Source organism: Peromyscus leucopus, chromosome X, assembly GCF_004664715.2.
Source record: "Peromyscus leucopus breed LL Stock chromosome X, UCI_PerLeu_2.1, whole genome shotgun sequence".
NCBI classification, from domain to species: Eukaryota; Metazoa; Chordata; class Mammalia; order Rodentia; family Cricetidae; genus Peromyscus; species Peromyscus leucopus.
In genome coordinates this window covers 38154298-38281293 of record NC_051083.1, presented here as the reverse complement: position 1 = coordinate 38281293, position 126996 = coordinate 38154298, and the positions used below count along the sequence as shown (strand labels likewise).

Sequence of the window (126996 nt, the reverse complement as noted above, 5' to 3'; positions counted from 1 at the left end):
ATGTCTCAGCTCTGCCTCTCAACTGCTGTGACCTCAACAAGTCATTTTCTATGTTCTACTCACATGTGTCCAAAGCCTCCTTGTGTACTGTCTCCTAGGAATGAGTTCTGAATTATACACTTGGAGAATGCATGTGCTCCTACTGTACACCTCCGAGTAAGCCTCAAAGTCAGTCAATCTCTAACTATCCATGTTGCCACATGGAGAAAGTCGGGCCTGGATATCTGGAATAAAAGAAGTCAAGCAAGGAGAATTGTGGGTAAGCACTGAGATACTGCTTCAGTTTCTAGGAGCAGGAGGGAGAGTCAGGCATTGAAAACTGCCAGACAAGTTAAACAACCATCATGGTTCTGTCAGAATATAACAAGAGAATGTAGCTCAGGAACCAAACATTTGTTTACTATGGGAAAGGCTCTGGGATCAATCACAGCACTGAGGAAAAAAATAAACACAAAGAAAAAAATGAAGGAAGATTAAATTGAGGAGAAAAGAGGATGTAACAGATCCCAGACCTTAGTAGGCCCCCAGACCTTAGCATAACTGACTCCATGATAGAAGTCCCATTCAGGCCATAAAACTCAGCCTGTCAACTTAATCACCTGTTAAAATGAAAACAAAGATGTTATCTATCAAAGTCCACAGTTCTGGGAAAGACTCTAAATGTACTGACCATGCTTTTTTACTTCTATAGTTCCACAGTGGCTAACCATTCTTGTTAACTGAAGTATGTCAACCTAGGAAATGGCTTTTTGTACTTACAAACTCACCCTGAGAAAGGCTCAGGGCTGCATTGGGATCCTGAACTTACCTTGTAGTCACCAGTGAGCTGATAAAAACTTTCTGTTGGCTTAAACCCATGCCTGAGCAGTCATCTTTGGTTGATACCCCACAACAAGGATAGGGTAGGATAGGATAGGATAGGATAGGATAGGATAGGATAGGATAGGATAGGGTGGGATGGGATGGGATGGGATGGGGTGGGGTGGGGTGGGGTGGGGTGGGGTGGGGTGGGGTGGGGTGGGATGGGATGGGATGGGATGGGATGGCATAGGATACGATAGGATACAATAGGGTAGCATAGGATAGGACAGGACAGGACAGGACAGTACAAAACAGGATAGGATAGGATAGGATAGGATAGGATAGGATAGGATAGGATAGGATAGGATAGGTTGGATGGGATAGTATAGTATAGGATAGGATGGGATAGGATAGGATAGGATACGATAGGATAGGGTAGGATAGGGTAGGGTAGGATAGGATAGGGTAGGGTAGGGTAGGGTAGGATAGGATAGGATAGGATAGGATAGGATAGCGTAGGATAGGGTAGGGTAGGGTAGGGTAGGGTAGGATAGGATAGGATAGGATAGGATAGGATAGGATAGGATAGGATAGGATAGCGTAGGGTAGGGTAGGGTAGGATAGGATAGGATAGGGTAGGGTAGGATAGGATAGGATAGGGTAGGGTAGGGTAGGGTAGGGTAGGGTAGGGTAGAGTAGGATAGGATAGGATAGGATAGGATAGGATAGGATAGGATAGGATAGCATAGGATAGGATAGGATAGGATAGGATAGGATAGGATAGCATAGGATAGGATAGCATAGGATAGGATAGGATAGGATAGGATAGGACAGCATAGGATAGGATAGGATAGGATAGCGTAGGGTAGGGTAGGGTAGGGTAGGATAGGATACAGTAGAGTAGAGTAGGGTAGGGTAAGGTAGGATGAGGTAGGAGAGGATACAGTAGGGTAGGGTAGGGTAGGGTAGGGTAGGGTAGGGTAGAGAAGAGAATTTAATAAAAAGACAGTCCATGTTGGGATGCTTTGGGGAGACAGAGAACTCATACCCTAACTAGACTATTGATAACTTTGAAAAGAGAAAGGAGAGAAGGGCTCTGGGGTTTGAAACATCTCCTCTAGTTGTGTATTTTCCAAGGCTGCAGTTGTATCTGATTGAATTATAATTGGTGTGGAGCGTTTACCCACCAACTCAACAGTTCCCCAGAGTTTTCTTAAGTTTGAGTAGCAGGAAATAGTAGAAGGATTTAGATTGTGGAGATAAACAGATAGAAAATACAGGATAGCCTTGAAAGGGCCTGGAACCTATTCCAAATGGCCCTAACTGTCTCTGCCCCAGAGTATTTATAGAAACTCTAAGGGGTAGAGCAAAAGACCTCCTCCCCCAGCACAACCAAGTGCAGACCATCTCAGACACCTGCACTCAGGCCCGTGGTCCTGATCATCCTCTATTCGGACCTGCTGGGTAAAGCCACGAGGAACCCGAGAACGGGCTCCCACAGATTGGGTGTAGTACAGTAGCCCTAAAACTAGCAGTTACAAGGGAAAAAGCTTGCTTATTAAATAAAACTTTATAAATAAGCCACTCACAGCTAATATGACACCTTCAAAGACACAAAGGACTCAAGTTCCTCCTAGCTTCCCACAATGTCATCTACAAGGTTGGACCTTATTCTTTAAAGCTTAAATCTATCTACTCAAAGTCTAGCCATTCCATCTTACTTACATTCCATCTTCCAAATGGAAGAATGGAAGAAAAGAGGAAAAAATACATGTTATCTCCCTTCCAAGATGTCTCCCAAATTCCAGTTTACTCATTGACTGTAACTTAACCTAGTGGAAATGTGTGTCTGGAAGTTTTCCTGCATCCCACTCACTCCGCAGCCACTCAGACCAAAGTAAACACACAGAGGCTTGTATTAATTATGAACTCTATGGCCATTAGCTCAGTCTTATTACTGACTAGCTCTTACATTTAAATTAACCCATAATTTTTAGCCACGTGGCTTGGTACCTTTTCTTAGTTCTGCCTTCATATCTTGCTTCCTCTGTGTCTGGCTGGTGACTCCTGATCAGTCTTCCCCTTCCCAGAATTCTCCTTATCAGCTTATCCCACCTATACTTCCTGCCTGGCTACTGGCCTATCAGCATTTTATTTATCAACCAATCAGAGCAACATATTTACAGCATACAGAGAGTCATCATCCATAAAAAATGTACTGACAAATGTACTGGTTTCACTGGGAATCTATATACTTAGTAAAGACTAGTGAAGACCTGGGATTCTTTTAATTTTGGAAGGTACTGCAGAGTAGGGGTTTGTTAGGCAGCTATAACATGTATCACAAGAGTGTGATAGTCAACCAGGGCCTATTCAGTGGGAAATCCAATTCACTTAAGAACACAATCCAGAGCTTCTTTCACTGTAGTGTGTATATAGATAACAAATGCCTTCATCTTATTTAGTCAACAAACATTTTCTGAGTGCCAGCCATCACACTAAAGATAAATAGGTAAATAGGCCATGATTTTCAAGCTTCAAAATCTCACAGTGCATAATATGTCGAGTATTTCAGTCTTCCCAAGACTCCTTTCCCGTTTATCCCATTCTGTGTGCTCCCACTGAATTTCATCCCTGAACTCCAAAGCCTGTTTACTCTGCATCTAATTATGGTCAAAACTTTCTGCTTCTTTGGACTAAATACAGTCCCTTTAGGCTCAGGCTCTTTGTGGTAGGCTGCATCCTGTGTACCCATACATCCTGTTTAATCAGTTATTTTCCCAAAGGTGGAAGTTATGACACAAAGGAAATGAGGGTGCCCTGTCTGTCTTCCACAGCCATCAGTTCCACTGTAACATACAAGTGGCTTAAGCTTGCAAGGCTGTTGGGGCAGATTTTAGCTATTCTCCAAATGTGGGCCTTCCTTTATAGTTTATACTTCAACAGTACCGCTTCTATCTCGAGGCAGATTTGGGCCACCTAATAAGACTCTACCAACTGATGTTCCTAAGGCTGCTGTGACGCCCTCTCAGAAGGGAAATCTCTGTTATAACTTGTGAGGGAAGAAAGGAGGTCATGACATTTGCACCACACTGAGAACCAGAACATATATGGCATGCAGGGTGAATATCCATTGTTTCAGACTGATGGGAGCTGTTTCCCCAAAGCTTGATTTAGAACTAAGAATAGAGCAAGAGAAACACCGGCCCAGTGCCTTCAGCTGAGAAATGAATTTCATCAGAGTCATGGTTATTGTCCATTGTTCCCACTGGTTATGCTGGTTGGGCTGAGATCTGATTTTTACTTTAATTCTCACAGTCGGCATTATTACTTCCCTTTGTATAACTTTGGAGAAAAATCAGTATGAATCACACTTTGTTTTTAGCTCCCACCAAAGATAAACTTTTAAAACATAATGAAAGCCAGGCTTAGTGATGCATGTCACTAACCCCAACGCTCAGGAGGCAGATAAAGAGGCAGAGGCAGAAGGATCTAAGTTTGGAGCCAGCCTGGACTCTGTAGTGAGCTTTAGGCCAGTCAAGGCTACAGAATGAGACAATATCATTTAAAAAGAGCTCATATAAAATGCTGAGTATCTTTGAGGCACACTAATGAGTCCTCAGCCAAGCAGTTTCATAAGTTTTGATTGCAAGACTTTTCCTATCCCCAAACGAGTAGGCTGCATCTCCTGCTCAAACCTTTGACTCTTTTAAAATTATGCTTCCTCTTCTGTGTGTGTTTCTTGTTTTTGTTTTAGGGATATTTGAAACCCTGAAATTCATCACAGGATGCTTCCCAGTCAAGGAAACAAAGTTTCCAGTCTTCCTTGTTCTTTTTTAAGATTGCATTTATTTAATTTGTTTGTTTGTTTGTTTGTTTCGTTTGTGTGTGTGTGTGTGTGTGTGTGTGTGTGTGTGTGTGTGTGTGTGTGTGTGTGTGTGGTTGTATGCCTGTGAATGGAGATCAGAGGACACCGGCTAGGAGTCAATTTTATACTTTTACCATATTGATCCTAAGGATGTAACTCAGATCGTCATGCTTGGTGGCAAGTTTCCTATCAGCTGAGCCATCTTACCAACCTTTTATTTTTCTTTTAGCCTGATTTTGGATCTTCAACCTTCCCAGAGTACCTGAGAGTAGTTTATATCATAGTATCTTATATAATATAGTTTATATAATATAATATAAGTCTACAAATATTTCCTCCCTTATAATACCCAGATTCTATTGCTGATGCTTAAAACAATGATTTTTTTTCTTCCTATGATAAAGTAACACATAATATAAAACTTGTCATCTTTTTTTTAGGGCCTTGCATATTCTAGGCAGGTGCTGCACCACTAAGCTATGTGCACAGCCTTTAAAAAACTACACATTTTAAAGTTACTTTGTTCATTTATTTTGTGTATGTGTATGTACATGTGGGCATGTCACAGTACACATGTGGAGGTCAGAGGACAAGTTTCAGGTGTTGCTGCTTTCCTTCTACTCTGTGGGTTCCTGGGACAGCACTCTGGGTGTCAAGCTTGATTGAAAGTTAACTTCATCTGCTGAATCATCTTATAACTAGCTTCACTTAAACATACTGATACTGAGTCAGAGTCTTATTCTATACCCCAAGTTGTGCTGATAGTCACTGTGTAGCCAAGGCTACCCTCACATTCATAGCAATCCTCTTGACTCATTCCCCCAAGTCCTGAGATTATAAACATGAGCTACCACTCCTAGCTTGAATTCATTTTTGTACAAGGTATGATATATGGAACTACTTTCAATGACAACCATGAACATTTCTTTATATTGTTTTCTAGCATAGAAAGAACGAGGACTTTAGGTGGTATTATTTGAAGTTTAGATTTCTTGACTGGAAGAACACATCCTTGAGTGGGTTGGATAGGTTTGAATCATCGGAAGCAATTTGAAAAGCTTTCCCTACTTTTTTCTTGGTGCCTGATAGGCCATAGATCGTGTTAAGAAGAAGCTGAATATCTCCTTCTCAACCACCACATGTCAGAAACACAAGCTTTGTACTTTCTATGAGAAGCACATGGTTGCAGAAGGAGCTGCTGATGCTCTGGGAGAAGAGTGGAAGGGTTGTGTGTGATCTGAATCTGGAGTAGGAATGACAAACAAGGTTCTTCCATGTATCAAGGTGTCTTGACCCACATCAGAGTGTCTGCTGCTGAGTAAGGAGCATTCTTGTTCTAAACCAAGGAGAAAAGAAGCACAAGTCTGTTCAGGACACATTGTGGATGCCAATGTGTTCTCAACTTGGTTAGTGTATAAAACACACACAAACACACGTGCACACATGCACACACACACACACACACAGGGGGAGAGAGAGAGAGAGAGAGAGAGAGAGAGAGAGAGAGAGAGAGAGAGAGAGATTGTTCAACACATACATAACTTGCTGACAAAGGAGAAGTCCATATGGACTTACTAGTCCTTACTGACTAGTGTTCATGGTACTGGAAGGTACTCTGCACACTACCAAACTAAGAAGGTAAACATCAACCCAGCTACAAACCCAGAAATCTACAATGGTGACCTGCCTACAAGATGCACTAGTGCAATAGTGATACAAAAGTTGTGGGAGTAACCAACAAATATCCAACTGGATTAAGTCCCATTCCATAAAGTGGAACCCAACACCTACACTGCCCAGGTGGCCAAGAACCTGAGACTAGGTAGGCCATGGATCTAGGGGAAAACTAAATACTAATGTTCTGCTAAAGGAATGTAACAATAAAATGACTCCTAAAGACATTCTGCTATACTCAGATCATAGGCTATCATCAAAGAAGCTTCCTCCTACAGTAGATAAGAACAAACACAGACCACAACTTGACAATGTGAAGAGAGTGAGACACCTTGGAACATCCAGTCCTAAATGGGATATATCCATCAACTCCTTCCCCTAAGGGCTCAGGGAAACTTGCAGAAGAGGAGGCAGAAAGAGTTTAATAGCCAGTGGAAATGGATGACTTCAAGAAAACAAGACCTTTGAGACACCAAAACTGACACATATAAGAACTCACAGAGACAGTGACGCCATGAACACAGCCTGCACAGATCAAAGCTAGATGGGATTCCAGTGCTGATAGGCAGTGTAGACACAAGCCCCTATTGGTAACCCAGAACCTATTTCCAATTAATGGGTACTCACAAAGGAAAAATTAGTTTTCTCCAATGGAGTCTCACTGAGCATACAAACCAGAGTTAAGGTCAGGCCACATGCCCAGCACTAGATGGCCACCACAAAACAAACTCAATGGTATTTTGGAGCTTTTTGACTCACAAGGCTTTGTGTAGGCATTATTTCCCTTACAGATCTTTTATTTACATGTTATGGTTTCTAATTTTGTTTTTATGGGTCTTCTGTGTAGGGAAGTTAGGGTGATCTGGGAGGTGGGAGAGGAGAAACAACAATCAGAATATATTGTATGAAAAAATACATTTTCAGTTTAAAAAGAATCTTTAAGGGTAACAAAATAAATGATCAGATCATGGATCACCAAAACAAATAAATTAATAATAATAAATTGTTCTTATTCTGATATTCACACAGCATCTAAATGGCAAGAGAATCTCTGAGAGGTGGGATGGAACTGAGCATCAGTAGTTTTCAAACATCCCCAAGTATGAGAATTACTAAGCATCAGAGAAAAAGAAAATTTCTTCCGTTTTCTACCATTGACTCAACATCATGATTTTAAAATTTATCATTTTTTTAAAGAAGAGTGAGTGGGAAGATTGTAAGAGCCAAAAGATGATGGTGTTTACTGGGAGTTGTGTCACCTAGTAGCATCAGAAGCTACTCTGAATGAGTCTCGCCAACATGACTACCCAAACCTGAGCTGAACAAGAATGACACCAATAGACATGCCAAACTGGAGAGGGAAAGGCCCGTGAGGCCTCAACCCAACACAAAGAACTTGAGGCAACTGAAGAAAGCTGGGAGCAGAAGAGGTGGTCTTCATTGGGGAAGAACACACCAACTGGTTGTCCAATAACAAAAGATCAGTCTGAAAACATGCATTAAAAATAATATTATGTGGACTGAACAGATTATATTTAGGAATATATGTGTATATACATCTATGCATAAAATAACAAAAAGAGGCCATGAATTTGAAGGAGAACAGGGAAGGATATACGGGAGGCTTTGGAGAGAGGAAAGGGGAGAGGGAGAAATGTAATTATAGTTTCTAATTTTTTAATTATCCTTTTTTCTTTTGTTTTTGAGACAGTGTCTCATCGCTAACCGTAGTCCTGGCTGGCATTGAGCCCCTCTGTAAACTAGACTAGCCTTCAGCTCATAGAGCTGAGCTTAAAGACATATGCCACCAAACCTGGCTAAATTTATGATTTTTACTCAAGAACACCCCACAAACTTTCATTCCAAGTTGAAGTGCCATATAATCTATAGCATTTGCAACATCATAAGCCTAAGAACGAAGACCCTTAAGGATCATTCTCGCTACATCAAAGAGTGAATGGACAATATACATGAGCTGCCAGTCAACACATTCCCCAGTTAATTGATGCAAACAGAATCATTTTTCCATCCTCTGACTAGCCTTACTGCAGCACCTAGCTGCTCGCTCCCATTTCTATAGAAGTTGCTACTCTTCAAAGTGCTCCAATTCCCTTTTCCCTTGGGGTGTCTCCTGGTTCCCACGCTGAGCCCAAACGATTGTGACTCACTGAAGTGTTTACTCTTTTTGTTCTTTTTTCAGTTTGCCTCCTGGTCCCCTTGATGTTAACTGGCTTCATTTCCTGGTTTGTTTTTTTTTTTTTCCACTTTGGAATTAAATGCACACATAAAATCAAAGTAAATGAAAAACCCAGACAACCATCCTGTTTGGGGCCACAGCTGTGGTTTTGGAGGTCCTAGTCCACCAGCTCACTTGTCCTTGCACCTCCCATTCCCTGGATGGAGGCTGTCCTCACAGGCTGAGGTGTCAAGGTTGATCTGCTGCTCTCTGAACTGACAGTCAGTTTTCCCTCTACTGAAGCACATATTTTGTTGCTTAGGAAATAGATTTGATGAAATTTAAATGAAGAATTTGGCCCAGTTTATGTAGAATGTAAGTGTTTGATCTTGAATGCCCCTTTTCCTCTGGATTCTAGATATGACATGATACACATTTGCTTGTTGGTGGAGAAGAAATGGTAAAGAGGATGAGTTATGGGCAATTGTTTTCTTGTGTGGAATTTGGAGTCAGAGATACTTATTTTGTTTCAATTCATAATTTAGGTCAAAACTCCAGGGTCATAAACTTGAACCTCAGAAGTTGATTATATATGTTAAATGAGATAGCAAAACATATGTAGTAAATGCTGTTCACTAAAGAGTTAATTACCTTCTTTGTTTAAAGGCTTTCTGACAATGTATTAGTGGACATCATCTTGTTTAGAGAGATTGAAAAGTTTTTTGATTCTGCTAGCTCTTTTTGGACCCCAACCACCAGACACACTAGTCCAGGATCATCCTTCCCTCCCTTTTTTTTTTTTTTTTTTAACAATAATCAAGTTTAGAACACTCAGGTTGGCATCCACTATTACAGGAAAAATTCTGTATTTATTATACTTTATGATATATGGAAATAATCCCAAGACTGAAGAGACTGAGATAGCAGGGGAAAGCATTTGAGGCCAGCCCTAAGTACGTAGGAAGATACTGTCTGAAAATAAAACTAAGCACCCTAATAGCCTGTGATCTCAGCACTTGGGAAGTAAATACAAGAGAATTAGAAGTTGAAGATTATCATCAGCTACACAGTGAGTTCAAGGCCAGCTTTGGCTACAAATGACCCTGTCAAAGAAGAAGGGGTGGGGGAAAAGGAGGAGAAGAGGGAGGGAGGAGGAGGAAGAACACACACAGAGGGGAGGGAGTGCAACTTGGTTGAATTTACCAAGTCTTACCTAGTACCCTACTAACTACATGTCAGGCTTGCACCATACAAAAAGAGAATAAAACCTAACATACTCTGCTAGATAGCTCTTTTAGAACTCAGGTGGGGAGAAAGGTTACATACATTCAATACTGCCATAAATATGAGGGACCTGGTGATGGGTCAGTTTATAAAGTGCTCATCCAAAATGCATGAGTACCTGAGTTCAGATCTCCAGCACCCATGTGAAAAGCCAGGCATGGTGATACACATCTGTGATTCTTGTTCTGGAGAGGTAGAGACAGGAGGATCCCTAAGACTCTATGGTTAGCTAGTCTTGCTAATTTGGTGAGTTCCAAGTTCATAGAGAGACATTTGTGTCAAAAAATAAAATAGAATGGGACAGGGAAAGATGCCCGCTAAAATCTGTCCTCCACCTGAACACACATGCATGAATACATACACACACAGCATAAACATTGGGCAGTTAGTTAACAAATAGTGGTTTCAGTCTGCTGGAATGATTGCTGTGGCCTCAGGGAGCTGTGGAGGCCTTGGGGGAGGGGGGAGGGGTTCAAGGACTTAGGACAGATCAGAGTTCCTGACAGGACAAACATCACAAGGCCCCTTGACGTTAATGCAGGGCTTGACTAAGTTCTGATTCCTGCCAGTGTTGGTAGCTTAGGGGAGGGAGTCAAAACACTTCTCTTAGGTGTCCAGCTTGGTTTGAGCATTAACTTGGCATGTAATAAATTCACAGATAAGCATACAAACCTAATATAAATCTCACATGACATGGAGGTTCTTGAAGGAAACAAATAAAATACCCAGAGAAGTGTAAAAATCGATGTGATCATGCACTGGGTTGAACAGAAAGAGGATCTTGGGGGAAAGTCACTACATTATATGGGAGGCTAAAGCAAAGTAATCATTTTAAGTGTGCTTGCTTAGAATTTCCCTGGCTATGGTTCCCAACGGAAAAATGTTTCCTTTCTCCTGGTAACAAGAAATGTCTTTCCACCTGAGGTTTTCCCTCTTGTTTTCAGGGGGAAATCAGGAATTAAAAAGCCTTCTTGTGTCTGCTGTTTTTCAGATGCCCTCAGTCAAAGTAATCTTTATGTCATCTTAATGAGGTAGCATAGTGCACCACATTTCCGGTGCATTTTGCTGGAAGCACACTGTCAAGACAAGGCATATGGAGCTGTGGACTTCTTAGCTGCCTCTGTTCTGCAGAACCGGGACAAGAGCTAGAAGTAGATGGCTATGGAGAAGGGCGAAACATTATGGCTAATTGTACTATTAGGACACTATGCAGGCAGCAGGAGAGGTTTGCCAATGTGAAATGCAGGAAAAATGTTAGACACAGGCTTAAACCACTACAGGCCCTGACATTTGGCATTTTATTTATTTTCTTTCCAGACAGAACACTAAAAATCCTAACTACCTGATAAAACTAAACAAACAGCACAAAATCCAAACAATCCTGAACTGTCCACAGATTCTTCAAGGTAATTGTCATATTGATCCCTGTAACGATAGTAAAGACATATTCACACATTGCTCAACTCTCCCTCTGCCACTCCTATCTTCTCTGTGACTCCTCACAGCTCAGCTGTTTTTCTGCACTCCACTGCCCCTTTGTTCTGCTTGCAAGCCAAGTGATTTGATTTTTAAAACTCTTTCTCTTTCATCTTCCTAAACCGTGAAGACTTATTACCACATCTTGTTTGGAACTTTGTTTAAAATGAAATACTAACAATGAAGACCTCCTGCAAACGTCATTCAGATGTCGTTTACAATCGCATACTGAGACAGACAACTGGAGGTGTCCCCCCAACAGCCATCCCAGGCTTAGCTCTGAAAGGACAGACAGGAATGCATAAATTGTAATGTAGGGTTCTGTGATAGAGGACAAAAACGGTACTCAAGAATCAAACAGCATGAGTTAAAACCTGCTGCAAAAAGATCTGCGTCACACTTCAGGCACCAGATTCCCAGAAGCCTGCCCTGGTCCCCCTGCCTGGGTGCCCCCCAAACAGTTTGAGCCAAGCCAAACACTCATATCCAGAGGATGTGGGGATGCAGGGTGGCTTGGGAAAGAGGGCTGGGGGTGGGGGAAGGAGGAGGGGGCATCTGTGGATAGTATGTGAAGTAGTAGAAAATTTCTTAATAAAGAAAAATGGAAGAAAAAAAGATTTGCATATGAATAAGTTTATTTAAAAAATCAGTTGGGGGCCAGCCAGGTGGTTCAGCAGGTAAGAGCACTTGTTGCCAAACCCGGTGACCTGAGTCCGATCCCCAGAAAACACATGATGGAAGGAGAGAACCAACTCCAAAAAGTTTTCCTCTGACCTCCACACATGTGTCATGACACATGAACACATAGAGACATACAGGCACACAGACACACAGACACACACACTCACACAAATAATAAATAAATAAATAAATAAATAAATAAATAAATAAATAAATAAATACAATAAGACATTTCTTTAAAAAAAAAAAAGAGGCTGGGAGCTATAGATATAGCTCAGTGAGAGTGCTGGCTTGGCATTTGCCAGGCCCTTGTTTCCATCACCAGTGCCACACATTAATAATAACGATAATAAATGTTCTCACTCAGCACAAATAATCCTCTTCCACCTTTAATAATCCAAAGACCATATTCGATATAGTATTCTCCAAATATATGTGTGCATTTGTGTTCCTTGTTTATCTTCAGTAGTCAAACAATAAAGGCAAAGCATTGTTGGCGTTCTGAGGACACTATTTCCTTAACAGAAAGCAGAACTGCCAGTGTGTCACAAAGCAGACAAGGGAGCTTACTCGATGACGAAATCATGCTGATTCAGTTGTCTCAAATGTCAAATGGACATTTGTGTACAACCGTTTTAAAAGTTAAGTTTAAGCTGGGTGTGGTAATGCACTCTTTCAATCCCAGCACTAGAGAGGCAGAGACAGGGGAATCTCTTGTGAGTTCGAGGCCAGCCTGGTCTACAGAGTCATTTGCACAGAGAATGTCTATCTTGGAAAAAAACAGTTAGGTTTACCTGGAGATCAGCTTGCTTTCCAGACAAAGTTGTGTAACTGGAATGGTATGATCACAATTTAAAATGTATTCCAAGCATTTCTGACTTCTAGCTATGCTGTGTGAGGAAAGGCCGTGCTTTTGACCCTCTACATTTCCCCCCTTAGAAATGGGACACACTGGGGCTAGGTGTGCCCCTCAGTAGTAGAGGTCTACTATAGTATGCATCCTCAGCACCATTAAATGAAGGAACGGAAGGGTGAAGGGGAGGAATTCACTAGATTTCCAGGAAGTAACATTAAACTGAGAATTAAACCAGGTATAGTGAGTGGCACATACTTGTAGCCCTAGTACTCAGGAGGGCAGAGATGGGAAGATCACAAGTTCCTGGCCAATCTGTGCTACATAGTGAAACATTGCTTAAAAGGAAAGAAAAAGAAAAGAAAAGAACAGAAAAGGAAAGAAAAGAAAAAGGAAAAGAAAAGAAAAGGGAAAGCTGAGAGCTAAGGAAGGGGAATTAATTAAGTAAAGGGAATGGAGTTCTTCAAAGGAAATTATATTTAATGAACAGTCATTGAAGGACTGAATCTCTTTGAGTCATCAAACGCCAGCTCCATGGGTGAAAGGATCCTCCAGAACTGAGGGCACAACTAGGCGAGTGGAAACAACGGAGGGGCAGCATTCAACTTTCAAGTTCATTAAATCTCCCAATAAATAGAACTTTGAAACAATGCTTAGAGCCACCATAGAAAGGAACTTCTCCATCACGGAATATAGCCTAACATCGCCAAATGGAAGTCCTGCCTTGATGCAGTGATTGTACTACTTCAATTACATTCAATTGCTTTTCATACATGCCTTAACTATATACCCTCTCACATGGTTTTGGCTAATTAAAATTCCCTTTGGGAGGTGGGCATACTATTGTATATGTCTAATTCCAGTACTTGGGAGGCTGAGGCAAGAATCAACAATGCAAGGACAGCCTAAGTTACATAGTGAACTAAAGGCCGGCCTGAACTATATGAGACTCTGTATAAATAAGCAATAAATATCAAACCAAGTTTTTTTTAAAGTTATGAGAAGATTAGCTTTGTCTCTGCTCACCAAAGAACTGTGGATCTAAGAAGCTGGAGAGATGGCTCAATGGTTAAAATTACTCACTATTCTAACAGAGGACCCAGATTTGGTTCCAGCACCCACATGAGGACTTACAACTCCAGTTCCAGGAGAGCAGATCAACAGTGCCAGTCATTTACATGGTGTACCTATAAACATGCAAACAAACACACATTAAAAAATCAATAAAACTTAAAAAAAATTGTGAGCTAAAGTTGACATGATTCTTTTTTAAAATATTATGTATTTAGGGACTTTGGGATAGAGCTCAAGTCACTGGGCTGGACACCAAGCACCTTCTTTATCTGCTGAGCCATCTCACCTACCCTGAAACTGACTTGTGATCCATGACTTCATGGAGTTTCTTATTGAGCAGAACAGATGCTAATGTGGGAATTTCCCAAGTAATCAGCAGGTCACCCTGGGAAAAGTTCAGTGAAGGAAGTAGAATGAAAGAGGTGAGACATGACACTTAATTTCAAAGCTAAGAGGCTCAGAAGGATCACAAAAGCAAAGCCTCTTTATGACTTCTTAACTTTCTTTCTCCTGGTCCCCTTTCCTTATAAGGCAGGACATAGAAAGTAGAATCTCTCCTCCCCAAGGTGAGATAGAGAAATGAGAACCCTCTCCCGCAAAGCCAGCCATTAAACCTAGATGTGTTACTGTGAATTCTCTGCTTCTATGTGGTAAAGCTGGCTGTGAAGACAATCTCTGACATAATCTTGGCTAATGCTAGGGCCATAACATTCTCATTCTAGGGTTGGTGAGATGACTCAGTGAGTAAGGGAGCTTACTACCGAGCCTAACAGCCTGAGTTTGAGCCCTGGAATTTACATGATGGAAGGAAAAGACCCAGAAGTTGTTATCTGTTCTTAATGTAGATGCTAGGGCAGAACCCTAACCTATCTACCACTCCATCCTACCCCACTCCACCACCTCAACAAAACCAAATGAATGTAGAGTTGGGTGTGGTGGCACAAGCCTCTAATCTCAGCATTCAGGGAGGCAGAGGCCGGCAGATGTCTGTGAGTTCAAGGCCAGCCTGATCTACAAAGCAAGTTCCAGACCAACCAGCAAGGTCTATACAGTGAGACCCTCAAAAATAGATAGATAGATAGATAGATAGATAGATAGATAGATAGATAGATAGATAGATAGATGAAATATTTCCATTCTAGAAGGGATCCTACTCTGTACCCAGAAGAAAGAATATTGCACAAAAAGAGAGAGAAAAAATCTGAATGGGCAGGACTTGTTGGTGTCCCCCCTCATGAGAGTATCTACCACTAGTTTGTATCATTTTTGTTCAGCTATAGGTACAGGTTAGTGTACTTCATCTAATTTAAACATAAATATGGGTCTTGTGTTGTGGTAGATGCCTATAAATCTTCGCACTGGAGTTGAGGTGGAACAAGGCAATAGGATTACATGTTCAAGGCCTGCCTAGCTACATAGTGAGATTCTATCTCAAAAACAAAAAAAAAAAGAGAGAAAAAAAATAGGTAGTTTTCCTCAGGTCTTTGGGTCTTTAATTCTCAAGCTCTTTCACACGCAAACGTTTAGTTTAAACAATTTTGTTCTCACCATGTGGGTGGAAGAAGAGGATCAAAAGTTCAAGGCCAACTTTGGCTACTTGAGACGCCGCCTAAAAATGCAAAACAAATGAAAACAACAAAACCCAAGACTCAAATCCAAATATACTATGCTTTTCTCTTGTTTGACTTTTCTTTTTTTTATAGGGAAGTCTTATGTGACACTTATGCATGATACATAAGGGAAGGTCACACCCCAAGTCTACTTTTTTTTTTCCGGTTGCCCCTTCATGGAAGGTAGAGTGAATAGTATTCCGTGGCTTTTGTTCCAGAAAGATCATGTAGTGTGCTCATTAAAAATAAGCCCCCAAAGGTCATCCTTAATAGACTTGACTAAAGAAACGAACTGTTCTAAATCTGTCCTATGTGAGCTGGAGCATATGAACTGAAAGGCTAGTTTTTTTTTTTTTTTTTTTTTTTTTTTTTTTTTTTTTTTTGAACAGAGCTTGTTGGCTTTCTGAGTACTTGGTAAGGCTGGCTGAACTCACAGAGATCGTGGTCTGCTGAGTGCTGGATTAAGGGTGCGCACCAGCCGGTCGAAAGGCTAGTTTTAAGAGGTAAATCTCAAGTAATTATTGTCTGGACCTAAAGATTGTGGATATTTCGTTAAAAGAAAGATATTTAAAAGGGGGGGGACTGGAGAGATGGCTCAGCCTTTAAAGGCTCGGCTCACAACCAAAAAAAAAGACTTTTTTGTTGTTTCTTTGCTGCTGGTAAATGTCAACTTTAAAACATTGCTTCCTCTCTCTTAATCCAAATCTTGGTAAGATATTCTTTCTCACAAGTCACTGGCAGGAAATCCCTACATTTAAAAAGGTGTGCCGATGATGTTTTCCCACTGAGCTGCAGTTAAAAAGAATAATAAACCATGAAATTCAAACCTAGGACAATACACCCAGAAAAACACCAACACGATAATATGGTCTGCAAAACTTGTTCAGCAAGTTTCAGCTGGAGGTTAATGAAAACCTGCTTGGAAACACAGACTGCAAGGGACCTATCTACTGAGACTGTTCCCTCCAGAGCTTTCCCCTCCCCACCTCCCTGGATTCCAGTGGAAACATTGCCTCAGCATTCCATTTGGTCTGGATAAGACCACAGGTCTGTGACCAAGGCATAGCCCCCCTGACCTCCACCTCCACCCCGGTGGAAAAATAGAAGAGGAGACAGAGCGAGAGAAGGAGAGAGGTGGAAAGATAGAGGGAGGGAGGAAGGGACAGAGGGATAGGGATAGTAAGAGAGAGAGAGACAGACAGACAGACAGACAGACAGACAGACACAAAGAACATCATTAAGCAGTTTCACTCCTCTGGGAGGTGGGGTAGGATTTAGGTGCCTGTCTGGGAGTTAGAGGCTGGGAGAATTTTCCCCAGCAGTTCAAAGTCTCCTTTGTCTTTTGATACTTTGGATTGAACTCCAGGGCCTGGCACATGGTTCTACCAGTGAACTACACACCCAGCCCATAAGTCTTTAGGTTGAAAGGGATAGAAGTAAGTGACATCATTCTGGAAAGAAATCAATAGAATAGGAAAAGATGGAAATGCAGCCTGATGTAACTGGCCTGTAAGAAAATATTTAACTGGTAGAATATTCTCAAATTTTAGCTGTATATTCTGTCCGAAGTTACCGCTATTATTTCTTTTGTCCAAGCTTATTCAGAGTGATAGTTAGCTAACATCCTCCTGGTAGTGGACACGCATTTGTGAGATGTGCAGAAAACAAGGCCCGGTATAATTATAACATAATGCTATAACAACATTGCTCAAGATTGCCTCAGAGCTGCCAGAGTACATAATAACCATCTCACTGACAGGCATTTGGATGATTATTAGGGTTGGATCTTGGCTGAGAATCAATCTTGAAGCCAGAGGAACTGGAAAATGATTTTTGTTTTTTAACTCCTTGGAGGCTTTTGTGGATCATTTAGAGAAAAAAAAAAAGAAATTTTGTGTCTAATACCAACACTCAGATATAATTCAAGAATATGAACACAAAGTAGGATGGTTTGCTTGTCTGGCCCTGAGAATGGTCTTTAGCAGAAAACTAAAACTTTCTTGCAGAGTTCTCCCTCAAATGTGGAGGTACGAGGTCCACATCCCACCTGGTGCCTCCAGCCTTGTAATACATAAGCAAAAGTTTTTCAAAGAAAATGTCTCAGCTCTAAAGCACTAGCAGTATTTGATGACAAAAGGCCACCATGGGCTGACGTGGTTCCTAAAGTATATATGGATTCCCGCTGCCCCTTTTCCTTTGTTGTGGTTCCGAGGGTTTATTTATTAATTTTAATTTGTTTCAGTGAAAAAAATCTTCATATAATGTATTTTATTCAGGTTCTCTCTCAGAAAATTCCTCCCAGATCCTTCCCACCTCCACACCCACTCAATTTTATGTTCTCTCTTAAAAACAGAAAAAAAAAACAAAAACAAGAAATACACAAAAACCACAAAATTTAAAATAAAAATAAATAACCCACAGACCGATAGAACAAAAAAAAATACAAAAACAGAGCAAAATGAGACAAAAAGACTACAAAATTACCATTGAGTTTGTTTGATTTGGGGCCTGCTCTGAGGAGTGGCTAATATTCAACGTGAGACTCCTTTGGAGAATACTGATATTTCCTTTGCAAGTAGTTGTCAGTTGTAGATAGCATCTTGGTTTGGGGCAGGAGCCTGTGTCCACTTCCCCCATTCCCGCGCTGGGATCCCATCTGCCTTGAACCTGTTCAGGCCCCGTGTGTGTTGCCACAGTCTCTGTGGGTTCACATGTGCATCAGTCCTGTTGTGTCTGGAAGATGCTGTTTCCTTGGCCTCTGGCTCTTATAATATTCCACCTCCTCTTTCACATAGTTCCCTGAACCCTGATGGGAAGGATTTGATGGAGAAATCCCATTTTAGATTGAGTGCTCCAAAATCTCTCACTTTCTGTACATTGTCCAGTTGTGGGTTTCTGTGTCAGTTCCCATCTGCTGCAAGAAGAAGCTTCTCTGATGATGGCTGAGTAAGACACTGATCTGTGGGTACAGCAGATGTCATTTTATTGCTATGTTCCTTTAGCAGAATAATAGTACTAGATTTTCCTCTAGGTTCATGATCTATTTAGTCTCAGGTTCTTGGCCACTTGAAGCAGTATCAGATATGGGTTCAATCTCATGGACTGGACATTGTATCCAATTAGAAAGTGGTTGGTTGTTCCCATTACATTTGTGCCACTGTTGAGCCAGGATATCTTGCAGGTAGGTCACTGTTGTAGGTCACAAGGGCTTGTGACTGGGAGATATTGATAATTTCCTTTTTCCTCCTGTAGCATGCAGAGTACTTTCTGGTACCAGGAATGCTAGTCAGTATTCTAGTTGGATACAAACTGGACTCCTCCACATTTGTTAACATAAGTGAGAATTCTTCTCAGCGGTAGGAACTTAGCATCAGGTTGTGAAATATAACAAATAACCTTGACAATAGCTTGCAGTTTGGGGAGTTTCTATGTGACCCCTTTGGCCAAAAACTCAACATGTGATTCATTCCTGGCACTGCAGTTTTACTCAGTGGCATAAGATGTCTAGTTAGGGAATTGACTCCCCTCTTATTTGGTGACTCTATTTAGATTCCTGTCATATATGTGCGTACTTTAGGAAGCTTCTACAGTAGTAGGTTTCCATATGTTTTTTCAAAAGGCCTTTAGTGTTAGTTGCCCCTCCCCCACATTCCCTACTTTACCCTTCTCTTCTATCTCCCTCCCTACTGAATCCTATTCTAGTTTCCCCTTTGTCTCTCCATAACAACACATTCTATTTCCCCTTCCTTGGGAGGTCCTCCCCTGCCACACACACTGGTCCCTTTCTCTATGGGTTTTCAGACTGTAACACACCTAACAAAGGCTTAAAAGCTAACAACTACATAAAAGAGAAAACATACAATATCTGTCTTTTTGGATCTGGGTTACCTCACTCAGGATGATTTTTTTTCCTAACCCCATCCATTAGCTATGAATTTCATAATTTCATTTTTAATAACTGAATAATATTCCATTGTGTAAATATACCATATTTGTATATCCATTTATCAATTGATGGACATCTAGGCTGTTTCCAATTTCTAGCTATTATGAATAGAGCAGCAATGGACATAGATGAACAAGTATGTCTGAAGTATGTTGTAGAGCTCTTTAGGTATATGCCCAAGTGTGGTATAGCTGGATCTTGAGGTACATCAAGTCATATCTTCTTGAGAAAAAAACTACATTTATTTTCTTTTTATTTTCTGTTATTCTTTTTTGGTTTTTCAAGACAATGTTTCTCTCTGAAACAGCCCTGGCAGTCCTGGAACTCATTCTGTAGACCAGGCTGGCTTCATACTCAGAGATCCGCCTGCCTCTGCCTCCTGAGTACTGGGATTAAAGGTGTGCACCACCACTGCTTGACAACTTGGCTACATTTATTTTTTATAGTGGCTGTACAACTTTGCACTCCTACCAGCAATAAATAATTGTTTTCCTTTTCATGCTTGCTCACCAGCGTGTGTTGTCATTTGTTTTGTTGATCTGATATAAGATGAAATCTCAAAGTAGTTTTAATTTTCATTTCCTGGTGGCTAAGGATGCTGAACTTTTTTAATGTACATTTTCATTTTGAATAAATGAGTGTTTATCCTGCATGCTTGTCTGTACTGTATGCATGAAGTACACTCATAAGCCAGAAGAGTGCTAGAGAGCTCTTAGATCTGGAATTATGAAGAGTTGTGAGCTGTCATGTGGGTGCTGGGAACCAAACACTGGTCCTCTTGAAGAGCATCGAATTCTCCTAACCACTGAGCTGTCTCTCCAGCCCCTCCTGCTTATGTATTCATAAAATAGAAGTCCTACTTCCCTATACTTTACCTTCCTTATGCAGAAGAGAAGATTAAATGACACAATCCACATGTAACATTTGAGAAGTAGAAAGTATCCTACAACTTTTAGATTTTTTTCAGACATGGTAATGCACACCTATAATCCAAACACTTGGGAAGCTGAGACAAGATTGCCACAGGCCTGAACTGCATAGTAAATTCAAACCCAGCCTCAGATATATAGTGAGACTGTCAAGGAAGAAAGGAAGGAAGGAAAGAAGGAAGGGAGGAAGGGAGGGAGGAAGGAAGGAAGGAAGGAAGGAAGGAAGGAAGGAAGGAAGAAAGGAAGATTTTTAAGGTTCTTTTTTTAATTGGCTTATAAATATTAAAATGGAAGTCTCTTGAATGATATTAAATTTGACTTCTATCTCTGTTTCATTCTAAAACAGATTTCTTGTCACATGTATTTAATAAATGTTTATGAAATGGACACTGTGCTATGCAACGATTGGGGCCCTGATAAAACAAAGATTATGAAACATGGTCCCTGCTTTCTAGAATACTCATAGTCAGAAAAAGTAAACATTTTTGTTCATTCATACTGTGGGAAGGTTATTTTCAGGAAAGAAGAGTACTAACAAGAAAGAAGCAGGAAGAGGCAGTGGGTGAGAGGGAATGAATAAGAACAAAGTATAATGATATATACATATAAAAAGGCCATAATAGGTTGGATGTGGTGGAGCATGCCTTTACTCCCACTCAGGTGGGAGAGACAGGTATGTCTCTGTTAGTTGAGGCCAGCCTGGTCTATTTAGTAAGTACCAGGCCCTCCAAGAATATGTAGGGAGAAAAAAAAAAGAGCCAGGATCCAACTTAAATTTCTTTGACTCAAAGTCAAATGTTCACCAGACCCAAAGTGCTTCTGAACTGCGTCCCTTCCAACAAAGAGAACTGTTGTTATGCACTCATTTAGCTGGTTTTAATTTTTTTCTGGTGTTGCCACTGTTTTTTTGTTTATTTGTGTTTGTATTTATTTGTTTGTTTGTTGAGACGGAGGCTTTTGATGTAACCTGAGCTGGCATTGAACTATTGATCTTCTTGCTTTAGTCTCCAGAGCAGTACAGGTGTGTGTCCACACACTCAGCTGATTTAGCTGTTTTGAAACAATGTTGTTCTGGATTTGCTGGAAGAATGGAAACAGTTGAGTACCAGGTGGAAGGCAGATCTGACCTACAGTCTGGAACATTCCATCAGTAAGCGTGAAGTGAGTGCCCCCATTCAGAGTCTCCATTGAAAAGGATCTCCCTGCTGAGCCTCTGATGTTATCAAAACAGAGAGCTGTGAACACCACCTGTTCTCAACAAACATTGTTTCCCCCTGGGAACCTCTGAAACTCAAATGACCAAGCCATTGATGTCAGGTTTGAGGAAGGAAATGGACAAGATGAGCCTGGGACAAGTTAACAGCAGGAAGCTCGCCAAGGCTTCTGAGGTCACTTCCAAAGGACTCTGTAACCAACTTGATGAAGCTTCCACAGAGCGTTTAGAGAAATCTGAGGTTTGGTATGAAAAATAATGGCCATTATTAAAATACAGGAATGCTAAGTGTCTAAAAGAAAAAAAAAATGTCTAATTGGAAGGTGCTAGAGAATGTGGTCATTCTTTTAAAAATTAGGAAATAAAAGGAAAGAAGTGAGGATTTGTTCCGAGCAAGCTGTACCTCAGGGTAAAAAAACACAGGATGAGGAATGACTGAAATAACTTATCACCATTTTGCAACTCTCGAATGAATCACCGGCTTACGTGTTGACCGTCACTAAGCCGGGCTTACATGTTGACCGTCACTAAGCCCTCTAGCAATTCAAAAAGAAATGTCAACCATCACTGGCCTCTTGATGAGAAAATGTCACCTAACAACAATTCTTGACCACAACACAAACACACAAAAGCCAAATCTGAATCTGATGAAAAATTATCTCTTCCTTTTCCTGTTTTTGTTAAAAAGGAAAACTGGGACACCATGCATTACAAATACACATTTTACCATTGTGCTACCTCTTTGGGCCCCTGATACTTCGTCTTAAACTAATAGAAAAGATAATTTTGCATAATGCTTACTTATAATGTTATCTCTCAAACTTGAGTAACATGAGCCACTTTAAAGGAACTATAATTCTCACGGACCCTCAGTAGTAATTAGAATTATTTTTATGTGACTAAAAACATACAACTAGATATGAATATTTTATATCTACTGTTCCCCATACAAGTGTAAAAATATACATTTAAAGATTTATTGTGTGTGTGTGTATGCTATGTCTGTGAAGGTGCCCATGAAGGTCAGAAGAAGGTGTCAGAACCCCCAAAATTGGATCACAGGTGGTTGGGAACCACCCAACGTGGGTACTGGGAATTGAACTCAAGTCCTCTGAAAAAGCATCAAAACTGATGGGCCATCACTCCAGTTCCTAAACCAATATACAGTTACATGTCAATAGAAATAAAAGTACTGAGTAAATAAAATTCAAGTGAACAACACTGATTCAAAGAGAGGGAAGATGTTTTGCTGAAAGGAAGTTGTTGCTTAGCAAGGCTCATGGTGCTGACTGCTGAGGGAGGTATTCTGTGGATTCCCTACCTTTTGGAACATTGGTTCCAAAGCCTCAGCTTTCCCAAAGTATCCTTCTCTAAAACACTTGAGAAGGTTCTCCATCACACGTGTGTTATGAGTCACTTGTTCTTTCCTTGGAGACAGCTTCCTGTTAACTTTGTGGTCCTAAGATGGTCAACATGAACATGACCTGAAAAGGTTACATTTCAGTTATAAATTGGATTCTGGCCCAAGCTGATTACCCAGACTGGTGAGTCTCAGCTGTATCCTCACTTTGGGATTCACATTAAAATATCAGTAAATTAGGGCCAGTGATACAGTAGCCATCAAGTCTGGTGACCTGAGTACAACCCCTGGAACCCGTAGTGTGGAAGGAAAGAGCCAACTCATGAAAGTTAACAGGGAGACTGTGTCTCAATTGATAAAGAAGGAAATAATAATAATCCCTACCAAATAGGGTATTTGTAAGAATTATATAAGATAATAATATATGTACTGTTAAACAGAGTATGGGGAACAAGCTTGCAATCCTAGTACTTAGGAGACTGAGATAAGGGGGAATCACAAGGTTAAGGCTAGCCAGGATTGTACAGGGAGTCACTGTCTAAAAAAAAAAAAAAAAGAGAGTCTGGAGAGATGGTTAAGAACTTTTGGTGCTATTCTAGAGGTCCTGAGTTTTGTCCCCAGCCCTTACATTCAGCTTACAACTGCCTATAACTATAGCCCCAAGGGATTTAATGTCCATTCTGGCCTCTGTGGGCACCTGTACTCACATATGTATATACACACATAATACATACACATAAAACCATTACACTTAATGCCTGATTAGAGAACATTAGCTCTTATTAGTTATTGTGTTGATAACTAGCAGGAGGGAAGTTATTGAAACATTTTATTGGGCATATCAAGACCACAAAAAGAAATAACTAATAGGAAATAGTATGATGGGAGAGGACTATTATGAGGCAGGACATCTATCTGGTGGCCTTTTATAGGTGGGACAACAAATATGTTGATCATGGAAGTGGGTTCAATAAAGGTGTGGGCTGTTAGTCTGAACTTACTGGATTAATGCTAGACTGGAAGCACAAAGAAAAAGGATGAGAAGGAAACATAAGGTCACTCTGAGGTGACAATTCACAGGAAGAGATCATGAGGGAGCAAGAAAACACGATGGTACTAGTAACACAAATGAGATTCTAGCAGACATGGCTGCCTGTGACTCAGAGAGAGAGAGAAGGAGAGGGAGGAAGGGAGAGAGAGAGGAATGAAAAGGAAGAGGGAGAGAGAGGCAGAGGAGAGCGAGGAGAGAAAGAGAGGGAGAGAGAAAGGGAGAGGGAGGAGAGGAACAGGGAGAGGAGGCCTGTCACTGTAAGGAATGAAGATAGTTGACTCCTAGCAAAAGATGATGGGTGGTTTCCAGGGCATAGCAAGCAAGCCCCATCAGTCACTGCTTGCCTTGAGGAGCAATAATTAAGTATCCTCTATTTTGAGCCCTGTTGGAAGTCAGTGGAAAGAAAGGGGTAAGAGAGAGTCTAGAGTGTTCGTGGGTGATAAGGTCAGCTCTTTTCTGAATTGTCTCTTTTGCAGTTCTATAAAAGCGACTCTACTCTCAATCCTTAGAAAGACCATTCCATGGAATCTAAATATCGTGATCTGAGTCTGGTCCAAAGGATGATAAACCATGGCTCTGTTGTCAATCCTATATTTTGATCAGTAGTGAGAGGCTTCATATTCAGAAACAAATACAGTTTATCTCTTGCTTTAATAATATGAAAAATTATGAGTTTTTGTACACCTTTGAGAACACCACAAATGGAACAAATAAAAGCTGTTTAGAAAAAAACAGTAAACACTAAAATATCTTGATGTGATAAATGGAAAGTCCTTATCCTTGAAATACTATCCCTTTCAAATGATGATGTTGGGCATAATTTTTAGTAGAGATAATATGAAAGTAATCTTTTGGGATTTTTTTAGGTTTATTTTTATTTTGTGTGTTTGAATGTCTTGCCTGTGTGTATGTCTGCGTATCGTGTGAATGCAGTACTCACACTGGACAGAAGAGAGCATTAGATCCCCCTAGAACAGGAGTTAGAGAGGTTTGTGAGTCACCACATAGGTGCTGAGAATTGGAATTTGGTTCTTTATAAGTGCCATCAGGGCTCTTAAACCCTGAGCTGTCTCTCCAGTCATGTTTTTTGCTCTTTTGAGACGAGGTCTCATGTGACACAGGCTGGCCTCAAGCTCACTATGTAGCCAAAGATGACCTTCAACTCCTGGTCCTCCTGACTCTGCCTCCCAAGTGCTAGGATTACAAGAATGCACAAACATATTAATCTTAAGGTTGTCATATTATTTTTTAATAAAAGGGCTCACATTATAGCCCATGTTGTCCTTGAATTCCTGCCTCAGTCCCTCCAGTATAAAGGTTATCTTTACAGAAGTATTGTTTACACAGACTTTTTTAGGCTTATCATTGCATGTTGTTTATTTGTAGATAATTTACTCATAACCTGTTTTTTATCCACAAATTGACTTCAAGCTTACATATATTAATTTCTTTCTCGCTTCCTTCCTTCTTTCCTTCCTCCCTCTTTTCCTTCTTTTCTTCCTCCCTTCTTTCCTTCCTTCCTTCCTCTGTCTCTTTCTTCCTTTCTTTTTCTTTCCTTATTTTTTTTTGGCAGGGGGAGATGTTTCATGACAAGGTTTCTCATTCTGGCTGTCCTGGAATTCACTTTGTAGACCAGGCTGGCCTCAAACTAACAGAGATCTGCCTACTTCTGCCTCCTGAGTGCTAAAGTGTGTGCCACCACTGCCTAGCATAAATTTCTTTTTTGAAATGGCTTACTATGCTGCTCAGGTTGACCTCTGTAGCACGAATTGTTAGAAGGTCTTATTAATAAAAACAAACCCAGAGCCAGGTATTGGGGTGAATGCTGAAAGATCAGAGAAGCAGAACAAGCCACAGCTTCCTCGCCTCACCAATTCCTCAGCTGATCCTGTTTCCTCAGACTGGAAGCCTCTGAATACTCATCTGAATGCATCTCAGCTGAACTGCTGCTCAAAAGCCTAGAAGCTTAACCAGCTCTAGTTCCTGGTCCTCACGCCTTATATACCCTTTTGCTCCCTGCCATCCCTTCCTGGGATTAAAGGTGTGTGTCATCATGCCTGGCTGTTTCCAGTGTGGCTTTGAACTCACAGAGATCCAGATGGATCTTTGCCTCTGGAATGCTAGGATTAAAGGCATGTGCTACCACTGCCTGACCTCTGTGTTTAATATTGTGGCTGTTCTGTTCTCTGACCCCCAGATAAGTTTATTGGGGTGCACAATATATCAACCACAGACTCATGGGAGAAAAGTGATCCTCCTGCTTCAGCCTGTCAATTGAAGTTACAGGCATGTGTTCCTGTGCCCTGATGATTTTTGTTATTGTTGATTTGTTTGTTTGCTTTTGAGACAAAGTCGCCTTGTGTAGGCCAGACATGCCTCAAACTTGAACCCTTGCCTCACTCTCCCTAGGTGTGCATTACTGTGCCTGGCTCCGTAGCTCTTTGGAAAGAAGTATCACTACAGCTGAGTTGAATATTAGATGTACTGATGGCGGTCAGAGTTTCTAGATTTTTACTTTTAAGGGACTCCTCTAAAGTGTGAACCAAAATTTCACAAGTGCTTCTGTCTTTCCAACACTGTGTCTTTAAGGTGTGAAGACAAAAGATTAGATTGTAACTCGCGGGGTTAATTTATTCATATACTTAACCACAGTCAGCATGTAGTTGTTTTCCTCTGAGGCCCAGTTTCCAAAACACAACCTTCAAAATATCTTCCTTCTTCACAAGGCTCTTTGTGTTCAGTTAGCCTTTGATTTTTGCCAGCAGTTCTGTTATTGCCATCCAAGCAGTACCCTGGCTGAGAACTGACTCTGTATGCCTGTTTTCATGACATGCTGGGCCACCATTAAACCCCAAAACATTACATGAAATGCACAATCACAAGTTTCTGTATGGCTGCCTTCTAATCTTGAATGGTTTAACAAAAACTGAGCCAAAGGAATATAGAACCACATCTGTTTCCGTGGATGAGCTGAGTATTTCCTATTGCTTTGCAGGTATCCTATAACTGCTTTTGGAAAACACTAATCTTGGACACTACTTTTCAGTGATCCTTAACAATGATCATTGTTATAATCGTGCAAATTGGTGGGTTTGGGAATGCAGGTCAATATAATGAGTAATTAAAGTTCACAGATCTAAGAAAACTGTCTTTTCCCTTTGCATTTTAAAGGCCTCTTTTCAGTCCCTGAGAAAAGCATTTGCTTACTTCTCTCTAGTGGTTTGAAAGACTCCTATTGTGTCTTTACTGTAGACAGGCATTATGTTAACACAGTACCTCAAGCTCACCCTCTGCAAATGATGCCAATTCATCTGATTTGCTTGAGACAATCTTATTGTTTACAACTTTTTAAAGTTGCAATCTTCTCATTAAAAAAAAAAAAAAACGGCTTTTTGCTCCTGCTTGATTAATGGAATGACCCACTTAAGTTTTATTTCAAAAAGCATTTTGTGTGGGATGAGGTCATTGGGGACAAGATGTTTTTTTCCTGATTTTCAGTGTTTCATAAACCCACCTTCACATTTTATTTGTACAACAATGGGCTTATTCATTACATGCATCACTCAGTTTCTTTCTTTCCTTCCCAACCCACTTTCTCCCCACCCCCTTCTTTATTTTGTGGCACCAGGCATGAAACCCAGTATATTGCAAACACCAGGCAACCTCTACCATTGACGTTCACTAGCTCCTGAGAACTGTTGAAGGGGTATTTTGATTTTATATATTATTTTGGTTACAAGAAAAATGAATAAGACAGGACTAGTAAAAATGCTTATGCTGAAAATTAAATCAAAGTAGTTTATTAAAAAAAGAATCAAAACAGAAACTCTAAGTACCAGTGTGTACATTGTACACATTTAAATGACTCACAAGAATGAAGTTTTGTTTTTCATATATAGTAAGATCACACAACCTTGTTGTTTATCAAAAGATGTTCAAGAATTCTGCCTCCAAACCACATACATGACTGCCATTTTAAACAGACTGCATTTCAAACATGCAACAACGCCACTGGTAATAAAGCTTTGGAATGGGTGCTCACGCTATTATTTCACTACAAATGAGATAGAAAGCAAGATAAGTTGAGAATTTATTCTAAAGTATAATGGAGGTTGTCATCGTCTACACCAGCACTCCTCACTCCTCTGCTGCCATTTTTAGCAAGTACTCTTTGTCAATCTTGAAGAGCCTCCATCCCTCTTCACTGGACAGGTCAGAAGCACCTCTTCGTTTGTAGAAGTTGATAGATGGTTCATTCCATTCTGCTACCAAGAAGTGCATACTGCTGCAGCGACACTTCATGGCAACCTAGTACAAGAGAGAAAACATAAGCCCAGTGACATTTCATCCACTTGCCAAGACCCAATTTTGATTCATTCAGTACAATAACCCAAAAACTCTTACAAATTCAGAAGCCTAAATCTAGGACAGCTGGGTGTGTTGGGCCACAACTATAATCCCAGCACTAGGGAGGTGGAGACAAGTTTGCAGCCAGCCAGGCCTACAATAATGAATACTAGACCAGCCTGGGGTATACAGTGAAATGCTGGTGAACATACCTGGCTTAGATTCTTCAAAATTTCTGATCCTATACCAAAGCCTAAAAGAAAGCAATACAATTTAACTTAGTCATTTTAATGTCACAGAACTCTCTTTAAACTGCCTCCAATCCCAAATTTAACTGTACCTCTGTAATCACTCATCACAAAGAAGTCTTCAAGATACAATAACTTGCCAATCCATGGGTCATAGGTAAAATAGTACATGGCGAAACCAACAATGCTGTGTCCTGTAATAAGAGTATCCCATGAGATACAGAGAAGAAAAACAAACCATTCAAGCTGTATTGGCAGAATCAGAAACCTATCATAGATTTTAAGAAAATATACATGCATGCATCACGGAAACAAGTAGCCATGAACGGGACTGCCTCCTCATGTTTATGCTAGCACAGTGCAGACCAATGATGGACGATCTCTCTGGTCTCAGACATGTATTTGCAAACAGCACACATTAGAGCTAGCTGAAGCTAGGCTGCACCTGTGAACTGGCCAATCTGCAGTCTGGACTCACACTCAGGAAGTGAGAACACTTTTATTACTTGCCAGAGCAAAATTGCCATGGACTTAAACTAAACACACACATTATTCACATCCTAATGACATACTGGTATGTCAGTTTGGCCAAAGTTGGGTTTACACAGCAGTTTAGAAGAGGAAATATTTGTAGTATACCAACTCTTGCTTCCTTACAGTTCGAACACCAGGCCAAAAGTACAAAGTTTACTTTCAGAACTCGCCTTCCCACACATACATTTCCAGTTTACTATCCCCAATTTTTAAGGCAGGAGAAGTAGCAGTAACGAGAAACAAGTGTTACGTAACACCCACGTACTTTTAAAAGCTAACTCATCCCTTGGGCGTTGTGATTACCATCTAGCCTAGGGAACAGACGTCAGAAGAAAACTGAAGAAAGCATCCACCCAAACAACTTCCCCTTTTAGCCCTCTTCTGACCAGTCAACAAGGGTCACCAAAAATATATATATAAATAAAAATAAAAATTAAAAACAATTAAAAATTGACTCGCTCATGAGGAGTGTCAATTCAATTCCAAATGAAGGCAAAGGTTGCAAATTAGACTTTCTAGCCATTTTCTATTTCTTTGCAAACAGACAGGAAGCGAATATAAGTTTCTGATCTACCATGTTTTAAGTGTGTGATAATAGGACCTTACCTCATTTATCATGATCATCTACTTTATTGTGTAAAGGATCTTTTAGTTACCTCCCCGCCCATCCATGTACACAGAAGGGCCATGTACATGGCGAAGCTAGAGACTGTAACCTGAGGATTGGGACAAATTAAAGAAAAAAATGTGATTTAACACAATTACAAAAAAAGGTTAGGTTAGGGTCAAACAAAAACCATTTTTATGAAACTGAATTACAATAAATGACATTATACCTAACTTTTCCGGGTTTCCACAGCAGTCTGATACTTGTTCAAACAGCTCTCTTAACCCGCCCTATTATAAAGTACAGCGCATACATTTTCTTTTTCCTCAGTCATTTGTACACTGGCTGGCTGTTACTTCTGGCCAACTTCTCAGTAACTTCTGCCCGTGTAGTCACGGGTTCTGCACAGTAGACTACGATTTTGATACAACTCGCTCTCTCTGGCTTCTGGACAGGGAGAAGGCATTACCTTCAGGGGTCCAGTGCTCTTTAGGCACTTCTGCAACCAGGCAGTGGTAGAAGGGGTGCTCTCCGAAACCATCCTCTAGGAGATCTGTAACATGGGGGAGGAGGAGACAGTGTTGACTTTTGTTAAGTGTCAGGTAACAGACAGCTTGTTTCCTCCCTGCTCCACTCCCACCCCCACCCACCCCATCCCCACCCCCTGCCACGACTTTGTTACCTTTCTCAGTTAACATTACTTGATCTTCCATGTATTCATATTTAGCCAGTTCCTGGGAATGATACATACAAAAAGAAAGGACAATGAAAGTCCTGTCCAGCCCGGCCAGTTCACAGAAGGGGAAATGGGGCAGGCGGGGTCGGGTGGTGACTGGCGCAGAACCTGACCCGGGCTGGGGTTGGCGGGCTGAGAAAAGGGAATTACTGGCTGGGCAACATCTCAGAACCGAATAAGTGGACTCCCAGGGAAACGGAGCCTCCCCCACCCTCCGCCCTAGGGAGAACCGGGCCTTTTCCCTACCTTGATCAGTCGCAGGATGTCACTGCAGTCGGAAGCAGTGGCTGGACGGATCTTGAATTTAGCCATTTTCGTCTTTTGCTTTTCTTCCCTTTGCGCACCAGGCCCCTGTACTTGAACAGCAGGAGGAGGTGGTTCCTCATTCGTCTCCCGGGAGCGTCCTCTTCTCAGTCAGGCTGGCACCATGACCTGGCGAACCTCAGAATAAGACAGAAAACTGGCAGACTTGCTTTGGAAAGCTACGCAGTAAACTGGGGCAAGATCTTGCCTTTTAAGTTTGCAGAAGCTCCTCCCCGGGGTTGTGAGACAGAGAGATCACAACCAATAAGGTTGTGAGTCCGAGGGAGCACCACCCTCTTTTCTGGGCACGGCCCACTTCCTGGCTTTCTCGTGACTGTGAAACCGATGGCGCAAATCGGGAGGGCGGGGCAGGGCGAGGTGCGCTGGAGCCAGCCTCGAGTCCTCTAGCGGCGCCTGGCGGACCCATCTAGGAAGCCTGAGTGTCCGCATGTGCCCTAGTAACCTTTGTAAATAGAAAATGAGGATTGCCTCTGTGACCCCCGACATTGCTGAGTAAAGCAAACTCACAAAGCCTGGCTTTAGGGGATGACAGAAAGATTAGAGCAGCCATTCTCAAAGTGTGGTCCGCAGGTATAATTTTTTCCTTTTCCCCCTTTGTTGTAATTTTCCACAAGCAGTTCGTTGCTGTGAGGTGATGTCATCGTTTTCATGACTAAAGGAGTGTGTGTGTGTGTGTGTGTGTGTGTGTGTGTGTGTGTGTGTGACCTGCCTGCCTCTGCCTCCTCAGTGCTAGGATTAAAGGTGTGTACCACTATGCTCTGCTTTTCTTGTATTCTCTCAAATTTTCTAAGGTCAATTCTTAGGATAAGTCAATTTATTTCCTTCTAGTGCAGTAGTTCTCAACCTGTGGGTCGAGACCTTGGGGGGGAGGTCAAACAACCCTTTCACAAAGGTCACCTAAGACCATCAGAAAACAGATATTTATGTTACAGTTCATAACAGTAGCAAAATTACAGTTATGAAGTAGCAACAAAAATATTTTATGGTTGAGGGTCAGCACAACATGAAGAACTGCATTAAAGGGTCGCAGCATTAGGAAGGTTAAGAACCACTGTTGCAATGGCTAGATTTAAATTTCTTTTTTACTTTCCCTTCCTTATTTCCTTCTTAAACAAACCTCTGTTCTTCACTATGGACTTTCCTTCTGACTGAAGGATATACTTCATAATTTCCTTTAATGAAAATTTCTTGGTTTTGTGTATTATGTATGTCATCTTACATTACTGAAGGATTTCTTTCACTGCTAATAGATTTTGAGGTTTGGAAGTGTTCTTTCAGCACACTGATATCTGACCACCTCCTGGCTTCCTTTGCTGTGAAAAGCTGGTGTGACCCTTACTTGCTCCAGTCCATGTACTTCTTTTGTTTCCTTCAACTTTTTATCTTGAAATAATTCTAAACTTAGAGTGTGTGGTGATATCAGTACTTAAATGACTACATGAATGTGCCCCTCTGTGTTACGTCTTCTAGGCTTTTCAGAGGTAAGCTCATTGGAGTCACTAAATTGTAGATGTCCAGAAGTCAAAATATTTGGGGACAGTGGGGTTTGCATATTCCTGGATCATGTCCACTGGAATAAGTATCCAAGTCTCTAAGAAATGACTTTTCTTTTGCTACAGACTTTCCTGAACAGAGCCCTGCTTCCATGGCTTTGCCTGGGTTCCATAATCAATCAGGCTTTTTTTTTTTTTTTGTAGTGAGAGAAAGCATCAGATGGTCTCCAACATCAAGTCTGTCCTGTGAGGTGTTGAATTGTTACCACATGGCCACTCCTAACATTTAGTAAGTGACTTTGTCTTTATTAACTAGTAATATCCTGTATGTAGAAATGAAAGCTGAAAGGCATTTTCTGTTCCCCCTCCCACTTTCCCGTGACTCAATGCAGTAGTGAGTCACCATGAGAGCTTATGCAATGTTGTTTTTTTTTTTTCCCAAACAGCTTTAAAAATAGCACCCATTCTACATGAGTTAACGCCAGTGATGTCTTTCCTGACATAGATGACCAGGCCCTTCCCTCCTTTGCTTCTGATTAGAATGCTGGAGCACTTACAGGAGTTTTGTTGTCTATTTAATGCTAGCAATACATTAGACTCAGAATCAAGAATAGCTTCCTGCTGAAGCAAAACTTTTCTACTTAGGTTAGCAGTGTTTTAGGATAGTGATTAAGCCTAGCATTCAGGAAAGTTTTATTTGGTTAATGAGTTAACATTTCTACTTGTTGAATCTTATATGAGGAACTTGGGGATTATCAAAGATCACCAAGTATTAAAAACCCATCCTAAAGGTGCATAGTTTACTTTTAGAGATGTGTTTGTAGTTTACGATAACGGAGTTGAGTCTTTAAGAGAAAGGGAATCCCTATCACTGAGGTGGAAAGATGGAGAAGGTAGAAGGAATAAAAATGGTCAAAGTAGTGGTTTTAGCTCCTTGTCTGATTTCAAGCCTCCACAAAATTCAATGCTCCAAAGATATTTAGGATATTTTCATGTGGACCATGCCCCCAGAAGTCAATTATTTGAAAACAGGTTGTCCCATGCCTTCCCTTTTGTACTGGTTATCTGTTGCCACATAAAAAAATCACCACACACTCAGTTGATTATAATAACACACGTTTATTATTGCAGAATGTACAGTTCAAGAGTCCAGGCATGGCTGCACCGAATCCTTTGCTCACTGTGTCAGCTAAGCTGCATTCCTGCACGGAACAGTCCAAGTCCAAGTTCACTTAAATTATTTACCTTGGCAGTGTTCATCTCTAAACAGATTTATTTTTTAATTATGTGTATGCGTTTATGTATGTGTGTGTGTGTATCTGAATGTGAGTGCAGATACCTGAGAAAGCCAGAAAGCACCAGATACCTTAGAGAAGTGTTCTCAGTCTGTGGGTTGTGACCTTCTTGGGTCATATATCAGATATTTACATTACAAGTCATAACAGTAGCAAAATTACAGTTGTGAAGCAGCAACAAAAAAATTCTATGGCTGGGGGTCACCACAGCATGAGGAACTGTATTTAAGGATCATAGCATTAGGAAGGTTGAGAAGCACTGCCATAGATCTAGAGTTACAGGTGGTGGTGATCTGCCTGATGGGGGTGCTGGGATCAGAACTCAGGTTTTCTGGCAGAACAACAAGTACTATTAACTAGTAAGCCATCTCACCATGCCCTGTAGTATTCGTTTCTTGATTGAAGGCCTTATTAGTTTCTTGCCGCCTATTAGCTGGAGGCTGCCCTCAGCTCTTACAGGCTGCTTAGGGCTTCTAGAGAGTGCCTGTATTTCCTTGCCATATGGTCTTACCCAATGTGGCCATTTATAAGCCAGCAAAGTCTCTTGAGTAACTAACTAGACAGTCAAAGAATCTATTTTAGTAAAAGCACCTTACATAAAATTTATTATCTAAAACATTTTTAGTTTAGGTTTTTGAGACAAGGTCTTTTTGTGACCTCCTGTCTCAGCCTACCAAGTCCTGATATTGAAGTTGTTAACCACCATGATGCCTACTTTTCTGTAAGCTATTTTAAGTGCATAGTATAACAACACTTGAAGCACTCCAGAACTTTCCCATCTTGCAAAACTAAAACTCTGTGCTCAGGAATAATAACTCTCCCTTTTCCTTTTCCATCCAATTCCTGCTAGCCATGTTCTACTTTTCATTTCCAAGAGTTTGAACTACTTTTAACAGATTATGTAAGTCGAATCACACAAAGTTTGTCAATTTATTTACATATTTATTTATTTTGCAACTAGTAAAATTTACTTAGCATAATGCCCTCAAGGTTCATCCCTGTTTTAGCACAAGACAAGATTATCTTCCTCTAAAACTGCGTAATATTCCTTCCTGTATGGTCCTGTGTTGTCCAAGCTGATCTCAAACTTTTGACAATCTTCCTGCCTTATCCTCATGACTATAGAGATTAGAAGCCACCAAACCTGACTTTAAATTCTTGACAGGTTTTAACCAAGAAGTGAGATTGTTCCATCTCATTCATTCGTTTTGGAGTATTTACCACTGTTTCCCATAGTGGCTGCACAATGTATAGTCTCATCAATGGTGTACAAAGGTTTCAATCTCCATATTCTTAACTACCACTTGCTATTTTCTGATTGTTTCTTTTTTGATAATGGCTGTCTACAGGTATTGGTGTGCAAATGTTTTCTTCTACTGCAAAGGATGCCTTTTTATTCTTGATTGTTTCTGTTACTTGAAGTTTTGTAGTTTGATGGATTGCTGTCTCTTTTTTGCTTTTATCTGACACATTAGAGTCTTACATAATGTGCCGTAATTGTGAGAATGGCATCTTATCGCCCATCCCACATTGTACTAGTTAAAAACAAGTCACAGGTCCCAGCCACATGAAGGGGAGGGGAGTACACAAAGGCATAAGTACTAGGAGGCAGAGTCTTGGAGTCTGCTAATGAATCTACTGGGCCATGTTTTGAAAGGGCTGACACTTAGTGAATTTATAACAGATACTTAATTAGGTCTATCTGTGCTTTGAATGTGATTTATATCTATCATCTGTTAATGCTATTAACAATGTAGAAACAGGGCAAGGGATGTAGCTCACTGGTAGAGTACTTGCCTTGCAAGCATGAAGTCCTACTCAAGGTCAGAGGTGAGGGAGATGGTTCAGGCATTGAAGTGTTTGCCTCAAACTTGAATACCTGAGCTTGATCCTCAATACATATGGAAAAGAAAAACCTCACAAGTGACATGAACTTGTAATCTCCGTGCTGAGGAGGCAGAGACAGAAAAATCCCCAAGGCTTACTGCCAGTGAGTCTCGCCCAATCAATGGGTTCCAGTTACACTGAGAGACACTTAAAACAAGGTGGAGAGTGAGAGGGGAAAACACGTGATATCAACTTTTGTCCCCTCTCCAAACACACACCTTACAAGCAACAAGCAGTGTAACTAGGAGGTAAAGGTTGATGCAGCCCCTTCATGTGAGTCTTGGTAGTCTTTAAAGAGGAAGAGAGATACCACATAGACACAGATACATATGCATTTATGCCATGAGGTAAGACAGCCTATGATGTCCCTTGCAAGAACCTGTCATGTTGTTTTAATTTCTAGCCTCTAAAACTGTGAGCTAAGTAAGTCTTTTTTTTTTTCTTTATAAAGTCACTTGCCTCCAGTATTTCATAAGCACAATTCCTATTTTCTGGAGACTTTCAGGTCAATAACTGAGGCTCTAGAGAGTCTAGTTGTGGTGGAATTCGGCCTCCTGGATGAAAACAACAGCTACAATTAGAACTATGGTGCAGGACAGTTTGTAACCCAGCCGGTGTGACTTATCTCTAGTCCGATCATGCCTCCTGATGTGATGTCCTAAGGGGAGGTTATTGCTCATCCATCAACTCAAGAAGATCAAGGCTCTAACTACTCATAAATATGGAGGAGATCTGAAAAGTGCAATCAACCACCTCAGGCTTCCTCAAATATCAGCACTTTGAATCTGGGTATGGAAGTTACCCAATAAGAAGATCATAGAAAATAATTGCCTGTTAGTACTCAAAGTATAAGACACCCCCACTTTTCCCTATGGCCTCTGGGTACATGTAACAGATTTCAAAGTTCAGGATCCAGCTTACCAGTCTTTGTACCATCTGCAAACTGGCAATTAAGTGTTAAGAGAGAATTCAAGAAAATAGAGGATACTTCAAAGAGGGAAATGCAAGAGAGTAAACTCCACCCAAGCAGCCCCAATTTTGTCTAAGCAACAAGGAGAAGCCTTCTGTTTTGCCCTGGTGTATATGATATTTGGCAAAGTCTGCTGGCCAGCACAAAGGTTATTGCCTGAGAACTCACTCTGGAAGTATAGTACTTTGGTGTGAGTCATTTCTCATGGAAGGCTGATAGAGTTAGAAGCAGGCAAGAAGGTTAAAGGGGGCCTATGACCTTAAAACTGACAAAACTGGAACCCTGTAAAAATCTCCTTCAAAAATTGTTATAGTTATATGCTACAGCCAAAGAAGAAATATGTGCATGCAACATATTTCATTCATTCATTCATACATACATGCATTCATTCATTGATTAGTAGTACTGAGATCAAACCTAGTATTCTTGCCTGCTATAGAAGTGTTTGACTACTCTGGTGATGGGATGGCCAAACACCCTAATAGTTGTGCCATAAACCCCATCCAAGGACTGAGGAATCTGGATGCAGACATCCACGGCTAGGCCCCTGGTAGAGCGCTGGGAGTCTAATTAGTGAGAAAGAGGAGGGTTTATATGAGCGAGAATTGTTGAAACCAAGGTTGGATAAAGCACAGGGACAAATAACCAAATGAATGGGAACACATGAACTATGAACCAAAGGCTGAGGGGCCCCCAAATGGATCAGGCCCTCTGAATAGGTGAGACAGTTGATTGGCTTGATCTGTTTGGGAGGCATCTAGGCAGTGGTACCAGGTCCTGGGCTCGTTGCATGAGTTAGCTGTTTGAAACCTGGGACTTATGCAGGGACGCTTGGCTCAATCTGGGAGGAGGGGACTGGACCTGCCTGGACTGAGTCTATCAGGTTGATCTCAGTCCTTGGGGGAGACCTTGATCTGGAGGAGGTGGGAATGAGGGGTGGGCTGGGGGGAAGGGGAGGGGGGCAGGAAGGGAGAGAACAAGTGAATCTGTGGCTATTATGTAGAACTGAATAGTATTGTAAAATAAAAAAAAAAGAGAGAAAATGTAAAAAAAAAAAAAAAGAAGTGTTTGACTACTGAGCTATACACATAGCCAGCAAATAGAACTTCATAGTGCTTGTTATAACTGACATTCATTGCTTGCCACCTTACAAATATGATTTTATTTATTTTATTTTATATTTATCCCTTTCCTTTCTTCCCTCCAAACCCTCCTATACCCTTCCCTGCTCCATTTCAAATCCATGGCCTCTTTTTACATTAATTGCTCTTCAGTGCACACACAGAACTGTTCTGTCTGTATGTTACTTGTATGCATGTATGCATGCCGTGGTCATGGTGTTTCTTCACAGCAATAGAACAGCGACTAAAATAATGATCTTGTTGACAATCTGGTCGATGCCATTGACTTGGGATTCTTCTCCCTCATCTATGCCTAGAATTAGGAGGTTTGGTCTTTTCATGTTGTCTCACATTTCCTATGTGTTCCTTTCCTATGTTTTTAATTTTTTTCACATTCCTTGCTTATTTGGTCTAAATTTTCTACTTTACCTTTGAATCTTGATGGTCTGTCTCATGCTTGATTCTTTCTATTTATGAGGCTTTCCTTTGAGTTTTCTAGTGAGTTATTGGGTTTTTCAGTTCCAACTTCATTCCAGCTTGAGTCCTCTTCAGTGTTTCTATCTTTTAATTGAATTCTGTTCCCAAGTCATGGGTTGCCTTCATCTTTTCTACCAGCCTTATGTTTGTGTTTTCTTGGATAGCTCTCCTTCAGCCCTTTATCCTAGATTCTATTGATCCGTTTATTCAAATCTTCTTTAAATTTCTTAAACTCTGTGATGAAATTTGTGATTGTTCATTTAAATTATGTGTCTGGAATTCATGTAGGTAATTCTCATTGGCAAACATTTGTACAGAACTGGTAAGTGATGGACAGAGGATACTGTTATGTGAATCTTAAAAGGTCTTATTAATAAAACAAACCTGGGACCAGGTTTTGGGGTGAATGCTGAAAGATCAGAGAAGCAGAACAAGCCACAGCCACCTCACCTTGCCAATTCCTTAGCTGATCCTGTTTCCTCAGATTGGACGCCTCTGAGTCCTCATCCAAATGGATCTCAGCTGAACTGCTGGTCAAAAGCCTAAAAGCTTAACCAGGCTCTAGTTCCTGGTCCTCACACCTTCATATACCTTTCTGCTTCCTGCCATCACTTCCTGGGATTAAAGGTATGGGTCACCATGCCTGGCTATTTCCAGTGTGGCTTTGAACTCAGAGATACAGATGGATCTCTGCCTTTGGAAAGCTAGGATTAAAGGTGTGTGTGCCACCATGTGCTATCATTTTCTGGCCTCTATATCTAGTGGCTGTTCTTTTCTCTGATCCCCAGATAAGTTTATTAGGGTACACAATATATCGGGAAACACAATATCACCACCGGATGCTGGCTTGATATTTTATATTGCTGGTATTCTAGAAATGATACATTGGCATGTGGGCTTTGTTGTTAGTTCTGAGTTTGTTGTGGATAGAGCAGGTTGGGGAAGAAGAGAAAATTTGGGACATGGGTTTAGTCTAGAGGTTGGAAATAGCTTGGGTGGCATAAAGTCAGGTGGACAGAGGGGACTAGGCGTGTGTACAGGACATGATTTTTGTTCCAAACCTCGAGTGGGAGGGAAGATCTAGCTGAATAGAAAGGATGTTATGTCGTAAGAGAGCTCTGGGTTTTGAGGATAGGCAGGGTGGATCCTGGCCCAAGCTTATAGCTCCTTTGTGGTGCAGGTAGGGGAGGCCTAACTAGGCTGGTGAATTGTATGTGGGACCGAGGCTCAGTCTGATGGGTTGGAGAAAAACCATGGATGAGGAGCTCAGGGGTACTCTTCAGGCTAGATCCTGGAGGAGAATGTCAGAAGTCTGGGTACTAGGTGGGGTAGTAGAGGTCACCTTCTTTTTGATTTTTAATGCAAGATCTTGCTGTTTAGACAGGTTGGCTTCAAACTTGTGGCAACCTGTCTCCTAACTAACAGAATTACAGGCATGTTCCATTTTGTCATACTTCTTCACTTAATATCAGTTTCAATACATTATCACCTTTTTTTTTTATAATCACCTAGCCTTCTCGTGTAAATTTTATACAATTAAAAAATATAAAATTCAGTGGTATGAGGAACCTACTGCCAAATCTTTTTTGGTGCCTTCCAGCCTGTAACATGACCACCTTGTTGACAGTTCTTTCCCAGAACCTGCAACTGATCTGGAAACTGCCCTCACTGGACCCATGAAATGGGCCCAGTCTGTATCCCCAGCAGAAGACATCATCGGGGAAATTGCTGTGCCTTTGGGCCAGGTTGTGTGGGGCTCCAAGTGGCTGAGCATGTCCACAATTAATCTTCCTGGAAAGGTAATAGATAGTTTTCCAGCTCATGTACCAGCTCTCTGACTGTTAATGTTGACTGTTAACTTGACAGCATCTAGAATCTACTAAGAGATAAGCTTCTGGGAAAGCCTGTGAGGGCTAACTGAGGTGAGGACACCCCACTCCAAATGTAGACAGCACAATTCTGTGGCCTTGGGTCTTCACTGCAAAAAATGGAGACAGTTAGCTAACCATGAACATTTATTGTGCTCTTCTGACTCAAGCTCTTCTTGCTAGACCATCCCTGATATGATAGACTGGACCTCCAAACTATGAGCCAAAATAAACCCTTCCTTTCATCCTTAACTTGCTTTGGTCAGGTATGTTGTTGCAGCAGTGATATAAGGAACTAATACAAACTGGTATTAAACTTGGAGTACTGTTGGAAGTGAGTATGTTTATGTCCATAAGGTGGTTGTGAGCCTAGGATGGAACCCATACTACAGGAACGTGAAAATGTCCATGGGAACTCTTGCCATGCCTACCTATAAAAATGATTTCCATGGGGAACTCCTCAAGTTGGCTATTGTTAACCATCTCAGACAAGAAAAGAATGTTGTTTCTTTAGAGTTATTTATTTCAGTAATTCAAGTTAGCATTGAAGAAGCTGTGAAGTGGCACAAGTTATCAGAATGCTTGAAATTCAACACAGTAATTTTTCTGATTGTGGTGGCACACATCTTTGGCCCAGCCACTCACAAGGATGATGTAAGAGAATCACAGGTTGAAAGCTTGTCTGGATAATTTAGTGAGATCCTGTCTTCAAATGAAATATAAAGGGGAGTGTAGGTATAGCTCAGTGGAAGAGCACGTGGATAGTGTCTACATGCCCCTGGGGTCAACTCTACTACCACAAAAGCATGTTTGTCATCTTTAGTATTATTGTTGTTTCTGTCTGTCTCTCTGTGTGTATGTGCACATCATTAGTATTGTTGTCTGTGTGTGTGTGTGTGTGCACATATGTGCAGCTGAGAGGACAATTTTTGGGTGTCAATTTGTCTCTTTCTACCTTGTAGGTCCTGGGAATTGAACTTAGGTCCTCAGGCTTATGTGGCAAGTGCTTTTACCCACTGAGTTATCTTGTTGGCCCTCTTCCTGGTTTCTAAATGCAAAATTATGAGCAGTCGTTGATGAAAAATTATCTTACTTACTCATGCATTAGTTTCTAGTATTGCCCTATTCATAGTTATTCACTCATATTGATCATATTTTTAAAAATCAAATGTTTTCTTGTAGTTGTGAATTAGTTTCAACAGTCCAATGTCAATACTCTATTTTTTCAACTGTTAAGTCAAACCCATAGTTCTGTAATACTAATATGATATATTTTTAAAATTCCCAATTCATGCTGGGGATGTAGCTCCATGGTAGAGTGCTTGCCTAATGTATGTGAAACTCTGGGTATCATCTCCAGCATGGAGGAAAAAAGAAAGATTTTATGTATATGGTGATTAAAATGAACCGCTAGAAATACATTAAGTGTCCTATAATAGAAATAAAATATATATTAGTATAAGTAAAAAAGTCACCAATTTGAGATGAGAACTGTATTTCTTACAGTAAAATACCAGCATGTATGTAAACATATAGCATATGCTGTTAAACAGAAGCATATAAAAATAAATGTACTATATAGAAGGCTTAAGTTTGTTTATTATAAACCTAAGGAGAAACCTTCAAACTACGTTTGATGTTTAATGCATTGATAGATTACGGCAGACATGAAGACTTCTGTAAACTTTGCTGTAGTCATTTCCCTCATGAAGTCATCTATGCCTGTTTGTGGAAAGCTATCTCTGCTTTGAGTGTTCTAGATGTCATTTTATCAGGTTCTTTGTTTGGCATTTAAGATATCAGAATGGAGGCTGGAAAGATGGCTCAGAGGTTAAGAGCACTGGCAGCTCTTCCTGGGGTCCTGAGTTCAATTCCCAGCAACCACATGGTGGCTCACAACCATTTGTAATTTGATCTAGTGCCCTCTTCTGGTGTGTAGGCAGAATACTGTATACATAATAAATAAATACATTTTTTTTTTTAAAAAAGCTATCAGAATGGTTGTTTTATAGGAAAATATTTGATGCTTTATAGAGAAAGATATCATACATTCCCATTAGGCAGCTTCAGAAAAACTAGGATGTGAAGTGTAAGTCTAAATAAGGGTAATCTACATGAATAGTATTTGGAAGGATAAGGGTCTTTTTTTTCCGTCAATCCTGGCAATCAATGAAGAGACAGATGTCAAAACCAGATCACCCTTATGTCTAATTTACTCTTTCCAGTGCCTCCAATGTCTGTTATGGAGATTTCTGTCATCACAGAAGCATAAAAGCTTCGTGATTGATTATATTATCTAAATTCCTCATTAATTCCCTAAGGAAAACTGAAGCCTAAAGATGGCAAAGTACTAGCCTGTGGTCACTCAGTTAGATGGCAGCAACATCAGAAATACAGCTAGTCTCCTGACTTTTACTTAGTCGATCTTTTATTATACTCTTTTGTAATTGCAGCACAGGAGTATAATATATCTCCTTGTAAAAATGATAAACCTAAAAAGAGATATTATCTCAAATACTGTACTGAGCTAGAGCTAAGATGAAAACCAAACAATCAACACTTTTGGTCCATATCTCACAAATTAAGTTCCTCTAGTATATGTCTGGTTTTTGTGATTATTCTGTGGTGCTGGGAGAGTGAAGCATGAACTCATGTGTACCACAGAACTAAATCTCAGCTCTGTGCATGTCTTAGTTTTTTTCTAGATTTTTTTGAGATAGGGTGCAACTATATAGTTCAGGCTGGCCTTTAACTTGAGACTCCTGCCTCAGCCTCCCCAGAGATGATATTATATGTCACTATGGCCCACATGTACATATTTTTAAAATTACAACAGGGAATATGGTTGACAATTACTGTCTCCATAATTTCATCTTCCTAAGCTTTCTTCGTCTGTCTTACTTCCCTCCTACTACCTGCAACCCCAAAATGAAACTGCTTAGAATTTTGTAGTATGAATTATTAATGCCTATAGCCCAGGCTGAGTAGACATATAATACCAGTAGGATCCTGCTGCTTGAAGAGTCTGCCCTGTCCACATCATTTTACAGAAAGAGAATTCTGGAGGATACGGGGCTTTTAGCTGAAGGGAGATCTAGTTGGTGAGTCAAGGCATCACAGATCCATCATTATTTCTAAGGAGAGCACTGTCATGACACTATGAAAATGATCCACAGCTCTTACTTTATGTTCTTAATAGAGGGCACATACACACTCTTCATCCAATGGTGGAATGACAGGTGACTGAGAACATGCCAACATGGACTCAGGAAGTAGGTGTTGCAGAATGGACCTAAGTGTACTTGCAATGGCTGAAGGAGCAGGTAGTTTTGAAGTTAGGCAAACTTAGATGCAGATCCAAGTGCTGCCAGTGACTGTAATTTTGGACAAGGTTCCTGAATTTCATTCTGTATACACATAAAACATAGAGTTCACAATTATACTTTCCTTCTTCCCCTAGTTATGAATATTAAATGATTTAAAGATATAGAGTGCTTAGGATATAGTAGGCATCCTCTAATTGTCTGTTCCTTCCTTGATACCTGATGACATAAAGATTACATCTATTTTTGTATTAGGAAGAACAGCTGTGAGTGGGGCAACTGGTTTAGGAGTTATTCCTGGTTCCAGTTATTTTTATTCCAGTTATTTTTATCCTGGCCTTACACAGGATTACTCTTTTGTTTAAATTTTTTTAATTAACATGCAACATAATGGGTTTTCATGTGACATTTTCATACACATATATTATTATACTTGGTTGTTATTTCTCTTTTACTGCCTTGGCATATCCCTTGACCCCTCCTTGCAGGTTCCCTCCCTCTATATAAATAGTCTCTCCTTGTGCTTTTGTGTCATACATATTCCATTGCTATGTCTTGTTTTCTCTCCTAATTGTCATAATCATTGCCCTTTTGTGACATATTGAACTTCCTCAGCAATAATAAATATACAATGATTCTTATTTTGATGTCTGTCAACCAATCAATGAGGTCTGTCCTAAAGGATGTACACTTGGGAATCATCACAGAGGTCACATAATCAGTGCTATTTCCCTTTGCTTGGAGCATTTTATCTGTCTGGCTAGACATCATGTGAACAAGGTCCAATCAAGAACATATCACCTAGGATAAATTATTTACAACCCTATCTCACTTTAGAATCACATCTCATCTATAATGTAATCAACCTTCAACTGTAAGTCACAATTGGAAAATTTTTAAAGAAAATTTAGAGAAAAAAACAAGGGTAGCTGGGTATGTTGGCACACTCCCATAATCACAACACTTGGGATACAGAAGCAAAAGGATGGTGAATTTGAAGCCAACCTGCGCTGTATAAAGAGCACCAAGCCAGTAAGAGTTATTTAGGAGATCCTGTCTCAACAAACAAACAGACAAACAAATAAACAAAACACACACACACAAATGACAAAGTAGGAGAATATATTTAAAAGCCCATGATGTGGAATATATGAATTGATTCAACTTTTTTCCTTTCTCTCTCTTACTGATTTTTTTTTCAGGCAGGTCTAACAAATTTTCGCTTAGGATAGGAGTAATGCAGTTCTAATGTTAGAATGTGAGCAGGTTAGTATAAAGAACAATTTCCCAAACTTTCTTTCAATCTACTTTCTAATTCTATCTGTGGTTAAAAATGAAAATTACTTAAAGAGTTGCCAACAGATGTTCAGTAGTCAAACAATATTTTTAATTATATGTAGGGGTGTATGTGTGTGTGTTTGTGTGTGTGTGTGTGTGTGTGTGTGTGTGTGTGAGAGAGAGAGAGAGAGAGAGAGAATGAATGAATGAATGAATGAATGAATGAATGAATACAGGTGCCTGAGGAGCCAGAAGTGTCAGAGCCCCTAGAACTAGAGTTACAGATGTCTGTGAGCAGCAGGACATGGGTGCTGGGAATCAAACTCTGGTCCTATGAAAGAGCAGCAAGTGTTCTTAACTGCTGGGCCATCTTTCCAGCCCCTTCATTTACTTTTATTAGTATATATTAATGCAACACAATTCACAGTTCCAAATTCATTAATGATAAATCAGCATGGCCAAGAATCTGAAAGAGTAGCTAGAGGTGGGGCTTCACTATAATCCCATAAGTCCACTTCTATTTTGCTCTCTGTATCGTATTTTGGGGTTGATGTGATGGCTTAGAGGGTAAAGGTGCTTGCTACCAAGCCTGATCATCTGAGATCATTGGGATCTATTTGGTGGATGAGAGAACTGCCTACTGAAATCTGTTCTCTGATTTCCACATACATGGCACATGTTTACACACACACACACACACACACACACACACACACACACACACACACAGAAACAGATGGGACAAACAGAAGTGAAGGATTACTGTAAGAAATGACCAAAAGAAATCCTAAATCAGCATGCAATTCTGAGGTAATTAAAATGAGATGAGTAACAAGTAAATAATCATTTGCACAAGAAAATGTATCAATTTTGCTAATGATAACATCATCTACTTCTAATGACTCAAACTAGCAAATCACATCTGTTCTGTTTATCTGTTTCTAAAAGAGACAATTTGTATTTAGAACTGCCTACAACTTTGTATAATGTGCAAAGATTTGAAGTAGGTACCAGATCAGGGGAAGGGAGCCCTGAAATCCTATGCTGTTATAATTGGGGAGGTTGTGTAGGTTTTGTAATAGAACTGGAACTGAATGAAATTAGAAAACTGCCTGAAAGTGAGATTTAAAACCAGCGGTCAAACAGGAATGTTCAAAATGTATCCCAAGCCAGAAAATATGTAAATATTAACTAACTGAATGAATTCACATACCTTAGCATAGAAGGTATGTTAGCTTATAACACTTTAGTTATCATTGCTTAAGCCATATATACTTTTTTCTCTGAACCTAATTAAGAGCCTAAAAGTTGCCAGTTACAGGGCACATCAGCAAATTAAGCATGTTATCAAAAGCCATTATTATTATTAATTTTTGTTTAGCATTTCTAAATTATTTTTTAAATTAGCATAAAGTGTATTAGATGTTGTGCCATTTTTAATCTTTTTGAGACAATATTTCACTATGTAGCCCAGGGTGGCCTGGAAACTTCAATCTTCTTGCCTCAGTTTCCCGTGCGCTAGAATTACAGTCATGGACCACCACACCACACCAAGATACAGGATCTGGGAAATTTGTTCAAGGTTGGGGATTCAAATGTTCTAAACCTGAGCTACATCCCCAGCCTTGTAATGGTTGATATTGATTAGCAACCTGATCTGACTGAGGGAATCCTCAGAGATTAGCACATCTGACAATGAGTCTATTAAAGTGTTTCCAGACATTATTAGACTTTGAAGGCTTTCACCTATTGGATCATTTAGTCCACTCATGGATAGAAAAATTGAATGGGATGTTATGAAGTGGTAGAACTGTGGAAGATGAGGCCTGATTGGAGGAAGCAGGCCCCTGGCACATGTACTTGAGTGCTTATCTTTACTTTGCCCCAGCCCCTTCCTTTTGCTGCTGCACTCTCCTTCTCGACTATCTTGAATTAAACATCTCTATTACACCATGCCCTGTATGTCACAATGGACAAAACCTCTAAAACCACAAGGAAAATAACCCTTCCTCATTTTAAATTGTCCTGTCACAGCAACAAAAAAAAAAAGCTAACACACATGTTGAGCACATGCTTTATTACTTTACTATACTCCCAGATCAAGGATTTATTTTTAATCCTGGGAAGTAATATTTGTCCTGAAATGCCTTAGAACTCTTCTCTTCATGTATCACTGGATAGTACCACATAACATGGCTATGCATGGCTGCAAGAGAGGCAGGGAAAATGAGTATCTGATAATGATAAAAGGAGGAGTGACGTATCTGGTTTCATTTCTATTGCTGTGATAAAATATCCTGACAAAAAGCAACTTACAGAAGAAAGGGATTATTTTAGTTTACAATTCTAGGTTATTGTCCATCATAGCAGGTAAGTCAAGATAGCAGGAACTTAAAACAGATATTTCAATACATCCACAGTCAAGAGAAGAGAGAAAGTAGTACAAGAATGCTTACTACAGTTCACTTTCTTCTCTCTTATATAGTCCAGCAACAATCCCAAGGAATGACACTGCCCACAGTGGACTGGGATTTCACCCATCAACTAACATAATCAAGATAATCCCCCAGAGACATGTCCATAGGCCATCCTGATCTAGACAATCCTCATCACAATTCTTCCCGGGTAATTTTAGATTGTATCATGTTGAGCTACCTATCATACTACGTTGGCCAAGAAAAATAATTAAGATACTTTGAGGTTAGGAACATTGCAACATAATTGGGGTAGCTCTGAGTTAGACAACTAAGTGTGATTACTAGGCTCAGACATGGAGGCACAGAAAAAGGACCTCAGAGGCTAAAATTGACACTGCTCCATAACAAAAATGCTCTGATGCAAAAAAAAGTCTAGTAGTTTTGGGATCAGGATTATAGCTCAGTGACAGGGCTATTGCCTTATGAAACCCTGGAGAGTGTCAGGATCCAGCATAGCAAACAGAAAAATAAACAAGCCCTCTAGTAGTTGAATCTTGAGACGGGTATATGTATATCTGTGGGGATGAATGTCAGCCTTTGCTTATTTAAGTTTTGGGGTTTTTTTTGCTTTTTTTTTTTTTTAAGCATGTGTTGTAGTCCTTGCAATTATAGCAGTGGGGAAATCAGACAAAACACTTTGCCATCATAGTGACTATGTTCTTGTAAATATATTTTAGAAGAAAGCAGTAGATTCTACGCACATCAGTAATTTTTTTTCTAGTTATAATTGGGCTTTTCAATCAGGAACTGTAGAACATGCCTGTAATCCCAGTAGAGGCAGAAGGACCAAGAGTTCAAGGTCATCCCTGGCTATATAACAAGCTCAAGGCCAACTAGGGATACTGGAGACCCAGTTTGATACAAATAATTAGGCTTCCCATGGCCATGGACCAGCCCTCCAGTGCTTCTCTTGGTATGACAGTGTAAGAAAAACACCGTAATGCTGAAAGCAAAGATTGGGGGGAAAGATATATCTGGTAAATATTTACAAAAATAAAGCTGTATTGAAATACTCACTTCATAAAAAGGTTATTCAAATAAAAAAACTATAAATATCAAAGGAATGAAGTGTGTTGGCACATATTTGTAAACCCAGCACTCCCAGGCTCACAGAATAGAAATGCCTTGTTGTGTTTACTGTGGGTCAGGAACTAGATTTTACATATGCAAATCAAAAAGCTGATTTTCATTACAAGCAGTCACATACCCCATTGTGACTTTAAAAAACAGATATTCTAGGGCTGGGAGATTGCTCAGAGGGTACAAGCTCTTACTGTGAAAGCATGAAGACTTTAATATGGATTCTGTCTATAACCTCAGCGTTGGGAGGATAAGGACAGGTGGATCCAGGGAGCTCCATGGCCAGCCAACCTATCTGAAATGGTGAGCTTTCCAAATACTGACATGTGAGTGCACACATGCTCATTCACACAAACACACACACACACACACACACACACACACACACACACACACACACACACACACACATTATTCAGCCAGCATGACTTTGGGATTGACCTAACTGGGGTGATGGAGGAATGAGGAAATGACAGCTACATGTACAGAAAGCTGGGTTTGGGTTTGGTCTCTGATGGAGACGTACCAGCAGCAGCCTGGACACTCAGCCCATTTATTATATACAGCATGAAGGAGGAGGAGATGAGCTAGCTAATCTCAGTAGGAGGTCTCTCTAGGGGAGCAGTCTCAGGTTATAGTCACGTCAGAGGGGAAAACTTTGATAGTTTCTCCATACATGTATATAGACCAGGGAAAAGGTTTTGCCATTCACTTAATCCTGACCTGGGAAAGGTTTTGCCATTTCTATGGATTTGAGGTTCTGGGGTCCATGATGTGGCCATGCTTATATCAATAACACATTTACTCTGGACTTTATCTCTATATTTGCCCCCAAAATTTAAAGAAATAGATATTCTGATTTCATATGTCAGTACCTTGGCTTATGTAGGGCCTCCAAGAGACATAGATGCACCTTGGGTGAAATGAAAATCAGCTTTCTTAGTTGCAAATATAAAATCCAGTACCTGGGGCTGGAGAGATAGCTCAGAGGTTAAGAGCACTGAGCACTGACTGCTCTTCCAGAGGTCCTGAGTTCAATTCCCAGCAACCACATGGTGGCTCACAACCATCTGTAATGAGATCTGGCACCCTCTTCTGGCCTGCAGGCAAACATGCTGTATACATCATAAATAAATCTTTAAAAAAAAAATCCAGTACAACAAGGCATTTCTATTCTGCCAGCCTGAAAGTGCTGAGTTTACAAATATGTGCCAACACACTTGGCCCCTTTGAAATTTATTGTTTTTTTTATTTGAATAACCTTTTTATGAAGTGAGTATTTCAATACAGCTTTGTTTCTGTAGATCTTTACCAGATCTATCTTTTCCCCCTAATCTTTACTTTCAACATTACAGTATTCTTGCTACAGTGTTGTACCAAGAGAAGCACTGGAAGGCTGGTTCATTCACTTTGCAGACAACAAAGGCCCAGTGCTTCCACTGTCCATTCACATGTTTAGCATTTTGACTTTGAATTTCATGCTTATTCCTTTCTCATCATTACCTCCTGCTTCCATGGTGGATAGGATTATAGTGTAGATAAGAATGACATAGATAAGGATTTAACCAATACACAAGACAGACTCAGACCTGCCTGAAAGGATCAAGTGAAACAGTAAAGAAAATTTGGAATCTATTTTTGTCAAAGTACACTAAAAAAATTGAAATTAAAGTTTCTTTAGTTGTTTGAGATAGAGAGAAATTTGGAATCTATTTGTAAAGTTTCTTTCTTTACTAGTTTGAGACAGAAAGAGTCTCAGATTAGGAAAATTCAAACACAGACAGGAATTTCTGTGTGTGTGTGTGTGTGTGTGTGTGTGTGTGTGTGTGTGTGTGTGTGTGTGTGTGTTTACTTGTTTATGGGTCCAGTATATCCTCAGCTGGCATCAAACTTGCTATGTAGTTGAGGATGACTTTGACTCTTAAAACCCCAGCCTCTGCTTCCCAATTCTGTGATTACAGGTATAGTGCTTAGCAGACAAAGGGGTTTAAGATGACAGTTTTCTTGCTTTTGCCTGTCTTTTGGGGTGTGTGGTGGGAAGGGGATTCTCATTGAATAACTCAGACTGGTCTGAAACTCAGCTTCTCAAGTGCTAGGATTCCAGACATGTGTCACCATATCTGAGCTGACATTTCCCAGGACATTTTGTTTGCAATATGTTGATTGTAAACCATGAATTAGGCTGGAATCGTGTCTATTCATCACCTTATAATTAATTTTCTAAAGTAAGAAGACATTCATCCATAAGCAGAAACAAGTCAAAGAGGGAGAAACATTGCTTGAAGGCCTTGAAAGTGCTGAATGTGTCCACGAGAGAGGAACTTGAGGATTACAGCCTGAGACCTCATGATTATTTAGGTTTCTAGATGATTTCTTGTTTCCAAGTTTGGATCCACTGATTTTGCAGAAACCTGTTTCCACTGGTGACTATTGTAGACAGCTGGGGTCATGAGCCTACCAGTTCCTCAGATCTACTCTCATCACCAGTTTCTCCTCAGCAAGTCTGGAGTGTCAAGTCTGTACCTGCTGGTGGAGAAGGATGTAACTAATTGCACATCTGATAAGAACAATTTGGAAAATGCTTACTAGCCATTACTTGTTAGGCATACTGACTTTGGGGACCATTACTTAATGCTTTTGAGATATGATTTCTTCATCTGTAAAATGGAGATATCAAGTTTCCATGTTTAATTTTTGTGAGAATTACATGGGACAACTGATCAATGAGTGCTCAATTAATAATGCTGCTTACTGTAAATCCCTCACTTACTTAACATGCCTTTATTATGTATTCTCAACATGTAAATACTGAGCTAAATGCTGAATATGTGGGAACTTTTGCTACTTCTATTTAGTCATTTGATCAATCCAAATTATTATGTAGTTACAGTGTATTTGGGCTCTGTGCCACATGTAGAAACCATAGTAGTAAATGAGATAGAACCTTCAGGACTCTAGATACATATTTTGGTTCTACCAATAGGACACTTTTCTTTCTTATTAATTCTTTAGATATCTTTGGTGAAATCATCTCTTTGGGCTTGGATGTAGCTCAGTGGTAAGAGTACTTACTTAGTATGCACAAGATCTTGGCTTCCATCTTCAGCATCACAAAATAAAATGTTGGGCACCGTAGCACACATCTGTAATCCCTGCACTAGGGAAGTGAAAACAGGAAATTTTTTAAATGGAGGCCAGTCTGGGCCATATAGGGAAACCTTGCCTCATGAACCAAGGGCTGTGGATATAGTTCAAGAACAGAATGCTTAAGTACCTAGTATATACGAGGCCCTGGGTTCCACCCCTCTCACTGAAAAACAAAACAAAAAAACTTTTGTTCAGTGAGAGAGTTCGTGGTCAAACACCTTCCTACACCATGTCTGGTTCTGACTGACTAATGGGCCAGAACAGGGGTTATCAAAATCCAAGAAACCTGTGCCCACATAGGTAGGTGGAGCTAAATGGGAGCTTTCATTTTCTTTCATCTTTTTAGAAGAACCTAGCATACTAGGGGAGGAATTCCACTGAAGAACTGAGGGGAGAAATTCTGCTATAAGCAGGAGGAAGAAACATAGAAGCAACATAAATCAAAACGTCGGCTCCAGACTTCCCTCTAGACTCCGGAACAAGCTGGAGGACGTGTCTTTCCCCAGTGAAGAGGGAAAACGAAGTCTTACGGATGTCTTCCTGTTTGCAGCCTTCAGTAGAGTGTTATTCACCCAGTTCTTTCCGGCTGAGAGAGGCAAGGGGGTAGAAAAGTGGTAAGGATTTCATTGAGCCTCAGCCTTGCGAGTAGGCAGAAGAAAGGAAGGAAGAAAGAAGTCTTTATGGTCCTCTGTCACAGGGAGAATGAGCTACAAAAGCGGAACTTTTTCATGCTGCCAGCACTCATGTTCTCTCACGCATTATAATGCCACAGAGAATCGCTGTCTCTTTCCTTGCTCAATGGCCTCCTCTGTTAAACAAGCTTTTAGTAGGAGGCATTGAAGTTCAAGAATAGGAGCAATATATAGAGAAAAAAAACATTTTAAAGCAATGAGAAAATAAATCCCTTTCAATTTTAAAGCACTGTGAAGGGTTTAGGTTTGGGATGATGGGCCAATAAATTCAATTTAGGATGCTCTGAATGCATGTAATGGACACGAGTTGTGAAAGAGGATATAAAAGTCATTGCTTTTCTAGTTCTAATTATGTCATGGATTTTTGTTTTGTTTTTGGTGGTAGATAAGTGCATTAATTACATTTGATACTGAAAGTGTAAAATTTAGAGTGAAACTCCACAGCTTCCATTCCAAATGCCTATTCTATCTGTGTAATAGTTTATTGAGTTGTGTTGAATCTAGATCTGTTTAATTTTGGTGTATGTGTGATGCTTTAATTTATTTGTAAGTCTTTAAATAATAAAGTTTATAAAATTAAAAAATTAGGAGGTTCTGAAGGGTCCTTTTGAGGTTGACATATCACGTAAGATGTTTTCTCATGCAGTAGATCACCCTTCTTGTCACTGTAATGAACCTAATTTTCAATCAGATGGAATGTGAATGTTATTTATCATGTAGATTCTTCTGGTTTTATATTATGCTCATGGAATTCGGTTGTTTAAATTCATCTCACTGACATTTGAAGACTGGATTGGTATCAAACTAACTTTTGGAAGTCAGAGAATTGTTCAGCATCTTTGTTCTTCTTTATTAGACTGTTGACGATCTGGTTTCCATCATCCAATCACAATGTTGTTGTGATTTTTCCCTTGACACAGAATTGATCCTTCTGCAATCATGCCCAGGCCCCAATCAAGGAAATCTTATATATTGAGAATAAACTAAATGCCAGTCCCAAAGTTTAAAAGGTGATTCTTCCCTTTGATAAGTAACAGTATTACTGCAGTACCAAGATGAACAATCCAATTATTAAAGCAAAATTATGACACAGCAAATTATCAGGTACAGACTTTGTGAGCTAAGAAATTGAGGGCAAATAAAAGCTGATCATGAATAAAGGAGTCAGGAAATCCTCTTAAATGTATGGCTTTATTTGGGCCTTGAAAAAAATCCATACATGCTGGAAAGTAGCTTAATGAAGGGTATAAAGCATTATCAGACCAGAGGAAGAAATGAGAATTTCAGATTCTGTTTCCCATCTGTAAAATGAACCAAGAAGCCAGACATAAGCCCCCTCTGTGGCAGAAACTGTTGCCTTCACACTATTTATTATTATTGTTGCTGTTGTTTGATTGTGTGTGTGTGTGTGTTTTAGTGCTGAGATGGAATTTAGAGCCTTGTCTATACTAGACAAGTCCTGTACCATTGAACTATACCCCAGCCTGTTTTCATTCTTGTTGCTCCAGGACTCAGCAGTTTCTCACAGGTACTTGATATGTGTGTTCTATGTCATTTGACTTGAACAAAATAGTACATGGAAGAGATAGTTTGACAGCTAGTTTACCCAGGACAAAGTGAGTAAGCAGTCATTTCCCTCAGTGACTTGGCACTCAGTTCAGAGATACCCTACCAGAGGTGTGTTAGTTCTCCCAGAGCATCAAACTAAATTCTTCAAGAGTAGGGCAAAAGAGGTCTCTTCTTTTGGCATTCACTTCTGCTGAGGACACATAGCTCTAGTTGTTTCCATGAAAGATTCTTCGAGTTCATAGTGATAGTGACCCTGCTGTCAGGAGGTGGGGGTCGGGGTACCTGACCATGTTTTATTGGTACCTTTAATTTAAATGGCATTCCTTAATTAGCCAGGAATCTAGGTGTATGATAATGTTTGACACGGCATATTAAGTGTAAAAACTTAATTTGGAAAACTCTAATATTTTAATAACGAGTTTATGAAACTAGAAATGTTATTTTGGGTCATTTTATATTTTTTTCTTCTGAGTGTAGAATTCCCTCAAATGTCACATTTTCTGTGTGGCTTTCTAAGCCACTGTTCTGCACCATCATCTAGATGCCTCCATGCTCTGTCACGATAGATGAATTGAGTTGCTTGCTGCTGCTTCTGAGAGAGGGTGGCACACTGCACTGAAATACTTATAGTAATTTGGGAACATTTTCACCTTTTTCTCTCTAGGTGGTGATGAATTTGTAGGTGTTAGGAGCCCTCCTTGTCTTTGTTTGTTTGTTTAAGATTTATTTTATATATGTATGAGTGTTTTGCCTGTATGTATACATATGTACCATGTGCCTGTCTGGTGCCTTGGGAAGGTCAGGAGGGTGTTAGATCCCCTAGAACTGTAGTTTTAGATGGTTTTGAGTCACAAAGTGAGTAGTGGAATGAAAATTGGGTCCTCTGATAGAGCAAGAAGTTTAAACTGGTAAACCATCTCCCCAGCCCTTATTTTTAAAACTACATTTTTGTGTGTGTGCACCTGAGTGCCCATGAACATGATAGCTCAGCAGATAAAGGCTGTTCTTTTTAAATTGATATTTTATGAAATCTTTTCTAATTGCCAAATCTAAGAAAGGCAGAGAAACTTGTGAAGCACAAAGAATTTGGCAATGTGTTCTGAACTGAGTGAATGTTTAAATAATGCTATTCACATAAAACTAGAGTTCTGGCTTCCTTAGAAACATGGGAAGCTCTAGCTCACTGAGCCCAGCCTCCCACACAGCTGGGAGCCAACAGCTACCACTTGCTGTCTCTATGACCTAAAGTTTAACATTCCTTATCTGTGTTCCTCTCGCTCCCCTCTTCTCCATCCCCTTATCCACATTCCCACAGCTTGAAGACTTGATCCATGAATTCTCCTTTTTTGATCTGTGTATGCTCTATACCCAGCCCAGGACTTAACATATAGTGACTTAAGAAGTGAATATAGTAGAATTGATTTACTGTGTTGGCTCTATAGATTTTAAAGCATTTAAGACAGAGTTTCCTTATTCCTATATGCATTCTCTTTCTCTCTTCTCTTTTCTCCCTACCTCCTCTCTCTCATCTCACAATATATAGCCCAGGCTGGCTTCAAACTCATGATTTTTCCTGTGTCAGCCTTCACAGTGCAGAAATTTGAGGTATATTGCATTATCTATAACTCTTGACTAAATCTAAGTCATCTGTGGAACTGTTTTGCAGTTGATTCTGAGAAGAGGAATGAAGAAGGAACAGGCTCCTTGTGGGATGTGCTCAGAATCCAAAGAGAAATGAGATTCAAAACAGATAAACAGCATGCACAAGGATTTGGCTTCTACTCCCAGCAACACACTAACACATGCACACATACATGAACAAAAGCACACACTCTCACACACACACAGCACGAGAGAGAGGGGGGGAGAGGATGCAGAAAGAGATACAGAGAAAGATATGGTGAAAGAAAGACATAGACAGAGATTTTCATAGTTTTGACTGAATTTCCATGAGATCAGGCATTGACACAAAGGCCTGAGAAAATGCAACCTAAGGTTAGGCCCCGGGTGGAGCTCTGGGAGTCTAATTAGTGAGAAAGAGGAGGGTTTATATGAGTGAGAATTGTTGAAACCAAGGTTGGATAAAGCACAGGGACAAATAGCCAAACAAATGGAAACACATGAACTATGAACCAAAGGCTGAGGGGCCCCCAACTGGATCAGGCCCTCTGAATAGGTGAGACAGTCAATTGGCTTGATCTGTTTGGGAGACATCTAGGCAGTGGGACCAGGTTCTGTGCTCAGTGCAGGAGTTGGCTGTTTGAAACCTGGGCTTATGCAGGGACACTTGGCTCAGTCTGGGAGGAAGGGACTGGACCTGCCTGGACTGAGTCTACCAGGTGGATCTCAGTCCTCAGGGGAGTCTTTGCCCTGGAGGAGGTGGGAATGGAGGGTGGGCTGGGGAGAAGGGGAGGGGGCGAGAGGAGGGAGAACAAGATAATCCATGGCTGATATGTAGAACTGAATAGTATTGTAAAATTAAATTAAATTAAATTAAAAAAAAAGAAAATGTGGAAGAGTGGTGTTTTAGATGCACACTTCTAGATGTCATTGGAGAGAATTATTCAGTGCTGGGAAACACAGTACTACTGATTAACTAGTCAACTAATTAACTAGTTAACTAATACTCACATAGTTATATTAGTTGTATCACAAATAATCAAAAGACTCATCCAACTTTTAATTAATATACAGTTTGCATTATAGTGTTCAGGAAAAGAAATTCTGAAATAACTTTATTTCTTCTTCTGCCCTTGATATGGCATGTTAGAACTGACTGAGACCTTGGAGAATATCTGCATGGTGAGAGCTCCAAGTTATAGATAAGAAGTGATTAAAAAACTTGTATTTGATTAGTCATGGCAGCATTATTCATGGTAGCCCCAAAGGAGAAACAACGTAAGTGTCTATCAACTGATGGATTAGCCAAATAAGGTATTCATGACATTTCATTCCACTCTAAAAAGAAATGAGGCTGAGGAGATGGATTAGTGAGTAAAAAGACTTACTGGGCAAGCCTGATGACCTGAGTTAGGTTCTCAGAACCCATGATAGAGGAGGGAATTATTCACAAATGTTGTCCTATAACCACTATACATGAGCCATGACAAATGCACACACACACTTAAGAAAGACATACCCATACACTCATGCACACACATGTGCCTTTCTCTCTAACACACGCACTAAATGAAAAAATTAAAATATGAAAAGAAATGAGTTACTGATAAATGCTATAACATAGATGATCGTCAGAAATGTTCTCAGGTGAGATATGCCATGAAAGACCACCACATTTTGGATATTTCTATTTGTATGACCTGTCCAGGATAGAGGAATGTATAGACAGAGAAGAAAACTTAATTGTTCAGGGAAAGAGACTGGGAGGTGACTTCAGGCATAAAAACTCTGTCATTTCTTTTTGAATAGAGAGAATATTCTGGAATTGGATGGTAGTGACAGTTCTAATTGCTATGAAGAAAGGGCTGAGAGGGGCTTATCGTAGCTTGGGAGTCATAGCAGAGTTGGGGGTAGGTCAGGGGTGGCCGGGGCAGGCTATCTTCAGGAAATGAGTTTAAGAAGTTGGTCAAGGAAAGGGTGAGGGAAGGGCTTTCTGAGAAGGAATGATGGGTATGAAATCAGGAGCTGGGCAGTGGGGGAGCCTAGTAAATCGGGAAACTCCAAGAAGCCAAGAGGAGTTGAATGATGGTGGTGAGGAGGAGGAGGAGGAGGACGAGGAGGAAGAGGAGGAGGCAGAAGTGGCACTGGTTGGTGGCCGGGAGTGAGGGGATTAGCAAGGATCAGTAGCCCATGATGTGGTGGTATTCTAATTGTACTGAAATGTGATTTTGATTGTATGTTAATAAATAAGGTTGCCCCGGGGGTCAGAGCTATTAGAGCCATAGACAGAGTGTGGCGGTGGTGGCACACGCCTTTAATCCCATAGATCTCTGTGTTCAGGGATACAGCCAGCATTGGAGACATATGCCTTTAAGACCTAGGGGGCTGTACATTCAGACAGTGACGAGGCAGTCACGTGTTTGGGTTTACAACCAATGAGAAGGCAGAACAATAATACTATAAAAAAAGACGTACAGACAGGATATAGCTCTCTTTCAGGAAGCTGGGACACCGCAGGCGGAAGGGTGAGATTTTAGCTCTGAGCTCTGACCTCTCGGCTTTCTCTTTTACATTGTTTCTGTGTTTCTTATTTAATAAGACGGTTGGTTACAGCTACACATGCAGAGCAGTCTGGTTTTTATTAAAAGATCAGTGGGCGGCCTTTAAAGTCTAAAAGTCATATGATTATATTTTGCTTTAAAATCATCATGTTGGAGGAGATCAGGAGAGGTGAAGAGTAGATTAACTAGGTGACTCCAGTAAGAGGATTCCACATGAGAACAGGCTGATAGCAGGTGGAGGATCTGAAGAGTAGTGGACAGATTTGAAATGCTTATTAGAAATTAAAATTTGGTACTCTTAAAAACAAAGATTTTGTCCCTGTGCTTTTTCCAATCATGGTCTCAATATCTCTTGCACATATAATCCCTCCTCTCTCTTTCTGGAGCTCCACCTGGGGCTTGGCCATGGATCTCTGCATCTGTTTCCACCAGTCACTGGATAAGAGTTCCAGCATGACAGTTAGGGTGTTTGGCCATCTGATCACCAGAGTAGGTCAGCCCAGGCACTCTCTCGACCATTGCCAGTAGTCTATAGTGGAGGTTATCTTTGTGGATTTCTGGGGAACTCTCTAGAACTCTGCTTCTTCCTATTCCTATGGGGTCCTCACCTATCATGGTATCCCCTTCCTTGTTCTCCCACTCTGTTCCTGATCCAGCTGGGACCTCCTGCTCCCCTAAGCTCTCTTTGCCCTGACCATTGCCCTCCATTACCCAGGGACAAATAGCCAAACTAGTGGAAACACATGAACTGTGAACCAATAACGGAGGAGCCCCCATGGAAATGGACCAGCACTCTGGATAAGTGAGACAGTTGATTAGCTTGAACTATTTAGGAGGCTCCAGGCAGTGGGACCAGAACATGTCCTTGGAGCATGAACTGGCTTTTTGGAACCTAGGGGCTATGCTGAAACATTTTGCTCAGTCTTGGTGTAGGGTGGAGGGGACTGGACCTGCCTCAGCTGAATCTACCAGGCTGGGCTGACTCCACAGAGGAGACCTTGCCTTGGAGGAGGTGGGAATGGGGGTGGGTTGAGGGGGAGGGCTGGGGGTGGGTGGGAGGAGGGAGGACAGGGGAATCTGTGGCTGATATGTAAAATTAAATTAATTTAAAAAAAAACAAAGATTTTTGCCACACAGCCATCGCCTTTGACTTCATTAGATGTATCTTGGTTCAATACTTCCTTTTGAGTGTGTGCATTACTGTGGAGTTCAGAAGTCAATCTTGAGTCATTCCTTAGGCACTGTCCACTTTATTATTTTAAGACAGGCTTTCTCACCAGCCTAGAGCTTGCCAAGTGCAATAGGTTGGCTGACCACTTAGCCCTGGGAATCTGCTTGCTTCTGCAATCCCAGCACAATGATTACATCAAGTGCTACCACACCTGGCTTTTAAAAACAAAAAAATAAATAAATCAAGGATTCTGGGGATGAACCCAGGCCTGAGCTATCTCCCTAATCTTCAATAGGTTCTTTTTCTCCGCTTGGTAGAGAATGTGAAATTCTTATTTTTCTCAACAACTTCCTCCACTCCCTGCAATGTTCAACGTGAAACACGCATAAGAATTTCTCCATTTGCATGTCTTTCCATCTGATAAATGAAGACAGCAGATAGATCACCGAATCCACCTGTCATTCGGCTCATTGATGTAAGGTCTGTTTTCTTTAACTGATTATGTTAGCCATTCATTGAAATGTAGAAAACCCACTAGGGGCCCCTGTAAAAAAAGATTTAAAAAAAAAAAAACTCACATGCATCCTAGGCTGGCCTAGGACTATAAACCTAATGTGTAGCTGGGAATGGATGACCTTGAACATCTTATCCTCCTGCTTCCACCTCCTGAGCACTAGAATTGCAGCTCATCTGGAGAAAAAAGCCAGGGCAGTGTGCATGCTAGGCATACATTCTACCAACCAACTATATCCCCGCCCAATTATAAATTTTTAAGAATTACTCCTGGTAGTATTTTGAATGAGTTTCCTAAAGCCAACGATTACAAGTTCTACCACTTTAGAATGGAAAATTCATTGTTTTTAATTAAAAGGCTTTAGACCCTGATGTCTTGAGACTAATGAAATAGCCAGCAATGGAAGATACCAGCTATGTTTCCTCCATTTGTAAGCTTTGGCATCCTTGTTTCCAGATCTATTTTTGCCCAGTGATTAGCTATGTATTTCTAGAACAAGGCAGAAATTGGTCACTAGAGCTTAGATCTCTAATTTGAGGTGACAGTCCCTACCTTGATAGAATTCAACAAATTCTTCGTATGTGAGGGTAGGATGTTGGGGGGAGTCAAATAAATATTTTAATAGAGTTGAAAGCTATCATTTGAAATGAATTGTAAGTAAGAGTACAGTGTGATACACCTATAATCCTAGCTACTTGGGAAGCTGAGTCAGGAGGATTTCGAGTTCAAGGCCAGCTGGAAAGTATAATGTTAATTTGTCTGAGAAAGGAGCTGAGGCCTCTTGGCTAATAAAGTCATCATTTTTACATGTGAAATGTAGCTAAGATTAGGGTGAGGAAAACGAGTCATTCATTTTGTTTGCAAAATTTAAGGGAACACCAAAAAGAAATGAAGAATTGTACTGACTAGTCTTATGTCAACTTGACACATAAATGAGTTTTCTGAAAGGAGAAACCTCAATTGAATAGATAACCTTCATAAGATCAGGCTGTAAGGCATTTCCTTTAATTAGTGACTGAGGGAGGGCCCAGCCCATTGTAGGTGGTGCCATCCCTGGGTTTGTGGTCCTGGGTTCTATAAGAAAGCAGGATGAGCAAACTAGGGGAGCATACCAGTAAGCAGCTCCCCTCCATGGCCTCTGCATCAGCTCTTGCTTCTAGGTTCCTGCCCTGTTTGAGTTCCTATTCTGACTGGGTTTGATGATAAACAATGATGTAGAAGTGTAATTCAAATAAAACTTTTCCTCCCCAAGTTCCTTTTGGCCATGGTGTTTCATTACAGCAATAGGGACCCTAACTAAATATTTCTATGTAATATTTTTGAAATCAAAATTTGTAATCAAGACATATGCCTTTCTCACCTAACCCTAGTCCCAGCAATGCTTGGCATTGGTGGTTTCCCCACTTAGTAACAAAGGGAATGAATGATGAGGTCAACCATCAGCTAGGTTTCAGACATCAGGAAAAATTAGGGATAAACCTCCCGAGTGACATATGAAGTAAGAAGTTAAGATAAGCCTGGAATAGAGATTAGGTTGGGTGAACATCTGTCCCTGTTATGTGTTTGTGGAAACATTTGCCTAACATCTGAACTATAAGAGGCGGTGCTATTTTTACAATGGCAGGTACCTCCTCCACAAGGCACATGGAATAATAGCATCTTGCATCTCTGTGTGGGAGTAGGTTCCTAGAACATCCCCTGTGGATACTACCCGGTTGTAGCACTTGAAAGAAACTGCAGTGTAATTGAAATTAGCAGTGAAGTGTAAACAATGGAGAAAAAGTAGTAACATGGCAAGAACTTAAAGCACATGAAGGTCTGTATACAAGAATAGCACTAGACTTGCTGTGTATTGTATCAAGGGTAGTTTCTAGGAAGAAGCTATTAACTCAGCATTACATTTAATGACAAGAGTGCTCCCCAGAGAGATGACTCAGTGGTTTAGAGTTCTGGCTGCTTTTCCAGAGGATCTGAGATGGGTTTCCAGCACCCACACCAAGCAGTCTACAACTACCTGCAACTCTAGCTCCAGGAGATCTGATTCTCATCTGGCCTCTATGGGCATCTTCACTCATGTGCACATTTCTACACACATACAAACACACACACACACACACACACACACACACACACACACGCGCGCGCGCGCGTGTGTGTGTGTGTGTGTGTGTGTTGTGTGTTCCCTAAATAACTGCCCTAAAAATGGGGAAGAGGTCACAGAATGACAGTTTACATTTATGGGACAGATTTAATGGAACCTGTGTTTCAGAGTCCATGCCAATTCCAGCATTTTTCTTCCTAAATCTATTCCTAGGAAATATTTAAGTTCTCTATATTAATCATATATGTTTTAGATTAATTCCATAAAATTTAGCCAGAGGGAACCTCAATGTGGAATTGTACCATCTGTTGTTGCCTCAAATTGCAAATGAAATTTGCTGAACTAATTCATGAAAATGGTTTGATAACTTGTTCTCTGTTTTTGCACTATATCTTTCATTTTTTAAGACATCACAGCTTGATTAATTGGAAAGTGTATCCTATTTTTTCACCTATACAAATTTCTATTTTGACTGTGAGAGACGGAGTGGATGAAAATATCTTGTTTTGGGCTTAGGAGCCTTGCACTAAAGTTCTGGTTCTGCAAGTGTTACTTTAGGCAAGGCTTCTAACTTCTTTAAGCAGTTTCCTTTGTAAAAATTGTTACATATTGATATTGATATTAATGGTAATTAATAAATGAAGTAAGTAAGTGATGATATCAGAACCACCAGGAATATGTGCAGGATTTAAGATAAATATGGATCAGAAGATTGAGATGTGAAGGTTCTCTTTACAGCTCTGAAATTTAATGCATGTATGATTTTTGATATGAGTCAAGCCGAGCTCACTCATTTCTTGATCCCACTTCTATTCAACTCCACCTCCAATCCAATAATGACTGACAATATGGATTAGATATTCACAACAGTATGAAATCTCAGCAAATCATATTTAAATGGACCAGATAATAGTCTCTTGATCACTTGGGTGAAAATGTTTATAGAATAATATTTAATCTAGGTTTATTATCAGATTAATTGCTCACTTTTTATTCTTTCTCTGAACTAGCAGCTTGCCTGTTTTGCTGAACACTGGCCCTCAAGCACAGTACAACCAGCATATCTGGTAGTGCAGTTATGCATGTTGTTTGCCATTAGATTTTAGGGACATTCATAGCTCTGGGCATTACTATGAACTTTGAAATGGGATTTCTCTGTGTTGGAACACGAGCTTGGATGTTGGTCATCTTCAGTTGAGCACATGACTTATTTTTTGGCCCTGCTTAATGGGTAACTTGTGGCTTACTATATTAGTCAGAGTTCTTCAGAGAAATCATTGTTTTGTATTAAAAATTAATTTTATTTTATGTGTATGACTGTTTTGCCTGCAATGCCTTGTACATTAGGAGACCAGGGCACTGAATCCACTAAAACTGGAGTTATAGACAGTTGTGAGCTGCCATGTGGGTGCTGGGAATTGAACCTGAGTCCTCTGGAAGAGCTGCCAGGGCTCTTATCTGCTCAGTTATCTCTCTAGTCCAGAGAAAAATAGTTTTTATCCAGGGAAACTGCACCTACAGTTTTACTCTTTAAGTTTCATTTTGAAGTACTGAAGATTGAACCTAGGACTTTGTATAAGTTTGGGTTTTTATTGCTGTGATAAATCATCATGACCAAGACAACTTATAAAAGAAAGTGTTTGATTAGGCTTAATGTCTCAGAGTGAAGGCCTTGTGGCAGGAACAACTGAGAGCAAGGAGAAAGCAGAGAGCACATTAGGAAGGACATGAGTCTTTTGAAACCTCAAAGCCTGCTTCCAGTGACAAACCTCCTCCAAAAAAGCCACACCTCCTAATCCTTCCCAATCAGTTCTGTCAGTTGGGTACCAAGTATTCACACATAGGAGCTTATGGAGGCCATTCTCTTTCAAACCACCACAGACCTTTCACATGTTGAGCAAATACTCAACCATTGAGCTATATCCTTCAGTTTTGTTTTTTAAATCATGATCTGAGGTAACAAAGGGAAAAGAATCCTGTTAATTTGGCTGCTATTTAAAGAATGAGTTTGTTCACAAGACATCTTTGCCTGATAAGTATAGTTAGCTCTCACTCCTCACCAAAGAAGTAGATAGAGACCATAACAGAAATCCATAACTGGTCAAAATATACAGAACAATGTATTGTGGAATGCCCATTCCCAGTGGATAACACAGCTCCTGCACATAAGGCTCAGGAACATTGAGGAAGAGAGAGCAGGAAGCATGGAGGAACCATAAGAACAGAAAGTCTGATGTGAGATTGTATTTCTTAAAAATGACAGGGAAGGTACACCCACATACTATAATAATATGGTTACCTAAAAAATGAGAACACTAATAGACATGCTAAAATGGGAGTGGGAAATTTCAAGGGGTCCCATCCTTAGACCAAGAACTGTAGGAAACTAAGGAATGCTGAGAAAGGGTGAATTAGTCTTTCCCAGGAATAAGCCTTTTAATTGGTCAGCCATAAAATCATACACACACAAGCAACACTAAATAAACTCAGCATGTTGTATTTATATATTTGTATATATGTATGCATTTGTGTAACAAATATACATGTATTTGTATGTAACAATAATAATCAAAATAATATTTGAGAGGGAACACGAGGGTGTATGGAGGGATTAGAGGGAGGGAAAGGAAGGGAGAAATGATTAAATTAATTATATCTTAATTAAAATAAAAAAATAAGTAAGAAAAATGAGAGGGCTGGAAAAATGGCTTAGAAGTTAATAGTATTGTGGTAGTTTGAATAAGAATTTGGCCCCCATAGGCTCATGTATTTGAATGCTTAGTCACCAGGGAGTGGCAATATTTGAAGGATTAGAAGGTATGATTGTGTGAGTATGTGTGTCACTGGCGGCAGGCATTGAAGTTTCAAAAGCCATCCTAGGCCTGGTTTCTCTCTCTTTGCCTATGGATAAGGATATAGAATTCTAAGCCACTTCTCCAGCACCATATCTGCCTGCCTGCCACTATGCTCCCTGCCACAAATTGTTGGAACACAGTCCATGAATGAAGATGTATGAGGAGAATTCTGATTGCTTGTGAGAAGACTCCAAGAAAACAGGACAAGAGTCCTGTGACCTCAGGCCTCCAAAGCACAAGATTGTTCTTGGAATATGCTTTTTGCCCCTCCCAGGATCATGGTGTTGCCTTGGTCATGGTGTCTTTTCATAACAATAGAATAGTGACTAAGACAGCCAGGCACTATTCTTGCAAAAGAACTAAGTTCAGTTCCCAACATTCATATCTGTTGTCTCAAAATGGCTCACAACCATCTATAACTCCACTTCTGGACTCCACAAGCACCTGCCCTCACATGCACAAACACGCACCTCCAGATACACACACATAATGAAAAACTTGAAATATCTTCCTGTAAATAAATAAATAAAACTATGAGAAAGATAATATATTTCAGAAGGACATTCAGATCAACTTCTAAAATAGTTCATTCACATAGTTCTTAAGAGAGCAATGGAAAAGTAACTAAGACAGTCTCCTAATTTATTCTGGACCCTTTCCATACTTTTTGGCATTAGTGCTCAAATACAGGACCTTACACATGCTAGGCAAATACTGCCACTGAGCTAACATCTCAGGAAAATGGTCCCCCTTTAGTTTATTTTGAGACAGAGTCTCACTATTTTTGGAAGGCTGACTTTGAACTCACAGCAAAGCCTAGACTAGCTTCAGAACTTGTGACCCTCTCACCTCAGTCTCCAAGTAGCTAGTATTTCAGGCATTTGCCTTCACATCTGGCTCATGTAGATAATTTTGGGTTGGCTATATAATATTGGAAATAAGCTAATTTTAAAACCACAGTTTCTCTACTCTGTAAAATCATAGCATAAATTAGTTTGAAAGCTGATGACATAATCTGCCAGGAAAATTCTTTATTTAAACCAGATACTCAGAATCTATCGTCCCAAGGAAATGTGATTATTAAATTTTTTTATTTTATTTTTATTCTTTTTTTAAATTTTATTTTACCATACAATTCAGTTCTACATATCAGCAACGGATTCCCTTGTTCTCCCCCCTCCGGCCCCCCTCCCTTTTACCCCAGCCCACCCCTCATTCCCACCTCCTCCAGGGCAAAACCTCCCCCAAGGACTGAGATCAACCTGGTAGACTCAGTCCAGGCAGGTCCAGTCCCCTCCTCCCAGGCCGAGCCAAGTGTCCCTGCATAAGCCCCAGGTTCCAAAGAGCCAACTCATGCAATGAGCACAGGACCCGGTACCACTGCCTGCATGCCTCCCAAACAGATCAAGCCAATCAACTGTCTCACCCATTCAGAGGGCCTGATCCAGTTGGGGGCCCCTCAGCCTTTGGTTCATAGTTTATGTGTTTCCATTCGTTTGGCTAATTGTCCCTGTGCTTTATCCAACCTTGGTTTCAACAATTCTTGCTCATATAAACCCTCCTCTTTCTCGCTAATTAGACTCCCGGTGCTTCACCCGGGGCCTAGCCGTGGATCTCTGTATCCAGATCCCTCAGTCATTGGATGGGGTTTCTAGCACGACAATTAGGGTGTTTGGCCATCCCATTACCAGAGTAGGTCAGTTCGGGCTGTCTCTCGACCATGGCCAGCAGTCTATTGTGGGGGTATCTTTGTGGATTTCTGTGGGTCTCTCTAGCACTTTGCTTCTTCCTATTCTCATATGGTCTTCATTTACCATGGTCTCCTATTCCTTGTTCTCCCTCTCTGTTCTTGATCCAGCTGGGATCTTCCACTCCCCCAAGCTCACTTTCCCTCCACCCTCGCCCTTCATTACCCCCACTCATGTCCAGGCTGTTCATGTAGATCTCATCCATTTCTCCATCATTGGGCATCCTGTTTTCCAAGTAGCCTCCCTGGTGATGTGAGTAGCAGTCCAGTCATCCTTGTTCCACATCTAGTATCCTCCTATGAGGGAATACATACCATGTTTGTTTTTCTGAGTCTGGGTTACCTCACTCAGGGTGATTTTTTCTAGATCCATCAATTTGCCTGCAAACCTCATGATGTAATTGTTTTTCTCTGCTGAGTAGTATTCCATTGTGTATATGTGCCACAATTTATTTATCCATTCTTCAGTTGAAGGGCATCTAGGTTGTTTCCAGGTTTTGGCTATTACAAACAATGCTGATATGAACATAGCTGAGTAAGTGCTCTTGTGGTATGATTGAGCATTCCTTGGGTATATGCCCAAGAGTGGTATAGCTGGATCTTGGGGGATATTAAAATTTTTTTGATCATAGTACATGACTGAACTATAACACACTATCAGATTTTGTTATTTATTGTTCTGCTTGTAGTAAAGACATTGATAATGTATCTGCCTATCTATCATTATGTGTTTTTAAATTTTCATTATATGTGAGACACAAGTAAGAAAAAAGGTGAGTTGGCAGATGGGTTGTGTAAGAACAGGAATTTTCACCATTACACAGTTGTTACATGATTCCTGTCTGGCTTTGTGACTATGTTGCCTCTCATCTGTGATTTCCAAGCTGTGATACATAAATGCCTTACAACAGCAACAAGAACAACAGTGAGACATCAGGGTTGCTAAGACATTAAAATAATAAAAAAAATTTATTTTATGTATATGAGTCTTTGTATGTATGTATGTGTACTATGTGTGTGGCTTGGTATGTGCAGAGGCCAGAAGAGGCCATCAGATCCCCTGGGATGGTTTTGAGCTGCATGTGGGTGCTGTGCATGGAACCTTGATCCCCTGCAAGAGCAGTAAGTGTTCATAACTGCTGACCTATCTTTCCAGCCTGATTAAAAGGTTGAGATAGAGACACACACGCGTGCTAGGTTGGCTGCTTTTAACATGGCTTCCCTGACTTTAGAACGAAGATAAGTGAGCCAAATATTCAGAGTTTTCCACTTTAAATATCATTTGCTGTGGAGTCTATGGGGTTCGTCGCTCAGGATTTCTTCCTAAAAAATGTTTCCTAGTCTCTGAATGGTCACTTATGCAAACATCTATATTAGTAGATTGTGACTCAGCACCTGGCCATAGGTCTGGGTGAGAGGATTCCTATTAAGTAAATAAGACCTTCTCACAATCAACTCATCTAGCAATATGCCATCATGCCTAATTTCTGAAAATTTCTTTTGTTCTGTCTTTTTTTACTCCTTTTTTGGCACTGGGGATTGAACTCAGGGCCTCTAGCCTGATAGCCTTGCACTCTGCCACTTTGTTCTGTTCCTCAATCCCTTTTTTACTTTTCATTTTGAGATTGGATCTAGGTATGCTGCAAAGGTTGGACTGAAACTTACTCTGTAGTCAGGCAGATCTTGAATTTGTGATCTCCCATCCTCACTCTCCTGGGTTGCCCAGATAACAGGCATGGGCCTCTCTTGAAAAATTCTCTGCATCTTAATTTTTCTCACTAAGCATTTTTTAAACCAAAATTTCAAATAAAACCAGGAACAATATTTTTTTCTGGCCTAGACCTCAGTTTAGTGTAGGCTGGCCTCTAATTACTGGCTATTCTCCGGCCTCAGTCTACCTATTGCTAGGAGAACAAGCTAGTACCCATATTTTGGAAAGCTGCTCAAATGATGCCAAGGGCAAGAACCGCGGACTGGGAGTAAACCTGCCAAGAGTCAAGAACTAAAGAGTTCTACCCGGGCGGAGGTGCGCCCAGCTGCTGCTGTTACTCTGCTGTGTGGAGTTGTGCCGAGTGGTTCATTTACTTAACAACTGAGGGAAAAGTCCTGTCTGTTAGTCTAGGACCCCACCTAGCTGATTGAATGGGAAGTTCCATCGTCTGCGTCTGCAGCTATGCACCAATCAAACATCAGGACCTGAGGTTCTCTGTGCGGTAGTCCCGCCCCCGGGTAGCGTAGCCCCGCCCTTCCGACAGTGAGGCCCAACCCCCTCCCTGTGCTCTTGTGGCGTAGGCTCCGAGGTGGTGAGCAAGATTCGATTCTGCGCGGTTCCTGGGGTTTAGATTCGGGCTCGCACTCACGCTCTCCTGTTTCCTGTTTTCCTCCACCCAGGAGTTCGAGTATCTTGGTTGTCCACCCGTGGCTAAGCAGTGGAGTGCCATGAAGCGGGCAGTGATGTGGTAGGTGGCAGGGCGTGGAAGGGCTTGGAGGGCGCTGTCCTGGGGGTGCCCACGCCTTCTTTTGCAGCGCGAAGCGGGGCGGAAGAAGCAGTGGGAGGGACAGAGGCAGTGGATGGTTGGCTTTGCAGGAAAAGGCACCCGCAGCCTAGACTCGGGCCCACCGGTCTATCCTGAAAGAATGTCACCCTACTTTAGCGACATCTGGCACTTTTAAAAGGGAAGACTCAGGGTGTTCCCTTGAAATTCCTATCCCTTTGCTCACCAGGGGTGTGGCTGGAACCTTGGGGTATCCCGTTTTCCAAAAGCTAGTATTTTCCGTTCCTCCTTGCCTTGCCAGCCCTTTTCTCTTTGAAAAACATTTTGGAGGTTACGTGCTTGACACACTTGGAATCTGACTTAAGTATGTTATCACATGTGCCAAGATTGTAGAGTGCCGTTTGGTTCTCATAAGCTGATTCATCTATTTTTAATTATTTTAGATTTATTTTTATTATTTTATGTGTATGAGTGTTTTCCTTGCATATATGTCTGTGCACCACATTCCTGCATGGTGCCTGAAGAAGTGGTGAGCCTCTGTGTGGGTGCTGGGAATCAAACTCTGGTCCTTTTGCAACAAGTGCTCTTAGCCACTGAGCCAACTCTCCAGACTCTTGTTACTTTATTTTTCAGGCAGGGTTTCACTATGTAATCTTGGCTGGCCTAAAATTTGATAAGCATATCAACCAGACTGGCCTCGAACTCAAAGAGATCCACCTGCCTATGGCTCTCCAGTGCTTAGGTTAAGGACATGTGCCACACTTCCAGCTCTCATCTGTGTATTTATCCATCGGTTTGAGAGAAACAGCCCAAGTAATACAGGCTGGCCTCAGACCCAGGACACTTCTTCAGCTTTCAACTCTTTTAGTGCTGAGATTTACAGATGTTTGTTATCATGCCCAGTTTAGAACATGGCTTTGGTAAGCGACAAGACCCATGTAATGAAAGTGCTCCACAGGAAAACAGGGGCAACTAGAGTGCCTTTTGGTAGATGTGCTCTTTCCAGCTGGCACAGTTAAGGACCAAGGTCTTTAGACTGAAGGGCATATCTGGCTGTCCCTAACCCACAGCATGCAATTTTTTTCTGCTTGCTTGGTTTCCAAGAGCATGACACTTGCTCTGGGTTCAGAAGTCATCCTGCTGTGGTTGGGTTTGACCTTGAGTGTAAACGCCAGGGTTCTTGATCTGCCTTTACTGTTCCTAGGAACCTTGCTATATCAGTTGAGCCAGGTGGGTTATCTCCCCACCCACCAGCACCTAAGCTTTGTCAAACTATTTGAAGACAGGTTGATAGTCATTACAAGGGCATGGTTACCTTTAGATGCAATGTGAAAGGCTTCTATAAGTTGTGTGGCCTTGCCCATGTGCCTTCTTCCACAAGATCTTTTAAAAAGTGTTGTAAAATTGTATTTTTCATGTGTATGAGTGTTTTGCTTGCTACTATGCATGTGTTCCATAAGCATGCCTGATGCCAGTGGAGACCATAGAGGGCACCCCATCCCCTGGAACTGGAGTTGGCGATGGTTGTCAGCCACCGTGTGAGTGCTTATAACCAAACCTAGGTCTCCTGCAAAGCAAGAAGTACTCTTCACTGGGCTAGAGACTTAGCTGAGGGTATAGTGGCTGCTCTTCCAGGGGACCCAGGTTCAAGGACTCCAGTTGTAGGAGATCTGACCCCTCATTTGACCTCTTCAGGCACTGCATACATGTAGTGCACAGGCAAACAGGGAGGCAGAATACCCATACACATAAAAATAACATCTCATTTTTTTTTTTAAAAAAGAAGTGGTTGTAATTATTGAGCTGTCCCTATAGCCCCCACGACACCTTTCTTGAGCTCTTCTCCCCAGTTTAGAAGTGCTTCCTTGCACTCTTCACCTTTTGTGCCTTTCTTGTTAGTCCTATTGAAGCTTAACTTCCGTCAGGGTCTAGCTGAGAAGCCATCCTTACAGTAGTACAGACTGTCTGAAGCTATCAGGTTATTTGGTGTTTGCTTGTGCAGCTTTTTGCCAGATGCACATGAGTCACCTCGCTTGATTTGGTCTGCATATTGAGGAATTTTCTCAGAGGAGTGGGCATATGAATAACCTTGCCTGTGCTATTGTAGCTGAGGTGCTGGGGAGCAGCCAGCCCAGGCCTTCATTCATTCTAAGCAAGTCTTCTACTACTGAGCTAGCACCCCTCAGCTTGCACTACCTGATAATACACTGATAGTTTTTTTTTTCCCATTTTCTCCATAGTTGGAACCTAAGATGGTGCCAGTCCATGTCTTTTCATAACTCCAGGTGACTCTGTAGCTCCCTAGGCAAGCCATGGAGAGACTGAAATTCTCAGCCTTCTTTCATTAGAAAGCTTCAATCCTGGAGTTCTGTGGCCTGAGTATACTAAAAGTCCCATGACAGTTTCCTCTGAAAGCCTAGGGATTATGTTGTGTGGCTCTTGTGGGCTTATCAGAAATAAGGAAGCTAGGGAATCTTGAGGGACTGAGCGACTAGGTATTGATTAAGCAATTCTCCTGCCTCTTCTATTTCACTGCTTCGTCACCTACCAATGGGGCTAGGGTCTGAGCACAGTGCTGTTAAGAGATTTTTGTCATTGTACCACATCACAGAGTATGCTTACACAAACCCAGATGAGATACCCTAGACCAAATGTTATAATTTACAACTCCCGGGCTAGAAACCTACAGCACAGTACTGTATTGAATGGTGTGGGCACTTGGAACACAGGGGTGAGTTAGTTCTATGTCTAAAACTGAAAATACAGAGTATTAATATGGTGTAGAAAATTTAAAAAAAAAAGGGTGTACTCCTTTACCATTAATGGAGCTCACAGGACTAGAAGTTGGTCTAGGTGAAATCAGCTCAAAACACAAATATATGGTACAGCTGTTAAAAAGCTATTCTTTTTCATATTATTGTCCTATAAGCCTTTTTTTCAAGTTTTAAGATATACAGTTCAGGGATTAGAGAGATAGCTAGCTGGTTAGAAGCACTTGCTGCTCTCCCAGAGGACCTGAGTTCGAATTCCAGCACCCATGTCAGACAGCTCATAACCACCTGTAACTCTAGCTCAGAAGAGTCATTGCCTTGCGCAGGACCCCATAGGCACCCACATACACCAACACACATGTCCACATACCCACATACAGACACACACCTCTACCTCTTGAATATTGTGGCATGTGCCACCACCCTTGATTTTATGTATGCTGGAAACTGAACTGACTTTATGGGTTGAGGTATATGCACATGTATGTTTACAAGTGTGTTTGTTTGCATGCAGAAACAAGAGGAAGCCATTAGATATCCCACTCTATCACTGGCCTTATTCCCATGAGACAGGAGCTCTCACTGAGACTAGAGTTTATCATTTAGGCTAGACTGGCTGGCCAGCTTGTACAGCAAGCATTCCTACCCACTGAGTTATCTCTCCAGGTTCTCCAGTGTTTTATTTAAAAAATATTTTGTGTATGTGTGTATACCGGCATGATGTACGTGTGTGTGTGTGTGTGTGTGTGTGTGTGTGTGTGTGTGTGTGTGTTTGTACATAATGGTGTGCATGTGGAGGTCAAAGGACAGCTTTGTGGAGTCAGTTCTTTCCTTTTACCTTTCTGTGGGTCCTGGGAGATTGAACTCAGGTTGCCAGGATTGTGACTTTATCACCCTCCATCCCCTGTATGTTCTTTAAAACTAGTTATGTTCTGTTGCAGAATCCTGGTTTATGAGATGGCAGGATACAGGCATATATAACTTACTTCCATGAGTAATGGATTTGAACTTATATAAAAATGTATACAGTGCTGAAAAATAGAAAATCTAAATCACATTGTGAGAAAATTCAAATTTGAAGGTTAAGATCAAGACAACTAGAATATTAATCAGTGTAGAAAAGTACAGAAAAAGGAAAGGTTACTGTGTGAAAAAAATGCCAAGTGACTGGCAGCCATATTGATAAACAGTGTAGAAGGCATAAAGGCTAAAGTCCGCCAGCAAGCATTTCTGTGTCAGTGGGCCAACAGGGACTGTGTCACAGCTAAATAAGTTGACAGGAGGCTAAGGAGTTAAAATTTCCAGCGCTCAAGTATGCATAATTTATGTTCTTTTGCAGCTGAATTAATTGGCTTGGTGAAAGGTCAAAGATTTAATCTAGCAGCACATAATTGTCAAAACTACATGCAGGTAGATTCTTACAAAATATTTTTACTGAGTGACTTTCACTGAATGCTGTAACTCAGTAGCTTGCTCGAAGAAAAGGTAAAAATGTAATTTTTTGGTTAGTCATTGTACTCACATTATGTAGTAAGAATTTGCTAGTAACTTGAGCTAGAGGACTTGAAAGTGTTTAGAATTCTTGATCGCTTCAGTAACTTTTCAGCTTTCACAGATCAGTTTGTTAATTTCTGGTATGTGTGAGTGTGCGTGTGCGTGTGCACGCGAGAGGGAGAGAGAGAGAGAGAGAGAGAGAGAGAGAGAGAGAGAGAGAGAGAGAGAGAGAGAGAGAGAGAGAGAGAGGGAGAGATCTCACTATTTAGCCCTCGCTGTTCTGGAACTCACTGTGTAGACCAGGCTTGCCTTGAACTCACAGGAATCTGCCACCCTACAAACCTAGTGTATTTTATTACTAATATGGTAGTGTATGGTTGACAGCACTTAAACAACAGTAAGCTAACATCAGCTTACCCAGTTTTTTTTTTTTTAAGAGAATTGACAAGGCTCCTTTGCATACATAGTTTTTAGTTTCATTCATTAGGATCCTAGGAAATTTCTAGACAAATCTACTAAGTTCTTTGAGTGCAAAGGGTTGATTCAAAGTCTAAAGATGATTAGTTTGTAATTGAGTTTATCTTCCTTATTGAGGAGGAAATATGGTGTGATAATAAAGAACAAAGCATGTACTAAAGCTGCTGTGTAGTTAGATACTCTGGAGGAGGTGATGTTTTGCAGATTCCCAGAGAAGCAGCTCTGGAAACTATTTTAAATATGCTTTCTCTTGTTTTCCAGGCTTTGTACCTTGAACAGGGGGCTTCTTACTCATGGCAGAGGACTGACTCAAAGATCCCAGTACACCAAAAACCATGGACCCTTACACATCCGTGAAGGCAAGCAGGATTGTTTTTACCTTTTGTGCCTACATGATGAAAAAGCCCATTTCCCTTGGGAGGTGCACAGAATGATAGCAGCAGTAATGAACTGTACTTGTTAAAGATCTACTTTTACTTAATTACACACATATGTGTGGGGGTTGGGGGTGGGTATGTGCACATGAATGCATGTACATGCGGAGGTGTCAGTTTTTTTTCTTTGGAGTTCCAGGTGGTTCTGAACTGCCTGATATAGGTGCTGGGAGCTGAATTCAGATCTTCCACAAGAGCAGTACATGCTCTTAACCACTGCGTCATCTCTCTATCCCTGAGACATACATGTTAAGTGTCGATGTTTCATAAACATCACATTTATAAAAGAATTAAGATAGCTGCATAATAGCTTGAGGTAAAAATCTGAGAGAGAATTGGAGGTGTTCCTAGGAGCCTTGGGGACTGAGCAATTTCTTCTTTGCACTTCCTGTGTAGAGCTATGGAAGACTGGAACAGAGATATAGTCACGAGGAAGAAATGAGCCTGCCATTTGTATTAACTTAAACACTTGTCCGTAGTTTTGTTAGAGGGACCCTGTTAATGTATGCTTAATTGCACTTAGTTTCACTTACTGATATCATTTGCAGACTATGGTATGTCTTAGAAATTAGAAATACTCATAAAAATTAAAATTGTCACCTCTTTAAAAGGTCTAAGTGAGAGAGGGGGAGGGGACAGTATGAATGTATGTATAATTGAAATTTCTTGGTTCTCAGCACCGACCCATCTTTACACTGACTAAACTAGTGAGAACTGTTTTATGCCAGTGAGCATCAGTAGTCTGTGTCCTGTTTGGGCTATTTTCTATACATTCTTCTATTCAGGAGGAAATTCAGTAATTTACTAATGGTTATGTTTTGCAGTTCTTTATGATTTAACCATAATTAGTGTGTGCACCAAGTATGTGGCATATACACAAAGGTCTGATTCAAAATCCACCGCTTTCATGAGGCTGCATGTTATTCTTGCCGTAATTTGGTTTTGATTGTTTAGTTATTGAAGGACCAAGTATAGCTACATTTAATTTCCCATAACTGGAATGTGTAATTTGAAATGCTAGAAAAAACACATTATTTGAAATACTGTATGTTTATTTTCTAATTGCAAGTTATGTTGATTATCTAATTATTTTCCCCTTTCCATATATAGCATGTCCATCTATCCATGTGAATCATGGTATGTGGTAATTGGTATCAGTTTTTCCCTTCAGCGCTTATGATTTAACCTAATTCACTCTTGCATAGTGGGCATTAATTAAAATTAAATCACATTCTTTGCTTTAGCTTGATTTAAGTCTTCGCTTTATTTTTCTGGCTTAAACTGCTCTAATTAGAAAGTGTAGCTGGGCGGGTGGTGCACACCTTTAATCCCAGCACTCAGGAGGCGCAGCCAGGCAGATCTCTGTGAGTTCGAGGCCAGGCTGGTGTACAGAGTGAGATCCAGGACAGGCACCAAAACTACATGGAGAAACCCTGTCTCAAAACAACAACAACAAAAGAATAGTGTAAATATGTGAGAAATCAATTGCAATAAAGCTCAGTTTTGGATATTAGTCTTAGTTGCTGAACTAAGTAATTTGGTCTAATACTGCCTATAAGATGATGGATGGAGATCCTGTGTATAAATATCTTTGTTAGCAGACTGGGAAGATAGCACAATTTGTAAAGTACTTGCCATGGGGGCATTAGAACGTGAGGCTGATCCCTAGTACCCATGTAAAAAAGCCAGATGTGTTGGCATACGCTTGTAATCCGAGCACTGTGGATGTGGAATCATAGGGATGGATACTCAGGGCTCACTGGCCGGTTAACCTAGCCCATTTAGCAAGCTGCAGGCCAGTAAGAAACCCTGTCTCAATAAACAAACAAACAAACAAAGTGAATCACACCTGACTAATGATACCTCTGTCCTGTATATGTGTGCATACATGTGCAGAAAAGTTCTATGCTAAAGGAACTCAGATCTTGCTTTGATAAAGCCCTTTTGGGTGAAAAATTGAAAATTTTATGATTTATTTAAATAAACCTCAGTAATTGGCAAATAGTATGTTTATTTGCACGAAGGCGACAGTATAGTTTCTCCCATTTTTCAAAGAGCAGAGGCCTGCTCCCTCCCCTGAGCTGTTGTAGCATTGAATGGGAATTTGTGAATCTTGATACCTTTTGAGTGCATGAGCAGCTTTACTTAGTTTCTGAGCATCTTGCGTTAACCAATTTTTCCTGTTTCTTTGTTTCTTGGAGTAATGTCTTTATTTTTGTTTCAGTTCGGGATAAGTTGCGGGAGATAGTAGGAGTATCCACAAACTGGAGGTATGCACTTTGGTATTTCATCCCCAAGGGGTCATGCTAAGTGATGTGTAGGCTCAGTTGCTAATCCCCTTTTATGGATGGGGAGCTCTGTGTGGAGATGGGGCTTTCCTGTTAGGGGGAAAAAAGCAACATTTTAATGTATTAATCAGTTGATGCATCATCACCATGCAAAATGGGATTTATGTATTTGTGCATTTTCAAAACCTGTTTAGGTGTTTTCACTGATTCTTAGAAGAAAACTTGTGAGGGCTTATGGCATATTTTTCTTTTCCATTTTTTTACACACAGTAAAACTGAAACTTACAGTCAAGACTTGGGACTTGAACTCAAGTCTTCTGGTTTTACTGTTTCATGTAACTTGACTGCTTTATTCAAAGGTATATGACCTGGGAGAGTCCTCTGGTTTGGGCGATGGGTAGGGTGGATCTTGGCCCAAGCCTAGGGCTCCCTTGCTGAGAAGGCAGGGAAGGCCAGACTAGGGTAGTGTACTATCTGTGGCACCCAGGCTCATTCTCGGAGGTTGGGAAAAGGCTTGGATGAATATAAGTCAGGGGTACTCACCAGGCTAGTCCCCAGGAGGGGCTTGCAGGTAAGATGCTTCCTGGTGGAAGTCTAGAGTTTGGCTGAGGTGCAGGATTGAGTGGCCAGACTAGGCTAGGGCATTGCCTGTGAGACCCAGAGTAGATCCAGGAGGTTACAGAAAAACGAACACCAGGTTGTTGGGTGTACTCATAGACTCGTGGGGGCAAAGAGACCTATGTGTGTATTCAGGTAGTATGGGTCGTGGTAGAAGTCTAGAGATTACTTGGGGTGCAAGATGAGGTAGCCAGACTAGGATTAAAATTTTCAAAACATAAAGATTCAACAAAAGTTTTAAAGTATTGAACTCAGGACTTTGCATATCTAGGCAAGTGTTCTACCACCAAGCTATGGTGCTAGTGTGACTCAACCTTTTTAAAGATTTATTTATTTTTATGTGTATGGGTGTTTTACCAGCATTTATGTATGTGTACTGTGTGTGTAGTGCATGAGGAGGCCAGAAGATAGCATCAGGTCCTCTGGAACTGGAGTTACAGGTGGTTGTGAGCCACCATATGGATACTGGGAATTTAATCTGAGTCCTCACACAAGCAGCCAGTGCTCTTAAGCACTGAGCTGTATCTCCAACTCCTGAATAAACTTTTTTTGATCAGTTGAATATGTGATCCATTTAGGTAGATCTATATCACTAAGTATGTATTTCTTATGTATATGCCTAATGCCCAGCTATTTCAGTTGGTAGAGTATGAAACTTATACCTGCAAGCCTAACAAATGTCATCAGAAATGTTCAGTTTCACCAAGTACTTCATGGGAAGGGAATGAAGGATTGAAGATGAGACAGACATAAAATCGATCCCTACCTTCCATTTATTTTGTCTGACTGACCTGTTTGAGGGAGCAGGTACTGGAATTGTGGGCCACTGTTCTTATTTTAGGAAGCCTCACCTTTTTTTCTCAGAGACCATGTGAAAGCAATGGAGGAAAGGAAGTTACTTCATAACTTTTTGGCTAAATCACAGAAAGACCTACCACCAAGGAAGATGAAGGACAGTTACATTGAAGTTCTCCTACCTTTGGGTAGTGATCCTGAACTACGAGATAAATATTTGACTGTTCAAAACACAGTGAGGTAACAATGTATTATTATTTTCATGATTGTCATTTGTTATCATTTTTTCCTTTTAAAATAATTACTGTGAGCTATAATTCATAAATCTTACAGTCCATCTATTTAAAGTGTATGACTGTGTAGTTTCCAGCACAGTGAAAGACTTGTGTATCACTATACTCAGTTTTAAAGCCCTTTCTTTGTCCCAAAGCACATTATGAAATTTTAAAGGGAAGTCATTGTGATTTTCATTGAATTCACATTTTGCTTTATTTCACAGATTTGGCAGGATTCTTGAGGACCTTGACAGCTTAGGAGGTACTGGTATTTGTATTCCTAATAACAGGTACAAGTAGACAGTGAATCCCTGATAGAAAGGGCCATTTTATTCTATATACTGCACAGATGAAGATATTCTAAAAGGGCAATAAGATTTTTTATTGTCATACTGTTTTTCTTATGAATATGGATTTCTGTTTAACAGTTACTATCCAAATAAGCCTTCTTTATGATTTTTAGTTTTAAATTTTAGTTTGGATGCTGGAGATTGACCCCAGGGCATGCTAAGCACACACACTAGATGTAGTTTTATCTGCAATGTCAGGGAACACTATCTAGGTATGACATGGCCATTGCCCTCTTGAACTTTCAGCAGGTTATTCCCTGTACAAGAATTATATAAGACTAGTCCCTTTGACATTCCATCATAGAGCGGTAAATGACCTGGGAGGCCCCACCTCTCCTGGAAGCTCTATGTGCAGTTAACTGTTGTTCTGAGGCCCCCACCCCTCCCTGAGGGTCTATAGACAGTTAGTGGTTGCTGGGGAAAAAAAGAGACATTTTCTTCATTGGTGTAGTCCCTGGTAAACTCTGCTATGTTCACATAAATAACCCCTCACTTATGCCCATGTAAACACCCCAATTAAACTCAATGGGTCACTAAATTTTTTAAAGTGTTTTTTTTTTTTTTTGTGGGGGTGAGGTGGGGTTTGCGACAGGGTTTCTCTGTGTAACAGCCCTGGCTGACATGGAACTTGCTTAGTAGACCAGGCTGGCCTCGAATTCACAGAGATCCACCTGTACCTGCCTCCCAAGTGTTGGGATTAAAGGCATGCACCACCACCGCCCAGCTTTTAAAAGAGTTTTAAAGATGAGTTATAGATACCATATAAAGAATTATTTTCCCTGAATCATGTGTGAGAAATTAAATTGCAGACCACAGTATATTTTAGTGTATATTTCCTATAAAGTAGGACATCTCTTACATAACCATAATACTACCATCAAGATCAGAAATTGAACACTGTTTAATCCTCAGGGCCTAGTCAGTATTCCCTAGTGGTCGTTTATTAAAGAAAGGTGCACTTTGCATTGCATGGGTTGCATTTGGTAGTTGTGTCAGAAGTAGATACCCAGTCTTTCCTTGGTTTTTGTAAGCTAAACACTTTTGAAGCTTGTGAGCTGCTTTTCTTAGCCATTATTATAGACAAGCCCTCTCTTTGGGCTTGTCTGATGCTTTCTCGTGATTAGCGTCAGGATCTGTATCTTTAGCAGGAACACCATGGAAGGGATGCTTTGTTCTTACTGTGGCTCATCAAGTGATGCTTAACTTTTTATTTGTCCAGTTCCTGAGAAGGTAAACTTTCACTTAATAAATGTGGTATCTGACAAGTTTTCTGTGAAATGACTCCTTTCCCCTTTGTAATAAAGTAGTATCGTTGTTAAGGACACTTTGGGACCTTGTAAGTATCCCATTCCTTGCCAGACTTTCACTTTTTGTCATATCATCTTTGTCTTCATCAAGTTACAGTGCTGGAAACTGAGCCAAGGGCCTTGTGCATGGAGATAGGTGTTCTACCACTGACTTACATTCTTAGTCCCACAATTTACTGTTAAATTTTGAAACGACGTCTTGCTGCATAGGATGGCCTGGCACTTGCTATGTAGTCCAGGATGACCTCACTTTATGACACTGAGCCATTTCCATGGCCCCCTGGGTTTTAAAAATGTGTCCACCATCATTTCTTTGAGCACTTTTAACTTTCTGACCAATAAGACATTCTAGATTCATCTTATCCTGTCTTTGGCCCAGCCAGCCAGTTAGCTAAGTCTCGAGGGACCACAGTTCTTTTTACTGGAGAATGGCTTTTAGAAACCAAGGTCTTATGCTGGGAGTAGTTGTTGTTACTGGTTATCACTATGCTGGGCTATTTAAGTTCATGTATGTAACTTCACATTTGTTTACTTATTGATCTCTCTATGTGTATGGAAGCAATGGTTTTAAACTGGTACCTTCAACTTTAGTTTAGCACTGTATGGTTTACACTTCAATTTTTATAATTCCCGTTAGCTCCATTATCCTTAATAGATTATCTAATTTGACCAGCTTCCTGCATGTAACCCATTTATCAGGGCCACTACCTGAATTCCTCATGGTCAAGTCCCTTGGACTCTGATACCTTAAAAAAAAAAAAAAAAAAAAAAAAAAAAAAAAAAAAAAAAAAAACAAAACTGGTCCTTTCTACATGGTCACCCTTTTCTTGTTTTTGATCTGCAACATACTACCATTGCTTTTTTTTTACCCCTCTCCATATGAGTATCCTACCCATTCCACTCAAGCTTCCTGCTCCATATTGTCCTACTTATTCCCTCCTAATAGCTTTTAGGGGAAGGGCTTGAGGAAAGACTCTAATGTCTCTTAAAATACAGATGCAAGACCACTTACATATAGCTACACTTCTTTAAATCTAAAGTTAAAAGTTCTTACTGGTCGTTAAAAATTATACACATAGCCAGGTGGTGGTGGTGGCGCACTCTTTTAATCCCAGCACTCAGGAGGAAGAGGCAGGCGGATCTCTGTGAGTTCGAGGCCAGCCTGGTCTCCAAAGCAAGTTCCAGGAAAGGCGCAAAGCTACACAGAGAAACCTTGTCTCGAAAAACCAAATATATATATATATATATTATATTATATATATATATATATGTATATATATATATATATATATATTTATATATACCCATTAATATTTGTATATCTTACTTTGGTTTTCTTAGCACAAACTCCTTTGCCATTGCCCTCAGTTTTCTTTTTAAAATTCGTATATTTTTTTTTGGTGTGTGAACAAGCAATCAAAGGACAGCTTATTCCAGCTGGTTCTCCCTTTCTACCCTGTAGATTCCAGGGATTCACCTGGGGTTTTCAGGCTTAGCAGCAAGTGCCTTTAGTGGCCCAGCCATCTTGCTGACCCTGCCCTCTTATTCTCTCTCACTACCTCCTGTCAGTGGCCAATCCCTTACATCTGTTCTCTTGGTACTTTCACTTCCTTCTTCAGGGAACATGTCATATCACTTAGACCTTTTTCTTTGTATCCCAAGCCATTTCACAACTTTACTTTTCCCACATTTTATACACATCAAGATTCTCCATCTCAAAATGAAAAGCAGATAAACCCCCTTCCCTTATAAACACTCTCAGACTAACATTCCCTCTCCCTTCATTGCTGATTTTCTGGAAAGAATTAGAAAAGTCTTTTTGTTTTATTGTCCCTTATTATGAACTGTTTATTATTTTTCAGGCTACTATGTTCTGGTTTCACCTCTTCCGTGCCTTTGAATGTGTTCTCACCACAATCACCATCGGCTCCCTCATTGCACAGTCTACTAAGGACTTCCCCCAGCTTCCCTGGTCTCTTAGGTGGTTTGTGATATTGTTCCCCTCATTCTTGGTCTTTGGTGATGTTTCTTCATGACTCTTAGGCTACTGTTTTCCCATCTTCATAGGTTCCTCTTCCTCTGTTGACCCATTAAATGTTGACTTCCCAGAGTTTTTATCTTCTGCATTTTTGAAGGCTGTACATTCTATATAAATAATCTCTTCTATTTTCAGCCCTTCAGTTGCTATCGGTATGTTGAATGCCTGTAAAACTACATTTCCTGGCCTCCTTTCTCTGAGTTCCAGGTTGCCTTCCTGTCTACTGGATGTCTTCCTTTGAATGCTCTATTAGGCTTCTCAAATTCAGCATCTTCAACTAGTAATTATAGCTCAGTGATAGAGTGCTAGTTAAGCATCATTGGAGTCAATTCCTAACTCTGAACAAATGAACAAGCAAACAACGTTTCAATGCAATTAGCCAATTCTGCTCTAAGAGCAGAATTTTTTACTCATCTAAGCTAGAAGCTTGCATTGATTCAAGTCTTGTCAGATCTATCTTTTTCTTATTTCTTGAATCTTTTTATCTCCAATTTTACTACTATGGCACAGGTCAGACTCAACAAGATTTCTGGGAACCTGACAGGCTTTTAAATGGGGTTTCTTGCCTTTAACATCTCATGCCCCAGTGTATCCTTTAACAGGTATATGGATGGAAGAATTAACTGTCATTCAGCAAGTATTTATTCAGCAGATTTTTGTCCTGAGGAGGGGTGAGACACATTTGAGTAGATCATGGTGGGGAAAGCAGGGACATCAGTCAATACATGACTAATACAAATTTAAATGAATTCATATTCATAAGGCACATAGAGCCACACTTGGTAAATATATAATGTGTGTTAAGATATATAAGGTTAGCCGGGCGGTGGTGGCGCACGCCTTTAATCCCAGCACTCGGGAGGCAGAGACAGGCGGATCTCTGTGAGTTCGAGGCCAGCCTGGTCTCCAAAGCGAGTTCCAGGAAAGGCGCAAAGCTACACAGAGAAACCCTGTCTCGAAAAACCAAAAAAAAAAAAAAAAAGATATATGAGGTATACACAAGATTTCAGGACAGCATGGGAGTCAAGAGTGTGGGTGGGAAAAAGGGATCGCTAAGTAAAAGCGCAGCTTTGTGACTACAGAGAATTAGGAAGAAAGCAGGTAGCGGAGGCCTTGTGCTTAGGTCCTCTCTTCTGGGGAGGTTTGCTTGACACTGTCAACTTGTCCTGGGTTCTTACTCTCATTTAGCTCTGTTTCCTTGGAGTGGTGACAAGCTACTTGGGGGGTCTGAGCTTTGGAATTTGGTTTCCTTACTAAATCTCCAACTGAGGGAACAGATTAAATGATCTCCAGATTGATTCAGGTTATAAAAGTCTTTAATAACAGGTATAGTAGAGTAGCCTGTAATCCTAGCACCTAAGAGGCTTTAGGCAGGGGCTAGAGAGATGGCTCAGTAGTTAAGAGCACCAGCTGCTCTTGGAGGGAAGCCAGGTTTAATTTCCAACAGCTACATGGCAGTTCACACTATCTGTCTGTAACTCTAGTTCCAAAGAGTCCAGTGCCCTCTTTGGACCTTGTGCTGGCTAGTTTTATGTCATTCTGACACAAGTTAGAGTCATCAGAGAGGGGGGAGCCTCATTTGAGAAAATGCCTCCCTAAGACTTGGCGGTAGGCAAGCCTGTGGGGGGATTTTTATAATTAGTGATTGGTGTGGGAGGGCCCAGTCTATTGCAGCTGGTGCCACTCCTAGGTTCTATAGCAAAGTACTCTGAGCAAGCCATGAAGAGCAAGCCAGTAAATAGCACTCCTCTGTGGCCTCTGCATCAGTTCCTGCCTCCAGGTGCCTGCCCTGTTTGAGTTCTTCTCCTGACTTCCTTCAGTGATGAACAGTAATATGGAAGCATTAGCTAAATAAACCTTTTCCTCCCCAAGTTACTTTTTGTCATGGTGTTTTATCACAGCAATGGTGACCGTAACTAGACCTTGCTGCCTGAATGCAGTACAAATACATACATACAAGCACACACACATAAAAACAGGGGAAAATGTCTTTCCCACAGGCTCATATCTGCAACTTAGGAGAATGAGATAGAAGAATCACCACATGTTTGAGACCAGCCTGGGATATATAGTGAGTTCCAGATCAGCCTGGGTAACAGAGTGAGAACTTATCTCAGTAAACCAAAGGAAAAAAGTCTTTAGTTCTAGAATAAGATCAGTACTTGAGTATTGCTGCATTTTATTGAAAATACGATCTTTTGTGAATTTCAGGGAATTTTAAATGAAAGAAATAAATCTGCTTTTCTGTTATTTTATACTCTTCTGCTTTCCTACAGTTCTTGTTTGCTACATGCATAACAAAAACCATTCTGTTCCGATGTCTCCTTTATCAATAGTGACAGCCCTAGTGGACAAGATTGGTAAGCAAGATCAGCTTCTATACATACTTAGAACTTTCAGTAATTATAAAGTATTATTGGAATTGGGGGGGAAATTGTTTCCTTTATAGGGGATTTTAATGTATATATGAAACCATCTAGAATGTAACATGCTGTTTATATAATTAGGTGGAAGAGTTTAACTTGATTCCAGTTTTTATAGTCTTTGCATGGTCACAAATTTTTAGATTTGTTTTGTATGTCAAAAATTATTTTAGTTTTGAAGATAAATATAGTACAACTTGTCATCTTTTCAAATAATATTGTTCACTTATAGTACACGCTTTTCTGATACAGTTTGGATAGCTCTTGACTTTTTATTTTATAGATATGTGTAAACAGAGCTTAAGCCCTGAACGGGACATTAAGTTAACTGGCCATGTTAGCTGGGTTGGAAAGACATCCATGGAAGTGAAGATGAAAATGTTCCAGGTATGTATGTACCCAAAGATACCTCATTGTTCAAATATAGTCAGCTAGTCTCACTTGAAGAAAATCTGTCTGTATTCATGGACAGGTATGCAACCCACAGCTTTAAAACAATTAATGATTCAAAGAGCGATAGCATCTTCCTTTTGCAGAAAGATTGATACATTCTCAGCTACTTATTTAATATATATTATTAAATATATATTACTTTGTAATCATGTACAGCAATACATTAAGGTGTTTGTTTCTGATTTTGCCCAGGAGGATTTCACAGAAGTCAGAGTTAGACTAGATGTGAATTGGATTGATTACTGTATTATTTTTGGGGGGTTGCTATACCACTAAGTCCCACAAACTGGTGGCTTAAAATCTCAGTGGTACATTGTTTGAGTGTGGGAGGCTCTGATTCCCAAACCAAGCTGTGAGCAGGGTCACATTCCATGTGAACTCTGCAGGAGATTATCTTTGCTTACCTCTTCGTGGTTTCAGGGGGCTCTTCTACTTTTGTCATTGTGTCTTTGCTAGGGTTTCTGTTGCTGCGATGAAAAACCATGACCAAAAAGCAAGTTGGGGAGGAAAGGGTTTATTCTGTTTATACTTCCATATCACTGTTCATCATTGAAGAAAGTCAGGACAGGAACTCAAACATGGCAGGATCCTGGAAGCAGGAGCTGATGCTGAGGCCATGGAGGGGTGCTGCTTCCTGGTTTGTTTCCTCTGGCTTGTTCAGCCTGCTTTCTTATAGAACCCAGGACCACCACCCCAGGGATGGCAGTACCTACAATGAGCTTGGCCCTCCCCCACTGATCACTAATTAAGAAAATGCCTTACAGCTGGATCTCATGGAGGCATTTTGTCAGCTGAGACTCCTCCCTGCTGTGGGATGTCCTGTATGCTGTAAATATATGTTGCTAGGATTATTGATAAATAAAATGCTGATTGGCCAGTAGCCGGGCAGGAAGGATAGTGTAGGCAGACCAAGGAGGAGGAGAATTCTGGGAGGTGGAAGGCTGAGGTAGGGAGACACTGCCAGCACCACCATGAGGAGCAGGATGTAAAGTACCGGTAAACCATGAGCCACGTGGCAAGGTATAGATTAATAGAGATGGGTTAATTTAAGATACAAAAACTAGATAGCAAGAAGCCTGAGCAATTGGGCCATACAGTTTGTAAATAATATAAATCTCTGTGTGTTTGATTGGGTCTGAGGGCCATGGGAGCCAGGCAGGAACAGGATAACTTCAGCTACAAATGGCCCCCAACGGGTTGGCAAGAGTTTCCACCTAAAACCTGAGAAAAAAGATTCTAAAACAGAGCTAAAAACAACAGCTTCCTAGTTGTCTCTCTCAGGTTACTGGCAGCCTGAGGTTTTGAGCTACTCTATGGCGGGTTCATGGCATGTGGGCTTGACCTACACTATGTTACACAGAGGTGTCTCCAAGCTGTGCACTATGCTGTGTGTTGGATATAGATTTTGCTAGTTTAAAAAAAAAAAAGGTTTCTGGGCTACACGCAAAGACTAGATAGTTACAATTTTCCTTAGTTATGAAGTTATGATAAAAGATAAATTAGATATAACACCTTAGATTCACAAATATAGGATAGATATCTTTTTTAATTCTGTCAAATACAAATAGACTAGATATTATAGATTAGACATTGTAACTGTAATTCTTGCTTGATAATTGTTTTGTTATATGTAATTTTACTGTGTTAAAGTTAAAACCTTCCTTTTTGAAAAAACAGAAAAGGGGAAGTGCTGTGGGATGGCCTGTATACTGTAAATATATGTTGCTATGACTGACTGATAAATAAAACGCTGATTGGCCAGTAGCCAGGCAGGAAGTATAGGTAGGTGGGACAAGAGAGAGGAAAATGCTGGGTAGAAGAGGGCTGAGGGAGACACTGCCAGCCGCTGCTATGGGGAGCAGGATGTAAAGTGCCGGTAAGCCACAAACCAAATGGCAAGGTATAGATTTATAGAAATGGGCTAAATTAAGATATAAGAACAGCTAGCAAGAAGCCTGAGCCATTAGGCCAAACAGTTTAAATATTATAAGCATCTGTGTGTTTAATTGGGTCTGAACAGCTGCAGGAGCCGGGTGGACACAAAAATAACTCCAGCTACACCTCCCTCTCTGAGTACTCCAGCTTGTGTCATGTTGACACACAAAACCAGCCAGTACACACTGGTTTTCGTGTGTCTGTATTTCTATGTCTTTTCTCTTACTAATATGCTAATCATATTGGATTGAAGGCCCACTCTGCTCCAATATGAACTCATTTTTTTATCCTTTTTTTTTTCGATAGGATTTCTTGTAACTGGTCCTCAAGGATGTGTGAGTATGCAGTGGAGGACTAGGTGGTGGTTTTGCCATCAGCACAACTATGAGGCAACCTTACAGAAGCAGTTGGAGGCTTTTCTTTTGTTTGAGGGTTTTGTTTTTCTGAGACAAGTTCATCTCCCATAGTTTATGTTAACTTCAGATTCCTCATCCTCCTGCCTCTACCTCTCAAGGGCTAGGATCATAGGCATGTGCCATAATATCTAACTTCTTTTTTTATGGTTTTTCAAGACAGAGTTTTTCTATGTAGCTTTGGAGCCTGTCCTGGAACTTTCTCTGTAGACCAGGCTGGCCTCGAACTCAAAGAGATCTGCCTGCCTCTGCCTCCCGAGTGCTGAGATTAAAGGTGTGTGCCACTATGCCTGGTGTTTTTTGTTTGTTTGTTTGTTTTTTGGTTTTTTTTTTTTTGAGAGAGAGAGAGCCTCAGTGTAGCACAGGTTGTCCTGCAACTCATAGCAATCCTCATGCCTTAGCGTAACAAATACTGGGATTAGATGCATGGTTACTATACTGGCTTTCATTTTATCTAATTATGTCTGTAATGTCCCTGTTTTCAAATAGTTCCCACCTATAGGTCTGGAGATTAGGCCTTCCTCATAACTTTTGGGGGGATGAAAGACACACTTCAGTTCTTTTCTCTTTGTGGTCCTGGGAATCAAACTCGTGTTCTTGCCTGTACTAGGCAAGTACTTTACAACTGAGCTACATCCCCAGCCCTCATTTATTAATAGTCATTTGGGTGGCAGTTAAAGCAGTTCCTCTCATGAGCAGAAAGAAGTCAGAGGATAATCAGTCCAGACACCAAACAGTTTCGAGTATGCCCGGCATTTCACTGTGGAAAACTTAAGAGTGATTCAGTTAATTATGCTGTGGTAGTCAATGGATTTATTATTCCGATGCATTTCACCTCTTGGTAGAAAACAACTTTCAGACTTGAGAAAAGTCTGAGGCTTCCTATATATAGTAGTTGTTTGTCAAAACACTCGCTTTTAGAATTTTGAAAATGTATTCTTTGATAATTTTAGACATGTATACAAGGCATTTGGACATATGTACCCCCATTACCCTCTTTTAGCCACCTTTGCGTCCCACTGAACCACTTCTTCCCTTCTTTCCAACTAGGACCCTTCATACTTTTATGTCATTTTTTGTGACCCACTGAGTTTGATTAGGGTTGCTTGCTTGAGCATGGCTGGGAGGGGTGTTATTTACTGAAACAGTGGCTACTCACTGAAGAAAATGACTCCTTCCCCACTAGTAGCCATTAACTGCCCATAATGGCTGCTCAGGGAGAGGTGGGGCTGTAGCTAGAGTTTTCCTGCCTTGCCCACAGTCAGGACAAATCTTTGTCACCCGCCAGTCCCACAGCCGCTCAGACCCAACCAAGTAAACACAGAGACTTATATTGCTTACAAACTGTATGGCCGTGGCAGGCTTCTTGCTAACTGTTCTTATATCTTAAATTAATCCATTTCTATAAATCTATACCTTGCCATGTGGCTTGTGGCTTACCAGTGTCTTCACATGTGGCTTGTCATGATGGCGGCTGGCAGTTTCTCTGACTCAGCCTTCCACTTCCCAGAATTATTCTCCTACTTGTCCTGCCTATACTTCCTCCTGTCTGGCCACTGGCCATCAGTGTTTTATTTATTGACCAATCAGAGCAACAGATTTGACAAACAGACCATCCCACAGCATGGGGCCTCCAAAGCCCCTCCTCTATCCCTGATGGAGTGTTTAAAGGCCCAGTCTTGTGCTGGTCTTGTGCAGGTAGCCACAGCTGCTATGACTTCATGAGTGCAGCGGCCAGATATTGAACAGGAGACAGCATTGTACAGTACTTTCCCCATCCTCTGAGTCCTAACAGTTTTTAGGCCCCCTTTCATGGGGTGTTCTTCAAGCTTTAGAGGGAGCTGATGTAGATGTCCCTCTATAGGTCTGCATATTCAACAGCCACTTAATTCTCAGCACTTTTGACCAGTTAAGTGTGTCTTCATTAACTACCACTAAATTTAAAAAAAATTAAATACTATATCAAAGTGATTGAATTGTATTCCTATATTTATGTGGTTGACAATAATGCTGGGTGGTTTTTTGGTCCTTTTAAAAATAACAAAACACTTATAAAGTTGCTGTGGATGCTTCTATGATTTATAGACACTTAACCAAACTTTTTGGTTAATTTCTACCCTACTACTGCTGTGCACAGTAGATTTCCTGCCTAGGGCCTGCATTCCAGGGGATCACAGCTATTTGACTCCTGTATAAATAAATTAGAAAAAAAAAGATGCAGAATTGAGAGAGGGAGAGAGCATGAAAAGTCATATGGCTCTCTCAAGCCTGTTCTTTCTCTCTGGGTTTGCCATGTTTACCAGGTAAAATTTCCAAAGCTAATCTTGGATCATGTCATCCACTTTCTAAAAACCTTCAGTGACTATTGGGTTGGAATGCACATTCCTTTGATAAGGTAGTGCCCAAAGTGCTCTGTAAATTACATGTAATCTACTTTTCCAACTTTATTCCCTTTAGTTTACCATATATGTATCCTCTTTTTTGTTCTTTCAATGCCAAGTTTTGAATCCAGGGCCTTGTGTATAAAAAGCAAGTGCTGTACCACTGAGCCACATCCCAGCCCTTTATACCTTCTTAGTGCTCACTGCTTATCATTGAGTAGTCTGTGAGTATGGTGCTACATATCTTTGCATTCATAGTGTGTGACACTAGCAAGTGTAAATTGTAGTGAATCACAATATTTAGCAACCAAGTGTCTGTTAATGCCTTTTTCTTTACCTGAAATGCCCTCTGCTCTGAGTCAGTGCATTCCCACTGTGCTTTAGGGTCACATCTTGCTCAACCCCTTCTTTGACTCTTCCAGCTTGGAGCATTTGTTCCCTCTTCAAGAGCTAATCTGTCTCTCCTTCCTGGCACCTGCTACTCTCTGGCCTACAAAATAATATACAAACCGTTTTTCTCTTCTACTAGATGACATGCTTACTTACCAACAGCAATTACCTGGGTTTCAGTCAGCCAACCCACTTCCCAATATCTATTGATGAAATCAATTTGGCAGTCATAATTATTGAACATCTCTTATGACAGTGAATAAGACACAGAAAGTTCCTTTCTCTTAAAGTTTGTATTTGACAAGGGCCCATTCATGCAATGCCCCATTCATTAATTTTTGAAACTAATTGCATATTTATCTGCCAGTATTTGTGCTTAGTGTTGGCCATGCAAATGTGAAGGAAAATGGTGTGTGTTTACAAGAACCTTGCCATATCATAGGGAGACAGCCACATAAAGAAATGATTACGATATATTATGCAATATTTCTCAGAAGAGGTATTTTGGCATTTTATCCAGGAGATTTCTTAGTTCTGAAGTCTTGCCAGTGCATTGTGAGATGTTTAACTCCCTGATTTCCCTCTCTATCTTTTACTAGCTGATGGTTTGAATGAAAAATGTCCCCCTGCAGTTTCAAGCATTTGAATACTCAGTTCCCAGTTTGGTGGTGCTGTTTGGGTAGGTTTAGAAGGTGTGGAGGATGTCACTGGGGTGGGCTTTGAGAGCTATAAAGACTCATACCTTTTTAGTTTGGTCTCTCTGTTTCCTGCTTGTGGTTCAAGCAGTGAGCCCTCAACTCACTATTCCAGCAAGCATGCTTGCTGCCATGCTTTCCATGGTAGACTCTTCTCACTTTGGATCCATAAGCCCAAATAAACCCTTCTATAGGTTGCTTTGGTCATGGTGTTTTATCACAGCAATAGAAAAATAACTAATACACTGACAAAAAAAAAAAAAAGTAAAGGAGAGAGGATGTATTTTGGCTCCATTCCAGAGGCATTTCGGTCCATCATGCAGGTTAGGATGGTAGCATTTTTGTCAGTGAGAATGTAATTGGGAAGTCTCATATCATGGCAACAGACAAATCAGAGATCACAATCCAGAAACAGAAGTGAGGGTAACCTCCAGAGTCCACTCTAGTGAAGTAATTCTGCCAACCAGCGTCCACATACCAATGGTTCCATAACAACCCAAAACAGTGCCACCAGCTGGTGATCAAGCATTAAAAGATTTGAGTCCTAATTAAAGGAGCAAACACATCATTGCATCAAAGACATTTCACATTCAAACTGTATCATTTTGCCTGTGATCCCCAAATGCTCATAGCTGTCTCATAAAGCAAAATGCATTTAGTCTAAAGTCCCCTTAACAGTTTCAACTCTGTTCTAAAGTTCCATGTTTCAGGGGTTGGAGAGGTGGCTCAGCAGTCAAGAGTGATTACTACTACAAAGGACTGGAGTATGATTCCCTGAACCCACTCTGGATATCTCACAATAGATCTGATGCCTCTGGTCTCTGCTGGCACCTGCAGTCATGTACACATGCACACACACACACACACACACACACACACACACACACACAGAGACAGAGAGAGAGAGAGACAGAGAGAGAGAGACAGAGAGAGAGAGAGAGAGAGAGAGAGAGAGCGCTCCAGGAGTAGCTGATACCTTTGGTCTCTGCTGGCACCAGCAGTCATGTTCTCCCCCCCACTACACACACACAGTTCCAGGAGGATCTGATGCCTCTGGTACACACATGGACACATACACATAAAATTAAATACTTTTTTAAATTTTTGAAGTTTCTATTGAAACTCACTGCAAACATTAGCTGTGAGCTTCTGTAAAACCAAAAAAAAAAAAAAACACTTCTATTATAAATGGTACGTGCTAAACATTCCTATTTTAAATTTCAAAAGATAAGAACAAGGTTACAAGACTGAAACTCAGCAGAGCAACCATTAAATTCTGTAGCTCCATGCCTAGTGCCTGAGGCATGGTGGCATCATTGTGTATATTATATCTGTATATAATGCATTTTGATCATTTTCACCTGTTTTCCTGCTCATACTTCTTGAACCCCTTTTCAACAAGTCCCCTTCCTTTGTGATCCAGGGTTTAATCAGAGTTGTTTACATGAGCATAGATGGGGGGTTATTTACTGGAGTGTAGGCAACATACTAGTGGCTATACCTCTGAAAATAATGGTTCCTCCCATGCCCAGTGGCTATTAACTGCTGGTAGCTTCTCCCCATCAATGATTGACAACATTGACAGCCAATCTTGTACAGTTAACCATAGCTGCTGTGAGTTCCCAAATGCAATGGCTATGACACGTCTGGCATTTCACAGCATTCCTCTCTGCCCTCTGGCTCTTACATTCTTTTGCCCTTTCGTCTGCTGTGTTCCGTGGGTTGGGTGGTGATTCAGATGTCCTATATAGGGCTGGAGCTCATTAATTTTTGTTGTTGTTTTGCTTTTTTTCTTTCTTTCTGTGTCTCCCTGGTTGTCCTGAAACTCACTTTGTAGACCAGGCTGGTCCTAAACTCACAGAGATCCGCCTGCCTCTGCCTCATGAGTGCTGGGATTAAAGGTGTGCGCCATTTCACCTGTTTTTATCTCATTATTTTTGAATTGAGGCTCATTCAAATTGTAGGACACATACCAACACCACTGCGCTTTCATTTTTATGTCACATAATGGCCTCTTTAACTTTTGTCTTGGGCTTAGGCTGGTTAATGGATTCTCCTACTAGGCTAGTAGCCTCTAAAGGAGTCTAGTAGCTTTTTCAGAATCCTTTTTGTTTCCTTGAACATAAGTTTTCTACCTCACTTTTCCCTTTGAGTTCTGATGTAATTATGTGAATATCTGAATAAAATCTCAGACCATTTATTTTTTGTTTTTTATAAAATATAATTGTAGCAGGCTATTTTTTTTAATTTATAAGGCTGAGTTATGTACTTGAACTGAATGTTTTGTGTGTGTCCTATAGATTTTTTGAAGATGTAAACAGAAAGTAATAATTAAAATGGGAAAAATAGAGCATGCCAATGAGAAAGTTTTAGGAAGTTGGACATCTCCTTAAGTGTTTCTCTGCTGTTTTAGATAGAGGCACTGTGCATATATATTACAGTTGTATAGCTTGGTCCTTTTGTGGGACCCCAAACAACAGAAACAGAGGCTGTCTCCAACTCTTTTACTGGTGTTTGGGACCTTAACTCCTCATGCTGGGTCACTTTGCCCAGCCTTAACACATGGGAAAGTGTTTAGGCTCACAGCAACTTGATATGCCATGTTTTGTTGATATTCAGGGGATATTAGAGCTTCCCTTTTTTAAACAGAAATGGAGGAGGAGTGGATTGGGGGTGGGAACAGAGGGTATGTGTCGGGGGGGGGGGACTGGAAGGAGAGGAGGGAGGGGAAACTGAGGCTGGGGTGCTAAATAAATAAATTTATTAAAAAATAAACTATAATAGGCAAAAAAGAGAAAGTTTTAGGATTAAGACAGGAGCATCATGCATAGAAGTAACCATTCCTTGGATGTTTATGAAAATAGTGGTAACACAGTAAGAGTTGAAGAGCTAGTAGGACTTCTTATGGCTGATTAAAACACCACACATTTGGTCAGAGACTACTGGAATGTGTTGTTTTTTCCCCTGAACAGGATGTTTAATGGTATCCATTTGAGTAGATCCTGATAACTGGCATAGTACTCAGTCCTTGTGTCTATTTAGTCCAGTTTAATATTACCAAATTCTTCCATCATTTAGTTACTATTTCCCTGTCCAGGGTCTCTTCATTCTGCAGGATATGCACTGCTTTGTCTCACCTCCTGATCCCCTATGGCCTCTCTGATCAGGCCTGCAGTTATAGGGCCCTTTCAGAAGGTTTCTGTTTTCCTTTGGGTCCTGGTTGACCTTGAAAGGCATGGGTCAAAATACTAGCTATTTTTTTAACTTTGTTTTTTCTCTTTGGATTTTCTCTTAAAGCTTTGGCTGTTGAACGCCCTGGAATATATATGAATAGGCAAGACCACAGTCACACAAAACTATAATCACACAAGGTAGCCTGAAACCCACCGGGCTAGCCCCAGACTCACAGGCACTGTTCTGCCTCAGCTTCCCAAGTTGCTACGATTACAGGCATGTGCTACCACACCTGATCAGTTTTTTCAACCTAAAAAGGTAGTAGTGAGTTGTAAGTTTGACATTGGTATAACATTTGGATAACACCTAGACCTAGAGTACTTTTAGTTCTTAAGGGTGTGACATTTTTAACCATATTCACACATATAGTTTTTACTATGCTGTATGGTAACCTAAAATAATAATAATAATAATAATATATTCTGTCAGAATTGTGATTGGTCTTCCCAGTAAATGCATTCCTTACAACTTTATTTTTCTTTTCTTTGTTCTTTAGCTGCATAAAAATGATGAATTTTTGCCTGTTTTGGATGCAACCTTTGTAATGGTGGCTCGAGATTCGGAAAATAAAGGGTAATTGCTTTTTCATAACTCCATAATTTGAAAATTTTCAAAAATACACAAGACTGCAGAGAAAACTGATGAATTTACATATGCCCATGACTTGAATTTAACAGATTTATTTGTAATGTGTTTGTCAAATTCATATTTTTTCTTTAAAGAAGATGTATAATATTTTAAAGATAAATTTCATACACAATGACATTTTACTTCACAATGATATGTAGGCATCTTTTTAAGAATGTAGATATTTTATTTTATTTTATTTATTAACTATATACACCATTTCCTAGTTAAACTCATCTTCCATACTCCCGGCTGTGGTAGTCACCATTTTACTTTCAGGTTGACTTGTTTTTAGATTCTACAAATGAAAGACAACAAGTGGTACTTGTTTTACTGTGTTCAGCTCATTTCACTTAACATAATGCGCTCTAGTTCAGTACATTTTTCTGCAGATAACAACTTTATTCCTAACAGCTAAATAATACATATACATATATATGTATGTATATTTCATTTTATTTTTCCATTCATTAGTTGATTATTGTTGTTTATTTTTACTCATTTCTTGGGGGCCCCGCCACCCAGCTCCCAAACAAATCACACAAGGAGGGTTATTATTACTTATAAATGCCCAGCCTCAGCTTGGCTTAGTTTCTGTCCAGCTTTCCTTCAATTAAATTATCCCGACTACCTTTTGCCTCCGGGCTTTTCCTGTCCTCTAACTTCTGTACATCTTAACTCTTACTCCGTCCGTGGCTCACGGTGTAGCTGGGTGGCTGGCCCCTGGAGTCCTCCTCCTTCTCTGGCTCCTCTATCTTAGCTCTCTCCTCCCAGTTTTCTCCTTTCACCCCTCCTCCCAGATTTTTCCCTCTATATTTTCTCTCTGCTTGCCAGTCCCGCCTATCTTTCCTCCTGCCTTGCTTTTGGCCAGTTCTTTATTAGACCATCAGGTCTTTTACACAGGCACAGTAATACAAGTTCACAGAGTTAAACAAATGTAACATAAACGAAAAGTAACACACCTTAAAATATTCTACTATAGTTGATGGATACCTAAGCTGACTCAATTATCCTAGTGATTGTTAATAGTGCTACAATGCACTAATAAGGGTGTACAGGTATCTCTGGTATGCTAATTTAATTTCCTTTGAATATATATAAAAGAGAGATAAATGGGCCATATGGTACATCTATTTTTAAAAAAAGAGTTCTCTATGATGGCTATACTAATTTACATTCCCTCCAAGACCATCTACATTCCTTTTCCTCCATATCATTGCTAGCATTAATTTTTTTTTTTTTTTTTTTGGTTTTTTCCAGACAGGGTTTCTCTGTGTAGCTTCGCGCCTTTCCTGGAACTCACTCGGTAGTCCAGGCTGGCCTCGAACTCACAATGATCCACCTGGCTCTGCCTCCTGAGTGCTGGGATTAAAGGCGTGCGCCACCACCGCCCGGCCGCATTAATTTTTAAAAACATAGCTACTTGGGGTGAATTCGTGTCTCATTTAACTTGCTGACTCTCTGATAGCTAAAGATATTAAATACTTTAATACTTTAAATACCACTACACTTCTTTGGGGGGACTATTCATATCATTTGCCCATTTTTCAATTAGTTTATTAAATTCTTTTGAGTAATGTGTACTGTGGATATCAACTCCTTCTAAAATGTATGCTTGTAAAGATTTTCTCCCATTCTATAGGTCCTCTCTGTACTCTGTCGAGTGTTTCCTTTGCTCAGTAGAATCTTTTTATTTTGATGTAATCCCATTTGCTTATTTTTCCTTTTGTTTTTCTGTCTAAAAGATATTTTCCCAAAAGTCCTTACCCATTTCAGTGTCCCTAAGTGTTTCCTCTCTTTTCTTTTTTTTCTTTCCCTCCTCTCCTCCCAGTCCCTCCACCCTCCATCCCTCCTCTGTTCCCTCCCCCAATTCACTCCTCCTCCATTTCTGTTTAGGAAAGTGCAGGTCTCCCATGAGTATCAACAAAACATGACATATCAAGTTTCAGTAAGACTAAGCCCCTCCCTTTGTAGTAAGGTTGGACAAGGCAACCCAATATGCGTAGTAAGGTCCCAAAGGCCTGTAAAAGAGTTAGGAATCCCACAAGAGGACCAAGCTACACATCTGTAACATATACGCAGAGTGCCTAGGTCAGTCCCATGCAGTGTCCCTGGTTATTGGTTCAGTTTCTATGAGCCCTTAGAAGCCCAGGTTAGTTGTTTCTGTGGTGTCCTTGACCCTTCTGGCTTCTACACTCCTTTCTCTCCCTCTTCCTAAGTATTGCCCTGAGCTTGACCTAATGTTTGGCTGTGAATCTCTATATCTGTTTCCATCAGTTGCTGGATGAAGGCTCTCTGATGACAGCTGGGCTAAGCAGAATATCATTAGGCATCACCACATTGACATTTTTTTCTTGTAATGGTTTCAGATCTTAGATTTAAGTGCTTAGTTCATTCTTTTGTTTTGTTTTGTTTTCAAGGCAGGGTTTCTCTGTGTAGCTCTGGCTGTCCTGGAACTCACTCTGTAGACTAGGTTGGTCTCCAACTCAAGAGGTCTGTCTGCCTCTGCCTCCCAAATGCTGGGATTAAAAGCATGTGTCCCCACCACCAGGCTAGTTCATTTTTTTTAAGTGCTGAGAGATGAGTATAGCTTTTTTCTTCTATGTGTGCATACCCAGTTTTCCTAGCACCATTTGTTGAGAAGACTTTCCTTTGTACTACATACTGTTACTGTAGTTATGTTATTATATTACTAATCTATTATCTTCCACTGATCTGTATGTGTTTTAATGCCAATAACATCCTATTTTGCTTTTTAAAATCTCTGTATATGTATTATTTGGTTTTTTGAGACAGGGTCTAGTATAGCCCAACATATCCTTGCACTGTGTGTAGCTGAGAATTATAGGCAGATTTTTCTTTTGGGGCCATGCAGGGCGTTTGCCCACCAACCCACAGATCCCCAGAGTTTTCTTGAGTGAGAGTAGCGGGAAATATTAGCTAGAAGGATTTATATTGTGAAGATAAACAGATAGAAAATACAGGATAGCCTCAAGAGGGCCTGGAACCTATTCCAACGAGCCCTGACTCACTCTGCCCTATGGTATTTATAGAAATGCAAAGGGGCAGAGCAAAAGACTTCCCCCCCAGCACAGCCAAGTGCAGACCATCTCAGACACCTGCCCTCAGGCCCATGGTTCAATCATCCTCTCTATGCAGACCTGCTGGGTAAAGCCACTAGATACCTGAAAATGGGCTCCCACAGGGCTGCCAGCTCAAAAAAATTACATAGAGATTTATTATTAATTATGAAATTTCAACCTTAGACTTGTTTGTAACTAGCTCTTATAAGTTAAATTAACACATATTTTTTAATCTATGTGCTGCCACACGATCGTTACCTCATCTCCATTATGCCCATCCTAGTTATTCTGTGTCTGGCTAATGACTCCACTTTTCTTCCTCCCAGAGCTCTCTCTATCCAGAAGTCCCGCCTATATCTCCTGCCTAGCTATTGACCATTTAGCTTTTTATTAAGCCAATCACAGCAACACATCTTCACACAGTGTAAAGGAATATTCCACAACAGAGAATGACCTTTAACTCCATCTTAAGTCTGGGTATTACAGGTATGTACCAACAGAGGTAGTAGACTTGTTTTTTGGTTTGGAGGCAAAGTCTAGCAATTATCCCGTGCTTACATTGGACGCCCTATATAGGCTAGGTTGTTCTCATACTTGCAATCTTCTTGTCATAGCATCCCCAGTGCTAGGATTATAGGTATGTGTTATCATATCAGGCCTGTAATATATCTTGAATTCAAGTATTGTGATACCAAAACTGACTCTTTTTTATTTATTTATTTTTATTTTAAGAAAAATTTTTATTCATTTTATATACCAACCACACACAAATCCCCCTCTCATCCCTCCTCCTGCTCCCTCCCCAGCCCATCCCCCATCCCCTCCTCCAAAAGGGTAAGTCTTCCCATGGGGAGTCAGCAAAGCCTGGTACATCAGTTGAGGCAGGACCAAGCCCCTCCCCGCTGCATCAAGGCTGAGCAAGGCATCCCACCATAGGTAATGGGCTCCAAGAGCCAGTTCATACACCAGAGATAGATCCTGATCCCACTACCAGGAGCCTCTCAAACAGACCCAGCTACACTACTGTTTCCCGTATGCAGAGGGCCTAGTCCAGTCCCATGCAGGTTCCACAGCCGTTGGTCTAAAGTTCATGAATTCCCACTAGCTTGGTTCCGTTGTCTCTGTAGATTTCCCCACCATGATCTGTAGTTGGAAGGTTTCCTGTGACTAGTCCCGCAGCTGCTCAGACCCAAGTAAACACACCTAGTCTATGGCAGGCCTCTTGCTAACTAGCTCTTATATCTTAAATTAACCCATAAGTATTAATCTATGTTTTGACATGTGTCTTCCGTGGCTTTACTGGTCTACTGGTATGTTGTTCTTTGGGTGGCAGGCTAGCGTCTCTCCCCTGCCCTTTCCCTTCCTATCTATCTGCTTGGATTTCCACCTGCCTCTAAGCTGCTTTGCCATAGTCCAATGTAGCTTTATTTATCAACCAATCAGAGCAACACATATTCACAGCATACAGAAAGATATCCCACAGCAATGATCTTGAGCCTCCTTGCTCTTCTCTCTTCTCTCTCTTCAACTGGACTCCTGGAGCTTGGCCTGGTGCTTAGCTGTGGATCTATGCATCTGCTTCCATCAGTTACTGGATGAAAGCTCTATGATGACAGTTAGGGTATTCACCTGTCTGATTACTGGAGCAGGCCAGTTCAGGCACCATCTGCACTAATGCTAGTACTGTCTGTTTTCTTAAATAACTTTTATCACCATATTAGGGACTTACTTCTATGGTAGCATGTTTGATTAACATGTGTGAGGCCCTGAGTTTGATTCCCAGCACTGAAAAAATAAGCTCATAAAAATTCAAAACTATATTACCATTGTCACACTTGAAAAATATAAGTAATCTTTAATATATTATAGTATTCATTCATACTTATTTTCTCTTTAATCTCTTTTAAAAGAGGTTTGTTCAAATTAAGATCCAAATTCAGTGTACATGTTATGCTTGATTTTATGTCTCATAAAACTGTTTTTTAAAATAGGCTTATTGAGATGTAACTCATGCCATATGATTCATCCCCTGAATATGTACAATTTGGATTTTGATATACTTATAAGTTGTACATTCTTTTAAGTGTGCTCTCATTTAGCTTACTTGTGTGTTCCCACTGCCCTCTTCCTGTTTTATATCATTAATTTGTTGAAAGTTTGGGCTAACTTTTGCACAGAATATTCTGCTTGCTGGCTTTGCCTTATTGCGTCCTCATGACACCTTAATTCTTTGTATGTGGTACCCTGCACCTACTGTGTCCTGTACCTGAAGTTTGACCTGGAGCTTCATGTCACATTCAAAGTCAAGATTGGTGAGAGCTCATTTTTGGTGTTACTGTTCCTGAAAGTTGTGAAAGGCTCTATGAGTTCAGTAGGTGTCGGTGGTCCCACCTGGGATGTTGCTAAGATTGATCTGTGTATTGAAGGAATGACAGGCCAATTTCTCCATTGTGAAGTTGTTTTTCTCTTCTTCATCTTGTGATTAGATTAGCTACTACTACTTCCATATTTTCTATATATTTATTTATATATTTATTGAGAGGAGAGAAAGAGAATGTGTGTAGGTTAGAAGACACCTTTGGAAGTTGGTATATATATATATATTATACATATGCACATATTTTTCAGAATAAAGGGTTGGTCCACTTGCTAATGACATATTTCCATTTCTTTTATCTCTTTAAAAAAGGTATCTGACTTCCATGGATTTGGTATCTTAATGTATATTTCAACCAACTATAGTCCTTGCTCTTCTTGATGTTCAGGTTGTGTCATCTTCTGCTGGTGGAGATGGGACACCTTTGTCCTTTCAGCCTACCCCCATTAGTTTTTTGTTTTCAATTTTTGATAATTTGTATTTACAACAATAATATTTCATTGCACTATTTTCCTAGTTAATCCTGAAAGTGGATTTAAGGAAATAATAAAAAGAAAATAATTTCTTTCTATTACTAATCATAATCCAACCACCAGGATTTCAACAAAATTTTTAGTTCCAGTTCCCTATCCCTTTTTATTTATTCTTTGATAGTTTCACATACACACGCGCGCGTGCGCGCGCACACACACACACACACACACACACACAAATGTAGTTTGATCATATTTACCTCTTTCTCCTCTTATTCTCATTCTCTACTCTTCTCTCCAACCTGCTGAACCCCTTCTTCCCAACAAGGCTCCTTCTACTTTCTTGTCTTTTTCTATTACCCACTGAGTTTAATTAGGTTTGCTTATGTGAGGATGAGGGAGTATTATTTATTGGAACATGGGTAACTTATCAGTAGCTACACCACTGAAGAAAATGGTGACTTCCCTCAGGCAAACCTCTGGAATGGGCAAGACTTCATGAGCCTCTCCCCATCCATGATGAAATGCCGATGGCCTCCAGTTAGTGCAGGTAACCACAGCGTTGTGAGTTCATGAATATAAACTGTCTTGTCATGTCCAGAAGATAGTTTTTCACAGCATTCTTCCCCATCTTCCTGTTCTTATATGTATATCCTTACAGTTCCCTGAGCCAGGAATGGCTGATAAAGAACCTCATTTAGTGATGAGAACTCAACAGTTAACCTCTGGCCACTATACAAAGAAGCTTCTCTCTGTAAGGCTAAGAGGAGCACTTATCTACCCCATTAGTCTGTTATACCTTCCTGTCCTCTGGTATGTCAAGAAGGTGTAGGCTCACCTTTCCCCCCTTTTATTCTCTCATACATTTCATCCTGACTGCAGTTTCCCCTCCCTTCACTCCCCCCAGACCCTTCCCCCACCTCCTTTCTCCCTTAAACATCTCCCTCCTCTGTTTCCCTTCAAAAACAAAAAGAGCAGGCCTCCCAGGGATATCCACCAAACATGGTCTAACAAGTTACAATAAAACTGGGCACCCTCAAATCACAGCTGTACTTGGCAAAGGGGTCCCAAGTGCAGGCAAAAGAGTCACAGACACCCTCTCCACTCCACTTGTCAGGAGTCCCACAGGAACTCTAAGCTATACAGCTATAACGTATATGCACAGGACCTAGTTCAGACCCATACAGAGTCTGTGTTTGTCACTTCAGTCTCTATGAGCTGCTCTGTGCCCTGCTTAGTTGATTCTGTGGGCTGTATTCTCATGGTGTCTTGACCCCTCTGGCTCCTACAATACTTCCTTGCCCTCTTCAGCAGGATTCCCCAAGCTCTGCCTAATGTTTTGCCGTAGGTCTTTGCATCTGCTCCCATCAGTTGCTGGATGATGCCACTCTGATGACAATTGGGCTAGGCACTGATCTACGAGTATAGCAAAATATCATTAGGAATCATTTCTTTGACTTTTTTTTTTGGCCAGTCATGTTTGGTTCTATCCTGGGTCTCTAGACTATCCTGCCTCTTGTTCCTGGTCATCCAGCCAGTGTCAGGTATGGGCTTCCTCTCATGGAATGGGCCTCAAGTTGGGTCAGTCATTGGTGGGCCTCTCCCACAAGTTTTGTGCCACCATTACCCCAGTACATTTTGCGGGCAGAACAGATTGTAGGTCAAAGGTTTTGTGACTGGGTTGATGTTCCAGTCCCACTGCTAGGAACCTTGCCTGGTTATAGAAGATGGATACTTTAGGGTCTATATCCTTCATTATTGTAGCCTTGGGGAACCAGCTCCAAGGGTGCACACAGGGCTTGCAAGGAATCCACGGTGTAGGTGGGGCTAAGACTTTTTTCTAGCAGGGTGGTGGCGGCGCACGCCTTTAATCCCAGCACTCGGGAGGCAGAGCCAGGCGGATCTCTATGAGTTCGAGGCCAGCCTGGACTACCAAGTGAGTCCCAGGAAAGGCACAAAGCTACACAGAGAAACCCTGTCTCGAAAAAAAAGACTTTTTTCTATCTGAGGATTTTTAGGGAAAGGAAAGAACTCACACTCTCTTGATGGTTTCTCACTTTATTCTCTCATATTGACTCTGAATCTCTTTGTTCTTCACAGTTACATATACCCAACAGAATCTTTCATGTTGAATATAGGAGTTACATCTGAAGGTCACATTCCAGTAAATAATAAGAAACAGAGTTATCCTAACAACTCACATGGAATAAATCTGAACTCGCTAATTGGTGGGCTGCAGTTGCAAAGAAAGAACCAAACATTGTTATTTTACTAGGGAGATAGTCTTATAAAGGATTTTAAAGGAGTTATAAAACTAAACTATTGAGTCTAAGAAAAATAGGGAAATCATGTACTACACCCTATATTTCTGAGTGTAATAACATTTTAAACTAACATTTTGACATTAGTCATAAATGCCAGACTCTCTCACAGTGGGAGTGTTTACAGGGAGAGAGCTGTGTCTTAAATGCTTTGGCTGGAATTCAGGTTTATCTTAATTCTCTTAGTATGAGCTCACTTTGTCACTCTCCAAAGCACAGTGATAACAAAAGCATTTTAAATCTTAAAACATATTTTTCTGTCCTGCGTGTAACTTTAGACCATAAAAAAGGAAACTTGCAACTCTTTCTAGGGACTGTGAAGTCAGATTATTCTCTGTAGCTCTAGCCAGTTGGAAAAATCTTTCCTCGCTGTGTAGCTGAACAAAAGCCATTTGTCCCTAGACCTCGGTAAATTGCTGTCTGTCACTAGTGCAATTTCAGGACTTAACATTAAAAACAGTTAGTTGGCTGAACTGTGAGTTTTCCAGTTACATACCTGCATTATAAAACTATAAAATCATTGTCCTAATTTATCAGCCATATCTAGCAAGAGAAACTGGCATAGCAATTAGTTTGCTTTGCGCCTTTAACCTTGGTTCAACAAATCAGACAGCTGGCTATATGTCCTAGTGAAGTAGACTGCTTTTGCTGGGAATAGTTTATCTTAAAAACCATTAGCAAGGTACCTGGTCTAATCTAAAGTTACTCTGAAGCTTTATATCTTCTAATAGTGTACAGATGTCTTGGCAGCTGGGGAAATTCAACTGTTTTCCTATGTCAACCTGAGCTATGATATAAAACAGCTTTTTGTGGAATTCTATAGGCAGTGGTTGACTCCCCATATATAAATACATCATATCAGATACCAGAGAAAAGCATGTAGCAGCAACAATGTGAAATCTCAGCATAAGCAAACGACATTCTGGAGTCTATATTCTCATAAGTCTCGCTTGAACAAAACATTCCCATCAGAGAGTTGAACTTCTGGTGGGCTGACACCTGAATATTAATTGCCATCTGGTGTACTTATGTCATGCCTCTTGGCACTCCATTACTAGGGGACTTCACTAGGGTTACTCTCATAGATTCCAGGGAGTTTATACTATACTAGGTTTCCACATGCCCCACATTTCCAGTTATCTCTCCCCGTACTGTCTCCTTCATCTTAATAGCCTTCCTTCCAAAACCCTGGAGTCAGCCATTATCTATAGAATCCTGGGGCTCCTTTTAGTGGGAACTAGTATCTGACTCCAAAATCTAGGCACTGGAACTATATTGGTAATATTTTGTCATTTATTTCTATGCCTCAGTGTATAGAGCTAGGATATGTGTTAAACAAAATACCTCAGGAGTTTAAATGGACATTTATGTGTGAAATTTAACTATACAGGTCATATTTTTTTTTACTGTTAAAGTGAATACTTGGTTTCCAGCAACAGGTACTTGCCCAAGGCCTGAAAACTGAAGGCTGTTTAGTTGGATAAGGGGATTGCGCTCTATTGCTATTTTCTCAGGACAATCTGGTGACCCAATCATGTATGTATTAGAAACCCAGCCTAGGAGTCAGTAATGAGATTTTTTCCCTGTTATATAGAAAGCTTGTTTGGAAATCCAGGTTATGATTGAATACTACCTTAAGCCAGCTGTGGTGGCACATGATTTTTGTAATTTTAACACTTGGAAGATTGAAACAGGCAAATTGTTAGTTTATGGCCAACCTGGGCTAAGTGAGACCCCTTCTAAAAAAGAAAAAGTGCCTTAATAACTGTGATTTGAACAAAGAATAATACCCATCTGCTCCTATTAGCTCCAGCTGACCTTCTGTGAACAGTGGCTGGCCAGTGACTCATTTGCAGTCAGGGTATTGTTTCAGGTTTCTCTCCCAGCAGATGAATTTCCACTTCCCAAACTTCCCATTTCAGTTCTTTTGGTTCTTTAAAGCAGTGATTCTCAACTTAAGGGTCGTGACCCCTTTAGGGTTTGCATATCAGATATGTATGGTTCATAACAGTAGCAAAATTACAATTATGAGGTAGCAACAAAGTAATTTTTTGGTTGGGGTTCACCACAACTTGAGGAACTATATTAAAGGGTCGCAGCATTAGGAGGGTTGAAAACCACTGCTTTAAAGCATTTTTAAATTTTATTTATTTATTGAAATGTACATGCACATGACATGGCACATGTATGGAAGTGAGAGGACAGTCAGTTCTCTTCTTCCACCATGTGGGTCTGGGGAATAAAATTCAGGTCATCAGGCTTGTCAGCAAGTTCCTTTATGAGCAGAGTGACATTGCTGGTCCTATACAGTGTGCGTGCGTGTGTGTGTGTGTGTGTGTGTGTGTGTGTGTGTGTGTGTTGTGTGTTGTATAATATCTTAGTTACTTTTCTTTTTGCTATGGTAAAATACCCTGACAAAAGAATTTAGGAGAGAAAGGGTTTCTTGGGGCTCATGGGTCAAGAGTACAGTCTATGATATTAGGGAAATCAAGGCAGCAGGAGCTTAAAGCAACTGGTCACATTGCATCCATAATCAGGAAGCAGATAACAGTGAATGAATGCTAGAGTTCAGCTCACTTTTTCTACTTTCTATAGTCTGGGATCCCAGCCATTGAATAATGCCACCCACAGTGGCCTGGTCTTCCCACCTCAGTAAGTGTTGTCAAGGTAATCTTCCATAGGCATGCCTAGAAGCTAATGTAGTTTACATAATCCCTCACATGCTCATGCAGGGGTCTATTTTTCATATGATACCAGATTCTGTCAAATTGACAACACTAACCATACAGCATGTATTCACTGTACAGAATGATGGATCTCATAAAGACATTTTTGTACAAGTGTATTATAGACTTGGATCATATTGACCTCAATCATCTTTTTTTTTTTTCTTCTCCTTCTGTCCTCTACATTTTCCCAGATTGTCTCAGTCCTAATTTCATGTCATATATATGTATATGTATATATTATATACAATTTTATGTTTTGGTTTGAAATCTAAGATTCACAAATGATATATGTTAGATTTTTTCACTACAGTGAAGAGCTCTTTTTTTCCTTATTTTTTTAATTATGTGAGGAATTCAGTTTTTATTTTGAAGAATTTTTTATCACTTTTGTTGACTCATTATAGTTATTTGTTTTATTTTTATTTTGAAGAATTTTTAGTGATGCAGTGAATACCTTTTACCTAAATTCCCCAGTCAACATGGTACCACATTTATCTTTCTTACCCTATGAAATTACACACATGGATCATTCTTTTCTGAATCATTTAAATATATGCTTTTGTTGACTTCAACTCTCAGTAGTTTAGTGGCTGTCTCTTAAGAACAAAGTAATTCTCATACATGACTTTAATGGCTTTATATTACATTGTTTCCAACTTATTTAATAGTGAAGCAATTACATTATCTAATACATGATTCATATTTGGATTTTACCAGATTTCCCTAAAATATCCTTGTGAAGTGCCAGCCCAGATTCAGGATCCACTAAACAGTTGTTATCAACCTTCCTAATACTGCAACCCTTTAATACAGTTCTTCATGTTATAATTACCCCCAACCATAAGATTTTTTTGTTGCTACTTCATAACTATAATCTTGCTACTGTTATGAGTCATATTGCAAATATCTGATATGTTACCCCTGTGGGGTTGAGACCCACAGGTTGAGAACTGCTGCACTAAAGGGTCCTGCATTTGATTTGGTTATCGTGTTTGTTTAGCAGAAGTACCCTTCCTGCTTTCTATCTCTGAAGACATTGAGATTTTTGTAGTCCAAGTCAGTTGTCTTGCAGAACTTTCTAAACCCATATTTATGTCCCAATGAGTAGAATCAGGTTTAACTTTGTGGTAAGTACCTGTATCCTGTATTCTTTGTCCCTTTCTTTTCCTGAGACAGGGCCTTATGGAGTTCAGGTTGGCCTCAAACTCATTATGATGATGACCTTGTACTCCTATTCCTCCTTCCTCTATCTCTCATGTGCTAGGATTACAGGCATGTGCCACCATGCCCAGCTTCTGTATCCTTTTTAGAATGTGAACTTTCTAGTGGGTAGTTAGGTCTGTAAGGAGAAGGCTTACTTAATTGTTCCAGTGTCCATGTATGAGACTGTCAGTAAGTATTACCTAAAACAGATGGCAAAAGAAACCTTTTCATGCTAGGCCAGTGCCCTATCATTGAGACATAACCCCGATGAAGACTTTAAAACTGGCAGGCAGTTGTTCTTAATTTTTTATTAGATAATGGCGTAAATAGCATACACTTGACATCCTCCTATCTTAGCATTCCTAATCTTGAGATTACAAAAGTAAGCCATCAAGCCCAAATCTTAAACTGAATTTTTCTCTTTTCTTTAGGCCGGCATTTGTAAATCCACTCATCCCTGAAAATGCAGAAGAAGAAGAGCTCTTTAGACAAGGAGAATGTATGTTAATTTGTTTATAGTAAAACAAAAATGTAAAGCATATTAATTTTACCATAGAAGGGATTATTGAAGATTATATGGCTCCCTTATAATAGTCAGATGCCTTACTCATATCAGGAAGTTTTTAATAGTAAAAAAAATATTGTATTTTGCCCTATGGAGTTCATGCTTTAAACAGTTTTATTGATGAGATAGTATTAAATGAGGCATATTGTCTTTTTATTTTTTTATTGCTTGAGAATTTCATACATGCATATAGTGTCTTCCGATTAAATCTACCCCAATCCCTGCCCTTCTTTTCCTTCCTTCCCCACCCACTGCCTACTTTTCTCTCCCAATTTCATGTACTCTTTTTTAAACTGAGTCCACTTAGTGCTGTCAGGATGTGCATGGGTGCAGGGTCATGTACTGGAACTTTGGTAGCTATTTTTCATGAAATGGGAATTATATCTTAGTGCTTTAAATGCAAGTCAGGTGAGGGCTGTAGATCAATGATAACCAGTGTCCTCATACTAAAGTGATATAATTTCCATCTGAAAGAAAATACTCAGGCTGGAAAGGTGGTTTGGTGGTCAAGAACACTGGCTGCTATTCTAGAGGACTTGGGTTCAATTCCCAGCACCCACATGGCAGCTCACACCTGTCTGTAACTCCAGTTCCATGGGATCTGACATCGTCATACAGACATATATGCAGGCAAAACACCAAATACACATAAAATAAAAATAAATTATAAAAAAAAATATTTAGGTGGGCAATGGTAGTGTATGCCTTTGATCCCAGCACTTGGGAGGCAGAGACAGGCTCTGTGAGTTTGAGGCCAGCCTGGTCTACAGAGCAAGTTCCAGGAGAGCCAAGGCAGTTACACAGAGAAACCTTATCCCGAAAAACAAAAGAAAACAAAACAAAACAAAATAAAGTCTTAAAAAATAAAAGAAAATACTCACTGGGAAAAAAAGCTTTCTTTTGTGGTTTGGGATTGGAACCCAGGGCCTTGTACCTGTGCATAAGTGTTTTACCATTCAACTGTGTCCCTGGTCCATCTTTGGAAATTTTATGTGGTCTTTGCAGCCTTCTCTTAGAGATTTTATATATATAATAAATTATTCTTGTGGGATTTTGGAACTTAGATATACTTTGGATGCTGCAAAGCACCCTAGATGCTGTGGGGTGACCCTCCTGATCATCATACTTCTTTGTTTTTGCATACTCTAGTGAACAAGGGACGAAGAATTGCCTTTAGCTCCATTTCCTTACTGAAAATGGCTCCCAGTCCCGAGGAGAGGAATGCCATACATGAGCTGTTTCTTAGCACACTGGATCCAAAGTAAGTTAAGATGGGGAGACTGCAAATTGAGAAAGCAATCGAGTCCAAGGTCTTCTCCAGAGCCACACTTGAGTGGAGAATGTTTATAACCTGTTTCCTCTCCACAGTGAAAACATGACAGTAACTGGGTTTCATTCATCTCCACTTGCACAGGACTATAAGTTTTCATAGTCGAATTTTGCCTCCTAAGTCAGTGTGGATGGAGGATACAAAACTCAAGAGCTTGGATATTTGTCACCCTCAGGTACTAGAACTTTGTGAGCAATCTTCTGAATGCTAAATTGCATTCATGATAATTGTCTAAAATTTGACACACCTTTAAATGGACCTTTCTTACAATATTGTTAATTTCTTTGTTCTCTATATAAAGGTAGCCACAAACTTTTATTTATTAATACTCATTTTTTTTTACTTATTTATTTTTTAATAGGAGCGGAACATTTTCAATCGGATCTTTGGTGGTTTTCTTATGAGGAAAGCATATGAACTTGGGTGGGCTACTGCTTGTAGCTTTGGGTGAGTTTGACTTAAGTTAACTTCTGAGAAGCAAGTTATTTTATTCCATTGAAAGGAAACATTTGAAACCACTCTGAACTGCACTATAGAATTATGCTTTTTATAAGATCTGTGTGTGCACATGTCCACATGCTTGTGGGCACATTCTATTGTTGTTGTTTTGGGGGTTTTTTTGGTGTATGTGTCTCTCCATGTTCCAAATGGGTGAATTATGTAAGAGATAACACTGATCATATAGGTCCCAAATCATTTTTTCTTTTCCCTTTTTTGTATTGCTGTATTTTTTTCAGTAGGTCTTTAATTAATGGGCTAACATTCTAAAATCAAAGTTAAATGTCTCAGATTTTTTTGAATGAAAAACTTTTATTATATATTACTAGGTAATGCCATACATGAATACAGTATATTTAGAGCATATCCAGTCCCAGAATTTTACTTTAATAAACATTGCCCTCATGGTAGCTGCATTTGATATTTTTCCCTTTCTATACATTTATTTTTTGACTGTTGTTGTTTTGCATCAGTGAATTGTTAAGGGAAACATTTTAGACCTGAATTTTGCAGTTCATTCCAATTTTGGGCTTTCTCCAATAGTGGTTCCCGGCCATTTGTGGTGACAGTAGACGATATCATGTTTCAGAAACCCGTTGAAGTTGGCTCATTGCTCTTTCTTTCTTCACAGGTAGGTGTGTCGTGAAAGGTGAAAAGTATTTTTTTGTCATTTGGGTTTAGAAAAGAAGTTTTTACCTTCTGTGTTTCTTTTATGACTGGTTTCTTTCCTCCTTCCTCAAACAACTGATTGTCTTATGTCTGTAATCTGTTAGGTATGCTTTACTCAGGACAATTACATTCAAGTCAGAGTACATAGTGAAGTGTCCTCTCTTGAAAGTAATGAGCATATGACCACCAATGTCTTCCATTTTACATTCATGTCGGAAAAAGAAGTACCCTTGATTTGCCCCAGAACATACGGAGGTAAGTTGTGATGATTGCTTCTTCCTAATGAAAGAAAGAAATTCTCAAGAAAAAATTCTTTTTTTCTATGGCAGGGGATTGAACCCAGGGGTTTTCATACACTAGGCAAGTACTCTGCCACTGAGCTATATTCCCAGCCCTCATCTTTTAAATCACCTCCGAACCCAGGGATTCACATGGGCTAAACTTGTACTCCACCACTGAGTTATATTTCCACCCCTCTTCTTTTAAACTGTCCTCAGCAGTGTCCCCAAGCCTGTTAGCTCAGAAGCATGACTTTGGGAGACGTGGGGTTTGAAGTTCTGTAGCCCTGAAAGCTAAAGATACCTTTGGGGCCCCAGGAGTAGCTATTGCTGCTTTGCACAGCTGTTGTACATGGAGCTGGTTCAAACTGCAAATAGCCACTGATAATGAAAGCCTAGTGCAGCCAACAAAAAGAATGGAGTCAGGGTCTCTCTCTCAGCATAGTTGCTCTCCCTAGTATTCCCAACTAGTTATTCATCTAAATGCTTGTCTAGGGTGCTGCACATTTCTCCAGAGGTGTCTTTCTTGTGTTTCAGAGTCCATGTTGTATTTAGATGGACAGCGGCATTTCAAGTCCATGAGTGTCCCAGTGACCTTGAAAAAGGACTACCCTGTGGAGCCCTAGGAAAATCTTACTTGTTGCAAACCAGCACTCCCTGCACAGTGGCATAGTGCCTAATAAAGGCATGCTAAAAAGTATTGATGTTCGCATTGCTTTTCATCTTCCATAAAGGGGACTATATTCAGCTTTTAGAATGATCAGAAAAGCAGAATGAGTGGCTGGATGGGGCTGAGGGGTGAAAGAATGATTAAACAATAAATCCTTTTACAATGATATGAATTGTGAGCCTACTATATTGCGTCTGATGCCTGTGTACTAAAGATTTCAGCCAAAAGTTTTATACAGCTGGGCATGTTCTTTTGAGCGACATTCTTTTGAAGGCTGACTGGTTTCAGTAAGGTTGTCTAAAATCCCATCAATTCTATATGATTGTTTGTTGTTGTTGTTTTTCAAGACAGGGTTTCCCTAGCCCTGTCTGTCCTAGAACTCACTCTGTAGACCAGGCTAGCCTCAAACTTACAGACATCTGCTTGCCTTTGCCTCTGCCTCTGCCTCTTGAGTGCTGGAATTAAAGGTGTGTGCCACCACTGCCCAGCTTATTGTTTTTGTGCTTTTCTCCTAAAGGTTTTATTGTTCATAGAGGGTAAATGGAAAGGGGATAAAGGAATTCATGGAAGTCTATGGCATCTGTAAAGACTGTGGGAAGGTTTAAATCTGAAAATATCACAAACAAGTGTCCAGGGATGAGGTAGATGAGGAAACTCAGAACCATTTGTTCCTTCTTGCATTTACTAGATACACCATTTTATGGCTGGGCAGGATACATCTGGTTTAAAAACAGTAACTGTTCATTGTAGCTGGAGTTTTCTCCAGTTTTTTTTTTTTTTTTTTTGTACTAGCAAAAGCTATATCCTCCCCGTAGCGAACTGAGCAGCTTGGAATCTGCCATGTGGTAAAGCCCGCACGTTGTGAACCCACCATAGAGTAGCTCAAGCCCACATGTTGGGCGACTAGCTGCCCGCATGAGACATGAAGTAGGAATCTGTTTTGGGCTCTGTTTAGAATTGCTTATTAAGTATTCTCAGGTTTTAGGTGGAAACTCGAGCTGTTGGGTGCCAATTGTAACTGGAGATTTTTCTAGTCCAACTGGGGCCCGCAGCCACTCAGACCCAAGTAAACACACAGAGACACTTATATTACTTATAAACTGTATGGCTGTGGCAGACTTCTTGCTATCTAGTTCTTATATCTTAAATTAACCCATTTTTTAAAGCGAGAAAAGCATATTAATTTATTCTTTGACTTACTGTAATTATATATAAGATTTAAGATATACAGATCATCTAATTTGATCCACATATATATTTCATCAGTTTTATGTCCTTAAACAAGAGAACAAAAACTTTTTGGTTTTTTGAGACAGGGTTTCTCTGTGTAGCCTTGCGCCTTTTCTGGAACTCACTTGGTAGTCCAGGCTGGCCTCGAACTCACAGAGATCCGCCTGCCTCTGCCTCCCAAGTGCTGGGATTAAAGGCGTGTGCCACCACTGCCTGGCCCAAGAACAAAAACTTTTATACAAACCAACATGATGAATTCCATCATATCACATCCATTAAAGATTAGTGGACAATTTAAAACACATAAGTGGTCCTATCTTTCATATTCCTGATGTGAGGAAATTGTAATTTTGACTGTTTTCAATTTTATGTACTTGATAATTGAAAGTGTATCTCATGGAGTAGCCTCTTACACTCAGATTTCAAACCTAGCTTCTCTCTGAAGCTCAGGATACTGTCACAAGTGGACATGCACAGACAAGGACCTAGGTTTTGCAACTTTGTGCCCTCCACTCTCTTTGGCCTCCCTCATTTCCTCTCTTTCTTCCTCCTTGGAAATCACCACACAGAGAGAATTAGTGCTTTTAAGTTAAAAGTTGTGTTTTATTCACCTCCTGTAGACTTTCCTTCTGTTTTCTCTCTATTTTTTTCTGTTTCCACTTGTGGTTCATTAGTGAAGACGAAAAGCACCTGTTTACATAGACATCATATCTCTGTAAATTGCTAGATCACATCCTGTTGTATATTGTGTGAGGTAAGCTGAGTAATGTTTCTGAAGCTTGGTCTTTCAGAGAGGACTTGAGAAGCCCAAGGACACATTGACAGGGTGCAGAGGGATGGCTAAACTGAGTGAAATAATAGTATGAGCACTTTGTAATAGTGTAGCTGACTGTCATAGTTATAGCTCTGCCTATAGACACTATTATGTTTTAGATAATGCCATTAGTGGAATAAGAGCTGGAGCTCCAGGATTGTGCAGTAAGAAACTTTTCTCCAACTTTTTCATACATCTTATGGTTATTCTTAGAAATGTTACATGGATTTTCATGAGTGATATCAAGATCTAACTTTATATTCTCATAATAACTTTGCCATTTTTATTCAACTGGGGTTTTTATAGCCCTGCTTAGCAATATAAGAAATGCATCTTACTAATTAACTAAGGAAATGTGGATGTGATTTTTTTTCATTTTTCTTAAGAATTTTTCTACTCATTCCACATGCTATCCACAGACCCCCCTCCTCCCTCCTCCCACCCCTAAGCCCTCTTTCCCATGCTACCACACATGCCCCTAATCAAGGTCTCTCATGGGGAGTCAGCACAGCCCAGCACACTGAGCCTAGTTAGGTCCAAGCCCTTTCCTACTGCATCAAGGCTGTGCAAGGTGTCACAGCACAGGCACCGGATTCCAGAAGCCTGCCCATAGACCAGGGACAGATCCTGATCCCCCCTGCCTGGGTGCCCCCCAAACCGTTCAAGCCAAACAACCGTCTTCTGTGTCCAGAAGGCCTAGTCCAGTCCCATGGGGTCTCCACAGCCACCAGACCACAGTTCATGGGCTTCCACTAGTGTAGCTGGTCATCTCTGCACGTCCTCCCATACTGATCTCAACGTCCCTCTCCTGCAGTATCTCTCCTCTCTCTCATCAGTTGGATTGCCGAAGCTCAGCCTGGTCCCTGGCCATGGATCTCTGTATCTGCCTCCATCAGTCACTGAACAAGGGCTCTATAATGACAGCAAGGTTATTTGCTAGGCTGGTCACTAGAGTAGATTGGTCCAGGTACCTTCTGGACCACTGCCAGCAGACCAAGGTGGGGTCAACCTTGTAGATTCCTGAGAGCCTCCCCAGCACCCTCCCTCTTCCTATTCCCATGATGTCCTCATCTATCATGGTATCTTCTTCCCTGCCCTCCCACTCTGTCCCTGTTCCAGCTTGACCCTCCCATTTCCCTATGTTCTCATCCCCCTCTCCTCACCCTCTGCCACCCCCCACACCCAGTCCACATGTAGATCTCATCCACTTCTTCTCCACAGGAAATTAACCCATTTCTATTAATCTATAAGTTGCCACGTGGCTTGTGGCATACTGGTACTTTACATCTTGCTTCTCATGGTGGCGGCAGCTGGTAGAATTCTCCTCTCTGCTTATCCCTCCTATACTATACTTCCTGCCGGGCCAATCAGTGTTTTATTTAGCAATCAACCAGAGCAACACATTCACAGCATACAGAAAGATATCCTCTGTGCACTAGTCAGGCATTTGACCTGTATGAGATCATATTTCTTTCAAGTATCATGGTGAGGCAGGATCTGTAACTCACCATAGGGTTTGCCACTCAGGAAATTGAAGTGCATGTAGGCTAAGTGCCTTGCTCAAGGTCTAGCAGATCAGAAGTGGCCTGCTGGCAGTTTGAGTGCAGAGTACTCTTGAGAAGTACAGCATGCTGCATTCAAGGAATATAATAGCAGGAGGCATCAAACCCACTGGGAACTTAAAGGGAAACATTCCATTTCTTATTTCTTGCCTTCCCTATCTCCCATTCCTCACCATTTTCACCTCTTATTCTTTTTTCCTTCCCCTCACCCATTCCTTTTTTTTCTTTTTGGGATTGTAGATTAAACCAAGGGACTTGCATGTGTTCCAACACAGTGTTACACTGTAGCCAGCAGTGCCATTAATTTGCACCTAAGACAGTTTATTCCATGATGGGAAGGGAACTTGATCAAGTTTAGAAGAGGAGGGAGCAGAATAGAGGGTACATAGAAGATTAAAGGAATTTCTGGCAGTGTTCTTTATTAAGGGCTGTAGATCAATGAAAACAGACAGCTCTGCCTTGGAATGATCTAGACTGATTTAAAACTGTTTGTGTAATACTTATTAAAATCATAGTCAATATAAGGTATCTGGCATGAACAGTCATGGGAACAAACAGCTCACTGTGAGGCATGCAGTTTAATTGAATGGGATCACTACCACTTGGTGACTCATCTGGCCATTTGGTGCTGTGTTTTATAGATCTACACATGACATGGCTACATAAGACTTAGCTAGATGGCTAAATGGAGATGATCTCCATTAAGTTAAATTCATTTAAGAGATTGACTATATATCTCTTTATACATTATGCATTATACGATTAAGCATTTGTGCCTGTACACTGAAGTTTGTTTGGGATTTTTTTTTCTGTTTTAAACACAGTGTTGTGAGAAATATCCTAAACACCTAAAACATTTGGCCCCTAAATTCTTTCCTCGGGAACAGTATGAAGAAGTAAGCTATCTAGGCCAAACACTATGCAAACAGTTAAGATAGAGAATTCCAGAACAGTCAAGCACACTCAGTTAGATATTCACAGTTGCTCTGGAAATTGCCAAATTTTTGTCTTTTAAAAATGTCTATGCAAAAAAAAAAAAAAAAAGTCGGGCGTTGGTGGCGCACGCCTTTAATCCCAGCACTCGGGAGGCAGAGCCAGGCGGATCTCTGTGAGTTCGAGGCCAGCCTGGACTACCAAGTGAGTGCCAGGAAAGGCGCAAAGCTACACAGAGAAACCCTGTCTCGAAAAACCAAAAAAAAAATGTCTATGGCTTTTGATAGGTAAAATTATATTTGTTAATTGTCTTTCTTTGAATCCCACTGAGATCAAACAAATAAATAGCTTATTTTGTTTTTAATTAAACTTTTCAAGTCAGAAGTAACCCAAATTTTGTTAGTATTTACTAATACAGATATTGAGATTCTGGGCTGAGGCTGCATAGCTCAGTGGTGGAGTGTTTGCCTGGCATGTTCAACCTTAAGCATAGAAAATAAAGATGTTTTGTTTTGAATAAAGATTTTTAAGTAGATTAGATTAAAACATATTCTAAAAGATAACATTGTTTCTAGATTATTAATGTTCTGTTTCTCTTCCTGAAGAAATAGTAGAGAGGGCTGGGGGCTGTAGCTCAGTTGGTAGAGTTATTGTCCATCATGAATTAAACCCTGGATTCATTTCCAGCACCAAATAAACTGTGTTATGGTGCCTCATACCTGTAATCCCCCAACCCAGAGCTAGTGACAGGAGGATTTAAAGTTAACCTCAGCATTGTGGTGCATTCCTTTAATCTCAGCACTCAGGAGGCAGAGACAGGTGGATTGCTGAGTTTGAGGCCAGCCTGATCTACAGAGTGAGATCCAAGACAGCTAGGGCTACATAGTGAGACCTTGTTTCAATAATGATGATGATGATGATAATGATGATAATGAAGTCATCCTCAACTACATAGTAAGTTAGAGGACAGTCTGGGCTGAAACCCTGTCTCAAACAAAAAAAACAGATGAGAACATTTTTATTAATTTTATTCCTTTAATATTCATATTTTTTTGTTTTTTTCAAGACAGGGTTTCTCTGTGTAGTTTTAGTGCCTGTCCTGGATCTCGCTCTGTACACCAGCCTGGCCTTGAACTCACAGAGGTCTGCCTGGCTCTGCCTCCACAGAGTGCTGGGATTAAAGGCATAAGTCACCACTGCCTTTAACATCTGCACAGCTTTAGTGTGCACTGAAAAAATCAAGCATTTTTGTATTCTACCAAAGTGAAAAAGTTAGCAGTGCATTCTAATACCTGGCACTGATCTTTTCATTAGTCTAACAAATTCACATGGCAGAAAGAACAATGACTAATAGAGAAAAATATATCCTAAAATGAACTTCAGTCTGGGAGGCTGACTTCTTCACAGACAAATGTATAAATCCTAAATATATCATAATATAGCCCTTTTAAAATTTTTCAGTTATGATCTGGTCTAACAAGATTTAACTAAGGAAGTTTGATTTTGTGGAGCTCCAAAAATTCTACCCTGAAATACTGCTCTTCAAAACAAAACTGACGCAAGGAGAAGATAGGTTTTTGTTTCAGACAAATTTTGTTAGTTTTCAATTAAAACTACATTATTACCACAATCATTGCTCAAAGGACACTTTTTTATGAGAAAATGCAAATCAAAATTGAAATTGGCACTGAAGGGCTAGGAGTTTAGTGGTGGAGTGACTGACCAATATTCCCAGGGTCCTAGGTGTAATCTCCAGCTATGCAATATATATATGAATATATATATATTTACAATTTATATATATGCCCAATAAAATTGATATAAGGATTAAGTATATAAAGATTAACAATCTCATTACAAAATTTGGAGAATAACACATTGAGATAAGAACTGATAAATGTAAGGTCAATTAGCCATAGGACATAAAAGACAAATACTACATATACAAATTCTAGCTTCTAAGTTTTATGTATGTGAATTTGTATGGGAGTAGCTGTATGTAGAGGCCTGGAAATTAGAAAGGGGTCCATTAGAGGGAGGGAAATGAAGCTTTAAGGTGGGGAGGACACTAAAACAGCTGATATGAAAGTGGAAGGGGGAATATTGAGGGTGGGTTTAAGTGTGTGTGTGTGTTAGAGGTAAAGGTCAGGGAGATGGAGGAGATAGGGATCTGGGAGATGAGGGAGAGGAGAGGGTGGGAGTAGGGTCAGCCAAAACTATGTATAAAAAGATAAGGAAACCTACAATGTTTATAAAGCTAATTAAAATTTATTAAAATGTTAAGTGAAAGGCAAAAAGGATAAATGACTCTTAGAAACATTAGAACTGTCTGCTAAAGTTCATATTAATTAAACTTAGCCAGTAGACAGAAAGGTGTCTTCTGGAAGCCTCTGGTAGTCCCCATCTGGTGCTGAAGATCTGGATGTTCACTGGAGAGTTGCTACTGTCAGGTTCATGTTGACAGGTGGAGGCTGGAATCTAATGTCTTCTGGCTTCTTCAGCTTTTTCCATCTGGGCAGGTCTTTTCCTTTAGTCACTGCCCCACATCCTGACCCTCTCTGGAAATACTTAAAGGTATACTTCACTAGCTCAAAAACAACTCTCACATTTATTATTCCTATATTTTGGTACTGGGAACCAAACCCAGGGTCTTAATGCCTTATAGTCAAGTATGCTACTTCTAAACTAAGTTCTCAACTCCTATTTTTTAAAACTTTTTTGAGACAGGATCTTGCCATGGAGCCCAGGTTGGACTTGAACTATAATTCTCCTGTCTCAGTCTCCCAGGTTCTGGGACTGCAGGGAAGTGCAACCAAATCCAGCCCCTAAATATGATACTATTTGTCTCAATACATACAAAAATTAGTATCAACAGAAGAAATACTAAGTGGAAATAAATGTAATTATTTCAGGTTCCTTACCATAAAATATTTTGCTGTTACTTTCTTGGAGTAACTTCCTATCTTCCTATTCTTTTCTGTTTTTTTTCCAGACCAGTGATTGAACTCAGGGCACTTTACTACTAACCTATACCTCTACTAACTCATACCTCTAGCCCTTTTATCCTATTTTAAGTTTATTGTTTTCTCTGGTCTGGTTTGACTGAGACAAGCTCTCATTATCTAGCTCTCTAGAACTTACTATGTAGACCAGGCTGGCCTCAAACTAAACTGAGATCTACCTGGGTCTTTATTCCATTCAAAACAAACAAACAAACAAAAAACTATTAACAAGTTTGTTTGAATAGCAAGCAATTAGTGAGTTGGGGATAAAAGACTTCAAGAGGTCTAGCATTCCCAAGGCATTTTATATCCATAAGAACTATCAAACATAGTTATCACCCCTACTAACAACAGAATAACCATTAATAGCATGAAGGCTAGGCACCCTTGCTTATGACTTGAGTTTTACAGAACCACATTTCTATTCTCTGTAATCATAAGGTCCATTAAAGATGAATGCAGGTTGACGTAGTGATGCACATCTGTAAATACGGCACTCAGAAGGCTGGCAGGAGGATCTCAAGAGACCCTGTTTCAAATGATAGCAAAACAACAAAGACAGTGAGAGTGTGCCCATCAAATGACAATTTCAAATATTTAATGATACATTTATAGGTTCTATCATAGAAAAGACAACTTCACAATGTAGTTTTAGGGGTTCAAAACATCCTACCCCTGCATTATTTTGTCTACTTCTCAAAACACTTGAAAAACACTTTTCTGTGAAATACTTGGCAATGAGCAATGAAAACTTTGTTTATAATTCTCATTCTCTACCAGAATTTGCCATCTTTTCCTCACTAACATTAGCTAAATGCTTAAACTGCATCTTTTAAAAAGGTGATTAATTTAGGTCTTAAATACTTTATATTACTTTACCTTTCAGATGTCCTTATCTTTGGAACCCTCTCCTTTTGCTGAAGTGTCTGGAGGGGAGGAATCGTAGTGGTATGGATTGTTCTTTGGGACCTTTTCACTCCACATTTTCTTCCCTTCTTCATCAAATGCTTTTTGAAGCTCCAATGCAAATAGTCTATCTTGTTCTTCTTGCTGATGCTTCTCAAAATACAGATTCTCCAAATCTATCAGCTTTTTGGTAATTAAGACTTGCATTTCGTCTTCATCTGAGGAAGATTTGGAGGGCAGGTCGTAAGTGCCAAGCTCACTGGCTGCTTCAGATGAAGATTTCTCATGCTTTCTTTTAGAAGTATGTTTACCGCTCGAAGAGTGAGACATTTTAGCTTTTGCCTCAGTTGTGCCGTTTCCAATTTCCACTGTCATGGCTGATACACTGCTTCCACTCTCTGTTTCGGCAGGAGAGTGAGCCGTAGCTTCTGCTTTAATGTTCTTAGGTGGTACATACAAGTTGTGATTAGAGCAGCTTGGTTCTGCTGCCTCATTTCCCGAAGTGCCCACTTTCACATCACAGCCGTAACACAATGCATAACGGGAACTTATAGCACCAGGGTTTGGAATCTCAGGACCTCTTGTACCTGTTTTAGTTTTCTTTCCCTGTCCGCCAGTGCTCTTCCCATCACTGTCAGTTTTTACAGATGTTTTCTTACTATCTTGCACAGCATCATGCTGTGATGCTGACTCAAGCTGAGAGCAAGGAACGGAAAATTTTGAGACGTTGTCACAATGTTTTTGTTTCCTTTTTCTCTTTCTTGGGGATGTTGCTGTATCATCCATGCTGAGTTTTTTAGCCTCTTCCTCCTCCCTTTGCTTTTGTTCTTCCAGTCTGCGCTTTTCTGCCCGTATTTTTTCCTCCTCCATGTCCTTTGCCAATAACTGCCTTATGTATTTCTTAGTAGCTCTGTTTTGTTTTTCCTCGGTGGCCTGGCGCTCAGCCTCTAGCCTGAGCATCTCCTCTTCATATTCTTTCCTCAATTCCCCGGGATTACTTATTACTCGAACTGGCGGCGGATCCTCATAGGAGACCAAACATGACTTGTCCTCCTCAGGGCACCTACGACTGCATTCCTCTGGATACTGAGCTTGAATTCTTTCCCACAGTTCCTTATTGATAAGACTACTTATATGAGTATGGTACCGAGCCCATGAAGAGACCCAGGTGCGGCAGAAAGGGCACGATAAAAATGTTTTTCGGAGAAGGGCCTTAAAGCATGACTTACACACTGTGTGGTTACAAGGCAGAGTTATGGGCTCGATGAGAAATTCCATACAAAGGAGACACTGGCAGTCATCTAAAGTCAAGTCATCAGGTTTAGATAAGGCCATTTTAGTAAATAAACAAGTCCCAATTTAAACCGGTACCTCAGCAGCCTGAGAGGATGCTCCGTGAATGGCGGCAACAGCAATGGCGACTAAAGAGAGGGAGAGAGCCGGGCACTTCCGTCACGCGTTACTTGATATCCGGTTACGGTAGCCGAGAGGGCCCCTACTGCTTCATGGGAATGTTCTAGAACTCCTTTCGCGTCTGTCAGCCCTAAGTGAGAACTTTTAAAGTGAGAACTTTTGATCGATCTTCCGGTTGTAATGTATCCCTCCGAGGAAACTTGGAATTGTTATGTTTTATATAAGACAGGGTCTGACTTTGTGGTCCAGACAAGTATTGAGCTTGTGATTCTCGTATCTCAACCTCGTACACGCTGGGATTATAGGCATGCTGCCACCATTCCTGAGCTCTAAATTCTTAGTTTTTGTTTAGGTCTTCCTTCAATATGCAGTCTATGAGGATGGTATATTATTGATTTTTCAAAAGTTATGGTGTTGGGGACTGGAGAGATGGCTCAGTGGTTAAGAGCACTGACTGCTCTTCCAGAGGTCCTGAGTTCAATTCCCAGCAACCACATGGTGGCTCACAACCACCTGTAATGAGATCTGGTGCCCTCTTCTGGCCTGCTGTCATATATGCTGTATACATAATAAAAAAATAAAATCTTAAAAAAAAAAGTTATGGTGTCTTGTGCTAGATAGACGGCAAGGGACTAGATTCATTTCAAGCATTTGTCTTTTTCTTGAGTGAATTCCTAATAGTGCTATGATGTCAAAAACCAGGAGCTAACATCAAGATATTGCAGGGTAAAATTTATTCACAGCCAAGCCTAATTTACAATCCCCTCCTGGGAGTAGGAGAATGTAAGCAGCCCTCAGCCACAGCAGAGAGAATCTTATTAAAGTCTTTCATGACCTTTGAAAGCAAGTGAAGCTTAAACAAAAGCATAGATTTTTGCTGTTAGCATTTAGCACAAATACATTGTCAGAGTTTTTGACGTCATTGTGATTGGCCAATTCTGGAAAGCCTCGTCAAGTCGATCTGGTTTTTCAGAAGATCTTTGTGGTCTGTTGGTTTTTAAAAAAACAGGTGGCGCATGCCTTTAATCCCAGCACTCGGGAGGCAGAGCCAGGCGGATCTCTGTGAGTTCGAGGCCAGCCTGGGCTACCAAGAAGGCGCAAAGCTACACAGAGAAACCCTGTCTCGAAAAAAAAAAAAAAAAAAAAAAAAAAACCAGCCTACACAGTAGGAACGTGAATATTATTACACCTAAGAAATACAAAGAAGAAAGCCGGGCGGTGGTGGCGCACGCCTTTAATCCCAGCACTCGGGAGGCAGAGCCAGGCGGATCTCTGTGAGTTTGAGGCCAACCTGGGCTACCAAGTGAGTTCCAGGAAAGGCGCAAAGCTACACAGAGAAACCCTGTCTCGAAAAACCAAAAAAAAAAAAAAAAAAAAAAAGAAAAAAAAAAGAAAAGAAATACAAAGAAGAAACATCAAGATTTTGGAAACAGGTCTGGGAGCTGAATAAGAGGAATGGAGGCTCTGTTATTTTATTTATTTTATTTTATTTATTTTTTCGAGACAGGGTTTCTCTGTGTAGTTTTGGTACCTGTCCTGGATCTCACTCTATAGTCCAGGCTGGCCTCAAACTCACAGAGATCCACCTGGCGATGCTTCCCGAGTGCTGGGATTAAAGGCATGTACCACTGCCACCCAGCTTCTGTTATTATTTTTTTAGCAGATGAAGTAAATCATTTTACCCATATTAAAATCAATAGTGAAGGCAGAAATGGGGAGGTCAGCCTCTACCATTAGCTGAGGTTTATTCACAAGCCACATTGAAAAACACTGCATGAACAGACAACACCCTCCTTGGGTGTATTATAATGCATTGTGACTTACAAAAGATAAAAGCAAGCACCTGTAAAACCCTCCTTTGCTGCTCTGGAGTTATGGATCAGGGTTTAAGAGCGCTGGCTGCTCTTTCAGAGGACCAGGGTTTGATCCATAGTACCCATATAGCTAGTCACAACGGTCTAATTTCAGTTCCAGGAGATCCAGTGCCCTCTTCTGATCATCAAGGGCATGGCATGACATGGTGCACAGACTTTTATACAAAACATTCATATAAAATAATAAAATTAAATTAAAAACCCTGCTTCACTTTCTAATATCTGCTATTGTGAAACCTACTTGATCACAGACACATTTAAAAAAATATCTGTAAGCACATTAAGCAAACTAGGAAATTTCTGTAGTTTTAGGGGGCTTGAGATCATACTCTATTTTAGAGCAAGAAAAATATTACCTAAGAAGTGAGTTGGTATCCTCTTTTACTATAAGAATCATTATTCGTTTTGTTTCTTTTTAAATATATTCTCTTTCAGTTGAGACATTTTGATACATAATTACAGTATTTCAATGCATGTATACAGTGTGCAATGATCAGATGAGGGCAATTGGCATATCAGCCTCCTCAGAAAGTTACTCTTTCTGTGTTGGAAACATTCAAAATCCTACTTTTCTAGTTATTTTGATATATATGTGTCATTAATAGCTAACCTGTAATGCTATGGGACATGAGAGTTATTCTTCCTATCCAGCTAACTATCCTACCTTCAATCTCCTCTTCTAAAGCTCTCGTAACCACAACACATTACATGAATGAGGTCAACTTTTTAGCTTCCATATATAAAAGAAAGAGAACACTTGATATTTGTTTTTCCTGTGCCTGATCAATCTCTCTTAACATAATGTCCTCTGGTTGTATCCATGTGCAAAGAATATAATTTTGTTCTTTTTATGGCCAAATAATATTCCAGTATATATCACATTTCCTTATCCATTCATCTGGCTATTGTGAATAATTCTGCAAAACATATTCATAAGCAGATGTCTCTTTCAGGTACTGTTTTCATTTCTTTTGGGTCTAAACCTAGTAGTGGGGTTGCTTGATTAAATGGCAGATCTATTTCTATGGTTTATTTTTTTAACATTGATAATTCCATAAAGGCTGCACGACTTTCTATTCTAACTAATTTAAACCAAATTTAAAATAACAGTTTAGATACAGCTGACCTTTCCAACTTTTAAAGGCTCTCAGTCTTTTAAAAACAAAAATAAAAACCCCAGGAGTATAATTGCTTGTTGTTGCTGCTGATATTTTATAAAACGTTAACTTGTAATAAAGTACTTAACTTTACAAAGAAAATTCTGAAATAATCTTTTAGCACTATGATTCACTCACTTATTCATCTTTTGTATAAGATGAGAAAGATGCAAAGAATTAGTTCTGGAGGACAGTAATGGTTTGTAATACAATATCTTCCATATTTAAAATATTTTTATTACATTTAAATTTTGTGTGTATGCATGTGTACCACAGTCTGCATATGGAGAGGACAGACAACTTTTGGGAATCAATTCTTACCTTTCCCCATATGATTCATGAGTCCTGGGGATTAAACTCAGGTCATCAGGCTTGGTAGTTAGCACTTTTTTTTTTTTTTTTTTTGGTTTTTCAAGACAGGGTTTCTCTGTGTAGCTTTACGCCTTTCCTGGAACACACTTGGTAGCCCAGGCTGGCCTCGAACTCACAGAGATCCGCCTGGCTCTGCCTCCCGAGTGCTGGGATTAAAGGCGTGCGCCACCACCGCCCGGCAGTAGTTAGCACTTTTGTCTGCCTTCCCATCTCACTGACACATTTTTCACTATTTTGATGAGAATAATTTGTTACTATTTCTGCTTCAGGCCAACAGCTTAAAGCTGATTTTTTTTTGAGACAGGGTCCCACTATAATAGTGCTGGCTGTCCTGGAACGCAATATGTAGACCAGACTGGTCTCAAACTCACAGAAATTCACCTGTCTCTGCTGGGATTAAAGTTGTGTGCCACCACGCCCAGCTTAAAGCTATTTTTTAATTAAAAAATTATTACCATTGTGTGTGTGACTGTATCATAGCATATGGGTGGAGGTCAAAGGGCATCTTTGTGGATGGAGTCACTTCTCCTTCCACGTTTATGTGGGTCCCAAGGATTGAACTCGGATTGTCTAGCTTGCATCTACAGGCAGCAATTGCCTTTACCAATGAGTTATCTTGCTGGTCCTTCAAGGTAAAATTTAATAATGCTTTGTACTTTAGCATGAAAACATTTACAGATTGAATTGAAAACATCACATTTGGTTTACAGAACCCCACAATAATTTGTATGTTACCAAAATGTGCTGCAATCTTGATAAAAATAAGATTATAATAATAAAATAAAATTTTATGGGGCTGGCTGACAGATAATAGCTTTTTGCTGTCTGTCAATTATGTTATTAATAACAAAATGCAATGCATCATGGAGCTGGAGAGATGACTCATCAGCTAAGATTACTGGCTGCTCTCCCAGAGCACCTGAGTTTGTTTTACATCCCCCATCCTCAAGGGGATCTGATGCCTCCTTTCACCTCAGAGGATGCTTGTACACTTGTGCTTATATAAACCCACATACACAAAAATAATAAGGCCTTTTAAAATGTAGGGATTTAGGGGCTGAGGAGATGTTTCAGTTAGTAAAGTGCTTGCTTGCAAGGATGAAAACCTGCTTTTGATTCCCAGTACCCTCATTTAAAAAGTTGAGTATGGTAGCACTTGTCCGTAAGAGGTAGAGACAGGATGATCCCTAGGGCTTGCTGACCAGCTAGTCTAGCTAATCAGTGAGCTACAGGTTCAGGGAAGAATCTCTGTCTCAAAAAAATAAGGTGAAGTGATAGAAGGAAACATCTGATGTTAACTCTGTCCTCTTTGAACACACCTTCAACCACATGCATGTACTACATATGCACACACACACACACACACACACACACACACACACACACATACACACACAGAGAGAGACACTAAAACGGATTTAAACAGGATGTGGTGGTACACACCTATAATCCCAGTACTTGGGAAGCTGAAGCAGGAGGATTTCAAGTTAACAGCCTGCCTGGGCTCAAAGGGAGACTGTCTGAAAAGCAAGCAAACAAATAAACAGTGGGCATTTGGTAATTTAAAGGGTGGGTTTAAGGGTCTTGCATAGCACTATCTTCCAAGCAGAGGAACTGCCATCTTCATAAGACCCACTGTGCTTGCCAAAACTCAGTACTTCCAGGCTTGCTGACTATTGAAATTCCCTCATAGAGGGGTGGGGAGATCTTTGGACCCTCACCTGAGTATCCAGCAACCCCTCCCAGCCAGGTGTATACAGTTCTGCATGACCTAACTTCAAGTGGTCTGGGGTAGGGGTTATAGTATTTAGACTGCAGGTGAATTTAGAGGGCCTCCAACAGCAGCAGCCATGTGGAAGCCATTATGTATGTTGGGTGCAGAGTTGCTAGTGAAACTGCTTTTAGGGTCACCAATGCTCCTGTTCATAACTCCTAACCAGTACTCTGTAAGTAAGCTTAATAAACTCATTGGTTCCTCAGGGTGAACTTATGAGTAATCAAACTCTGGCTTGCCATTGGACTTTATGAAGAAGAGGTAGCTATTGTCTAGTCCCTCCATCCCAGGGGAAAATGCTCACAACAAAGGGTCTTCGACTAGTTGTTTTGCTTCCAGGTGGAGCTGTTCTGTCATAGGATTATCGTAATCTGAAGAGATCAATCTGAGGTAGATTTGGGGGTCCTTTCATCCAGCAAGTGATATTATAGGCAGTTTGTATGCAATGTGGGAAAGGGTGCTAGTCTAAATGTTTATGGCAGTGAGGCCTCCTCTACCTCTCAACTATCTAGTTCTGAAACTTGGGTGAGGCTTAACATCTTCTGGTCTTGTTTCCTCCACCTTAAATAGAAGGCCTCTTTTTTTTGTTTCAGGTTTCTCTGATGTAATTCCTCCTTTCCAGGCTTCAAACGTGTGAGCCTTCTGTCCCAGACTCCTGAGTGCTCAGATTTCAGGCCAGTACCAGCATACTTGGTTTAAGCCTATGTACTTTCTTCAGTTGATTCAGTTTTGTTGACAACACCATTTTTATGAATATGTTACATATCTTGGCATTTTGGTTGTGAAACTAGCCTCCACAACCATCTGAGCCATCTTTGCAGTCCATTACATATCTTAGAAATAAAATCCCACTGGGCAGTGGTGGTGCACACCTTTAATCTCAGCACTCAGGAGGCAGTCTCTGTGAGTTTGAGGCCAGCCTGGTCAAAGAGCATGTTGCAGGACAGGCTCCAAAGCTACAGAGAAACCCTGTCTCGAAAAAAAAAAATCTCCTGGCTCCCAAGAGGAGCATTATCCTCTATGTAAGGTAACACCTTTTACTTTAAAATCATTTTTAAATTTATTATTGGTATTTTGCCTGAGCATTATGTCTATGCACCTTATACCTGCCTAGTTCCTGTGGATGCTAGAGAGGGTGTCATATCTATGTAGTACAAGGACCAGGTGTCTAAGCATAACCAGTGATCCTGGCCAATTTCTGGCTGGGAATGATTAGCTCTATCCCCAGGGTTTCCCTGTTTCTCAAAGACCAGAATTTTTTAAAGGAATTTCCAGATTTTTAATTTTATGGCCATTGGATTACATTCTCCTATTGTGCATTCCTTGGGAGGGGCCTTTATTTCAATATATTTATTCTGTACTTTCAGGAAGCCTCTGTTTTTGCACTGGGAACTCCCTTGTTTCTGGTAACTAAGGGGCCCAGCTGATAGGCATACAATTGCAAACTCTGTATTCCTTCTTCAAAAGATAACCTCCCACATCTTTCCTTTCTCCAATACAACCAGACATTTAAAGTGGGTATCAGTGAGTAGAGGTCAAGATGAATATGGACTGCTGGTTTGTAGTGAATGCTAATTTTTTCCCTGTATCTGTCCTCCTTAGTTCCCACGTCCAGGTCTGAGAGCAGTGGTCATTCATTGGACCATGACCCTGCATATTTACCAAACATAAGACTCAGAAGGAGATAAAGGGGCAGGGAGTAGAATGGCCCAGGGCCTCAAAGAAACCTTAATTTTAATGGATCTATTGTCTGGAAGACAGTCCATTTGATAGCATCCATGGCTTCTATTTTCTTGGGTGTGGTGGATCCATGGTGTAATGCCAGCTACTTT

At 40.4% G+C, this 126996-nt stretch overlaps 3 protein-coding genes across 8 annotated transcripts; 1 reads left to right on the top strand and 2 right to left on the bottom strand.

Annotated features, from left to right (window-relative positions):
• Positions 1-27765: 27765 nt before the first annotated feature.
• Positions 27766-31055, bottom strand: Sat1 (spermidine/spermine N1-acetyltransferase 1). Of its 2 annotated transcripts, XM_037199455.1 has the most exons (7): positions 30715-31055; positions 30415-30466; positions 30202-30285; positions 29732-29841; positions 28684-28785; positions 28556-28596; positions 27766-28304 (listed from the first exon to the last, which is right to left on the bottom strand). In XM_037199455.1, the coding sequence occupies exons 5-7, from the start codon at positions 28760-28762 to the stop codon at positions 28134-28136; spliced, it is 291 nt and encodes a 96-aa protein (XP_037055350.1). In that variant the 5' UTR covers positions 28763-28785; positions 29732-29841; positions 30202-30285; positions 30415-30466; positions 30715-31055; the 3' UTR covers positions 27766-28133. The 2 variants fall into 2 exon arrangements, with proteins under 2 accessions (XP_037055350.1, XP_028729034.1); XM_028873201.2 differs by lacking the exon at positions 29732-29841.
• Positions 31056-32489: 1434 nt separating this feature from the next.
• On the top strand, positions 32490-110293 carry Acot9 (acyl-CoA thioesterase 9). Of its 5 annotated transcripts, none has more exons than XM_028873199.2 (17): positions 32490-32574; positions 68430-68497; positions 73537-73634; positions 74820-74846; positions 75934-75979; positions 77480-77650; positions 77910-77947; positions 83657-83740; positions 84087-84190; positions 93801-93877; positions 106549-106616; positions 107832-107943; positions 108097-108187; positions 108374-108459; positions 109054-109141; positions 109284-109434; positions 109995-110293. In XM_028873199.2, exons 2-17 carry the CDS (start codon positions 68478-68480, stop codon positions 110081-110083), a joined length of 1350 nt encoding a protein of 449 aa, XP_028729032.1. In that variant the 5' UTR covers positions 32490-32574; positions 68430-68477; the 3' UTR covers positions 110084-110293. The 5 variants fall into 5 exon arrangements, with proteins under 5 accessions (XP_028729032.1, XP_028729031.1, XP_028729030.1 ...); XM_028873198.1 differs by lacking the exon at positions 32490-32574 and adding an exon at positions 68267-68338; XM_028873197.1 differs by lacking the exon at positions 32490-32574 and adding an exon at positions 68272-68341.
• An 8257-nt stretch (positions 110294-118550) lies between these two features.
• Positions 118551-119909, bottom strand: LOC114695813 (E3 ubiquitin-protein ligase RNF168-like). Its single transcript, XM_028873274.1, has one exon. It carries the CDS (start codon positions 119907-119909, stop codon positions 118551-118553), a length of 1359 nt encoding a protein of 452 aa, XP_028729107.1.
• Between the last annotated feature and the right edge of the window lie 7087 nt (positions 119910-126996).

Excerpts from the sequence above, each read along its gene's own strand:
- Sat1 (XM_028873201.2), bottom strand. The coding sequence starts at position 30,780 with ATGGCTAAATTCAAGATCCGTCCAGCCACTGCTTCCGACTGCAGTGAC. Across the intron at positions 30,467-30,714 it reads ACATCCTGCGACTGATCAAG|GAACTGGCTAAATATGAATA; the intron begins GTAGGGAAAAGG and ends TATCATTCCCAG. Across the intron at positions 28,786-30,201 it reads AGAGCACTGGACCCCTGAAG|GACACAGCATTGTTGGTTTC; the intron begins GTAATGCCTTCT and ends CTCTTATTACAG.
- Acot9 (XM_028873199.2), top strand. The coding sequence starts at position 68,478 with ATGAAGCGGGCAGTGATGTG. Across the intron at positions 73,635-74,819 it reads ACCCTTACACATCCGTGAAG|CATGTCCATCTATCCATGTG; the intron begins GCAAGCAGGATT and ends TTCCATATATAG. Across the intron at positions 74,847-75,933 it reads ATCTATCCATGTGAATCATG|TTCGGGATAAGTTGCGGGAG; the intron begins GTATGTGGTAAT and ends TTTTTGTTTCAG.
- LOC114695813 (XM_028873274.1), bottom strand. The coding sequence starts at position 119,909 with ATGGCCTTATCTAAACCTGATGACTTGACTTTAGATGACTGCCAGTGT.